We start from the raw sequence: 144,179 nt of genomic DNA, 5'->3' as shown, positions 1-144,179 counted from the left end.
TACCAGATGAGGACAGAAATGCAACCTCGTGTCAAAAAGCTGAATTTTTTTTCATGTGTTCAAAACAATAACAGGGTGCCAGGGCACACCCTGGACCACATTAGATTTGGAAATGGCTAATGAATCAAGTTTAGTTAACAGTCTCATGGTCTATGGACATTTAATAAACATTGTGTTTGAAATAGAGAAATATTAAGCAGTTATTAAGTTTCTACATAAAAAAACAAAAGAACTGCGGATGCAAGGGAACCGCAAAATCAGAGTTAACATTTTCCATAACTGGCAATTCTATAGAACATAGAACATTACAGAACAGTACAGGCTCTTCGGCCCTCCATGTTACGCCAACCTGTGAAACCAATCTGAAGCCCATTTAACCTACACTATTCCATTTTCATCCATATATTTATCCAATGACCATTTAAATGCCCTTAAAGTTGACAAGTCTACTACTGCTGCAGGCACGGCATTCCATGCCTCTACTATTCTGAGCTGGAAATGTGTTGCTGGAAGAGCGCAGCAGGTCAGGCAGCATCCAAAGAGCAGGAGAATTGATGTTTCGGGCATGAGCCCTTCTTCAGGAATGTTCTGAGTAAAGTACCTACTCCTGACATCTGTCCTATATCTATCACCCCTCAATTTAAAGCTATGTCCCCTTGTGCTAGCCATCGCCATCCAAGGAAAAAGGCTCTCCCTGTCCACCCTATCTAACCCTCTGATTATCTTATATGTCTCAATTAAGTCATCTCTCAACCTTCTGTCTAAGAAAAACAGCCTCAAGTCGCTCAGTCTTTCCTTCTATGACCTTTCCTCCATACCAGGCAACATCTTAGTAAATCTCTTCTGAACCCTTTGCAAAGCTTCCACATCCTTCCTATAATGTGGTGACCAGAACTGAATGAAATACTCCAAGTGCGGCTGCACCAGAGTTTTGTACAGCTGCAGCATGACCTCATGGCTCCAAAACTCAATCCCTCTACCAATAAAAGCTAACACACTTAACAATCCTATCAACCTGGGTGGCAACGTTCAGGAATCTATGTACATGGACACTGAGATCTCTCTGCTCATCTACACTACCAAGAATCTTACCATTAGCCCAGTACTCTGTGTTCCTGTGACTTCTTCCAAAGTGGATCACCTCACGCTTTTCCACATCAAACTCCATTTGCCACCTCTCAGCACAGCTCTGCAGCTTATCTATGCCTCTCTGTAACCTACAACATCAGTCATCACTATCCACAACTCTACCAACCTTAATGTCATCTGCAAATTTACTAACCCATCCTTCTATGCCCTCATCCAGGTCATTTATAAAAATGATAAACAGCAGCGGCTCCAAAACAGATCCTTGCGGTATACCACTAGTAACTGAACTCCAGAATGAATATTTTCCATCAACCACTATCTGTCTTCCTTCAGCTAGCCAATTTCTGATACAGACTGCCAAATTACCCTCAATCTCATGCCTTTGTATTTTCAGCAATAGCCTACCATGGGGAACCTTATCAAACGCCTTACTGAAATCCATGTACGCCACATCAACTGCTTTACCCTCATCCACCTGTTTGGTCACCTTCTCAAAGAACTCAATAAGATTTGTGAGGAACCATCTAACCTTCACAGAACCGCGTTGATTATCCCTAATGAACTTATTCCTAACCACATGATTATAAATCCTATCTCTTATTACCTTTTCCAACACTTTACCCACAACCGAAGTAAGGCTCGCTGGTCTATAATTACCAGGATTGTCCCTACTCCCCTTCTTGAACAAGGCGACAACATTTAGAGTCATAGAGATGTACAGCATGGAAACAGACCGTTTGGTCAAACCTGACCACGCTGACCAGATATCCCAACCCAATCTAGTCCCACCTGCCAGCACTCAGCCCATATCGCTCCAAACCCTTCCTATTCATATACCCATCCAAATGACTCTTAAATGTTGCAATTGTACCAGCCTCCACCACTTCCTCTGGCAGCTCATTCCATACACGTACTACCCTCTGCGCGAAAAAGTTGCCCCTTAGGTCTCTTTTATAGCTTTCCCCTCTCACCCTAAACCTATGCCCTCTAGTTCTGGACTCCCCTAAGCCAGGGAAAAGACTTTGTCTATTTATCCTATCCATGCCCCTCATAATTTTGTAAACCTCTATAAGGTCACCCCTCAGCCTCCAATGCTCCGGGGAAAATAGCCACAGCCAGTTCATCCTCTCCTTATAGCTATTATAAGTTCTGAGGAAGGGTCACTGGACCCAAAACATTAACTCTTATTTCTTTCCGCAGATGCTGCCAGACCTGCTGAGCTTATCCAGCAATTTCCATTTTGGTTAAGATTGTAAATTTGGATAAAGTCAAGGACAACATGGAAAGGTAGTCTACAATAAACTGGGAAAATCACAGGGAAAATGGCAAGATCCGTAGGAGAAGCAATTCAAAAATAACGTGAAATGAGAATATATATGTGTATTTCATTAAAGATGACAGCACAATTTGATAGAGTAGTTAGTAAAGCATACAACATCATTCTTCAGCCATGGCTTTTCTGCAGTTTTCATGAATAAAATATAAAGAGGCTGAGGACCAAGGTTAAGAACTAAAAACAAAACTAATCTAAAAATCTAATCAAGTAAATTTACACAAAATTAAATTACAGCTTTGCGGTGTGTGTCTTTTTTTCTCTTCGATGCTTGGCAGTTTTCTGAGTTAGATTCCTCACTTACTTAGACTACTCTCTGGCCACACACGGGTACATAAGCATTGGTAACACAATGCAAGTCACCTGAGGCAACCTCAACTCCTTTTGATGGGAAACCTTCAAAAGCAATCAGGTCACGAGAGAATTTATTAGTCGGGTCATACTTACAAAACCAATCAGGTAATGTTGTATTAGACACTAGTTCAGCCTCGGGTGGAACATTGCAATCAGTTCCAGCGTCACACTTTAAGACTGTTGCAAAGGTTCTTATACCATGCAAAAGTATCATTCCATGTGTTATGGTCCAAACTAGATTCCTTCAAAATATTTTAAGAAGATAGCCAGCTGTTTTATTTTACAGGCAAATATAGAGTGCTGTGTTCTAGATGTAATTCAACTGGTCAAACTACTTGATGTTAATCAAAATACAATTTAATCAAACACTATATTTAAAATATAACAAAAGAAAGAACTTAGAATAATTTAATTCTATTGGAAAACTTAACAGAATTGTAGTTACAAATTAATTGTTCCAATGTAGTAACATCCCATAAACACTCCTCTTGGCAAAAGGCAAATTCAGAAATCTGAACTGACAGATTTTCTCACATGCAACCCAACAGCACAAAGAGAGAAAAAAAATCAAGTGAAAACTCAGAGAGAGTAGCATCCAGGAGACAGTTACTGCAGCTTCCAATCCTGTTGAGACATCAACAGCAGCTGATATTGAATCTCAAAGCTAAAAAAACTAGTAATCCTGGTCTGTGAGAGCTGGCCACACCCAGCCAGGCTGCTTATATTGTTCCAACTTAAAAAAAAACTCCAAAAGCCTCACAACTTGTTTATGTTGCCACAGACTGCTCAACAGCTCTTGTTCAATCTCTCTCTTCAATTAAACCAGGACAAAACACACTCTTAACACCACAGCATCGTCACACAGGAATAATGAATTTCACTTAGGAAAGTAGGTAAGAGAAGTTGAGGCTGTTCTACTTGGAAAAGAAAAGGCTGGGAGGAGATCTAATTGAAATATTCAAGTCATAAGGATTCTGGACAGAGTAGTTGCGAGAAATTGTTCCTACTTATAAAAAGATCGATAATGAGGGCACAGTTTTAAAGTAATCACAAAAGAAGCAAAAATGTTTTGAAATATTTTCATGCAACAAGATGGCAGGATCTGTAATGCACTGCCAGAGAACGTAGTGGAGGCAGATTCAATGGAATTATTTAAAAGGGAGCTGGACTATTACCTGAAAAGGAAGAATGTGCAAAGTTATGGGGAGAAAGCCATAGAATATTCCTGTGGATTGGTGTCACTTTGCTTGGATGGCTGTTTTGCATCACATGGTGATGCCAACATCATGGGTTCAACTCCTAAACCACTAAGCTTTCCATGGAAGTTCCTTCTTCTCAACCTCTCCCCTTGCCTGAGATGTGGGGACCCGTTGGTTAAACCATCACTGGTTGTCTCTCTCTAATGACAGCAATCCTTTGAAACTAGGTTGACTTCACACTATGGATGCTCATTTGGAGAGCTAGTGTGATTCTCAATAGAGAATGAACTTATCTCCCTAAATTGCCGTGGTCCATTACCAAAGAGGTAAAGAACATCAAGATGGAAGAAAATAATGTAAAACATCACTGATCTTGGTAATATATTGTCAATTTCACTGCATCTATTTAGATGATACAAGCAAGAGGAAAAGATTCAAGTTTGGTGATAATACTGGGATAAACAATTTGGAAAATAGTGAAGATTAGAGCATTAATTTCAAAGAGATGTGAATAGATTAATCGCCAGGACAAATCTGAAGGCTCAGAAACGATTTATAAGGATGTTGCCAAGGTTGGAGGGTTTGAGCTATAGGTAGAAGCTGAATAGGCTAGAGCTGTGTTCCCTGGAGCATAAGAGACCTTATAGAGGTTTATAAAATCATGAGGGGCATGGATAGGATAAATAGACAAGGTCTTTTCCCTGGAGTGGGGAGTCCAGAACTAGAGGGCAGGTATTTAGGGTGAGAGGGGAAAAATTTATATGAGGCCTAAGGGGCAACCTTTTCTCACAGAAGATGGTGCGTGTATGGAATGAGCTGCCAGAGGAAGTTGTGGAGGCTGATACAATTATAGCATTTAAAAGGCTTCTGGATGGGTATATGAATAGGAAAGGTATGGAGTGATATGGACGTAGCGCTGGCAAATGGGACTAGATTAGTTTAGGATATCTGGTCAGCATGGATGAACAAGTTGGACCAATGGGTCTATTTTCATGCTGTACATCTCTATGACTTGATGGCTCTATGCAAAGAGAAGAGTGAAATCATCCAGTTTGGATAAAGGAAAAAGTTGTGAATGCTTTCTTAATCAAAGAAAACTGGAAAGAAGCAATGAAGATCTAAAAAGACATAGTGCTCTGAATGCATAAATTTTTAAAATGCCTTGAAAATGCATAGAAAATAATCATCCAACTGATGGAATGCTGACCTTTATATTAAACATAAATCTTTTCTTTCCGAGAGGTATTGTCAGTTCTGGTATTGCTCAGTGGATATGCTAGCTGCAAAATAGGATGAAGCGCTGCGAGCCAGTGAGTGGAATAGAGCAATTCATCCTACTGTTTTAAATCTTTTTAGTTTACATTTGGGAACATCCATGATTATGAAATTGCTAAGTCACCAACAACATAGAATTATATACGGTGTGGTTACAGCAGGGCAGGAGCCATTTGACTTATTGTGTCTGTGTTATTTAGAGCAACATAGCTCATGTCACTCCCTGCCTTTTGCATATAGTGCTCTCTCTCTCTCTCTCTCTATCTATCTCTCTCTCACTCTCTCACTCTCTTCAGGTGCTTTTGCAGTTCCACTTTAACAACATAATTAAATCTGCATCTCACCACTTTTCCAACCAGTGCATTCCAAATTCCTTTGACATTCACTTTAAATCACCATTCTCTATTTCTCTATGACTCCACTAGTTTCTTCCAATCTACACTGTCCCGACACCCTATAATTATCACTTCACCTTTACTGAATATCCTCTTCAACCCACTCTTCCCTATAGGCATTTCCCTCTACAACAAGGGAAGAGTGGGTTGAAGAGGATATTCAGTTAAGAAGTTAAGAAGTCAAGACAAAACTTTACAAAGCCAAATCAGAAATCGTTGGAAAAGCTCAGCAGATCTATCAGATGCTGTGTAGACAAAGCAGAGTTAACATTACCGCCGTCCTGGCTTTGATAAGGGGTGGGGGAACAGTCTATGAGTGTCCAGGTTATATGCCTGGGGCTCAGAAGGTAAAGTTGGGAAATGAGCCATTAAATAAAAGGGTTGAGTGGGAACATGGGATTGATCGAAGCTGATGGGGCTGAAACAGAGGGAAGCGAACATATGAGCTTCATAGAAATTTTAGAAGAAAGGAGCAGGAGTAGGCCCTTTGGCCCCTCGAGCCTGCTGCCCCATTCAATATGATAATGGCTGATCATCGAGCTGGATATCCTAATCCTGGCCTCCCCCATATCCCTTGAGCCCTTGCGTCACAAAATTATAAATACCTCCTTCTTGAAAGCACATGATGTTTTGGCATTAAACTACTTCCTGTGGTTGTGAATTCCACAGGCTCATCACTCTCTGGGTGAAGAAATTTCTCCTCATCTCAGTTGTAAAAGGTTTACCACTTATCATTAAACAATGACCCCTGGTTCTGGCCCCTTTCACCTTCAGGATTATCTTTCCTGCATCTATTCTGTCCAGTCCTATGTCCCTATGAGATCCTCCCTCATTCTTCCAAACTCCAGAGAATACAATCCTATCCCAACTGAATCACTCCTCCAATGGCAGGCCTGCCATCCCAGAAGTCAATTTGGTAAGTCTTCACTGCACTCCCTCTATAGCAAGAACATCCCTCCTCAGATAAGGAGATAAGGAGAGTTGTGCACAATGTTCCAGGTTTGGCCTCACCAGTGCCCTCTACAATTGCAGTGTGACATCCTTGTTCCTGTACTTGAATCCACCTTGTATAAGGGCCAACATACAGTTTCACTTCTTCAATACCTGCTGCACCTCTATGCTTACTTTCAGTGAAAAGTGTACTTGGACGCCCAAGTCTTTTTGAAAATTCCCCTGTCTTAATTTACAGCCATTAAGATAATAATCTACTTTTCTATTTTCACTACCAAAGTAACTAACCCCATTACGTAAAAAGGGACAAGGAGAGAAAACAAGCAGTGGTATGAAGATGTGGGTGAACTGTACCTTTAAGAAAGCTAAAAGCGAGCAGAACTACCTGACAGCACCAAGTGTTCTCAACAAAATACAATATATGGTCCAGCAGTTAGTGTAGCTGGTTGCCTGGGGACAAAAACAGATTTGAATTAGGACAATCAGCTAAATTGTACCCCCAAAAATACCAAGTTTGAATTGAGTATATTGACAATCTGAAAAGCCAATGACACAATCGAATGCTTTGGGGGTATACAACTGGGGAAAATTGAACAGTTGGGGGGAGGACTGCCATGCCACCAGCATGTAGAGACTGCCAAAAAAATAGCTCTCTTAAAGGGTACCTTTATTGTTCAGTAACCTATGAGACAGAAACCCCTAAGAAGAAGAAAAGAAGACTGAGGAAGATTTGAATGGAAGATTTGACATCTGGTTAGTTTTGAAAACTTGAATTTTTGGTAAATCTTAATTGGGATTTTATTGGATTCGTATAGTGGAATGGGAAGAAAAAAGATAAGTTAGAGGAAGGAGTTGTAAATAGTTGTTAGTTAATTATTCTGTTATACTTTAAGAAATAAAGTTGTTAATTTGAACTTTATGTAGTTCTCAGTCTCTCGAATTTTCACAGATTACTGCATGGGATAAATATTTTCTGTGTTGCTGGTTTAAATTAAACAGGAGGGTTTACTCCATGTCATAACAGCAGTTATAGATCAATAAGTCTGATGTCGGAGGTGGGGAAGATGCTTGAAACTTGAGTCCATTATCAAACATTTTGTAACAGAGTACTTTGAAAACGGAGGTAGACTCAGCAGCAGATAGCATGGATGTAACTTGTATAGTTGATCAGGTGAAGCCAGTCGATGTGGTTTACTTGGACTTTCAGAAGGCCTTTGACCAAGCCTCATGTAACAGATTAATGTGTAAAATCAAAGCATATCGGATTCGGGTAGTCTATTGAGATGGATAGAAAATTGATTAGCAGACAGGAAACAAAGAATTAGCATAAATGAGACTTTATTTGAATGGCAGGCAGGGACTAGTGGGGTACTGCAGGAATTCATGCTAAGACACCAGCTATTCACAATATATATCAATGATTTAGATGAGGGAACTACATATAGTATTTCAAAATCTGCAGACAAATGCAATTGGGTGAAAGGATGATTTTTGAGGAGGATGTAGAGATGTTGAAGTCTAACTTGTACAGGCTGAGTGAATGTGCAAATGTAGGGTAGATATTAAATAGTGTGGATAATTATCCTCCTCCTCCTCAAAGATAATCCTTCCACCCATTTGCTTTCATCTGCAGATTTTTATATACTACATGTAGTTGAGAATGCATCCAAGGAGCAGGAGAATCGATGTTTTGGGCATTGGGCATTCTCCTAGCATGAATACCTGCAGTACCCCACCATGCCATCCCACAGTAGCCTCACAGTACTTTGGCTTGTCTTACCTTTAAGTTCTTCTCTCTAATGAAAACAGCCTCAAGTCCCTCAGCCTTTCCTTGTAAGACCTTCCTTCCTTACCAGGCAACATCCTAGTAAATCTCCTCTGAACCCTTTCCAAAGCTTCCACAACCTTCCTATAATGTGGTGCCAGCAATACTTCAAGTGTGGCTGCACCAGAGTATTGTACTCTGCAGCATATCCTCATGGTTCTGAAACTCAATCCCTCTGCTAACAAAAACTAACATACCATATGCCTCCTTAACAACACTATCAATCTGGGTGGCAACTTTCAAGGATCTGTGTACATGGACACTGAGATCTCTCTGCTCATCTATACTACCAAGAATCTTACCATAAGCCCAGTACTCTGTGCTCCTGTTACTCCTTCCAAATTGAATCATCTCACACCTTTCCACATTAAACTCCATTTGCTACCTGTCAGCCCAGCTCTTCAGCTTATCTATGTCTCTCTGTAACCTACAACATCCTTCGTCACTATCCACAACTCTACTGATCTTAGTGTCATCCGCAAATTTACTAACCCATCCTTCTATGCCTTCATCCAGCAAAATGACAAACAGCAGTGGACCCAAAACTAGTGCGGTACCCCACTAATAACTGAACTCCAAGATGGATATTTTCCATCAACCACCACCCTCTTCCAGCTAACCAATTTCTGATCCAAACCACTAAATCACCTTCAAATCCATGCCTGCCAATTTTGTGCTATAACCTACCGTGGGAAACCTTGTCAAACACCTTCCTGAAATCTATCCTCATCCACCTGTTTGATCACCTTCTCAAAGAACTCAATAAGGTTTGTGAGGCATGACCTACCCTTCTCAAAACCGTGTTGACTATCCCTAATCAACTTATTCCTTTCTAGATGATTATAAATCCTATCTCTTCTCACCTTTTTCAACACTTTACTGACAACTAAAGTAAGGCTTACTGGTCTATAGTTTTCAGGGTAGTCTCTACTCCCCTTCTTGATCAAGGGGACAACATTTGCTATCCTCCAGTCTTCTGGCACTATTCCTGTAGACAATAACCACATAAAGATCAAAGCTAAAGGCTCGGAAATCTCCTCCCTGGCTTCCCAGAGATTCTTAGGATAAATCCCATCTGGCCCAGGGGACTTAACTATTTTTATATCTGCTGCTACCTGATATGTGCTGGCCTGTTCTGTACCGAGAAATATATGTACATGCGTGTGATGCCTCATGCCATTGAAGAACAGTAAACCGTGTCTGGATAGCTCCTGTGAAGGACACAATGGCATGGGTCGTGTGAACACAAGTCATATTTAACAGTGGGCATTGCATGCCAGGTTTTTTGCTGCTGGGGGCAGACTGTTATTGACCATTGTTTTTGTGAATTGTAGGTTTACCATAACCATTCCTATCAAGCCAGTGAGCTGGCATGGCCCATACAACATAATGTAGGAAACAAAGCACATAAGGTGTGTCCTGCAAGTGCCCACAAGCAACAAGGTGAATGCAGCCAGAGAACTTGTTCTGGGTGGTGAGCTGACAGATGATTGTGGGCCTTGGACATCAGAGAATTCCAACAACTTGGAAAGAGGTCATTCAGCCCATTGAGTCTACACTGATCCTCCAGGGAGCAACCCAGCCAGCATTAGCCCCTGTAACCCTGCTTTTCCCATGGCTAATTCCCCTAGCCTGCGCACGATGGGCAATTTAGCATGAGCAATCCCCCTAACCTGCACATCTTTGGACTGTGGGAGGAAACCGGAGCACCTGCAGGAGAATGTGCAAAGTCCATGCAGACAGTCCCCAAGTGCGGACTCAAACCTGGGTCTCTAGCTTTGTAAGACAGCAGTGCTAACCACTGAGCCACCACGGCATCTCAAAATAACTCAGGATGATTCTTCCCCTCATCTTCAAATGATGCCAGGGAATCTTGCATGCCTACCTGAGAGAGAGAGCAGCACCTCAGTTTAATGTCTCATTTGATGTACCGATCCTGTGACAATGCAGGGCTAACTCAGTACTGCCCTAAAGTGTCAGCCTGTATAATGGGCTCAACTCACTGATGTGGAACATTAATATGCAACACAGTAATTATAGCAGTACGACTAGACCTCAGCTGACATCAATGAAGGACAAAGATGGCCTTTCAAGTGAAATCAAGTGAAATGAGTCCAGGAAAGTCCCTGTCACATGTGCAACACATAATGGGTGGCACAGTGGCTCAGTGGTTAGCACTGCTACCTCACAGCGCCAGAGACCCAGGTTCGACTCCAGCCTCGGGGGAATATCTGTGTGGAGTTTGCACATTCTCCCCGTGTCTGCGTGGGTTTCCTTCGGGTGCTCCAGTTTCCTCCCACAATCCAAAGATGTGCAGGTTAGGTGAATTGGCCATAGTGTTAGGTGCATTAGTCAGAGGGATATGGGTCTGGGTGGGTTACTCTTTGGAGGGTCGGTGTGGACTTGTTGGGCTGAAGGGCCTGTTTCCACACTGTAGGGAATCTAACCTTAAAATGTTGTGAACTGTTTTCAAACTTCGGTCATTATAATGATTAAGAAATAACCTTGAAAATCATTGGGAAATGAAGGGGACATAGAGTCACAGGGCTGTACCAGCACAGAAACAGACCTTCAGTCCAACTCATCCACGCTCAGACAACTCAATCTGACCTAATCCTTTTTGCCAATATGTGGTCCATATCCATCGAATTCTTCCTATTCATACACCCATTCAGATGTCATTTAGATATAATTGCACCAGCCTTCACAACTTGCTCTGGCAGCTCAATCCACACACGCACCGTGCTCTGCATGAAAATGTCACCCCTCAGGTCCCCTTTAAATCTTTTTGCTCTCACCTTAAGCCTATGCCTTCTAATTTTGGACTCCCCTACCCTGGGAAAAAAAGACCTCGGCTACTCACCCTCTCCATGCCCCTCATGATTCTCCAAACCTCCAGAAGTTCAGCCCTCAGCCTCTGACGCTGCAGGGAAAATGTCTCCAGCCTATTCAGCCTCTCCCTATACCTGAAAGCCTCCAGTCCCAGGAACATCCTTGTAAATCTTTTCTGCAAACCTCTCAAATTTCAACAGCATCTTTCCTATAGAAGGGAGACTGGGCTTGTATGCTGTATTCTAAAAGAGGCCTAACCAATGTCCTGTACAGCCACAATGTGACTCAACTCTTATATTCAATGCACTGACCAATAAAGGAAAGTATACCAAACAACCTCTTCACTATCCTACCTACCTGTGACTCAAGGAAAGCATACCAAACACCTTCTTCACTATCCTATCTACCTGCAGCTCAAGGAACTGTGAACCTGCACTCCAAGGACTGTTTTTTTCGGCCAGACTCCCCTTGGATGACAGAACTCAATGTAAAGTTGAGGTAGCTCCAAACCAGCACTACACAAAGGTAACTCATCAGTGGTGTTCACAGTGCGGGCGAGTTTCCAACTCTTCTGAGCACAACTGAAAGGAGTGAGATTGGGTTACAAAAAAATAATATCTGACCATCATAACGATGGCTGGTTGAGTGCCTCCAGAGACAGGCTGGCTGCAAGCAGTCTGTTGGAAACATTCAATTATTCAGCACCCACTTATATCAGTTTTCTGAGGAGGAACAAGAGCAGCATATATTTAAAAAAAAACAAAATCCCAAAATGAGTCGCCATTAACCTGATCAGTGGGTGTGCGTCATTAACCGGTCAGTGATAGTTGCTGTTACACTGCCATTTGTTAGCTGCCTGGGTCAGACAGGGCACCAGGGCATTTGACAAACTGAAAGATGGACCCAACAGATAGGAGTGAACACCTCCTAGCCAGTTCCCATCTGATACCAGCCCCATTTCCCATCTGTCAAGGTGGGAAGCAAAGTGTAAAACATTCAGGGCATTGTGCTCAGGAAACCAGAAGGCCACGTGGGCGGCACGGTAGCACAGTGGTTAGCACTGCTGCCTCCCAGCGCCAGAGACCCGGGTTCAATTCCCGCCTCTGGCAACTGTTTGCACGTTCTCTCTGTGTCTGCATGGGTCCCCTCTGGGTGCTCTGGATTCCCTCTCACAGTCCAAAAATGTGCGGGTCAGCTGAATTGGCCATGCTAAATTGCCTGTAGTGTTAAGAGGTAAATATAGGGGAATGGGTGTGGGTGGGTTGCTCTTCGGAGGGTCGGTATGGACTTGTTAGGCTGAATGGCCTGTTTCCACACTGTAAGTAATCTAATCTATCTATCTAAGTAATCTAACCATAAGACGTAGGAGCAGAATTAGGCCATTTGCCCTGCTGTTCGATCATAGATAATGTTTCTCAAGCCCATTCCCCTACCTACTGCCATAGCCCTTGATCAAGAACCTTGATATCTCCATTGCAAATCCATTCAATGATGTGGCCTCTACAGCTTTCCACAGCAATGAGTTCCACGGATTAACCGGCTGAAGAAATTCCTCCTCATCGCAGTTCTAAAGGTTAGTCCCTTCACTCTGAGGCTGTGCCCTTGGGTCCTATCTCTCCTAATAGTGTAAACATCTTCTCCACATCCACTCTATCCAATTCTCTTGGTAGTCTGTAAGTTTCAATCAGAAACCTTTTATCCAGCTAAACTGCATCAAGTACAGACCCAGAGTCCTCAACCGTGCCTCACATGACAAGTCTTCCATCTCCAGAGTTAAAAGTCACGCAACTCCAAGTCATAGCCCAACAGGTTTATTTTGAAGTAGTAGTTTTCGGAGCACCATTCCTTCGTCAGGTAGTTCCGCAGCAGGATTGCAAGACACAGAATTTATAGCAAAAGATCTCAGAGTCATGCAACTGAAATGATATATTGAACAAACCTGTTAAGCTCCACAGTTACCTGATGAAGGAGCAGTGCTCGGAAAGCTAGTGCTTCCAAATAAACCTAATGGACTATAACCTGAAGTTGTGCGATTTTTAACTTTGTACACAGCAGCCCAACACTGGCACATCCACATCATCTCCAGAATCATTCTTGTAAACTTCCTCCAGTGGGCGGCACGGTGGCACAGTGGTTAGCATTGCTGCCTCACAGCACCAGAGACCCGGGTTCAATTCCCGACTCAGGCGACTGACTGTGTGGAGTTTGCACATTCTCCCTATGTCTGTGTGGGTTTCCTCCAGGTCCAAAGATGTGCAGGTCAGGTGAATTGGTCATGCTAAATTGCTGGTAGTGTTAGGTAAGGGGTAAATGTAGGGGAATGGATGGGTTGTGCTTCGGCGGGTCGGTGTGGACTTGTTGGGCCGAAGGGCCTGTTTCCACACTGTAAGTAATCTAATCTAATCTGAACCCCCTTCGAGGCCAGCATTTCCATCCTCAGATACGGGTCCCAAACTGCCTCACAATATTCCAAATGCTGTCTGACCACAGCCTTATACAGCTTCAACAGTACATCCCTGCTTTTGTATTCCAATCCTCTTGGAATGAATACTAACATTGCATTTGCTTTCTTAACTGCCAACTGAACTTGCATGTTAATGTCAAAAGAACTAGGACTTCATGTTTCAGATTTCTGAAGCCTTTCCCTGTTTGGAAAATAATCTTCACCTCTATTCTTCTGATAAAAGTGCATAACCTCGTGTTTCCCACATTGTATTCCATTTGCCACTTCTTTGCCCTCTCTCGCAGCTTGTCCAAGCCTTTCTGCGATCTCCCTGCTTCCTCAACACCACCTGCTCCTCCACCTAGCTTTGTGTCATCTGCAAACTTAGCAATAAAGCCTTTAGTTTCTTTATCCCAGACTGTTAACATGTAATGTGAATAGTTATGGTCCCAAGACTGGCCCCTGAGAACTCCACTAGTCATCACCTGAAAAAGACTGCTTTATCCTTACTCTCTGCCTTTTGCCAGTCAGCCAATCCTCTATTCTTGTCCGAAATTACCTCTGACGCCACGGGCTCTTATCTTATCTAGCAGCCTCCAGTGCAGCACCTTGTCAAATAGTGCACGTCCACTGGCTCTCCTTTATCTAACTTGCTCATTACCTCCGTGAAGAATCCTAACAGATTTGTCAGGCATGACCTCCCTTGACTCAGCTCTAAACATCTAAAGCAGATCTAAAATAGGCTGCATTGCCACTGCAGAGGCGGAGGGGATGGCTCAGTAAGGATGCTAGATGGACCTTCCTATGCGATCTAAAATAAGCTCCATCTTGGAGACCATGTGAATCATTGGGCTGAAAGGACAGTTGGGTGTGCAGCTGAAGAAAGCAATGATTACGGACTGATTCAACCACAATTCCTGTGGGGAATATTCTAACCAGGTCCGGGAAATGTTCATCACCAGCTTGTGTTCCCGCAGGTTAAAGCCAAAATACCTCATGGCCAGTAAACTACTTTCGAAGTCCCTGTTGGAAAACAGGAAATGAGGCAGCCAGGTTGTGAACTGGAAAGTCCCACAAAGCAGGGAATTTTACAGCGCAGCCCACCCACCAGTGGAACAGGTCTCTGTCGTGTTGACACTCCGCAAGAGCTTGCATTCCCTTTGCTTCACCCCATCAACGTCTCCTTCCCCTCATCAACATCGCTCACATATGGCAAAGAAGCAATCTAATGCTGCCATGTCAGTGTCAAGATGGTCACCAAACAAACAACTAAAGTTAATGGGTGTAACAAAATAAGATTATGTCCATTAACGGTGGGGGGGGGGGATAAGTCACCATTAGGAGGGGGAATGCCCCTTCTCTTCTGCAAAATGGTGTTGCTGGGTCATATATGTTCAGCCACAAATGCCTCAATATCCCATCCAAAGGTCAACACCTCCAGCACGGTAGCACATCACTGAGGCTGTCAGCTTTGGGCTTGGTTTACCTGCTGTAACTACGAGCAATGGCAAAAATTCCTGTGGAGAGCCGCTGGGAATTTGCAGAAGTGATGTTGCAGCACCATCTGCTGGAGTCTGACCAGAACTACACAGGCTTGCCTGATCTGGACCATACCATTGGCATGCTAACAACAACTTGCTTTTACGTGACGACTTTAACATGGCAGCAACATCACAAGCTGTCAGTCTCCCGCTAAGAATGCACAGGAAGCTTCACAGAGAAACAGATGGTTGGCACATGATTATGCCAACTACTTGACTGAACTACAACTGTTATGCCATCCCTTCACTCAGCAACATATTTGCTAACCATTGATTTTCTTGCATTCACGTCAACAACTTGTGTTAAAATAGCACCAGTAGTGCAGGAAAATATCCTGATCATGCTTTATTGGCACACAATCAGAAAACAGAGAGGATATCGGAGGAATGATTTCTAGTTTAACCAGTTGAGATAGGTGGGTAGGTGCAAATGGTCTGAAGTTGACATTGTTAAACTTCAGAGGAGAATTCTCAGTGTTCTCAGGTACTGAGTAGCTTTGGCCTTGTGGCGAGGCAAGGGAAGCTGGGATTGTTACTGTTAAGGCAGAGATGTGAAGGAGTGTTGATGCAGACACTCAACATTAAGAATAGGTTTTGACTGAGAAGTTTAAGGGAATAGAGGGGGAATGAGGAGAAATATATTTCTACACTGGGCAGCGTGTGCCCAGTCCCTAAATGACACTGGCATTGGTGGGAAAATTCAGGGAATTGTGTGAGATCAGCAGTGAGGAACGTCTTGAAATTGAGAACAAAAGTCCTTTTTCAGGATTCAAGATGGCACCGGAGGATGACGACTCTTTGCGAGCTCTCTCTCAGAGAACAAATCAAATATCCCAAAGTTTTCAGAATTGAACAGTGAAACAAGATTCTCAGCAGGGAAAAGTGAGACACCTATTTGCATGCATCAGCATGCATTAACGTCTATTTAATAGCTCATCTCATCTCATCCAGATACAGTTTCCTAAGCTCCCACGGGCCAGGTGGAAACTAGTTGACAACACACTTCCCAATATGAAAGTTAGAACAGTAACCTGGAGTGTCTAACTCATCTCTTGCTCTGCTGGCCCTCCATTTTAAATACCAGTCACCAAGATCTCAAGTCACACACCCCTCAGCTATTTACATACCAGCCTGACTGCATCATCTTGGCATTGCAAAGCAAATATATATTATATTGTATTGAATTGAATCGAATTTATTATCACGTGTACCGAGGCACAGTGAAAAGCTCTGTCTTGTGAGCAATACAGGCAGATCACAGAGTTAAGTTGCATAGATAGTAAATAATAGGTAAACAGCGGCAAAAACAAAAACACAGCTACTGGCGAATATTAAAGGATTGTGAGTCCATTCAGTATTCTAACAACAGTAGGGTAGAAACTGTTTCGAAACTGGCTGGTGCGTGTGTTCAGGCTTCTGTACCTTCTCCCCGATGGTAGAGGTCAAAGAAAAACATTGCCAGGGTGGGATGGATCTATAAGAATGCTGGCGGCCTTTCCTTGACAGTGGGCCTGGTAGATGGATTCTATAGATGGGAGGTTGGCCTTTGTGATTGTCCAGGCCGAGTTCACCACTCTCTGTAACCATCTCTGATCTTGAATGGTACAGTTGCCATTCCAGGTAGTGATACATCCAGACAGAATGCTCTCGATGGTGCACCAATAAAAGAGAGGTAAAAACAATGACTGCAGAATCTGGAAACCAGATTCTGGGCTAGAGTGGTGCTGGAAAAGCACAGCAGTTCAAACATCATCCGAGGATTAGGAAAATCGACGTTTCGGGCAAAAGCCCTTCATCAGGAATACAGGCAGAGTGCCTGAAGGGTGGAGAGATAAATGAGAGGAGGGTGGGGGTGGGGAGAAAGTAGCATAGAGTACAATAGGTGAGTGGGGGAGGGGTGGAGGTGATAGGTCAGGGAGAAGGGTGGGGGAAGGTTGCAAAGAGTACAATAGGTGAATGGGGGTGGGATGAAGGTGATAGGTCAGACAGGAGGATGGAGTGGATAGGTGGAAAGGAAGATAGGCAGGTAGGACAGGTCATGGGGTCGGTGCTGAGCTGGAAGGTTGGAAGTGGGGTGAGGTGGGGGAAGGGGAAATGAGGAAACTGCTGAAGTCCACATTGATGCCCTGGGGTTGAAGTGTTCCGAGGCGGAAGATGAAGCGCTCTTCCTCCAGGCGTCAGGTGGTGAGGGAGTAGCGGTGAAGGAGGCCCAGGACCTCCATGTCCTCGGCTGAGTGGGAGGGGGAGTTGAAATGTTGGGCCACACGGCGGTGTGGTTGATTGGTGCGGGTGTCCCAGAGATGTTCCCTAAAGCACTCTGCTAGGAGGCGCCCAGTCTCCCCAATGTAGAGGGGATCGCATCAGGAGCAACGGATACAATAAATGATGGCAAGGGTATTCGCTGTCATGCCAAATTTCCTCAGTTGCCTGAGGAAGAGGAGACGTTGTTGGGCCTTTGTAACCAGTGCGTCCACATGAAGAGTCCAAGAAAGCTTATTGTGGATGACCACTCCCAAGAGCTTGACACTCTCCACTCTTTCCACCTCTGTGTTGTTGATGCACAAGGAGACATAAATAATATCCCGCCGAAAGTCAATAATGAGTTGTTCTCAGTGCGCCATTTTCTGGGGGCCTTCCACCTCCTGTCTGCAGTCCGTTTCATTGCCATCTGAGATTTGACCGACTATAGTGGAATCATCAGGGAACTTGTAATTGGCACAGTCATGGGTATACAGTGAGTACAGTATTCTGGATTAGAAATCAGGTTCTAGGAAGAGGAAGGGCAAGCCATAATTAACCAGAGAATAGCATCAAATTGTAAGGAAAGCATATAAGGTGTCAAAGTTTATCAGTAAGTAGAGGATTGGGAAAGTATTAAATACAAACAAACTATTAAGGAAAAAAAGTAAAGGGGGATAAAGCTTAGGGGTAAATTTGCAAGTAATGTCAAGATGGACAGTAAGAGCTTCTTCAAAGATATAAAAAGGACAAGAGAGGCCAAAGTGAGTATCAGTGCCTTAGAGAGTGAGGCTGAGGAAATAACAATGGGGAAACAAGAAAAGGCAGAGCAGTTCAATAAATATAGTGCATCAGCTGTTAAGGCAGAAGATACTAATAGCATTCCTAAAATATTAAATAATTAAGGGCAAAAAGTCAAAGAGAAGATAATTACAATAAATATTAGGAGAGAAAAAATACTAGGGAAACTACTGGGGCAAAAGACAGCCAAGTCACTTGGTCTGATGGAATGCATCCTCAGATATAAAAGGAAGCAGCTATAGTGACAGCAATTGTCAGACTATAATCTTCCGAGAGTCAATAGATTCTGGAAAAATCCCAGAGTACTGGAAAACTGCCAATGTAGGACTCTTACTCAAAAAAGGAAAGAAACAAAAATCAAGTAACAGTAAGATATTAAGCCTGACATCATCGGGAAAATGTTGGAGTCTATTATAAAGGTTGTAATGGCAGAGCATCTAGAAATACATGATAACCAAGCACGGCTTCATGAGGGGGAATCATGTCTGAAAAATGTATTAGAATTCTTTGATGAGGTAACAAACAGTATAGATAAAGAGGAAGCAGTAAATGTAATCTATGTGGGTATACAAAAGGAGTTTGATAAGGTAACACGCAAGGCTATTTCAGATAAGAATTCTTGATGTTGGAAATTGAATGTTTGCATGGATAGAGGACTAGCTAACTAACAGAAGATAGATCTTGGGAATAAGGAAGGAATTTTCAGGATGGCGACCTTTAACTGGTGGTGGGAGGCCATGTTGCAGCTGTACAGGACATTGGTTAGGCCACACTTTGAATACTGTGTTCAATTCTGGTCTCTTTGATTTAGGAAGGATGTTGTGAAACTTGAAAGGGTTTAGAAAAGATTTATAAGGATGTTGCTGGGGTTGGAGGATTTGAGCTACAGGGAAAGGCTGAACAGGCTGGGGCTGTTTTCCCTGGAGCATCGGAGGCTGAGGGGTGACCTTATAGAGGTTTATAAAATTATGAGGGGCATGGATGGGGTAAATAGGCAAGATCTTTTGCCCAGGAGGTAGGGGAGTCCAAAACTAGATGACATAGGTTTAGGGTGAGAGGGGAAAGGGATCTAGGAGGCAATATATTCATACAGAATGTATGAATGCTGGCACAATTACAACATTTAAGAGGCATCTGGATGGAAAGGTTTTGAAAGGGACTATGGGCCAAATACTTGCAAATGGGCTTAGAATAAATTGATGAGTTGGACTGAAAGGTCTGTTTCTGTGCTGTACAGCTCTACGACTGATTGAGTGCCTCAGGAATCAGTGCCTCGTCACAATTGTTTACAATATATATTAGTGACTTGGATGAGAAAAGTACTTCATCCAAGTTTGAGGATGACGCAAAAATAAATGGAAAAGCGAATGATCAGGATGGCACAAGAAGTCTGCAGAGGGATACAGACAGGTTAAGTGAGTGGGCAAAAAAGCTATATTGTGGAAAAATGTGAGGTTCTGCACTTTGGCTGGAAAGAGAATGTTATTTAAGAGCTGCAGCCGAAGGGAATTTGGTATTTTTGTGCATAAAGTTACACAAAAACCCAGCTTACAAGTTCAACAGGTAAGCAGGAAGGAAAAAGAAATGATAACCTTTATTTCGAAGTGAGTGGAATACAACAGCAGGAGAGCCTTGTTCGAATTAGATAGATCACAGCTGGAATACAGCGAATGCCTTTGGTTGTCCTATCTACGGGAAGATGTATTGACTTTGCAGGCAGTTCAGAGAAGGTTCAGAGACATTTGCCAGAACTAGAGGGCATAGGTTTAGGGTGAGAGGGGCAAGATTTAAAAGGGACCTAAGAGGTAACCTTTTCACTCAGAGGGTGGTACATGTATGGAATGAGTTGCCAGAGGAATTGGCGGAGGCTGGTACAATTACAACATTTAAAAGGCATCTGGACGGGTATATAATTAGGAAGGGTTTGGAGGGATATGGGCCAGTTGCTGGCAGGTGGGACTAGATTGGGTTGGGATAATTGGTCGGGTTGGACCGAGGGATCTGTTTCTGTGCTGTACATCTCTAAGACTCTCTGAATCTGTGACTCACCACATGCAGCAGAGTCCTTTCATCGTGCTGCACGTAGACAATGAGGCTGAAGTGTCTGCCACTACGCCCAGTGTGGACGGGGTAAGTGTTTACTCTGTGGGCGGATCGGCCTTCAATTCTGTTCAATGGGAGGCCCACCAAAGAGCACAGATACGGTATGAATGAGAGAACTCGCAATCACAAAACGCTGCAGACATTGATCTCCGGTGTGGAGACCGAATCCTGGGCCCAGTCACTCTTCACCACATTGCGCAGCATCAGGAAGCAATCCCACTTATGGCACTGGAATTGTTTTGCAGCTCGGAAAGTTTGATCCCGATTTAAAACCATAGAATTCCTGCAGTGTGGAAGCAGGCCATTCAGTTCACCAAGACCATCCCAACCAATCCCTGTGACCCTGCAATTCCCATGGCTAATCCACCTGACCCGCACATCCCTGGGCACTGTAGGGCATGTTAGCATATCCAATTCACCTTACCTGCTCATCTAAAGGAAACCCTCACAGACACAGGGAGAATGTGCAAACTCCACACAGACAGTCGCCCGCGGCTGGAATCGAACCCTAGGTTGCTGGCACTGTGAGGCAGCAGTGCTAATCACTGAGCCACTGTGCCACCCTTCCAAAGCAGCAATCACTTTCCCATGGCCCATACATGGTGCAGGAGCTGCTTACCTCACATGTTGGACCTCATGTAGCATTAAGGATGGTGAGGCATCGTGCTTTCATTGTATTTTTAGAGGGGAGGCAATGGCCCCGTGGTATTATTGCTCGGCTATTAATCCAGAAACTCAGTGAATGTTTGGGGGACCTGGGTTTGTATCCCACCATATCAGAGGGTTGAATTTGAATGCAATTAAATTATCTGGAATTAAGAATCTACTGAAGACAGCAAAACCATTGTTGGAAAAACCCATCTCGCTGCTGTCGTTCAGGCAGGGAAATCAGCCATTCTCACCTGGTCTGGCCCTCATGTAACTCCAGGCCCACAGAATTATGGTTGACTCTGAAATGGTCTACCTACTCAGTCGTATCAGTCATTAAGAAAGATATGAAACCAGAGAGGCCACCTAGCATTGACTGAGGCACTGGAAAAGACAACAACAGAAGCAGCCCTGCAAAGTCCTCCTTACTAACACCTGGGGATGGATAGCAAACAAGGAGAGCTGTCTCACAAACTAGTCAAAGTACAGCCTGACATCGTCATACTCACAGAATCAGACCTGACAATATCCCAAACACTACCATCACTTTACCCAGAATATGTCCTGTCCCACCAGCAGGACAGACCCGGCAGAGGTGGCGGCACAGGGGGAGTTTCCCTCAGAATTTCCACGACATTGAACCCATAAAGTCTCATGGCTACAGGTTAAGCACAGGCAAAGAAACCTGTGTTTCTATCATGTACCGCCCTCCCTCAGCCGATGAATGAACATTCCTCCATGTTGAGCAACACGTGGAGGAAGCACTGAGGATGGCAAGGTCAGAAAATGTACTCTGGGTGGGGGATTTCAATGCCCAGCACAAAGAGTGGCTCGGCGGCAATACTACAGATTGAGCTGGTCAGGTCCAAAAGGACATAGCTGCTAGTCTGGGGTTGGCAGCAGGTAGTGAGGGAACCAACAAGAGAGAAAAACATACTTGACCTCACCCTTACCAATCTGCCAACTGCAGATGAATCTGTGCATGGACAGTACCAGTCAGAGTAACCATCACACAGTCCATCTTCACATTGAGAATAACCTCCAATGTGCTGTATGGCACTATCACCGTACTAAACGCAACAGACTTCAAATAGATATAGCATCTCAAGACCGGGCATCCAAGAGGTACTGTGTGTCAGCAGCAGAATTGTACTCCTGCACACTCTGCATCCACATGGCACGGCACATTCCCCCCCGTCAACCAGACTGGTACCCAAAACTAAAATCACATGGGATTTGGGGTGGGCTGGCTAGATGAATACAAAACTTGGCTTGGTCATAGAAGTCAGAGGGTAGCAGTGGAAGAGTGTTGCTCAGAATAGAGAGCAGTAACGAGTGGTGCTCCACAATGAACAGTATTAAGTCCCCTGTTGTTTATAGTATATATAAATGATCTGGAGGAAAATGTGTGTGGTCTGATTAGTTCGTTTGCAGATGACCCAAAGATTGGTGAAGTTGCTGATAGCGTCGACAATTGTGAAAGGATACAACAGGATACAGTTAGATTGGTAACAGAAATGGTAGCTGGAGTTTAATGCGAGGTGATGCATTTTGAAGGATCAAGTTTAGGTGTGAATTACACTGGAAATGGCAGAACCCTTAGGAATATTAACATACAGGCAGATCTGTAGGTGCACAGTTCCCTAGAAGTGGCCACACAGGTGGCCAAGGTCATTAAGAAGGCTTGTGACATAATTACCTTCATCAGCCGGGGCACGGAGTACATCAGTTGGCAAACTATGTTGCAGCAATATGAAACCTTGTTAGGCTGCTTTCGGAGTATTATGTGCAATTTTGGTCTCCACACTACCAGAAGGACATGGAAACTTTGGAGAGAGTGGCAGAGAAGGCTCACTGGGCGGTTACCAGACCTTGAGGCTATTGGTCATGAGGAAAGGTTAAAAAGACCAGGATTGTTTTCACTGGAAAGACAACGGCTGAGAGGAGATCTGAGAGAGGTCTACAAAATTCTAAGAGACATAGATAGGGTGGATGGTCATAGGCTTTTTCCCAGGGTGGAGTTTCAATTACAAGGGGAGACAGGTTCAAGGTGAGAGGGGGAAAGCTTAAAGGAGATGAGTGAGAGCAGGTTGTTACACAGAGAGTGGGAGGAGCCTGGAATACATTGCCATTAGAGGTGGTGGAAGCAGGCATGTTGGCATCATTTAAGAGGCATCTGGATAGTTACATGAATACAGAGGGAATATAGGGAAACAGACTGAGTAAGGACAGAAGGTTTTGTTTTTTAGTTTAGTCAGGCTTCAGGCTTGGAGGGCTGAAGGGCCTGTTCCTGTGCTGTACTTCTCTTCCATTTTTATTCTTTTACCATCAAGCAAGGGGATCAACGCTGGTTCAATGGAGAGTGCAGGAGGGCATACCAGTAGCAGCACTAGGCATACTTAAAAGTGAGGTGCCAGTCTGGTGAAGCTACCAGACAGGACTACACGCAAACGAACAGCATAAGCAGCAAGTAACAGAGCTAAGCGATCTCACAATCTAGTCATGAATGGTGGTGGACAACTAAACAACTCACTGAGGAGGAAGTTCCACAAATGTCCCTATCCTCCATGTTGGAAGAGCCCCGGAGATTAGTGCTCTCCGCACCAGAGAATGTCTGAAGCCTGAAGAAAGCCAGTTATCTTCTGCCGATTGCATTAAGAAAGTCAGGGACTTTCTAATTTGTGAACCAGTCACTCTGTGCCTCCCGCAAGGAAAGGAAAAATACCCAGAAAAGAGAGATTGAAGAAACAACAAATCCTGGCAGACAAAAGGATCATCTCAATGAAGCCTATGGGCTCGGGGCAATTTTATTTCCCTCCATCCATACACCAATAATCTCTGTCCGAATGTAAGTGTCTATTTTATAAAGACATTCGAATTTTAACCAGCGTGTTGATATTCATTTATCTATAGCTTGAACCTACCCATTTGCAACAGCCATGTTTATCCAGTCTAGACACCCGGTCAGTGTTTTCTGTTCACCTGGGTCTAAATAGAGGGGGAAAGTGGGGAATTTTTGGATACTGTGATAAAATCTTAATCTTTTGTGATAACTCTGGGAGTGGCAAGGTTTGATTTCCAGTGTGCTAACCCAGTGTGGTGTGGCATTAAATTCTGCTGCCCGTATCCTAACTTGCAGTAGAACCTGATCAGCTATCACCTCATGGACTCTCACATGCCAGTTTTAAAGTAACAGTGTTTGTTTCCAAATCTCCAACAAATGCACTCCTCAATTCTGATCTCTTGAGTATTGAATCACTTCACTATTGGCAGTTTTGCCTTCAGCATGCCCTTTCTAAAGCTCTGTTCTCAATACTTGGGGCAATGCATGTACTTTCCATCCCTTTCTATAGCTAGGTTATTCCTCAAATAGGTCAGTAGACTGCAGCTTTGAGAGATACCACCCCCCCCCCCCAGATTTGAATGGCCTAAGTGCCTCTCTTGATCCTATTGCCTGCTACAGGCACATTGCAAGAATTTACAGATTGATAAACAATGCGTTGAGCAACATTATGGATTGATCCTGGAGTGGGATTTGAAGTCGGAATTTCTGGTGCACCAGACAGGAACATGGCAATGCATCACAAGGCTTCACCTTCCTATGTTTTTTTTAAAGAATTTTTTCCAATATACTTCACTGATCAAGCTTTTGGTTACTTATCCTAATAGCTTCCTAGATGAATTGGTGACAAAGATGGTTTTGTAACACTCTACTCTGGCGTGACTTAGGATGCTACATTATTTTAAAACTAAATATTATTTTGTTTATCCAGTTCTGGATGGTGGCATCACTGAAAAGGCAGACGTGGACCGTTTATGCAGAATTGTCCTGAGAAAATGATAGTACAATTTCCTGTCAAAAAAACACGTGAACAGTTTGATGCAATTAAGTGGTCAGTGATTTTGGAGAACATTTGCAGCTCAGATTATGGAGCAGGTTGTAAATTTGCTTGCTGAGCTGGTAGATTTGATCTCAGATGTTTCATCACCATACTAGGTAACATCATCAGTGAGCCTCTGGCAAAGTGTTGGTGCTCCATCCCACTTGCTATTTATCTGTTTCGGTCTGTTGTGATGGGTGTTATCATTTCCAGTTCTGTTTCTGAGAGGTTGGGGTCCAAATCAATGTGTTTGTTAATGGAGTTCCAATTTGAATCCCAGGTCTCTAAGAATTCCCATGACTGTCTTTGTTTAACCTGCCCCAGGTTGGATGTATTGTCCCAGTCGGACTGGTGTCCCTCTTCATCTCTGTGTATGGATAATAGTGATTGTTAGTCATGGCTTTTGACTCAGTCATCCAACTGAGTATCACCTGCCAACAACTGTACCTCTGATATGAATGCCTCAGGAAACAGGTATTACAAATACCTGTGTCAAATACAAGCCACCTCTCAACACCCCACAAGCCAGGAGAACAGCAGAACAGAACAGTCGCTGAATGTTACAAGAAATGATAAATGTGCCCACAACCAACTCCACAAATATGAACAGGAAATTTTACACCAAAAAACTCTGTACAGCAATGCAACTGACCAGGAATGGACACAAAAGCTAGAATGAACCATCCACACTAAACAACAGACAAAGAAAAGACTAGCCTTGCAAGAAAAACTGGCCAAACACACAAACAGCAATAACATAGGCAATTCATAGACTTGGATAAAGAACCTGTCGGATAGACTACTCACAGACACAAAAAAAAGCCGTCCTGATACTTCAAACATGGGGACATGGACGAAAAGGCCTTCCTCGCAGCACTAGACACCACCCTGAAAGACAACAGACTTACTGAAGAAATCCAGCAGGCCATCAGACAGACAGTAGCACCAACACTAAGCAGGAAGAAAGAAGGGAACAACCTTCCACCCACAGGAAAGGAAAGCTCTGGAAGGACTCAGAAAAGAGAGAAATATCGGAACCCTACCGGATAACAAAGAGTGCATGACCGTCATCCTGAACAGAACACAATAACATTGAAAAAGCAAACACACTACTTGCAAATACTGCTATCTACCAACAGGTGGCAATAGTCCTGACTCCACAGCTAGAAAACCATATTACTGCAAAACTGAAGAAACTCTACAAAGCAGGTCAAATTAACAAGACAGACTTCCAAGGAATGAAACCTGAAGGATCTAACACACCCCATTTCTGTGGATTCCCAAATGTACACAAACCGGGACCCCCCCTTAGACCCATAGCCTCACTTCCCGGTACATCAACATGCAGACTAGCAAAGGAACTGCAACGCAAAGTGAAACACTTGATAAGAGATTCAACCTACTCCATCCACTCCACCCGGGCATTCCTTAACATCATCAAAGACACTAAGGTAGAGGACGAGAAGGTCATGGTTTCTTTCAATGTGACGGCCCTATTTACATCAATAAATATCACCCGAGCCAAAGAAACACTGGCCTTACTGCTAGATGAACCAAGGACACAAACACCTGACAGCACCAACTCCACCAGCAAGGACAGCATCCTCAAACTAGTAGACCTGTGCCTCATAACCCACCTTACCTTCAATGATAAGGTGGGTTACAACTACAACAAATCAATAGGACACCTATGTGACCACCAATATCAGGATTATTAGCAGAAGCAGTTATGCAGAGGTTAGAACGAACCTTCCCACAATCCAACCCAAGCCTTGGGTCCGTTATGTGGATGACATCTTTGTCATCATGAAACGCAACAAATTAGAGGAAACCCACAAACCCATAAACAACATCCTTGCTGATATAAGGTTCACTAAAGAAGAACAGACTCGCCTTCCTAGATGTCACAGTGGAAGCCAATGGAGAGGTGCAGACCAGCCTCTACAGGAAAGTGACACACACTGACCAGATACTCAATTACAGGAGCAATCATCTCAACACCCACAAACAGAGCTGCATCAGGACATTATTTAAATGAGCCACAACACACTGCAGCACCCAGGAACTACAAGAAGCCAACAAAAACATCTATACAACATATTCAGGAACAATGCGTACCTGATAAGCACAGTCCACCAATTGCATACACAATGAGCCTAAGCAGGAAGACACAACATGTCCAGAGACTCCAGCCAGCCTGCCATACATCAAAGACATCTTGGAGATGACGGTCAGATTATTCCAGCCATTAGGCATCATGATGGCCCACAAACCTACCACCGAACGGAGAATTCACCACAAAGGTATACAGGAAAGCCACATACACAGACCAAGTCCTCAACTACAAAAGCAACCACCCCAACACACACAAAAGAAGTTGCTTCAAGACACTATTCAAAAGGGCCACAACACACTGCAGTACACCAGAATTGCAAAAAGAGGAAGAAGAACACCTATACAATGTAGTCGCCAAAAACGGATACCCGCACAATTTCATCACCAGATGCCTAAGGGAAAGACACAGAACAAGGACATGCCGCAACCCAAAGGACTAGCCACACTACCATACATCAGGGGCATTTCTGCACTGACAGCCAGACTGCTGCGATCACTAGGACTCATAACAGCACACAAACCAACAGCCACTCTCAGACGACAACTCACCAGGACGAAGGATCTGATACCCAGCATGAGCAAAACCAATGTAGTGACCAAAATTCCATGCAAGGACTGCACAAAACACTACATAGGACAAACAGGAAGACAGCTAACGAGCTGCATCCATGAACACCAACTAGCCACGAAACGACATGACCAGCTACCCTTAGTAGCCACACACGCAGATGACAAGCAACATGAATTCGACTGGGACAACACTACTATTATAGGACAAGCCAAACAGAGGACAGCCAGCGAATTCCTAGAGGCATAGCATTCCTCCACAGATTCAATCAATAAGCACATCAACCTGGACCCAATATACCGACCACTGCAGCGGACAGCTGGGACTGACAACCGGAAGCAGCAGATTCAAACCACTACAAACGCCGGAGGAAAGATCACAGAAGCACTTCACAGGATGCTCCCAAGCACTGAGGATGTCACCTAGACAGAGGACGAAACATCTGCTACACAAATTCCCAGCTCGGCGAACAGAACCACAACAACCTATTACCATACTGAAACAGCTCCTGAAGAATTTGAAGGACCCTGTACCAACAACCAGCAGGACAAACGTCAAGTAGAAAATACCCTGCAAGGAATGCAACAAACATTACATTGGATGGATGGGCAGGAAACTAGCCACCAGGATACATGAGCACCAATTAGCCACCAAAGCCATGACCAACTATCACTAGTATCACATACACAGAGACAAAGAGAGACACCAGTCCGACTGGGACAATACATCCATCCTGGGGCAGGCTAAACAAAGACACGCACGGGAATTCCTAGAGGCCTGGGATTTAAACTGGAACTCCATTAACAAACACATTGATTTGGACCCCATTTACCAACCTCCCAGAAACAGAACCGGAAATGATATCACCCACCACAACAGACCGAGACAGATAAATAGCAAGCGGGATGGAACAGCTACACTTCATTGGAGGCTCACTGATGATGTTACCTAGCATGGTGACAAAACATATGAGAACAAATCTACCAGCTTAGCAAGCAAACTTACAACCCGATTAAGTGGTCATTTCAGAAGATGATCACTTTTGATGCAGGGATTAGAGATATATGTCAGCCAGACTGGCCAAACACAATGGGTTTGATTCCCTAAAGGATGTAGGAAACAAGCTTCTTTTTAAGTTAATATCTGACGGTTTAAATCACTTTTATTGGCCCTAAGAATTCACGTTGTCCAGGTGGGGTTTGAACTCACAAGGTCTGGATAATGAATCACTGCACTATCACATCTGAATCAAAGTGGTAATGTTTGGGAGGAGAGTAGATATATAACATCCCTCATTCACATGACAATTGGCAAATTCACAGGTGTTGCTCAAAACTCTACTATCGTAGGATGAGTCATTTGGAATTTGGATCATGTTTAAACAGGCTCACAGTAACATCATTACTAACAGCGCCACTTGTCATTAGAAGTCACCTGACTTGACTTCTAAGAGGCTTCAGATGACGTCCATATAATAACATGCTTGGTGGTGCCTGGAGAGATTCGCTGTTATGTAAAGTGAGAGTGATTCATTTTCTCCCTACATGTAAATCTCATTCCTTATTTTCAGTGAGGCATACAGTTCCGCATGATCACCAACCCATTCTCCCATCCCAACCTCCCAGTGTCACTATATTACCAGGCCTGCTGCAATCTGATCCACGTCACCTAGTTCCATGACCAAGCTTTTGCTCATCACCACCAATCTGTCCTGGTCCATCCACATTGACACTGTAGTCAAGAAAGAACACCAATGCTTCTACTGCCTCAGGAGACTACCATCACACAATATTTATAGATGCACCATTGAAAGCATCCCATCCGGATGCATCACAGTGTGATATGGCACCTGCTCTGCCCAGGACCACAAAAAATCAGAGAGTTTTGAAATGAAGCCCAGTCCATTACACAAATGAGCCTTCCTTCCATTGACTCCACCTACACTTCCTTTTGGCCCTTATTTTAAGGTGTAAGCCAAAACCAAAGAACTAATGTCCATCATATCTGTTGACCAGGGTGGTGTTGTTGCTGACTGGTGTCTAGGTGTTTTCATTGCAGAGGCTGAGTACCAGCTCATTCGCCCAGCTTCTCCACCTCAGCATCTGTTCTGATGATGCCACCTTCCTCAGAGGGGCCTCAGAAATGTCCACCTTTTTTACCTCAACCAAGGATTCCCTACAGGGCTCTCAGCTGTGTTCAACCCATCTCCTGCACTTCTGCCATCGCCCCCCTCCTTCCCTCCCACAACAGTGATTGGGTCCTCCTATCCCTTACCAGCATCCCCATCTAAAGGATTATTAGCCACTATTTCTATCACCTCCAGTGAGATGCCATTACTGAACACATGCACCTCCTCTCAGTTGTCGGCTTTCTGCATTCCCTCCACTGAACCACTCCTCCACCAGTCCCACAGTCACAGTCTCTACAAACTCCTCTCCTCACTATCCAAGGCCCGAGACACACCATCCAGATGAAGCCAGGATTTTTGCTCTCACTTCACTCAATCCAGTCTACTGCATTCGCTACTCACCATGTAGCCTCCTCCACACTGAGGAAACGTTTCCAGTTACCATCAGTTCTGAGGAAGGGTCACCAGACTCGAAAATTTAACTTTGATTTCTATTCGCAGATGTGCCAGATCTGCTGAGCTTTTCCAGCAACTTCTGGTTTTGTTTCATTTAGGGGGCTTCTCAGGATAAATTCAGTTTTCTGGGCCTGCACTTTGAGATTACCTCGTGAATCCTTTCCTCACTTCCATTTCCCTCTCCTACCTTTACATGCTTCCCAATTTTTTGTTGCCCTGTCCCAGCATACCCCAAATTTGGATCACCATTTGTGTGACATTTCTTGGGTCGTGTTCCTACATTAAAAGGTGCTCCAACAATGCAAGTTGCTTGTTGTTGTCAACAAACAGTGAGAAGACTCTGTTGCTGTGACAGAGGAGAATATCAAAGAGCTTTTTACTATGCATCACAAGTGGGGGTATTCTGCTTTATCCTTTAAGGAGGAAAGGTTAAAAACAAACTTAACATTTTTGTTGTTCCATTCCTCATCACACACTGTTCTAAAGCATTATGCAGCTAATGCAATAACTTTAAAGCCTATTCTGAATGAGGGTCTCCCAAATGTTGACAAGTGTGTTGCATTTCTTGAGGGAAGCTTTCAGGAGAGTCTTTGAAATGCTTCCTCTTATTCAACTGTCTTTCTTGAGTTGGGTAAAGATGATTTGCTTCGGCAGTTGGTATTCAAGCATCCTAAACGTGAAGCCAGCCCGACAGCATTGATTTTGAATGATTATACCCTCAATGCTGGTGCTATTGGCTGCTTCGAGAATGTGCTCGCAGCTGATGTGAAGAATCCAACTTAAACGGACTTGTAGGAAGCTTCTGTGTGAAGGAACTCAATTCACCCCTTGGCAAGAGGAAGTGAGGAAACAAAAACGGGGAAAGGAATACCAACAATCTCAAGACAAAGGACGAATTTCACTTCCCGGAAACATCTCCTAAATGTGTGGTCGGAGATGTGGCTCTCGGATTGGGATTGTCAGCCACACAAGGACCCACAAAGCCCACGAACAGTGATACGAAATTTCCTTAGAGGGACAATGGCAAGTGATTACCAATGTTGGCGTAGTGACTCAGTGGTTAGCACTGCTGCATTACATTGCCAGGAACTCAGATCTGATTCAGGCCTGGGGCACTTTCTCCCTGTGTCTGTGTGGGTTTCCTCCCACAGTCCAAAGATATGCAGGTTGGGTGAACTGGCTATGCCAAATTGCCCATTATCTTCAGGGATGTATAGGCTAGGTGCATTAGTCAGGAGAAATTTAGAGTAATAGGGTAAGGGTGGATCTGCATGGGATATTTTCGAAGGGTCAGTGTGGACTTGTTGGGCCAATAGCCTGTTTCCATCCACACTGTAAGGATCCTGTGATATTGTAGGGCAGTGGGAAGAACTTCCTGCTCTCCTTTGAAATAGTTGCATGGGATTTTTACATCCAAAGACAGCAGCTCGGTTTACATATCTCACCTCCCAAAAAAGCATTGCCAAAAGAGGGTAGAACATCTTCAGTGCTGCACAGACAGTTTCGGTTCAAATCTAAGGAGTGGTATGTGGCCTTCAGTCTCCTTGGTTGATGTCAAGTGCATGTGATGCCACAGTGAGTGAACCTATACCTCATCCTAACCATCAGCATCACTAAGGGTGTGCCCTTGGGACAAGTAACAAACAGTGGCGTACCCCCGGAGCTCACGCTTGTAAAACCTCGTCTGGGAGCACCTCATGGAAACAGCACGATCATAGTTTGACATTGTCAGCAGCCAATAAAAACAGTTGGCTACTAGGGAGAATTTGCTACCACAGTAATGGCAAATTTAATGGAACTTGCTGTCACCGTAAGCCAGCAGCAAGGGAAAGAACTGCAAATTGCTGCAAGCTGGGCCGTTTAACCGGTACCTGCCAGAAAAACACAATTTAGTCTTCACTTCCCCATGACTTTCACAAAATTATTGCATTTACAAATTAATTGCCAATTAAAGTTGGAATGGGAAAATCAATGCCTTTTTAATGATATGATAATTATTAACAGAGTGCCAATCAAACTACGCAACCCAGACGAAGGACTATTTAAATGTTTAAATTGCTTCACTGGATTTCACTCAGGTGTCAAGTTACTTGTGGCTAACTGTCATTAGAAACTTTTGACAAGGTGTTTAATTTTTAAATGATTTTCTCACTGTTCTTTTTACTTCTGTAATGCTGGCTGAGTTATTGCTCATAAGATGCTTGCTACCACTATCTCTTTCAGTGAGGTAATGCAAGGGCCTGTTTGGTCTAGTCTGGGAGAGGAAAGCTACTTCCTGGTCAAACCAGAAGAGTCTTTGAGGCTCCCAAGATTTAGACCATTGCACGTTACCAACTGGCTATATTGATGCGATAAACATTCTCACAAGAGAGTTTGAGGGGGATGAGAGGTTATGCCCCTGGAGTTGCTCTGCCCACAATTCCATCTAACATTATCATCACAGAGGGTGGAGCTTATACCAGTCCTCAGTATTAACTCTTTCAGGCCATGTCAGTGTCAGCCCCATAGGTGTAGGATTAGGCCATTCAGCCCCACTTTCTGTTTCTGTGTTTTTCTCTCTCTTCATCCAATATCTTGGGGCTTTTTTTCTGTACCTGATTTAACTCAACTTCCTATTTTTTTAAAAAAAGCTGTTTTCTAATCTACCTGTTTAGAAACGTTATCATACACCTCCAGAGCACGTGGGACTTGAACCTATGCTTCCTGGTTCAAAGGTGAGGAGACTACCAGTGTGCCATAAGAGGCCTACAGTTGACTTAAATTCCTAACAGTTGTTTCTCAATCTTTATTTCTCAATTTATTTCTCAATCCTTAAATCTCATTGGTTAAGGAGCTAGACTGTTATGCTATTATTCATTGAAGTCCCAAATATCAATAAATTACACCAAGCTGAAAACTTCAACAGGACCCAGGTCAAAGTTAGAATGTGTGTGGTCAAACAATGAGTGGGCACCTGCACAGTGTCATTTAATTACAATCTTCTATTCAACATAAATACAGCATGATGACACATGCTGGTGAAACAATAGTTTGGGTTCTTTATTTTAAGATAAGACAATATGCATAGTGTGTTCACTAGGGGGTTAAGCGTACAGATCTGACCTTGGCTTCGGATGCTGTAAACTGAGTTCAAATGTTGGGATTACGTAACGTGTCTGTCTGGTTAGAGACTGCCAGCAGTATATCCCTATAAGGGTACGAGCACCTCATACTCGAGTGGGGTATCTACTGAGGCATTGCTATGTGAGAATGTCAAGGCCAGGTGACTACATTGTAGGGGCCACTGGCAGGTTCTTCTGGAAGTGTAAGTAAGGAAGACCCCACCCACAGCTCTGTACTTTCTCGAGCACCAGTCCATATGGGCCGCTGTAGGATTTCTTGGACTCTTCAAGCTGTACTGCAAGGTGTAAATAGCTGTCCTGCTAATAGCTAGAGGGCATCATCAGTCATGTCAGAGATCTGAGGGAGGAAGGTTCTAATGGAATCTTGCTAAAGTCTGTCTCTGTGAATTGTCAACAAATGTTCACTAGTTTTCACTAGCATGACTTCTAGATGTCTCTTATGAAAGGCTCCCAGAGCCTGGCTGTGAAAACAGGCCTCTATTTCAACTCCATAAGTAACTTTATATGAAGTTGCCAGTGTGGGAGATCACTGGGTTTGAGGTCCCATTCCTATTCTCTTCCATCACTCTAAAATGTTCTCTCCCATGTTGTGCAGGGATGTCCTGATATCAAAAGTATTGTTAATGCCACTAAAATCTGTGAGAACTAACTGAACCCTTTGTAATCTGCATCTTAATAGTGAGGCTTCATGCTTCAATGATACATAGTCTTTGATGACCACAGATAGCCCTTAAGCTCCTTCTTCATCAAAGAGGTGTTCTTTGAAGTATAATCATCATTGTAGCATGGAGATCACAGCAAGCTATTTCCGCGTGGCAGGTTCACATTCTTGTCTCCACATCAGGAGGTTGTAGGTTTTGAGGGTTGGTGCAGTCCCTATCCATAATCCAGCAGTTTCTAAGTTTGAGACCAAACAGTTCATTGTGACTAGCCTGTTCCAGATTGTTACCTTTGAACAGAAGCAGCCTATTTTCAGCCCACTTCCGAGTCCGATTTCCCGTTCTCTCACTGTGAACAACTGATTTGAAAATGAATTCAGACTTTGCTGTCTGTGATCGGCCCATTCCTGAACGTGAGGTCACATCCTCACTCCACAATCAGTCCTTCTTTGGGGGATTCACGCTCAGCCCGTAACTCGCCTGTTTCTGAAAAGTACGCAGAAAATGTTGGGATCATTCAGCAATGAGTTTACATTTCAGATTGGTGATCTACCCTACTATCTATGGGTCACAAGTTCATAATACTACCAGGCAGCTGGCAGAACTCATATTTACTTTGAAAACAATTTTAAATTAAAAGTGAGCCTTAGTACTCAGGATCATGAACTGTTATAAATTGTTGCAAACACCCATTCTGTTTATTACTGTCCAGTTTACATGTAACTGGAGATCCATAGCAATATATTTCATTGAATCCCTGCAATGTGGGAGCAGGGCATTTGACCAATGAATTCCACAGTGACCTTCTGAAGAGCATCCCACCCACACTGTCCCTGCAAATCCCATGGCTGACCAACTCAGCCCTGGGCACTATGGACAGCTTAGCATAGCTAATCCACCTGACTTGCACATGGTTGGACTATGGGAAGAAACTAGACCAGCCAGACATGGGGAGAATGTAAAATCTTCACACTGACAGTTGCCCAAAGGTGGAATCTAACCCAGATCCCTAGTACTGTGAGATAGCAGTGCTAACCGTTGACCCACAGTGCCACACTCTTCAGAGTTGACTCTTCATCACCCTCTGAAATGGCCAACCAGCAAATCAGTTCAAGGGCATTTCGGGATGGGGACAAATGCGGGTCTTGTCAGTGACACCCACACCCCATGAAAAAATAAGAGATAAGAATAAGAGTTTGCATCTGGTATTGACCAGCATTCTTGAACTGCTGCAGTCAATGTAGTGTATGTATAGTCATAGCGATGTGAGGATGGAGTTGCAGGATTTTGACCGAGTAATATTGAAGGAATGGTGATTTGTTCCAAGTCAAGATCACATGTGACTTGAAGGGGAACTTGCAAGTGTTGACAGTGCTCCAAAAGCATTACAGCAATAACCCAAGAGAAATTACTTGTAGAGACACTATTAAGCCAAATTATGGGTTTCTATCCAGTAAGTTCCTCATGTGGTAAAAGCCCTTTCTGCTGATTCTCATGTCCCACAGTTACAATGGATGATCAGGAGAATCTTCTACCACAAGCATACTTTAGACTATAGTGTAATTGGTCACTCTTACGAGATTTTTAAACCCAATGGGGAGTGGAGGTTCATAATATCTGCCTTTTTGCAATCTCTAAGCAATAAATATGAATTCCATACACTCCCACAATTTGCAAGAGTGATCAAATGAAGCATGGTGAGTCAACACCCTACGGCCTTTGGATTTATTTTGATGGGTTCTAAGATTTCCAAGTCTCTGATGTCAACGTAGCATGTCATCAGACATGTCCCTACTTCAGGCTATAATGAAAGTTTAGACTGCTATTAACATGTTGTTATGCTGAAAAGATAATTTTGAGAAGTCTAATAGGAATTAATTCTGTGCTACTGAACCTGAAAAGTGGTTTCCTTCTCTTCAAAATCAAACTGGCTCTAATATGTTTCCATTAATTACATTATCATTTTTACAGATTTTCTCCACCAAGGGATGGTGCCAGCTGCTGTGAATCTGCCAATAGGAACTCCTGTTACAGATCATCAAGCTGTACAGAAGGTTTGTTGGTGTTTTTTTTTAAGAAAGTTGGGGCCACAAAATTGCCTGAAGGTGGGAAGGAGCATCAGTGAAACCTCCCTGAAAAACTAGCTCCAACTAAAAAGAAACCTTTTGAACTCTCAGCCTCTGAGTTCCCTGCACTTTCTTTTGAAAATGTCCCCTTTTGCCTCTGGGGTGGTATGGTAGTTCACTGCTGCCTCACAGCACCAGGGACCCGGGTTCAATTCCACCCTCGGGTGACCGTCTGTGTGGAGTTTGTTCATTCTCCCTGTGTCTGCGTGGGCTTCCTCCGGGTGCTCCGGATTCCTCCTACATACCAAAGGTGTGCGAGTTAGGAGGACTGGCCATGCTAAATTGCCAGTAGTATCTGGGAATGTACAGGCTAGGTGGGTCAGCCATGGGAAATGCACAGTTACAGGGATAGAATGGTTCTGGGTGGGATTCTCTTCAAAGGAATGATGCAGTTTCGATGGGCTGAATGGCCACTTTCTGCACTGTTGGGATTCTATGAAGTTCAGGGATGTGTAGGCTAGGTGCATTAGTCAGTGGTAAATATAGGGTAGGGGAATGGGTCTGGGTGGGTTACTCTTCAGAGGGTCGATGTGGACTTGTTGGGCCGAATTCCCACACTCTAGGAATTCTAATTCTAATTCTAATTTCTAATTTTAATTCTAATTCTAACTTGGAATGAACTCCAAGGGGACTATGAGCCCGGTCCCCTCTAGCACCCAGCCTTGGTGTTTGCACTGGGTTACTGCTTGAATAGGGAGCATGGTTTGTCTTCCTCAGATAGTTCTGCATTATGAAAGGGCTGTCAGAACGGAAGTGTGATTCCATATTCTTGAGAAAGAAGTGGCCAGAATCTTCTGTCGGAGCTCCCTTCTTTCCAGATAAAGAACGGCCAGAGTGGTAATCTGCGTGGGATCGCCATATCCTGGGAAGTGGGGCACTTTCATTTCCCATTACGCGACAGACAATAGTGAGTTGAGAGCTGGGATTTCCCCTTGCCTCCCACTGATTTCAATTATGCTTGGAATCTTTGATGCTGCAATTATTCAACACTGCCATTGATGCCCGGGCAGTCACTCTGACTTTACCTCTTTCACCCACGTTTGGATCAAGGCTGTAATAATGTCAGGAGCTGAAAGATGTCAGTGAGAAGGGATTTTACAGGGTGAATTCTGTCATATTTCCTGTTTCCACACTGTAGGGAGTCGATGATATTTTAGTCACTTCCCCCTAAACATTCCTTCACCTCAGCTCCTTAATCAAGTCTGCCTCAGCAAACCCAGAATTGCCTGTTCCTTAATGGGCTTTCCCACAAGCTGCTCCAAAAAACACAATTTCATAGAGTTCTGCAAATTCTTTTTCTTGGGGTCCGCCATCAACTTGAATTTCCCAGACCACTTGTATGTTGAAGCGCCCCGTGATTATTGTATTGTTGCCTTTCTTATATGCCTTTTCTCTTTCCTGATTTATTTTCTGCCCCCCATCCTGACAGGAGGTCTGTACATAAATCCCAGGGGCGTCCTTTTTTGCCTTTGTGGTTCCTGAACTCTACCCGTACAGAATCCAAGCCTTCTGACACTATATCACTTAGAATAGAATAGAATCCCTGCAGTGTGGAAACGAGCCCTTCGGCCCAACAAGTCCACACCGACCCTCCGAAGAGTATGCCACGCAGACCCATTCCTCTACCCTATTATCCTATATTTCCCCCTGACTAATGCACCTAACCTACACATCCCTGAACACGATGGTGCAATTCAGCATCGCGAATTCATCTAACCTGCACACCTTTGGACTTCTTGCTATTGATTTAATTTTATTTCTTATGAACAACTCCACCTCGTCTGCCCATCTACCTGGCTTTTCAATTGGATATGTATCCTTAGATATTTAGTTCTCAACTGTGATTGTCTTTGTGCCATGCCTCTGTGACACCCACAACATTGTGCCCTCCAACTTCAAACTGCGCCACAAGCTCATTTGACTTTGTTTCATACACTGTTATTGATGTTTATGTGACATTCGATAGCGCTGTTGATGACACCTTATCACTTTGCTGGTAATCCGGAGTAATCTGATAGGACGGTAATTGGCTAGTTTGGAGTGATTCCGATTTTCTGTACAGGATGTGCTGGGTTGGAGCTCTACCGATAGAACGGCTTGACTGAGGGAACAGCTAGTCCTGGTGTACAAGCCTTCAGTACCATGACCAGGATGTTGTCAGGGCCCAAATTCTTTGCAGAATCTAATACCGTCAGTGTTTTTTTTTGTAATATCATGCACAATGCACTAAATTAGCCAAAGACTGGCATCTATGATGCTGGGGACCTCTGGAGGAGGCCAAAGTGATGCATTGACTTGACATTTCTCAAATACTTCAACCTCATTTTTTGTTCTGGGCTCCCCATCATTGAGGGGATGTTCCTCTTACTAGTCCATCACCATTCATGCAACCAGCATCATGTGACCAGAAAAACAAATCACACAGTCACTATAGAGACAAAGTCCCACCTTCACATTGAGAAAACCCTCCATCATGTTCAGATTAGATTCCCTACAGTGTGGAAACAGGCCCTTCGGCCCAACAAGTCCACATCGACCCTCCGAACAGTAACCCATTCAGACCTCTTTCCCTCTGACTAATGCACCTAACACTATGGTCAATTTAGTATGGCCAATTCACCTAACCTGCACATCTCTAGACTGTGGGAGAAAACTGGAGCACCCAGAGGAAACCCACACAGATATGGGGAGAATGTGCAACCTCCACACAGTTAAAAAGCTAATGGTTTATTTGGAAGCACCAGCTTTCAGAGTGCTTCCAAATAAACCTGTTGAATTATAACCTGGTGTTGTGTGATTTTTAACCTTGTACACCCCAGTCCAACACCAGCATCTTCAAATCAAAGCTCTGCACAGACAGTCGCCGAGGCTGGAATCAAACCTGGGTCCCTGGCGCTGTGAGGCAGCAGTGCTAAACAACCAAGTCACTGTGCCACCATGTTGCATGCCACTATCACTGCGCTCAATGGGACAGACTTAGCAAAGATTTGGCAACTCAAGATCGGATGTCCATGAGCCTCCGTGGACCATCTGCTGCAGTAGAGTCGTACCTCAATACAATTTGTGACCTCACGATCTGACATATTCCCCCACTCAGCCATTATGATCAGGGCAGGGGATCAATCCTGGTTCAATAGAAAGTGCAGGACCAGCACCAGGCATATATGAAAATTGGGTGTCAACTTGGTGAAACTACAAAACTGGGCTTCTTGCATCCCATGGATCAGACCTCAGCTCTACAGTTCGGCCATTCGAGAAGGGTAGTGGTCAATTAAACATTTCACTGGGGAGGATCCACAAACATCCACATAGTCCAAGTACACAAAAAGAAGGACAAATCCAACTCAGGCAACTATTGCCCCATCAGCCTATTCACAATTATCAGTAAAGTGATGGAAAGTTTCATCAATAGCCATATCTGCTCAGTAGTAAGCTGCTCAGTGACGGTTAGTTTGGGTTCTGCCAAGACCACTCAGCTCCTGACCTCAGTACAGCCTTGGTTCAAACAAGGTGAGAATCAGGGAAAGAGTTCTCCGTGTTTGGAGTCATACCTGGCACATATTTGCGGTTGTTTGAGATCAGTCATCTCAGCTCTAGAACATCTCTGCAGGACTTCCTCAGGGTAGTGTCTTCGGCCTAATCATCTTCAGCTGCTTCATCAATGACCACATCAGGTCAGAAATGGGACGTTTGTTGATGATCGCACAATGTTCAGCACCGTTTGTAACTTCTCGGATACAAAGTAGTCTGAGTTCAAAAGCAATAAGATCGTAACAATATCCAGGCTGGGGCTGACAAGTGTGAAGTAATGTTCATCCATATAAGGACCAGACAATGACTGTCTCCATTGCCAGAGATCTAACCATCACTGTACCCTCCATTATCAATATCCTGAGGATTACCATTAACCAGAAACTCAAATGGACTAGCTATATACATAAAGTAGCTACAAGATCAGGTCAGAGGCTAGGAATCCTGCAGCAAGTAACTAATTTCCTGCCTCCAAAGGTTATCCTCCATCTACAAGGCACAAGTCAGTATTGTGATAGAATACTAACCACTTGCCTGGATGAGTGCAGGTCCAACAACATTCAAGAAGCTCAACACCATCCAGGGCAAAGCATACACTTGATTGGCACCACATCCACAAACATTCACTCCCTCCACCATTGACGTCAGTGAAAGCAGTGTGTACCATCTGCAAGAGGCACTGCAAAATTCACCAAGGCTCCTTAGACAGCATTTTCCAACCACACTCACTTCAATCGAGAAGGATGACGGCACAGATTGAAGGGCATACCATCACCTGCAAGCTCGCCTCCGAGTCACTGATTATTCTGGTTTGGAAATATTTCACAGTTCTTTCACTAACAGCTTTGTGGGTTTTAGATTAGATTACTTACAGTGTGGAAACAGGCCCTTTGGCTCAACAAGTCCACACCGACCCGCCAAAGTGCAACCCACCCATACCCCTACATTTACCCCTTACCTAACACTACGGGCAATTTATCATGGCCAATTCACCTGACCCGCACATCTTTGGACTGTGGGAGGAAACCGGAGCACCCGGAGGAAACCCACACAAACACGGGGAGAACGTGCAAACTCCATACAGTCAGTTGCCTGAGTCGGGAATTGAACCCGGGTCTCAGGCGCTGTGAGGCAGCATTGCTAACCACTGTGCCACCGTGCCGCCCAGAAAATTAAATGGAACACCTATGCACTAGTCAGGAAGCGCGGGCTCGTCCAGGATTTGAACCCGGGATCTCTCGCACATTTGTGTCAAAGAAGACCCAAGCTAGAATCATACCCCTAGACCAACAAGCCACACTGCTAACCTGAACAAAAATGCAGCAATTTGAGAAGGCCGCTCATCACCACCATCTCAAGAGTAACTAGGGATGGGCAATAAATACTGGACCAGCCAGAGACACTCATACCCCATGCATGAACAGAATAAAAATGGTTGGATGTGCAGAGCATCGATAGGATCCTTCGGTCATGGGATAAATGTAGAAATATAGAAAATAGGAGCAAGAGTAGGCCATTTGGCCCACTGAGCCTGGTCTGCCATTCAACTTGATCATGGCTGATCACCCAACCCAGTACCTGTTCCCACTTTCTCCACACTCTTTGTGGAACTATATCTAACTCTTTCTCAAACTTTCAATACTTTGGTCTCAATCACCTTCTGTGGTAAGAGAATTCCAAAATCTTACCACTCTCTGAGTGAAATAATTACTCCTTGTCTCAGTCCTAATTGGCCTACCCCATATCCTTAAACTATGATTCCTACTTATAGAAACTCCTGTCATTTGGGATATCCTTCCTGTGCTTGTCCTGTCTCGTTGTGTTGGAATTTTATAGGTTTCTATGAGATCCTCATCATTCATCTAGACTCCAGTCAATATAGTCTAATTGATTCAGTCTCTCTTCACACTTTAGTTCTGTCATCCCAAGAATCTTCATTGTGCTCTAGGCTCCTTTAGGTTGGACCTGTGCTATATGACTCGATGATTCTACAGCCAGAACATCCTCTGGAAATCCAAATAGTTCACATCCACTGGCATTTCTTTATCTAACTTGCTTGTTACCTTCTCAAATAATTGCTATCTCATTTAGAATTTTGGAGGGGTAGTCTATCTGGTCTAAGTGATTTATCACCTTCAGATCTTTCAGCTTCCCCAGCACCTTCTTCTTAGTGATAGCCACTAAACTCACCTCTTCCCCTGATGCTCTTGAAGTTCTGGTATGCTGTTGGTGTCTTTCGCTTATAAAACTGATGCAAAGTATCCATTCAGTTCCTCTGCCATTTCTTTGTTTCCAATTACTACTTCTCCAGCCTCAATTTCCAGCAGTCCAATGTCCATTCTTACCTCTCCCATCCTTTCTATATATCTAAAAGAACTCTTGCAGTTTACTTTCAGATAACTAATATTTACCCTCATATTTCATTTTCTCCCCTCTTATTGGTTTTTCAGTGTCCTTTGCTGGTATTTTAAGACTTTCAAATCCTCTGCCTCTTCACTTAATCTTCATGATATTTTATGCTTTTTTGATTGCTTTTATGCTGTCCCTGACGTCCCTTCAGGTTAAAACCAACTAGAAGAAAGAGGGGACTGCAGATGCTAGAGGTCAGAGTGGAGAGTGCTCCTCAGATGCTGCCTGATCTGCTGTACTTTCCCAGCACCACACTCTCGACCCGACTTCCCCTTGTCAGCCATGATTGCCTCACCCTCCCATTAGTCTGTTTTTGCTTCACTCGGATGAATTTCTGTTGTGCCTCCCGAATTAGCCCCAAAATCCTGCCATTGCTGCTCCACCGTCTTCCCTGTTAGGCTGCGCTTCCAATCAACTCTGGCCAGCTCCTCCCGCATGTCTGAGTAGTTACTTTAAGCGATTTTAATACCACTATTTCTGATTCTAACTTCTCTCACTCAAACTGTAGGATGAACTGTATCACATTATGGTCACTTCGCCTGAGGAGTTCCTTTACCTTAAGCTCCTTAAACAAGGCTGGCTTATTCCACATCAGCAAATCCAGAATTTCCTGTTCCCAAGTGGGCTCTACCACAAACTGTTCCAAAAAGAAATCTCATTGACATTCCACAAATTCCTTTCCTTGGGATCCACTACTCACCTGATTTTCCCAGTCCACTTGCATATTGAAGACCCCATGATTATTATAAGTGTGCCTTTCTTACATACCTTTTCAATTTCTTGATTTATTTTCTGCCCCACATCCTGATTACTGATAGGAAACCTTGACACAAATCCCTTCAGGGTCATTTTAGCTTTTGGGGTTTGTGAACTCTACCCGTACAGAGTCCGAGCCTTCTGATTCGATGTCACTTCTTGCTATCAATTTAGTTTCATTTCTTACAAACAAGACAATCCCAACCCCCTCTGCTCCTCTGCCTGTCCTTTTGATAGACATGTATCCTTGGATATTCAGTTCCCAGCCCGTATCCCTTTGCAGCCACATCTCTGTGATACCCACAATATACTCTCCAATTTTAATCTGTGCCACAAACTCATCTACCTTGTGCAACATCCTCAGTCCTGTGATGACTGCCTCCCTCCTCTTAGTTGTCCCCTCATCTGCTGTGCTTGGTGTTAGATTCTTAAACTTTACATGCTCTGTTTCCTATTACTTATAATCATAGAGATGTACAGCATGGAAACAGACCCTTTGGTCCAACCCACCCATGCCAACCAGATATCCCAACCTAATCTAGTCCCACCTCCCAGCACCCGGCCCATATCCCTCCAAACCCTTCCTATTAATCTGGAGAAAGTGAGGTCTGCAGATGCTGGAGATCAGAGCTGAAAATGTGTTGCTGGAAAAGCGCAGCAGGTCAGGCATCATCCAAGAAACAGGAGATTCGATGTTTCGGGCATAAGCCCTTCTTCAGGAATCAGGATTCTTCAGGATTCCTGAAGAAGGGCTTATGCCCAAAAGGTCGAATCTCCTGTTCCTTGGATGATGCCTGACCTGCTGCGCTTTTCCAGCAACACACTTCCTATTCATGTACCCATCCAAATGCCGCTTAAATGTTGCAATTGTACCAGCCTCCGCCACATCCTGTGGCAGCTCATTCCATACACGTACCACCCTCTGCGTGAAAATATGCCCCTTAGGTCTCGTTTATATCTTTCCCCTCTCACCCTAAACCTATGCCCTCTAGTTCTGGACTCCCCGACCCCAGGGAGAAGACTGTCTATTTATCCTATCCATGCCCCTCATGATGTTGTAAACTTCTATAAGGTCAGCCCTCAACCTCCAATGCTCCAGGGAAAACAGCCCCAGCCTGTTCATTCTCTCCCTATAGCTCAAATCCTCCAACCCTGGCAACATCCTTGTAAATCTTTTCTGAACCCTTTCAAATTTCACAACATCTTTCCGAGAGGAAGGAGAGCAGAATTGCACACAATATTCCAACAGTAGCCTAACCAATGTCCTGTACAGCCGCAACATGACCGCCCAACTCCTGTACTCAATACTCTGACCAATAAAGAAAAGCATACCAAACACCTTCTTCACTATCCTATCTACCTGCGACTCCACTTTCAAGGAGCTATGAACCTGCACTCCAAGGACCTTACCATTAAGTGTATAAGTCCTGCTAAGATTTGCTTTTCCAAAATGCAGCACCTCGCATTTACCTGAATTAAACTTGCACTGGAAACTTTAATAACCTCTGCTGAGTCCTCCCATGCTTTAACAATGTCCAATGTTCATTCAATCCATCACTTCACTATTTAGTTTAAAGTCCTATCCACAGCCCTAGTAATCCAATTCACCAAAACTCTGGTCCCAGCATGATTCAAGTAGAGCCTGTCCCATTAGAACAGCACCCTCCTTCCCAGTACTGGTGCCAATATCCCATGAATTTGACCCTGTTTCTCCCATACCTATCTTCGAGCCATGTGTTTACCTCTTTATCCTTCTCAGCCTTTGGGACTCTCAATCCTGGCCACAGAGAGCAATATCTATTCCCCTGAGTGTGCAATCTCCGATTACAACTACAGGTCTTTTTCACTCCCTCTTGAATGTACAACATTGCTGGGGTCAGGTTCCCATTGGTCCATCAATTCCTGAGCTGGGAGAAGCTTGTTGCTGGGTGGATGTGTGCTGTGAATAATCAGCCTGTTGTTGAGTGTTCATTTCCTGTGAATAATCAGCTTGTAGTTGGTGTGTTTCCTGTGTATGATCAGCCTGCTGAGTGACAGTTTCCTGTCAATGATCATCCTGTAGCATGTTCATTTCTTGTGTATGATCAGCCTGTTTTGAGTGTCAGTTTCCTGTGAATTATCAGTCTATTGAGTGTTCATTTCCTGTAAATAATCAGTTTATGTTTAGTATGTTTCCTATATACGATCAGCCTGTTGAGTGTTTGCTATTGATGATCAGCTTGTGGTGTTATTTTCCTATGTATGATCAGCCTGTTGTTGAGTGTCAGTTTCCTGTGAATGATCAGCCTGTTGCTGATTGTAAGTTTCCTGTGTATGATCAGCCTGTTGTTGAGTGTCAGTTTCCTGTGAATGATCAGCCTGTTGCTGAGTGTCAGTTTTCTGTGAATGATCAGCCTGTTGTTGAGTGTTAGAGTCCTGTGTATGATCAGCCTGTTGTTGAGTATCAGTTTCCTGTGAATGATCAGCCTGTGGTTGACTGTAGGTTTCCTGTGTATGATCAGCCTGTGGTTGACTGTAAGTTTCCTGTGTATGATCAGACTGTTGTTGACTGTAATTTTCCTGTGTATGATCAGACTGTTATTGACTGTAAGTTTCCTGTGAACGATCAGCCTGTAGTTGACTGTAAGTTTCCTGGGTATGATCAGCCTGTGGTTGGGTGTTCATTTCCTGTGAATGTCAGCCTGTTGAGTGTCAAGTTTCTGTTCCAGCCTCAGTTGCAGAAACCTGTTGCTAAGCGGGTGGTGGGGGTGGGATGCCTGTGAAGGATCAGCCTGTTACAGTTTGCTAAGTGGCTTTGAATGGAAGAAGGCTTGAGTGAGCCAGCACCCCCGGATAAGGCGCCTGTAATCCCAGGCTGTGTCGGTCCCCTGCGGAGCGGAGTTGAGTTGGAGGTGTTGGTTTACACTTCCTGTTGTGTGGTCGGTGGGTGTGGAGTACATTGGCTCGCCCAGTTTCCGGGTTTTTTTCTTTACCTGGGACAGCCAGCGCCCCATTGAGCCGAGACAGACGGAGAAGTTGAGTTGCGACAATGTTGTGTGTGCGCCTCAGCCTGTGTCTCTGTCTCCTGCCCTGCTTTCTCTACCTGCTCCAGGTGTGCCGGGCCACCGGCGACGAGCAGTGCCTGAGCAACTACATCCTGGGCCGGGATGACTTCGTGCTGGACACCGAAGACTCGGTGGCTGACGGAGCCACTTTCCTGGGCTCTCCCAATGTCAGCCGTGCCCGAGACTGTGTGCGGATGTGCTGCAGGAAGCCGGGCTGTAATGTGGTCCTGCTGGAGGACCAGAACCACAATAGCCAACGGGACCCCTTGCTCAGGCAGATCAGTGGCTGCTTCCTCTTCAACTGCCTCTACAACCAGGTCTATGTCTGCAAGTTCTTCAGGAGAGAGGGCTTCAGTAACTTCATACTGAACACCGTCCATGAGGCCTACATCAAACCCAGGACACCTAGTGCAGGTAAGTGGCATCCTCACTGTAACCACCCGACCCTCTTCCCACTTCTCCAAGGCAGGAGATTATCACCAGCTCTCCCTTCCCTCTGTCTTTGCCCTTTGTACTGTTCGCTGTGCCCTTTTACCCTCTGAGTATACATTGCTCCCTCTTGAGTTATTGGGATGGGCTAGCAGGAAGGGGGGAATTGAGTGGCAGAACAGGCTGAATAGCCTGCTCCACCTCCCCAAGTGCTAATTTCCTCTCCACCTTGCCACATCCTTCCTGACATGTCCTTAGCTGCCCCCCACCACCCCCCCCCCCCTCTTTTAGCTGGTCAATGTACTACCATTGGTTAATCACCAGTGGTATCCCAGAATGAACTGGGTGCCAATGCTGTGTGTCAAAATGTATCCTGATACATCAAGTGAGCGGAAGTTCCTCTGGTGTCAACTTTCAAGTGGTTTGGAGGCTCTTTGTCATGAGCACGGTATGTTCTGATAACCGAACAGGATGGCGTGTGAAGAGTAGGTGTTGTGTGCCCTGTGTAGATGTCAGTCTGTTCCTGCCACCCTCTCAAAGAGTAACATTCAATGACCTCCGAAGTGAAAGAGCAAACTTTCTAACAAGCCACCTCTTGCTGCAGTTTGTATGTATGTAATCACGGATGTCCCAAAAACCATTTACTGCCGACTTCTGAAGTTCAGCCTCTGCTGTAACCCAAGGAAACTTGGTAGCCAATTTGAAACCATCGGAAACTCCCAAAAACACCTACGCGATAGGGATGAGAATTAGATAACCTATTTCTGTGTATATCAGTTGAGGAATAATTATTGACTATTACTTTACTGAGGGAAATACCGGTAATTCTAAAATAATGGAATGTTGATATCTACCTGTAAGATCAGATTTGGTCTGGGTTGCCACAAGCATAAAGCTGAGATTTTATGCTTCACCTCTACAAATTCTCATTGGTCGGATTTCATTTGGTGTATGGTGTCCAGTTCTTGGCATCTTAATAATGGAAAGATGTTAAAGCCCTGTAGAGAGTGCAAAGGAGATTTACAAGAATGATACCAGAAATGAGGGATTTCAGATGCAAGGAATGATTAGAGAGATTGGGCTTGTTCTCCTTTGAGCAGAGATGATTAAGAAGTGACCTTTTGAGGTGTTCAAAAGGATGAACAATGATGATAGGGTAAAGTAGGACATTCCGTTTTGGTTAGTAGCTCCGAGTCACACTTTCAAGATTGTCAGCAAAAGAGCCACGAGTGAGATGAGATACTACTTTTTTTACTCCGAGAGTTGTTAGGATTTGGAATACCCTATCTGGGAGAATGGTGAAGGCAGGTTCTGAGGTTTCAGAAGAAAGCTGGATCTAAATTTGAAAGTGATGAAATTGGAGGGTTGGAGAATGGGACTAGATGGGGAGCTCTTTCAGGAGCTGATACAGGCACAATGGTGGAATGACCTCTTGTACTGTAAATTCTTTAAGTCTCTGGTATGGAACTTGATGGTATGACCTTCTGACTCAGAGTGGTGTTGTGATTTTAGAGAAAAAGGAACAAGTCTGAAGAATGTTTCCTCTTTTTTTTAATCGGGAGTGATTGCCTCTCTGTTAATTAGCACCTCATCTGTGCAGGGCAAATGAAAGTGGTGGGAGAGGAGGGAAATGACAAATACCATATTGTGAATTGCTGTGGGGCATGAGACTGATCAAAACTAACCTGTGACCCCAAAGTGGGTTGAATTAGCCTTTGGTTTCTGTGATTCTCGTACTGAAGTGCTGCAATAGCAGCTGATGCTGGTAATCATTAATGAACAGGGGCATGTGCCCCACAGACTTAAGCTAAATTTTCACTCCTGTTTTCAAACCATCACTCCATTGACTTGCACCAGCTATGTGAAGGAAGCAAATGTTTTTACCCCGAGTGGATTTTCTCCTCTTGGTTACTGATGCTCAGTTTGATGAAGAATGGTTGGCAGAGCAATAACTGAGGAGGTTGGTGGTCCCTGTGGAATTGCATGTCTTGTCTGAGCGCAAAGGCTCCAAAGTGAAACAACAAAACACACTGAGGTTAAATATTGATAACACTTCAAGCCCGTCTGTGTTAATGAGTAATATTTAAATGACATCAGGGTACTTCGTGAAATTTCTACAGCACTTTGAAGGGAAGAACTTGCTGTTGCCGCTTGATAGCGATAGTTTTTAAACTGAACATCCTATCGTTGTGTAGGAAACACCACAGTCAATTTGTCTACAACAAAGTCCTGTTGTGTAGGTGTTCAGAAAGCAACAACTGGATTTCAATGTAAAAATCTGCTCAGGCTCCAGCTTATTGGAATTTATTCAAGAATATAAATTCTAGTTGAAATGACTGGGGGACCTAGATTCAACAATGACCGTGAGTCTGTTAAATATTTTTGTCTCATTTACATGTTGCTGCAATCGTTTTAGTTTATACCTAATACCTTTGTGTGATGACTATATGCTGACAATCCCTCCGGTGCATTATGGTTGGCTGCATTTGCAGCTTGATTCTTTTGAAACAGTTCTAGAGTAATATTCTAATGTAAGATGTCTCTCATCGCCCGGTGAGTCAGAGTCCATGTTAGTCATACAGGAAGTTGTGTCCTAATTCGTCTGCCATCTGTTTTGTTTTATAACTTCCCTGTCACTGAATACCACTGAATTGTGTGACAGTATGACTCCATTGATTTGGAAGCCCACTAGTCTCTTGATCATGGAGGCATGCATCGGCAAACTTACAACCAAATCCTACCCCAGCATGAATGCGTGTGTACTTCCCACTGGAGTTGATGTCTGGGGCCCAATTTTGGTGCTCCTAGGCTATGGAGTTAAGAGTAACCTTGCCTTCCATACTTGGTTGTATCAAATTGCAACATTAGTTCAAGATGGCAGCTCACCACCTGCAGAGTGCAACAAGAAATGTGGAGTAAATGTTGGTTTACCAATGACGCCCACATTACTGAGAATGAGCAAAGAAGTATCATACTGGTGAAGGAGCCCATATTCCGAGCAAAATGTATAAAGTATAACCTGGATAATCCAAATTTCGGATTACTTGAACAAGATCTTGCGGTCCCGGTGCTTGGGTAAATTGTTATCCGAACTTTTGAGTATCCGAACAAAATACACCCGGCCCGTGTTGTTCGGATAATCAAGGTTGCCCTGTAATTCTAAATGATTAGAATTAAAAAGCAGAGTTGTTATCTTCAACTCATACAAAGTCTTGGTTATCCGACCGCTACAAGTACTGTGCCTGATTCTGACTCTGATTCTGCAAAGATATAGAGGAAGAAAAGAAATCCCCAAAGTGGTATTAGAATTGAGTTCACAAAAACAAACTATTGAGTGGTTGGATATCATCTTCTTGAGGAAAACAGGAGACTGAGAATTGGTTTGATACAGATGTTAACATTACGCAGGGGTTTGATTGGGGAGGTACAGGGAAAATACTTTCATTTGTGAATGAGACCATAAACTTAAGGATAATTAATAAATTCAAGGATCCTCCTTGGAAAAACATCTTTACCTGGAAGTTGATTGGAATGTGAAATACGCACTCTTAAATTCATAAGACATAGGTCCATCAAGCCTAGACGGACATTTGATAAGATTGGATTCCCGTCAATGTGGAAACAGGCCCTTCGGCCCAACGACTCCACATTCTTTTCCCCCCCCCCCCCGCCCCCAAAAAGCAACCCACCCTGACTTGTGCACCTATCATTTTAGCACAGCCAATTCACCTGACCTGCACATCTTTGGACTATGGGAGGAAACCGGAGCAAATCCACATGGACTATTGCCCAAGATGGGAATTGAACCCGGGTCCCTGGTGCTGTGAGGCAGCAGTGCTAACCACTAAACCACCATGCCGTGGAGTTGATCTAATTCTTACCTTAAGTTCCATTCTTCTTTTTGTTTTCCCCTAACCGTTCATTCCCTTGTTGATCAAGCATTTGTCTACCTCATCCTCGAACATGTTCAGTGACTCCACTGCTCTCTCTGGGTGAGAAAACTGTTTAGACTAACAGCCATTTGAGGGAAAACATTTGGGCCTATCTCTTTTTTTAAATAAGAACACCCTTTATTTTGAAGCTATGTCCCCACTTCACTATTCCTCAACAAGGAAACATCCTCTCAGCACCACATTGTCGAGCCCCCTCAGAATCTTTTATGTTTCATTGGGATCAGGCAGTGACCAAGGTCTATCATGTTTCAGGAAATGCTGTAAAAGTATGCGAGAGAGAAAAGAGTAGAAAGAACAGTTTTCATTTTAATATCCCCTTTGCTGACCTTGGCTATCTCAAAGGACATGATGACCAGTCATGTTCTTTTTAAGTCACATGATACCAGGTTATCGTCCAACATGTTTATTTGAACTCAAGTTTTCAAAGCGCTGCTCCTTCGTCAAGGGAAAATTCAAATTGTGATTTCAAATAAACCTGTTGGACTATAACCTGGAGTCGTATGACTTTGGACTTTGTCCACCCTGGTCCATCTTGTATGTAGTAAGACCTCTCAAAATACAAGGAGAAGAGGAAATTTGTTCTAGAGACGTTGTTCATGTGCGAGTATTAACCAGAATCCCAGGTATCGTGCCCATAAGATCTTGCAAGTGTCCTTGAGGAAACAGGGCTACAATTTAATGTCTCTCTTCAAAGAGAGAATCTCTGGCAGTGTGGCATTTCCTCAGCACTGTTGCAGAGTGTCAGTTTGGTTATAAGCTCCGCTTTCTCTCTCAGGTGGGATCTAAAGCTGTGACGACTGACTCAGAAACAAGAACACTGCCACTGAGCGATAGCAGATGGTGTTCGAAATGTTATTTGAGTGAATGGGAGAAGACTTAGTGTAAATAAGATGAGCTGGGTCAAATAACCTGTTTTTGTGCAGTTCTGTATGTGCCAGCGAGCATGGTGGTTTGAAATGGACTACAGTCTACTGTGCAGGTCTGCACCTTTCAGGTCATGACCGAACCTTCAGTTCTGCCCAGTTTTCCAGCTAATAGTTTGCAGAGTCACCCAACTTTGGTCATCACTGACATAGGCTGGAATCAGAAAAGTAAGCTCTCTCTTTTGAGTTAACGTATGATCATGGAATTGACGTCCGGGGCAGACAGAAGTAATGGAATGGAAGTCAACATAAATAAAATGAAAAGGTTGAACTACTCAGGTGCTCATGGACAGAGAAACAAGTCAGATCGACGACCTTTCATTAGAACAGGGAGCGTTTTAAGTTGAAATGCAGATATTTGCAGCAGATTGTGACAGTTTCCCACCCATGTTTGCCACTTCATCTAGAAAGATCTGACAGTCCCTTAATTATTCTGAGGCTGTTTTTTTTTGCATGACCTGCAAGTCTCTCCCATCTTTGGTTGACTATGTGAAGGAAAGCCACTGCCCCCTCCCCACTCTAAGTCTGCCTTTGCCAGTTTGATCTGGTGTCCACACCTTATCACCAGCAAACATGTGCATTCACCTAGCACTTTTTTTTTTAAAGTAGTAACAACATTCCAAAGCATATGGGAGCTTAGTCATACAAGTTTGACATCAGACTATGGAAGGAGATGTTAGAGAGGATGATCAGAAACTGTGTGGAAAAGGAAGGTTGCAAGGTGCACTTTTGAATAGAGAAAGCTGGAGAGGCTTAAGATTAGTTTAATTGTGAAACTGGGCAGCATGGGTAGGTTGGGCCGAAGGGCCCATTTCCATGCTGTAGACCTCTCTGATTCTAAGTGACTTCCAGAGATTAGGATCTCCGACGTCAGAGCATGATCAACAGTGATAGGGCAAAGGAAATTTGAGGATGTGCAAGAGACCAAAGTTACTGAATTTCTATAGTCTGCATGGGAGTGTGTTAGTATCACTGTTTGCTGTAAGCGGTGGATAGTGTGAAAGAGAGAACTTGTTTTTTACACATCTGGATGGAGGAGCTCATTTTACCTGAAGCACATCCTGACGTTGATTAAAGTGCATTTTGGGGTCATGGTCTCCAATCCTGAATACCTGACAGCTGAGATACCAGAGTTTGAGGGGTATAATTACAACATTTAAAAGGTGTTTAGATAGATGTGTGAATAGGAATTGGAGGGATTTGGGCCAGAAGTAGGCAGGTGGGACTAGTTTAGTTTGGGATTACGTTCGGCATGGCCTGATTAGGCTGAAGGGTCTGTTTCCGTGGCTGAGTGACATGAGATGAGAAGGAGCTGGCTGTTATTTACCCTTTCTTTAAGTCCTCCCACCCCTTTCTCCTCTCCCAGCTCTGCCTCACCCTACTGTTGCCTGCAGAGTGATACCTAAGCTTGACAGGTCAATGTGAAAGCTGGGCAACAATGGAAATGCTGGAGACGTCGATTCTCCTGCTCCTCGGATGCTGCCTGACCTGCTGTGCCTTTCCAGCACTGATCTCTGGCATCTGCAGTCCTCACTTTCTCCCAACAATGGCAGGAAGACCTTCAGTTTGCAGAAATCCTGAAAGGGTTAATGACTCGTTGCTATGGAAAACGTGCTTTTCTTATGGTCCCAGTAGCTGTTAAACTACTTGATATAACCAGTAGGTTATCTCACAAAGTATAAAGATCTCTTGTGACACAATGGTACTGTCCCTACCTTTTGAGCCCAAGTGATTAGGGTTCATGTCCCAATGCTCCAGAATAGCATTGAAAATATATATTAAAAATATGTATGGCCAGTAGGCTGCCTGCAGTGGTTATACAGTAGAAGTGATGGTAATTTCACTTGATGTTTGGAATTACCTTTTTTGTTTTGATTTATTATTGTCGCATGTACCTAGGTATAGCGTACAATTCGGGCAAATCGTACCACGCTGTGCATTAGGGCAATAGAACAGAGCGAGAAATACAATGTTACAGTGACAGAGAAAGCACATATAGAGCGAGGGCAACATTAAATTTAATATTTGCAAGGTCCACTCAGAATTGTAATAACAGCAGGGAAGGAGTTGTTTGTGAATTTGTTGGTACCATACCTCAGGGATTTTGAAGCCATTAATCCCCCACTCCTTGCTGATGTTAAAGGACGGTCTTGTCCCTCTCTGTAAAGCTGGAATGTTTCCTTCTGTCCCCGTAACCAGGTCTTGTTTGAGTATAAGCACATGTTCTGACTGGGCCATTGTATACTCTGACTTCCATTCACTCCTACTGTAAAGTACCCTATTCACTGTAAAGCTCAGTGTTTAATTTGCAGTAGTGGTTGCAGTGGCTCAGTGAATTAAAAATATTGATCCACGTATCTGCAAAGACCTCTTAATCACTTCACCTTTAGCTTCTTTGACCATTTTTAATGCAGTTATTAAAACGCACAAATGTTGTTGTTTTATTGCGGTCAGACTTTGTGCTTCTATCTAACTCTTGACTTGACCTCCAGATAAATAGCATTCATGACTTAAAACCAGGTAGATGAGTTAACAGTACAAATCATCACAAATGAGTAACTGGTCATTGGATAAACAAATGGATGAAAATGGAATAGTGTAGGATAGATAGGCTTCAGATTGGTTCCACAGGTCAGCACAACATCGAGGGCCGAAGGGCCTGTACTGCACTGTAATGTAAATTCTCAGATGTAAGAAGTGTGAGTACAAATATTGAGTGACATTTACCTATTTGTTGAGGTCTTTTGTGGCAGCCACACATCATGTTATCTTGTTTACTTGTAAAGGTGTCGCAAACGAGTTGTGTACTAGTCAGGCTAAACGCAGGCTTTAATCGAATTTCAGATCAATAAGTTACAAGGAATCAAAGAATCTGTAGCGGTGCAGTCTTTGACTTGAGCTGTGCTTGGTCTTCTCTGAAACTAGGTGACATAGAGCAAACTATTAATCCTGTAACTTTTAACAGGACCCTGTTCACCAGTGCCATATGAAAATAGGCGACTGAACAGGAAATGCAGGTATAAGGAATGGCAGCACCTTTATCCAGTTCTTTAAGTCATGTTTTATTCAGCACTGTTAGAATGCGAACAGATTTCCAATCACGTGGGTGGGTTCTGTTTAGATGTGTCATGTTTTGAACATCACCCAGGCAATGCAGCTCTATGAGTGCACTCTTATTGAGTGCCACAAGTTTACAGGGATTAAAATTTTCAAATTCATGAGAAAATCTCTGACGTAGTCTACTTTCTCAAAGGCAGACGTAGGAACAAGTTCACATAGTGAGTGACTCAACAGTTGTTGCCTTTTTATCTTTCTGCCTAAAGGAACATATGGGTTATTTTGAGATGGCAGAGTGTCAAATTCCTGCTTTTAAACTTACAATATTTGCCCGACTAAGGCCATATATGAAGAAACTACACCAGGTTTTGGTTTCATTTTTTGAAACTGCATGTCTGAATTCCTCACTGACCACAGTTGGGTCCCCAGACCAGCATTACCTCAATTTGAAAGTTCTCATCCTTTGTTCTTGAACCTCTTTATCATGCCCTCTCTATCTGTGTCATCTCTTGAAATCCTTAATTTTCCAGCTCAGAGTTCTTGTGTATCCTTGACTTTAATTACCTTGCCATGAGCGAATTTAAAAAATAACTATGTGGCAGTGTCTTTAGCTGCCCAGGGCTAAGCTATGGGATTCCATCCCTAAACCATTCTATCCCATTACACCTCTCTCTTTTTTCTTCAAAATGGTCTTTAAAACCCGTCAGCTTAACTAAGCTTTTTGTCATTGATTGTAGTATCTCCATACCTCCAGTGTTGTACTTTGTTTTATGTTGTACTGTTCAAGCATCTTAGGACATCTCTTTCCATTAAAGAAATGATATCAATAAGCTGTCATTGCTTTTGTTGGTAGAGTTATTTTTCTTCCTTTTATTGTCTGCCAATTTTGTTCTCCCCTTTTCTTTCTTTTACCCTCTCTTTCTCTGTTTTCCCCCATCTTCTTCTCCCCATCCTGATCCTCGCTTTAATAGTGGCTCAGTGACCAGCTTCAAAAATACAACGATGCAGAATGACTGAATGCAGAGTCCCTGGAATATTTGATGCCTTTTTTCTTTGCAGACTAATTGCATGCTCTCACTTTTGAAGTTCTTGAAAGCCAATGAGGTAGCCACCTGTACACCAAAATCAGAAAAGACTTTGCAGATTTCCCATGCTGCTGTTGGGTTGGCTGAGCTCCTGAAGGAACAGAGCCACATTCTGCGTGCTTTGAGATTTCCACTCTGCTTTCCTGGGTCAGTCTAGACAGGATATAGCTGGCCCAAGACAATGTACTAAAGGTAATAGGTGCATCAACTAAGCCTCGCTGTCAAACTCCATACAATTGTAGTTCAAAGCTAACTGCCAGTAGAGTTTACTTTGAGTTTGAACTTGGGGGTTGGACTCAGACTGTCAATATCTACAAGATTGTTTTCACCCTCCCACCTTCATTGGGCGGCACGGTGGCTCAGTGGTTAGCACTGCTGCCACACAGGGCCAGGGACCCAGGTTTGATTACACCCTCCAGCGACTGTCTGTGTGGAGTTTGTACATTCTCCCCGTGTCTGCATGGGTTTCCTCCAAGTGCTCCGGTTTCCTCCCACAATCTAAAATTGTGCAGGTTAGGTGAACTGGCCATGCTAACTTGCCCATGGTGTTCAGGGATGTGTAGGTGAGGTGCAGTATTTAGGGGTAAATGTCAAGTAATAGGATAGGGGAATGGGTCTCTTCGGAGGGTCATTGTGGATTTGTTGGGCCAAATGGCCTGTTTCCACACTGTAGGGATTCTATAATTCTGTGAAAAAGACTGTGCTCCCTGCAGCACCCTGGTCCACTCCGCTTTTACCCTTAAAATCCACCTCCTTTCCATAGGCTGAATGGTATTTAAACAGAGAAAGACTGCAGAAAGCTGCAGCACAGAGGGACTTGCGAGTCCTTGGGCATAAAGCACAGAGAGCGAGCATCCACGTTCAGCAGGTAACAGGGAAAGCAAATGGAATGTTGGCTTTTATTGCAAAGGGAATGGAATACAAAAGATAGAATACCCTTGCTGAAGCAATACAAACCACTCGTCAGACCACAGTTAGAATACCGTGAATAGTTTTGACCACCTTATGATAGACTGGAATTAGAGGCAGCCCAGAGAAGCTTCACAACATTGATCCTGGGTGTGGGAGGAATGTCTTACTGAGTAGATGAAGCTAGTACTCATTTGAGTTTAGAATGATAGGAAATCTTATTGGAACATGCAGCATTTTTTTAGGGGCTTGACAGGGTAGATGTGGAGAGGTTATTTCTCCTTGTGGGAGAGTCTAGGACCAGACGGCATGATTTCAAAGTCAGGGGTCACCCATTTTAAGAAGCAAAAGGAGGAACCTTTCCTAAGGGTAATGAAACTGTGGAATTCTTTAATGACGAGAGCTGTCGAGATGGTCGCATTAAATATATTCAAGGCTGAGATAGATTCCTGAACAGTAAGGGAATTGAGGTTTATGGGGATAAGGCAGGAAAGTAGAGTTGAGGATTATCAAATCCGCTCTGATTTAATTGAATGGCAGAGCAGACTCGAATGGTCTACTTCTGCTTCTCTGTCTCATGATCTGTTGGCATTTCCTGTGTAGGTGATGCGGCGCTGCATATTTATCTCTTCTCATCCTCCAGGGCCTTAATCACTCTTTCCAGGATAAACAATGAGTCTCTTATGCTTTTTATTTTGTATCCTGAATCCACTGCTCACAAAGTGCTGTCCTCCATTTGTATAGGGTCTGCAAGGGTTCATGCTTAAGCGCTCCAAAAGCACTGTGTATTTTGTCTCGCTTTGCTTGGCCCGTGACCATTATAACGTCACCTTTCTTCACCATTTAACCTCTCCTTCCATTTCGTTAGAAACATATAGGCAGGAGTAGTCCATTCAGCCCATCAAGCCTGTCCTGCTATTCAATACGATGATGGCTGGTTAATGCCTTTTACCCACTCCATCCCTATAACCTTTATATGCTATTAGTAATCAGAATCTCTACCTTAAACTTTACTGAAAGGCTGGGTGTTCCCATGAGGGCAGAACAGAGCAGAAACTATATTTTGTTAACAAAAAAGTGACCCTTCTCGTTAGAACAGGACCTGGTTTTCCTCTCCCACATGAGAGCAAACAGAGCCAGTATTTGCTCCAATTAAAGGGGAAGGTAGCAGCAAACACCAACATGAATAGTGGTTTGTAAAGAGTGCAGCGTTTCCCTAACTATACATCACCATTAAGGTGGGGATCCCAACTGTAGATTGCAATACAGTTCTCCAGAACACCTTTCATCAGTCTGCAGATGTGACCTCAAACTTCCATGGATCTGTGATTTTCGCACCCTGCTTCCTATCGCTTTGACCTCTCTGTCTTTGGTCACTTACAGTCGAGCTCAACGTAAGGGAGGGATTTTCCAGCAATCCGGATTCAGTCCCATTCAATAATTTTCAGCTTGTAACCACTGCTGCTGTTTCTGTTTTTGGATAGCAGCAATTGCTGGCGATTTTTGCTATTCCCATCACCATCTCCTGTAGACACTGGTTGATCTAATGCAGTGGAAGTGGGACCCCACCTACCCCATTTGGAGAATTGGTGGGAAGCTGACATTACAGCAGTAAATGATGTTTGGCTAGTCAAGGTTCCCTTCTCCCCTGGAATTTAATCTCCAGAAGTGGGGAACGCTGCCTACAGAAATCTGCCAAGCCAGTAGTGGGCTCCATGTCGTCCAGCTCATTTTGTTTTGTCACTTTTGTGTAATGATACTGCCCCTTCAACAAAGTTCTGTTGTCCTTGGTTTTCTTTTCAAGAAAGGTTGTAAAAGGCAGAGATTCCGATTTTGTCTGGAGTTGGGAGGTTTTGCTCATGGCAAACAGATACTGCCCAGGACAACCAGAGAAAAGGCTTTAAGGTTTTTATTTTGAAAAGGTTGTATGATGAAAGGGGAGTGGCCGGTCCTACCAGTTCAGCGATTTTTCTCTTGTTTAATTTGGTTTTAGCTGGAAACCGCTTCAGCGGAAAGAGGTTCCATGATTCAGTAAATGATCCGTCTGTCTCCGTCTGTCTCTCACATAAGAACCTGTCATAAACATGTACAGCACGGAAACAGACCATTTGGTCCAATTCATCCATACCAACCAGGCATCCCAACCCTAATGTAGTCCCATTTGTCAGCACTTGGCCCATATCCCTTTAAACGCTTCCTATTCATGTACCATCATCCACATGCCTTTTAGATGTTGTAATTGTGCTATCCTTGAATTTACCTTTTTTTTTGCCAAGGTGTGTTTATGAGAATGTTGCAGGAAACCAGAAGAGGTCCTTTTGTTAAGTTGCAGGGTACCACGTCGGTTGGCTCCTCAGCTAGCTGTTGTTCTAAATCCTATTTTCTTTTGTTTGTTTTATTCAGTAGCTTTTAAAATAAAAATTCTGTTTTACTGGAAACCAAGTGGTTTGACCAGCTCCATCACTCCTGGAATACCCATCTTGCATCTGCCTAACACAACTAAAATAGCTAGGGTCTGGGCTACCTTCTTAAAATGTTTTGATGAGGTCTGGCCTGGTCTTCTGTATGCCCCATTACCATCACAATGTCACCCTCTTTACCATATAAAATATCACCTACCTTCCACCCTGCTGTCAACCTTCGATTTTATTCGGAACATAGGGATAGGAGTAGGCCATTCAGCCCATTGAATCTGCAGCCCCACCCCAGCCTCCCCATTTAATATGATCATGGCTGATCAAATACTTCATTGCCTTTGACTCCCCCCAACCCTATAACCCTATGTGCCTTTGGTAATCAGAAATGTTTCAATTTCTTCCTTCCATATACTGAAAGGTCTGTCATAGAGAAGTCCAAAGGTTCTCAGGCCTCAGTAAAATCCTACTTCCTCATCCTGGACCCAAGTGGTGTCTCACTTTTTTAAAATTGTGACCTCTTGTTCTAGACTCCACAACATCTTACCTGTAACTGCACTCAAAGTATTCTGTACATTTTAATGAGATGACCTCTCATTCTTTGAAACACTAGAGCCATACAGATCCCAGTTTGCCCCACCTCTTTGTAGGAGAATCCCAACATTCCAGGAACACGTCTGGTAAGCCTTTGTTTCCCTCTTGCTCTTTGGCAATTGTATTTTCCTGAAAAACTCTTATCTATCCCTAACATCTCTCTCATCCCCCACAACCATACTTAACACTGTTTAAGACCATAATACCGTAGAGGCAGAAATTAAGCCATTCGGCCATCAAATCTGCTCTGCAGTTTGATCATAGCTGATAGGTTTCGCAACACCATTTTCTCACTTTCTCCCCATAACCTTTGATCCCTTTGGCAATCAAAACTTATCTATTTCCATCTTAAATATACTCAATGACCTGGCCTCCACATCCCTCTGGTGATGAATTCCACAAATTCTCCACTCTCCGGCTAAAGAAGTTTCTCCTTGTCTCTGTTCTCAATGGTCTTCCCTTTACTGTAAGGCTGTGCCCTCGGGTCCTCATCTCTCTCATCATGCATCTTCCCAATGTCCACTCTGTCCAGGCCGTTCAGTATTCTGAGAGTTTCAATCAGATCCCCCCCTCATTCTTCTAAACTCCATCGAGTATAGTCCCAGAGTCCTCCAACTTTCCTCTTATGTTAAGCCTTTTATTCCTGGGATCATTCTTGTGAAGTCCTCTGGACCCACTCCAGGGCCAATACATCCTTCCTGAGGTGTGGGGTCCAAAATTGCTCGCAATACTCTCAAATATGTTCTGACCAGAACCTTTTAAATCCTCCAGAAGTACTTCCCTGCTCTTGTATTCGCGTCCCCTCAAGATGAATAACAACATTGTATTTGCCTTCCTCATTACCGACTCAACCTGCAAGTTGGCCTTGAGAGAATACTGAACTAGAACTCTCCAGTCCCTTCACACTCCAGATTGCTGAATTTTCTCCCCATTTGGAAAATAGTCCATGTCTCTATTCTTCCTACCAAAGTGCATGATCTCACACCTTTTCCGCATTGTATTTCATCTGCCACTTTACCCACTCTCCTAATCTGTCCAAATCTTTCTGCAGCTCCCCTGCCTTCTCAGTGCTATCTGCCCTCCACCTATCTTTGTAACATCTGCAAACCTAGCCAGAATGGCTTCAATTCTTTCATCCACCTCATTAGTGTATAAAGTGAAAAGTTGTGGTCCTAACACTGACCTTTGCGGAACACCACTTGTCACCAACTGCCATCCTGAGAAGGACCCTTTTATCCCCACACTCTGCCCTCTGCCATGTAGCCAATCTTCTATCTATGTTGGTACCTTTCCTTTAACACCATGGGCCCTTATCTTACTCAGCAGCCTCCTGCACAGTACCTTATCTAAGGCCTTCTGGAAGTCCAGATAGATAACATCCATTGACTCTCCTTGGTTTTACCTGCTTGCTACCACCTCCAAAAGAATTCTAACAGATTTGTCAGGCATGACCTCCTCTTGATGAAGGCCATCTTCCTGATCGATTCTCCTGTTCCTCGGATGCTGCCTGACCTGCTGTGCTTTTCCAGCACCATGCTCTCGACTCTGATCTCCAGCCTCTTGCAGTCCTCACTTTGTTGTCCTGATGAAGCCACGTCCACTTGGCCCTATTTTACTGTGCACTTTGCAATGTTCAGAAATCTCCTCCTTCACAATGGACTCCAAACCTTACCAATGACTGAGGTCAGGCTATTCGGCCTGTAATTCTTTTGCTTTACTCTTTTCTTGAATGGGGGGTTATATTAGCAATTTTCTGCAGATGCTGCCAGATGCTCTGTGCTTCTGGCATTTTCTATGATTGCAACCTTTCCTCTTTGTGTAGAGAGCAGGCCAATTGCTGTTGCTGACCCTGAAGCTTTCTTAAATCGATGGAGATATTGTGGATTCAAGAAGGCGTCAGGGCCATTCTCACCAGTACTTTGGTCAGTCCTCGACCATTCTCATTCCAGCCAACTCCCTCTATTTGCCTTTCATGATTCTGCTTTTCTGGATCAGCTCTTTGACCAGCTTTTCACTCACTGAGTTCAATCTTTGTTTAGCTGCAGTGTCTAAGGCAAAAATGAGAAGAAAACATTCTTCCCAGAATAGAAAATGCGCCATTTATGTGCAGTCTGCCATTTTATTGTTTGTGAAGAGGTCTGAGGTTTTGCTTTTAAGGTCATGACGGGCAATGAGACTTTATCTGGTTATTCTTACATTGCTTTTAATGGAGGTGGTTGGATATCTCCAAAACGATAATTCTGAGAGCACTTAATTGGCTGTGAAATTCATCTGGATGTCCTGGGTGTATGAAATGGCCTTTTATTGTAAGATATCTAAAGCTAGTGTGAAGTATTTGCTGATCAAAAAGCAGAGACCTGGGATGCTAGAAATACTCTTAACGTCATAAGAACTGTACAGTATGGCAACAGACCCTTCAGTCCAACCCATTCATGATGACCAGGTATCCTAAATTAACCTAGTCCCATTTGCAAGCATTTGATCTATATCCTTCTAAATCTTTCCTATTCAGCCTTTTAAATGATGTAATTGTACCACCTCCCCCAACACTTCCTCTGGCCCATTCCATACAGGCACCACATACTGTGTGAAAAAGCTACCCCTTCGGTCCCTTTTTTTAAATCTTTTTCTTCTTACCTTCAACCTATGCCGTCTCTATGTGGACTCCCCTACCCTGGGGAAAAGGCCTTGACTATCCATCCTGTCTATGCCCTTCATGATTTTATAAACCTCCTTTAAGGTCACCTCTCAGCCTCCGATACTTCAGGTAAAACATCCCCAGCCTATTCAGCCTTCCCCCTTGGCTCATACCCTCCAACTCTGGGCAACATCCTTGTAAATCCAGGAAGCAACTCTGGCGAGAGGAACTGAACCAATGTCTCTGGTCATCAGTACTAAGAGACGACGACGTCTTCTTTAATAACTGAGGACTTCCTTTTTTTTCCCCTTTCTCACACGCTCAAAGCCTTTAAGTTTTTTTTCAGTTCCCATTTACCCCTACTCTCTCCCAACCTTCCGACTCAATTCTTCCATTCCCTCATTCTCCCATTCACCTCTTCCAACCCTGGACCTACCTGCTTACCCCTTCGCTCTGTCAACCGTCCATCCCCTGACCCTCTCACTTGCCACATTGACCCCTCTTTGCTTGCTGCCTGTGTTACCACTCCCCATCCAAGCCCCCCGTTGTGAGCGATGGTTTGAGGGAGGATCAGTGAGTGGGGAGGTTCAGGATAGGGAAGTGGCAAGTGGGGCAAGAAAGGAACATGAGACATAGGAGCAGGAATCGGCTGAGATCATGGCTGATATTTTTGTGGACTCAGCCCCACAAACTCGCCTGCTCACCATAACCTTTTAAATTCCTTTACTGTTCAAAAATCTACCTTTGCCTTAAAGCTCAACAAGCAGTTCATGCCTGAACTGCTTCACTGGGCTGGGAATTCCACAGATTCACAACCCTTTGGGTGAAGAAGTTCCTCCTCAACTCAGCCCTAAATCTGATCCTCCTTATTTTGAGGCTGTTCCAAACCCCCCCCCCCCGCATTCTAGTTTCACTCACCTGTGGAAACTTCCTCCTAGCTTCTATCTTTTATAAAGTTATGAAGGGAATAGATATTTCTGTAAGTATCCTCTCATCCTTCTAAATTCCAATGAGTATAGTCAATGGATTAAATGTGATGCTTGAGCATGTTTGAGCCAGTTCAGTTCAAGGCAGTCAATACATTTTTAATATAAATGTGACCAAGCAGAACATCACCCACTTTTGTTTGATGTTTTCCTAAGAAAAGTGATCTTTGTTCCACCTCGTTACATTTAACACCACCTTTTGGACAGCTGTGTTTAACAGGTTGTAAAGTGCTTTGAGATATCCACTGGTCATGCCCACACAAGTCTCATAAACAAAAAATAGAAATTGCTGGAAAAGCTCAGCAGATCTGGCAGCATCTGTGGAGAGAAATCAGAGTTAATGTTTCGGGTCAAGTGACCCTCCCTCGGAACTGATGGTAGATAGGAAAATGTCGGTTTTGACTGGAGGGAGGTAGTAAGGAATTAACGACAGATGGGGATAGAGCCCAAAAAGAGAGAACAACAGTTGGACAGACAAAAAGAATGGATAACAATCTGATGAGGAAAAGCTAGGTGGGGACTTCAAACAAAAATTAAATAAAACTTTTTTTGTAAAGAGAATTAGCAGTGCTTTTAGTAAGCTCAAAACATATTAATTAGCATGTGTACCTAACAGAACAGGAGTGCAGACAATGGTTTATGAGCTCTGTTTTGAGTCAGGTAGCATCTAGTTAGAATGCTGCAGGCAATGTGAGGGTGGGGGCAGCTTTGACGGAACAGCTCGTCTGTTCCTTTCTTATCTTTTATGTCTGCTTATGTTGCCTCTGCTGGATACACGCTGCAAGTTGGAGATCTGGTTCCAGTTAATGAACAGAGGTCTTTACGATGCTGACCTGGTTCTAAAACCGCTTTCATTCAAGTCATTAACGGGTGGGTCAGACTTGTAATCCAGCCTCCAGCTCCAGTGCAGGATTTAAACATACTGGTTTACTTGGAGTATTGACATGAAAATCCATGTGGACCAAGCAGTCCTTTTTTTTGTGTGTGTGTGGTTTAATGCTTTGTTATTTTGAGTTCTTTACAGACGGGTCAAGGAGCAGGCAAAGTCATAGTCATAGAGCAATAGAGATGTACAGCATGCAAACAGACTCTTTGGTCTAACCCGTCCATGCCAACCAGATATCCCAACCCAATCTAGTCCCACCTGCCAGCACACGGTCCATATCCCTCCAAACCCTTCCACTTCATATACCCATCCAAATGCCTCTTAAATGTTGCAATTGTACCAGCCTCCACCACTTCCTCTGGCAGCTCATTCCATACACATACCACTCTCTGCATGAAAAAGTTGCCCCATAGGTCTCTTTTATATCTTTCCCCTCTCACCCTAAACCTACGCCCTCTAGTTCTGGACTCCTTGACCCCAGGGAAAAGATGTTGCCTATTTACCGGACTGTCTTCAGATTTGGACTTCAAAGTGACACTTTGTTATACTTGCATACAAAATTGTAATATCAGGCTCTGACTTCCATTATCTAGGCAATGAACTCTCTTCTTTGCACATTCATGTCTAAATACCCTCTGAGTTTTCTTTCGATATAGTGTTCTAATCCAGCCCACGCTGTGTTTGTTGTACTTGGTGATGTGCAGTGCCATGACGTCATCACAAGGTTACTCCAGGGTCTGGAAGTTGTTGCATAATACTTCAGATTCTCTTCTATAATTTTAATAAAAATATCTTTGGGCTGTGGATATTGCTGACAAATGCAACATTTGTTGCCCTTCCCTTTGTTATCCTTGATTAGACCACTTTACAAGGCAGTTAATAGTCAACGAGATGGTTGCTGGTATGGAGTCGCATGTAGGCCAGATCAGGTAAGGGTGGACTGTTTCCTTCCGTCAAGGGACATAAATGCACCAGATGAGATTTTTCAACAATTGACAATGTTTTCATGATCGCCATTACCAAGACTAGCTTTCAATTTTAAACTTCATTCACTAAAATTAAACCCCCTGCTACTGTTTTGGAATTTGAACTCCAGCTGAGTCTGAGACATTGTCCCAACATTATTATCCTGCTCAAGAGTACTTATTGATTGATATTAGAATTGCCAGTAGGTTACAGAACTGGAAAGTATGAAGAACACAGGAATAGGCCAGAAAACTCCTTGTGCTGGTTCCTTCATTGCTTTAGATTCCAGTCATCTGCTCCTCGATTTCATTGAAACGCCTTTGCCCCCAAGCTGATAATACCATTGCTTAATAAAAATGCATCCATCTCAACTTTGACATTTTCAATTGCTGCTCACTCCTCCTCACAACCCTTGGAGAGGGATAGCGTTGCAGATTCCTGGTCCCCTTTGTGTGAGAAAGTGACTCCTAACAGCAGTCTTGAATGGCCTGGCTCCCCAAGTTCTGCTACATTTTGTTCTTGTCCCCTCACTTTCAAAAACTATTCTTTCAGTCGTACAGCAAAAGTTGCAGTGTCCCCTGGTCTAGCATCAGTTTGGTATGTCGCTTGCCCTTCAGTTGCATCATTACACTGGTCTTTGCAGTGGATAGCACATTGGCTCAGTATAGTGAGCACTGCAGACTCACAGCACTAGGGACCTGGGTTTGAATCTACCCTCGGTTAACTGTCTCTCAGGAGCTTGAACCCCTGTACCTGCATGGGTTTCCTCTGGGTGCTCCAGTTTCCTCCTACGATCCAAAAATGTGCATGCTAAATTACCCGTAGTGTCCAGGGATGTGCAGGCTGGGTAGAATAGCCATAGGAATGACAGAGTTGCGGGGATAGAATAGAAGGAGGGTTGGGTATGCACTTCGAACAGTCTGTGTTGACTCGTTGGGCCGAATGGCCAGCTTCCACACTTCCACATTCTGTGAAAATGTTTGGATGCAAATATGATGATTTTATCAAACTTTAAGTGACCAACCAGAACCTGAGAGATTGTAACCGTTAGGAATCATGGGAACTAGGACAAGATTCTTTTCTCTCCAAAGAAAAGAATGATGAGGCACTGAAGAAATTGCAACCATTTTCTTTTTCATGTAGAGGGATAGTAGAGTTCCAGAGATGACCTGATGAAGGTTTTTAGAAGTTATGACTGTTTGATGGGCCAGACATCGAGATGTTTCTGCTTGTGGGAGAATCCAGAAGCATTGGTCATAAATAGAGGACAGTTACTCATAAATCCGACAAGCAGCACAGAAGAGGATTCTTTAGTTGGAAAGTGATAAGAATGTGAAACTCTTGGAATAGCTGAACTATATTACATAGGTGCACTGAAGGAGCAGTTTGAGTTGCAAAGTGAGGGAGAGTTAAATGGATTATGCAGTTGGGCTGATGTCCTTGGAGTTGAAAACACTGGGCGATGCCATGTTTTGGTCATTTGAAGTGAATGTCACCTCATTTCTTCCTTCAATGAAGAGCAGTGGGACCTCTCCCTAGTGTCCTGGCTGATGTTCAACCCTCAGCAAATTGTGCTTTTTAGCTTGTCGCTGTGTGCAGGAGCTTACTGGCAAATGATAGCTGACCATTTCAATTAAACACTTGAATAATCCAGCTTCCTGTATCCTAACATACATCCACCATGACTCTTTATCTACCACCATGACTCTGCTTATTGGTCTACAGTAGCTTTTGATGGAGAACCTCTCATTAAAACTCTGATCCAAAAGTAGGAAGTTGCTGGAGAGACTCAGCAGAATTAGCTGCATCTGAAGAGAGAGAAAGTATTTTTGGGTCCAGTAACCCTCCTTCACTACATCTATTTTGGAAATCTGATGTTTGTGTTCAATTTACCCCAGGAGATTGCTCTTTCTGATTCCAGCAACCATCTCCAACACTGTTCTAATTTCCACGGTTGGCCTCTTGTATATCCCTGATTTTCACCACTTCCCTTTTGCTTTCACCTGAGGAGTTGGGAGGTCATGTTACGGCTGCACAGGATATTGGTTAGGCCACTTTTGGAATATTGTGTTCCATTCTGGCCTTCCTGCTTTTGGAACGATGTCGTGAAACTTGAAAGGGTTCAGAAAAGATTTACAAGGATGTTGCCAGGGTTGGAGGGATTTAAGCTGTAGGGAGAGGCTGAATAGGCTAGAGCTGGTTTTTTTCCCTGGAGCTTCGGAGGCTTAGAAGTGACCTTCTAGAGGTTTATAAAATCATGGGGGGCATGGATAAGGGTAAATGGACAAGGTCTTTCCCTAGGGTAAGAGTCCAAAACTAAAGGGATAGATTTAGTGTGAGGGGAAGAAAAATTTAAAAGGGACCTAAGGGGCAACGTTTTCACGTAGTGGATGGTGTGTGTATGGAACGAGCTGCCAGAGGAAGTGGGGGAGGCTGGTACAATTACACCATTTAAAAGGCATCTGAATGGGTATATGAATAGGAAGAGTTTAGAGGGATATCGGCCAAATGCTGGCAAATGGGACTAGATTAGGTTAGGATATCTGGTCAGCATGGAAGAGTTGGACCGAAGGGTCTATTTCCGTGCTGTACACCTCTATAACTCCATGACTAGACCCTAAGTTCTGAATTCCCTCCTCTACCTACCGTCCACAAGTTTTATCATTTAAGATGCTCCTTTGACAAACTTTTAGTCATTTATCTGAATATTCCTATGTTCACTCATTTCGGATATGAAATACTTCAAGATGACGGCCTATTGATGCGTCTGTATAAACACCAGTTTCTGTTTGCTGTTGAAATTATGCTGCTCGAGTGAGAGTGTCAGTCACAGTATTATTGTTGTCTCTCTTTCACCCTCTATTCCACATAACTATGTTTTGCCACATTGAGGGTGTGGTATGGAAATCTACCAAGTCATTACTCAGAACCTGTTCCACCACAAACAGGATTCACGGTAGGTAATTAGAGACTGCTACAGATGTGATGAGAATGGGTGAGAGCTTCAGAGGACTGAGATTCTGGGCACCTAGGCGACGTGCATAGGTAGAACATGTTGTTGTGGCTACTGCACTTCCCCATTGTTCTGCACATAATGTCCTGATTAACCTAAACTTAGCATTGCTGTCATTGAGAACTGATTTCGGTCAACGATCTTCATCAGTCCCACCTGCTGTATAATTACAGTTTGAGGATGATGCTGGATTGCCCTCCATTTTGGTCTCTGACCTCCATTTTTAACAGTGGGAATCGGGGTGGGGGGGGGGTCTTTGAGATGTGGTGAGGACTAAGCAGTGAGCAGCTCTTCCACTGAGGCCCATACCACACCTAGGGCCCATTTTCCACGGGGTGTACCTGTTTTGTTTAAATAAAGCATCATTTGGCAAGGATTAGCAGTGAGAGGTTTAGCTATTGTTTTAGAACTTGGTAAAACAAATGGAAGAAACAAAGATGTCTTTTGCAAAACTTGACACATTTGAAAGCAGCTTAAACGAAAGGAGATTAAGTATTTTGGAAGTGTAATCACCGTTGCAATTTAAAGTGTTGGCGCCAGTATATTCTGGCAAAGAACTCCCTATAAACAGCAATATGGTAATGACCAAATGCACTGTTTTAGTGAAGGTAAATATAAGGCAAGGCTATGGACAGCTTCCCTATTCTTTGAATGTAAGCATTTTTTTAAAATGCCCATTTGAGGGCCAGGCAAGATGCGATTCAACATCATATCTTAAAGGCAAAGAACAAACTCCCATTTACATAATGTCTGTGAAGATTTCAGGGTGTCCAGTGTGCTTTGTATTTTCTGAAATTCAGATATCGTTGTCAAAGGAAACAGCAGCTAATTAATGTACAGGAAGATCCCACATATACTAATGACTTGATCAACTGTCTCTGGTGTAGTGCTCCCCTCTGTTAGACTGAAGGGTCACTCACAGTTAGGTGGTTAGTGAAAGGCCCATTGATAACTGATACAAGGGAAGATTTTCACACAAAGCAATAATGTTCAGCTGATCTCTTCAGGGGCTCTAACTTTGATCCTCCTGCCATTGTATCTGTTCTGTCAAACTAGGTCTTGTACTCCAAAACTGATGTACAAGAATATAATTTTTGTGTCAAAGGTGCAAGATAAAGACAGACTGCTAATGAGCTAACTAATGTTTGTAAATCTAACATTGCTTTCTCTAGATGATAATTGTAAATATCGGGCATGTGTGGTTTTCTTTGGTGTGGGGCCTGATGCCAGGTACACCTTCCTTGCCCTTCATTTTAAAAGTTTATGCCTTTATCACATAATCGTTTTCTCCCTTTTTATTTTGTGAAGGTCTTTGTGGTGAGACAAACCAATCTGCTCAGCTGTCTCGAGTGCATAGTATCTGAGGGCGGTGACTAGTTTCCTGGAGAGATGTAATTACATATACTCCCAGGATAATTCTGTCAGAAAATCCTTCATGACTTTAAAACACACAAGAAAACTCAGTGCATAATGAGGGTGCATTAGGTTTTTATACCAAACAAGTGTGTGTGTGTGTGTGTGTGTGTGTGTGTGTGTGTGTGTGTGTGTGTGTGTAGAGAAATCAATGTCTCAACAAAATTAAACCAAGGGATTTGATTCACTTTCAATATATCTGAATGTTAAAACAAAAGACCATAAGAGCCTGAATTAGGCCATTTAGCCCATCCAGTCTGCTTTACTATTCAGTCATGGATGATATGTTTCTCAACCCCATTTTCCTTTGCCCCAAAGCCCTTGATTCCCTTACTAATGAAGAACCTATCCATCTCTGTCCTAAATACTCCATTTGACAATGCTCTGCGACAATGAGTTCCACAGATTTCTCACCCTCTGGCTGAAAGATTGTGCCTTCATTCTAGAGGAAACATCCTCTCCATATACACTCTATCCAGACCTCTCAGTATCCTGTTTAGTTTCGATCAGATCTCACCCCTTCATCCTTCTAAATTCCAAGTACAGACCTAGAGTCCTCAATGGCTCTTCATATGACAAGCCTTTCATTCGGAGGGTTGCTCTCTTGTAAATCTCCTCTGGACCCTTTCCAGTGCCAGCACGTCCTCCCTTAAATGTGGGGCCCAAAACTGCTCACAGTATTCCAAATACAGTTTTACCAGAACCTTCTACAGCCTCAGCAGTCCAACTCTGCTCTTGCATTTTAGCCCTCTCGAAATGAAGACAAACATAGCATTTGCCTTCCTGACTGCCAACTGAATCTGCATATTATCCTTAAGAAGACACCTCAGTTTCTTCATGTTTTGGGTTTCCACAGCCTTTCTCTGGTTAGAAAATAGTCTACACCTTCGCTCTTTCTACCAAAGTGCACAGCCTCACATTTTCCAATATTGTTTCATTTGCCAATTCGTTGTCCCCTCTCCTCACCTTTCCAACCCCTTCTGGACCCTGCCCTCTTCCTCAATACTACTGGTCCCTCCACCTATCTTTGCATCATGCTCATGTTAGAATTTTAATCAAAGAAATCTATTTGCATTTCATTGAAAGCCATGAGTGAGAGCAATCTTTTCGATAAACAGATAACTGGAAATCAAATTTGCTTACCTTTACTATAAGATCATAATGTAAACTGGAGTTTGGACATAGATGGTTTCAGACTGTCAGAATAATTTGAACGTTGTGTCAGAAGATTCTGTAACATCTGAATAACTCAACCTGTAATAAATCTTAATTGTTAGTTTTAGGCTGTAATATGTGGCCTAGCAGATGAAGCAGGTGGGATTGACTAGTGTTCTGCTGTATCCCTGATGCCAAGATGGAATTTTTTTCACCTGAAGAGTACTGAATCTGTAGAACTCTTTCACCGCAGAGAAGCGTATCCAAGGCTGAGCCAGACAAATATTAATCTGTGAGGGAATCGAGGGTTAAGGCAAGAAAGTGGAGTTGAGGATTGGATAGCACAGTGGCTCAGTGGGTTAGCACTGCTGCCTCTCAGCACCAGGGAGTGGTGGAGCAGCCTGAATGGACTGAATGGCCTACTTCTGTACCTATTCTTATGGTCAATAAATTACAGTTTGAAAAGAAAGCATTGTGTAGCAAGTGCTGAAGGTCTGAAATGCAAACAGGGAGCAGTGGAGAGACTCGAGCCGTGAGTATGACAGCAGTTTGTTTGGACACTTGATGGTGGAGGCTGGAAATTCGGAGATGGCCAAATAGTCTGGTTTTTCGGGGGGGGACCCTGACACCACTATGTCTGTCGGCAGTAGAACATCGCATTGGGGCACGTGCCCCTTTGAGAGGTGAGATCATGTCTCCAAGAGCTGTGGGCCAATTGGAGCAGCAGCTGGGATCATTCCCAGTCTGAAGCAGCAACATGGAGGGTGGGGCTGGGTAAGTGGAGCCGGTCACGCTAGAGAGTCAGTGGTAGGGACTTTGTTGTAGGTCAGACTGAGGCAAGGAGCCTGGTTTGACCACTTGACCCCTCAGTTCTGTTCAGCCTGATCTGATTGTGGGCTAACCCCACTGTTTCTTGTCTACTCCCCTGTGACCCTTCACTCCCTTGTCTATCAAATATTGATTGAACTCCATTTTGAATAAACTTAATGACCCAGTTTCCCCAGTCAGGGGAAGAGAATTTCACAGACCAGCAGACTTCTGAGAGAAGACCACTCCTCCTTGAATAGCCATCTTAAAAGAGAAACCACCTCCTCTCCAGCCATGTCCCCTCAGTAAGTGGGAGCATCCTCCTGTCAAGTCTCCTCAGAATCTCCAATAGAATAGCCCCTCGTTTGTCTAAATCCCAATAGGTGAAGGCCCAATCTGTCCAACCATGCTGCCTTAGAAAAGCTGGATCTGTGTGGGAGTTGGTGTGTGAGAGCTAGGGCCCTTGGTTCCACAAGGTTAGTTCTGCCTCCCCCAACCCCCACTGCCACCGCACCAGTTCAGTAGTCCTCTCAGCAAAGGAAAAGGCCATTCTCAACCTTGCCCACCTCTTCTGATAATTGCCCAGTGCTGAGTAGGCATCAGACACCCCATCTATCCCATTCTAATGTTATAGCTTCACACCCCACAGCTCCCAGCTGGGAGACAGATTTATAATGTGAAAGATTAGGCCTGGGTTGGGTATGAGGAAATAATTGCCTTCCCATGCGTGTGCGGCAGATCCACATCAGCTGCTCTGTTTCGGTTGGGCAGCTACGGATGTACTGATGACAGGCCTCTGAGCTTCCTGTAGGAAATGGCAGAGGCAGTGAGATCCCAATAGTGACTTAGCGTGATCCATGGGAGATAAGGCTCCCTGCTGCCGATTGCTGTATTCTCTACAGGCAAAGTGCAGTCAGACATGAAACATTTTTGAGTCCTGTGTATCAGGTTTACTTTTGTGAGATTCCCTATGGGTTTCTAAGCCTGGGAGAGTAGTCTGCGTGTGGATGCTAAATACGAAGATATTTTTATATCATATTTAAATGGCCTTTAGATTATGACAGTTACACCAGCTGACTCGAGATAAGTACTGGGTTATGCTGCCAAGAAATCTTCTCCAAGAAGCCAACCGCTTTATTAACTACTTCTTGTTTCAGTTTATGTGTAGACACCAAATCTAATCAGTTGTTTGGTCATTGACCCAGACTTAAAATATCATTGTCCCTATCTTTCACTACTACTAGTGATTCATGTAGTCTGATGGAACCTCCCTGTGCCAATTCTCCATTTGAAGTGAAACAAAAATAGTAACTTGCTTTCCGATAGTGCATTTTTAATCTCCTGAATTGTCAAAAAAAGGAGTCAGATGTGCGGCATGGAAACAGACCCTTCAGTAACTACCCAACCGAAACAGAGCAGCTGATGTGGATCTGCTGCACACGCATGGGGAGGCAACTATTTCCTCATACCCAATCCATCTGTGCCGACCAGATATCCCAACCCAATCTAGTCCCGTCTGCCAGCACTCGGCCCATATCCCTCCAAACCCTTCCTATTCATATACCCATCCAAATGCCTCTTAAATGTTGCAATTGTACCAGCCTCCACCACTTCCTGTTCTGAAGAACATAATCGGAAAGATTTTGGTACTGAACCACTTCAGATGTTGTTGGAAGGTGATCAAAGCAGAATGAAAGAGGTAAGTCTTTTAAGGGAGAGTATTCGAGAAGCAGATATAAGAAAAGGATAGCATGAGATATCGTCCTTGGAGCTGGAGGTATGGCTGCCAGTGGTGGATGTGCTGAAGTACTGAGATTTTGTGCAGGGTTGGAGAAGGTTCTAGAGACGGTGAGAGGTGAGAGCACCTTGGTTGAAAATGTTAAGATTGGAACCATCACAGGATTATGTAGGCCATCGAGCAGGATGCAGGGTGAATTGAACATTGCTAAATCCAGCTTCAACTTTGCTAGTGCTCTACTGACTGACCTCCTTTTTCATATCCCCTGTCAACTTCAATGCATTAAAAGCTCTTCTGCATTCGTCTGACTTGCACAAAGAGCACTGGTGATGGTTTGTGTTGTAGCTGGGCATTTGGAAGCCTGTTCAAATGTAGTTGAGATTGACTGACTAACTTGGCTCCAACATTTTGGGGAAAAAAATCCTTACTCTGCGCTGCTATGGTGGAAGACCTCCACAGAAAGCTTGGGCTATTTCTGCCTCTGACTATTTAATCCTGATCGTAGTGTCGTAGGCCCATGTGGGTGCCGGCAGCTGCCCCTTTGGTCAGGACAAAGTGGGACGATTCGAAAGAGAAATTGTTGAGGGTGTGGACCCGTTAAGCCAAATGCTGGAAAGGTACTGGTAGGGTCGGCGGAAAAGGAAGTAACAGAGGGCTTGGAGGCCCTTGTCATGGCGGATGGATGTGTACAAGGACTGGATGTCCAAGGTGAAGATAAGGCATTGGGGGCTGGGTAAACAAAAGCCATGGACTCCTGAATTCACACAATGAGTTTAGGGGGCCGAGAGCTGGAACTGGCAGTGGAAGTACACAGCACGGCAGACAGGGAGGATGTGCTCACTCAGTAACAGTGACCACAGGATATTGGAAGAATGCGCTAGTAAGTTGCACAGGTTTTTTGTTGGGGAGGGGGTGCAGCTAGTCATGCGACATAGGAATGAGCCACAGTGCCAGGAACACAGCAACAATGGTCTCTGAGCAGCAGCAGCAGGACCACAAGGCTGATGGATTTCATTGGCATGGGGGGGGGGGGTGGGAGCAGTTGATAGCTCTGTGCTGCTAATGAGACTGGGGCTCAGATAAATCCCCGCAGAGCAATTAGCGGCTCTGGGAAGCTGGGAGTTGGTGTGGCGATTGTCTTGAGCAGTGCTGTCTGCTGGCAAAGCTGGGGGTATCCTTGTAATTCCACTGCGCTGTAGTCTCGAGGGTAGAGATTGAGCAGCCGGGGAGGGAGTAATTGTTGGAGCAAATTGACAATTCATGGAGTGGGGGGGGGGGGGGGTAACCAAGAAGACTTTGAGGCTGAGTTGGGGCTGTAGTTGAGGAAGATTGAAGGAGGCCATCCAAAATCACTCAAGGAAAGTAGAGTTTAAAAGTTTGTTTGCTGGATGGATTGCCAATAAGAGTTTTGGCATCTGTCTGAGATACATGGACCATTTAGTATGCAGTTTGTGGTGTATTGAACCTCAATTTACCTCCTGATTAGCTCATGTTAGTTCTGGATGATAAAGTATTAAATAGCAATGACTATTTCCTCTGCAGCCCCTTTTGTAATAATTTTCTTAAGTTTCTTCAAATCTTGCTTCCAGTTACTGGTCTATAAGCAGATTGTTATCATAGACTCATAAAGATGTGCAGCACAGAAACAGACTCTTCATTCCAACTCGTCCATGCCGACCAGATATCCCATTTGCCAGCACTTACCCCATATCCCTCCAAACCCTTCCTATTCATATACCCATCCAGATGCCTTTTATATGTTGCAATTGTACCAGCCTCCACCACTTCCTCTGGCAGCTCATTCCATACATGCATGACACTCTGCATGAAACAGTTTTCCCTTGGCTCCCTTTTAAATTTTAATCCTCCCACCCTAAACTTTTACCCTGTAGCTCTGGACTCCCTCACCCCAGGGAAAATACTTTGTCTATTTATCCTATCCATGCCCCTCATGATTTCATAAACCTCTAGAAGGTCACCCCTCAGCCTCTGATGCTGTGGGGAAAATAGCCCCAGCTTATTCATCCTCTCCCTATAGGTCAAATGCTCCAACATTGACAACATCTTTGTAAATCTTTTCTGAAGGCTTTCATGTTTCACAACATCATCCTTCCAGTAGGAGAGAAGACAAGAATTGCATGCAATATTCCAAAATTGGCCTAATCAATGACCTGTACAGCCACAACATGACCTCCCAACTCCTGTACTCAATACTCTGACCAATAAAGGAAAGCATACCAAACTCCGCCTTCACTATCCTATCTACCCGCGACCCCACTTTCAAGGAGCTATGAACCTGCACTCCAAGGTCTCTTTGTTCAGCAACACTCCCTAGGACCTTACCATTAAGTGTATGAGTCCTGCCCTGATTTGCCTTTCCAAAATGCAACACTTCACATTTATCTAAATTAAACTCCATCTGCCACTTCTCAGCCCATTGGCCCATCTGATCAAAAGCCTGTTGATCAAGGTAACCTCCTTCGTTGTCTACTACACCTCCAATTTTGGTGTCTTCTGCAAACTCACTAAGTATCCCTCCAATGTTCACATCCAAATCATTTATATAAATGACAAAAAGTAGTGGACCCAGCACCGATCCTTGTGACACACCACTGGTCACAGGCCTCCAGTCTGAAAAACAATCCTCCACCACCACCCTCTGTCTTCTGCCTTTGAGCCAGTTCTGTATCCAAATGGCTAGTTCTCCCTGTATGCCATGAGATCTAACTTTTGCTAACCAGTCTACAACTTGTCAAACATATTACTGAAGTCCATCTAGACCATATCCTTCCCTCTGCCCTCATCAGTTGTCTTCGTTATTTCTTCAAAATATTTAATCAAGCTCTTGAGACACAATTTCCCATGCACAAAACTGTGTTGACTATCCCTAATTAGTCGTTACTTTTCCAAATGCATGTAAATCCTGTCTGTCAGGATTTCCTCCTACAGCTTACCCACCACTGACGGCAGGCTCACTGGTCTATAGTTCCCCAGCTTGTCCTTACCTTCTTTCTTGAATAGTGGCACACGTTAGCCAACCTCCAGTCTTCTGGCACCTCACCTGTGATTATCGACGATCCAAATATCTCAGCAAGGGGCCCAGCAATCACTTCCCTAGCTTCCCACAGAGTTCTAGGGTACACCTGGAGATTTATCCACTTTTTTTGTGAGTTTCAAGACATCCAGCGCTACCTTCTTTTGTAATATGGACATTTTTCAAGATGTCACCATCTACTTTCCTACATTCTGCATCTTCCATGTCCTTCTGCACAGTAAACACTGATGTAAAATACTAGTTTAGTATCTTTTCCATCTCCTGTGGTCCCGCACAAAGGCTGCCTTGCTGATCTTTTGAGGGGCCCTATTCTCTCCCTAGTTACTTTTTTGACATTAATATATTAATAAAATCCCTTTGGATTCTCCTTAACCCTATTTGCCAAAGCTATCTCATGTCCCCTCTTTGCCCTCCTGCTTTCCCTCTGAAGTATACTCCTACTGCCTTTATACTCTTCTCAGGGTTCACTCGATCTCTGCTGATTATACCTGGCATATGCTTCCTTCTTTTTCTTAACCAAACCTCAATTTCTCTAGTCATTCAGCATTCCCTACACCTCACCAGCCTGGTCTTTCACCTTTAACAGGTATATACTGTCTGTGGACTCTCATTATCTCATTTCTGAAGGCTTCCCATCTTCCAGCCGCCCCATTACCTGCGAACATCTGCCCCCAATCAACTTTTGAAAGTTCTTGCCTAAAACCATTAAAATTGGCCTTCCTCCAATTTCTGTCGAGAGCTTCCCTATTTTGCTTCCTGCAATTGCTGACTTCCACCTGATTGGGTCTTGGTTTAATACCTCATTCAAAAGACAATCCCACTGACAATGAAACATTTCCTGAGTGCTGCATTGTCATATCAGACTAAATTTGAGTGTTCCAGCTGACCCACTGTCAATAATTCAGGGCTTTTTCTTTCATTCATTAAAGGGATGTGGAAATCACTCAAACTTACTGCCCATCCCTAGTTGCCTTTTGAGAAGGTGAGAGTGAACTGCATTTGCTGCAGGTAGATCCATTATGTTGCTAAAGAGGGCATTCCAGGATTTTGACCCAGCAGCACTGAAGGAATGGTGATATATTTCCAAGTCAGGATAATGAGTGTGCTGGAGGGAAACTGGTAGATGTTACCATATGTTTGCTGCCCTTGTCCTTCTAGAAAGTTGTGGGCTGGGAAGGTGCTATTGAGGAGTCTTGGTGATTTTCTGCAGTGCATCTTGTAGATGGTACAGACTGTTGCTACTGCATGTTGGCAGTGAAGCGAGTGTGTATTTTGGGTATGTTGCCAATTGAGTATACTGTTTTGTCCTGAATTGTATCAAGCACTTGTGTTGTTGGAGCTGTACTCCCTCAGACAAGTGGGGAATATTCCTGACTTGCTGGAGAAACTCAGCAGGTCTGGCTGCATCTGTGGCAGGAGAAATAGAATTAACATTGAGTCCAGTTTTGATTTTAATGAAGTAGTCTGTCTCGGAAACCCAAGCATGCAAATTTATGACAATAGGAACAAAGATAAAATCGAATAATTGAAACTATCTATTTATAAAACAAATTTAACCACAGTAGCACTATAATCCTATTAATCTCAAAACACTCCTTTGTAAATTGAAAAGAAACAAGCAGCTTTTGTATGCACGCAACACGCCTTGTACAGTTTTCAATACACTCAAGTATCGACCATCTCAATAGGTTTAAGGCTCTCGGGACTACAGTTATTAAACTGGAACTGCAATAGCTTCTTCCAGAGCTATCATGTACTTGGGTGTCACTGCACTGGGCCTAAATAACCATATCTGAGTTTTATATAGTCTGGAACAGCACTAGCTCTTAACTGTAAGGACCTAACTCACTATATCCTTTATAGGCTCCATTATTTATCAGACTGGGTTGCGAACAAACTAAACAAAAATCCATCGGTGCATTAAAACCCATTCATTCTACAGCCAGGCTTCAAAAACTCTTTCCTTAAAGAAATCAGATGGTTGCAGAAATATTTACAAGTTGATTATTAACTTCACACATGCACAGATAACTACCATTAAAAGTTATACATGTAAGTCTCCCACTTTACACTGTGGGGAGCAAGTAACTCAGTTTTTCAGAGTAGTTCAGGTCCCCTTGCCCTCCCGTGCTTCCTGCCTATTGTCAATGTCCCTTTAGAGGGAATTGAATAGAAAATTTGATATCTTCTGACAATCTTGGGCTTGCTGACTATGGTGTTGGGGAGAAGATAGGACATATTCTTGGTGTGGTTTCCCTAGTATAGAATCTTCTCAGAAGAACTGGCATTAATGCAAGATGAAGATCTCAACTCAGTTGGATTCTTGCCTTGTTTTTAAAGAAAGTTTTTTTAGAATTGAGAAGCTTGAATGCAATTGGTAGTTCTGAGGTTGAAAATTGGAGCAAGGAAGAGCAGATAAGTCAGAAAAACTGTGAGACTGTTCGGGATTGTAGATTTTCGAAGGAAAGCTAGGCTGAGAGAGTTGTGAGAAGTTCACTGTTTTGAAGTTGAGGAAGAAAGATATGGCATAGAAGGTAGAGTGAAAGGTCCTGATTATGACAGTGTAGACAGAGGGCAGCATATGATTTGGTTGGAACACAGTAAATGCAAGTTAACAGTAACACAGTTTTATAGACATTATTATGTGCCAAGTCCAAAAGGCTTAGAAATTATAAATGGGAGACGCATCCTACCAAGGGCAAAGACTAATTTCAGCTCCCTATTTTATAAGGAAGAAAAGCTTCAACCAGTTGACTAGTTTGACTCTTCATGCTTATTCTATCCATAGAAAAGATTCAATATAGCAGGGAGATAACTATTTCTACGTCATTAGTGGAAGTGTTCTGATTGATTCTGATTCTGATACTAATTGCTGTTGAACATTGTATTTGGAAGTTTTTAAAAAATATAGATGTAATTAGATCCAATCTGTCTAAAACCCATTCTGCTGTAGTTCACTGTGCTCTGCCTGTCCTAATGGTTTTTATTTACCTTCTCTTGCAGGTGACAAACTGCCACGGGCAGATGCAGGAAGAGACCGAATTGTGCAGCCGAATGAGCAAGTGGTGTTAAGTGGGTTGGCAAGTAGAGATGACTTTAGAATTGTCAGTTTTGATTGGAAACTCCTCGATGGAGATCCCTCTGTGAAGTTAGAGGTATCTATGCATTTACAGACATAATCTATTTGTTGATGTATTGTTATTAAATTACAATTTCTTGTATTTAAGCTAATAGGAAGGGGTCTTTTTTTCTTTGTCAAATGTCAATTCGGCCTTCTGAACAGGGAATATTATTATTATTTATCCACTGTTTGTTGTTTGACTCCACCCCTTAATGTTCCACATATTTCCATGTTTGACCTGTTGCCCATTACAATTTGGTTAAAAATGCATTCTACTTCCCTCATTACTTGGTTCACAAGGTCACATTGGCCCCAGCACAATTCAGGCCATAGAGTCATAGAGATGTACAGCACAGAAACAGACTCTTCTGTCCAACCCGTCCATGCTGACCAGATATCCCAACCTAAACTAGTCCCATTTGCTAACACTTGGCTCACATCCCTCCAAACCCTCCTTCTTCATATACCCATCCAGATGCCTTTTTAAATAATGCAACTGTACCAGAGTCCACCACTTCCTCTGGCAACTCATTCCATATACACACCACCCTCTGTGAAGTGTAGATCTGCTTGAAAGTACAGCCTCCTTTTCCAGAACATTGGGCTAATGACCCGCAAACTGGAACCCATTTCTCCAGCCGTTTGCGAGCCATGTATTAATCTCTCTAATGTATGCAAACTACACCAGAAATTAGAATCTTTTGTGATACTGTTTCTCAGTTCATTACTCTATATGCAGGACCTCTGTCTTAATTCGGCATTGTCGATATATTCATGCACCGTGATAACCATAGCTACTTTCGACTGCAAGTTTCTTTCCAGCCCTGAGTATACATCCTGAATGTTTGCATTGAACAGGAAATACAGCGGTGTAGCATCTCATCCTCCCTATATCCACCCCCTGTCCCCACAACCCTCCCTGTCTACACCTCTCATTCTCTCCCCGTCTTTCTGTCTCTGCCTCTCCCCGTCTTTCTGTCTCTGCCTCTCTGTCCCACAAACACATGCTCCCCCTGTCTGCCTCTGTGGTCCTGTCACACTCATGCTCACTGTCTCATGTGGAGACATAATGGAACTCCAGTAATTTGGAGACTGCGAGCTTGAGACCATTAGCTCTCAGGCCACAGTACAGAACATGTTCATTAAGGGAATAACACATGTCCACTGCCATGTCATATTGGACGCCTTGCTAACAAAAATTAAAAGAATTAATAGATTTTTCCTTTAGAGGTTTTGACAGACTAAAATTTTCAATAGCCCACTTTTTTTAAAAAAAAATAGTGTCCTCATATATTTCTGCTCCTGGTTTTTGTCATTGAACAAATTTTGCAGAGATTTCTAATTTTAATTTTGCATCATATTGAAAATGTGAAGTTTTTTTGTTAGCATTCACAGATGCATTGAAGAAAATCCAAATTTTTCTCCAGTATAACACTCCCGATCCCTGGTAACCTCCCAGTGAATCTATGCTACACCTGTCCCCACTGCCTTTGCATGTTCTGTAAAGGGAGTATATTCGGCATTGTTGATACATTCACGCACCACGATAACCAAATCTTTGCCTTTTGACCGCATGTCCCTCTCCAGCCCTGAGTATACATCCTGCATCTTGACAGGAAATACAGCAATGTAGCATCTCATCCTATCCTCTGTCCAGGACAATATCCAATATGACTGCAGCAATAATAACCAAACAAATGCAGGAAATATTCACCAGGCCAGGTATTTTCTGCAAAGAGAAACATTTAACAAATCCAGTTGATGTTCTTTTTTTTTATATTCAGTCAGAAATATGGATGTGATTTAGTTGGTTGGCATTTATTACCCATCCCTAGTTGTCCTTCAGAAGGTGGTGTTAAGTTGCCTTCGCAATGCACTGTAGGTAAACACCATAGTGCTGTTGGACAGGCAGTTCCAGCATATTAACCCATTAAGAAATTGGTAATACATTACCTTGTTGGAATGATTTTTAAAATTTCATTCATGAAACCTTGTAGAAGTTCACAAAATCATGAGGACTGTCGATAGAATGAATAGCCAAGGACTTCTCCCTAGGGTGGTGGAGCCCAGAACTAAGAGGGCATAGGTTTAAGGTGAGAGCGGATAGATTTAAAAGGGACCTAAGGGGCAACTTTTTCATGCAGAGGGTGAGAATGAACTGCCAAAGGAAGCGGTGGTGGCTGGTATGATTACATAAATTAAAAGTTATATGGACGGGTACATGAACAGTAAGGGTTTACAGGGATGTGGAACCAATGTGGCAAATGGGATTAAATTAATTTAGGGTATCTGGTCGGCATTAGTCTTAACGGATCTGTTACCGTGCTGTATAGCTCCTATGACTCTGCGTTGCCGCAGTTCACCAAAGCCTTAACAACACACACGTTTTCCAACACTTAGCCCAAAAAGCCTTGTATGATATGGTATTTCATTTGCTCATTTAAACAGTGTCTTGCGTGTCTTGAGGGTTCCCTCTTTAGCACTCTTTCAGGCAGTGAGTTCAATATACTGTCAACCCGCTTGCTGAGAAAATATTCCCTCAAGTCTCCTCTTTATCTTAAAACTGTGTGCCCCTTGAGTTTTGCCGTCTATCTTCCCTGTCTTTGCCCCTCGGAACTTTGTACACCTCCATCAGATTCCCCCTCGGCCTTCTCGGTGCTAAGAAGAATAACTCTTGCCCATCACATGTCTCTTCTTTAGCAATATCCTGGTGCGCCCTAGAGGTGACATGGTGGCTCAGTGGTTAGCAATGTTGCCTGACAGCACCAGGGACCCGGGTTCGATTCCAGCCTCGGGTGACTGCAGATTCCACGCAGCCATTCTCCTCCAGTTTCCTCCGGGGGCTCTGGCTTCCTCACACAAACCGGGTGTGTACAAGTTAGCTAGGTTGGCCAGGGGAAATGTGGGGCTATAGGGGCCGAATGGCCTGTTTCCACACTGTAGGGATTCTATGCTCTGGGTGTCAAACTTTGGAGTTTTCATGTAACCATTGGCAACCCCTAGTACCTTCCAAAATACTCCCATAAATCTATCTGTGTCAGCAAACGTTTGGTTGTCTGCCTAGCCATCTCTTTGGCTTGGTTTCAAATTTTCTTTCAAGGTTAGAGTGGTGCTGGAAAAGCACAGCAGGTCAGGCAGCATCCTCATTCCTGATGAAGGGCTTTTGCCCGAAACATTGATTTCCCTGCTCCTCGGATGCTGCCTGACCTGCTGTCCTTTTCCAGCACCACTCTGATCTCCAGCATCTGCAGTACCCACTTTCGTCTTCAAATTTTCTTTGGCTGCTATGAATAGCCTTTGGACATTATTGATCTGCTAAAGGTAATATGCAAATGTAAATTGTTGCAAATGGTTTTGTAAGTCCCTAGTAGTGAGCTACAGACTGCAATAAAATCAAGTATTGAGCCACACCCTAGTTTTACTTGGAAGTGTGCTGGGAAATGCCAGCGGTATCCAGTAACTGAGAAAATCAGTTACTGGGTCATTAGGTTATGGTGATTGTGGAGAAAAAAAAAGAGGCTGTTCTCATTTTATATTGAATAGAAATGTTGGGCATTGCACATTATAAAGATGTTGCATTATCTCCGTCCTTTTGATCAGCTCTGGTGATTTGTTTATTGTTCAGTTTGCCCTGCCCTGGTTGCCCTGGTAACATTTACATCAACAAGGGCTGATTAGTTTCTGGCAAGGCCTTATGTTTGAGTCTCATCAATGACATATTTGTTACCTCACCCCAATTCTACCCCCACTCACCTCAATCCCCCCTCGCCCCACTATCCTCTTGACGACGACTCTCTTTCCCACCTTTTTTTTTAAACCACCCACCCTGCCTTCTCTTCCAAACCCTCCTCTCTCTCGTTACGCTCTCCCCCTCCTCCCGAACCCCTCTGCTCCTCCCTCTAAATCTTCTTCTTCTGCTCGATCACTCACTCTCTCGATCCCTCCTCCCTGAACCCTTGCTCCCTGATCCTCTCGCGCTCTCAATCCCAACCTCTCCTCCTCTTTTCTCTCTCAATTTCCCTCCTCCTACCTCCTCCCCAATTTCCCCCTCCCCCCCCCCCCATCTGTAGTCCCCCTCGATCCCCTCCTCCTCTCCCTCTTCTCCTCCCACCCCCCCCCCCCCCCCCCACCCAAGTCTTTCTTAATTCCTTTCCCCCCCCCGCCTCCCCCTTTCCTGTCCCGGGTCAGACAGGAAACTGACTGCATCCTGATGTGAACAGGGCTTTCCTGTTTGAGGAGAGGGTAGGTAGCTCATGAGGTTTCTGAGAGCAGAGTTTGGTTTTGCTCTCGTTGTATGGTTTGATGCCTGTGTTTTGTTGGTGTAGGAGAAACTGAACCAGCCAGTCCAACCAGTGCTGGATTAAATAGTAGCTAGAAACGTGCTCCAACCTGAGCTGACTCCTGCCTACTCTCTCGGAGTGTCTGACTGAATCCCAACTATCCACTTGGATTCGGGGCCTTTGCTGCCAGGTCACGCCGATAGTGAGCTAACTCTGTACGTCGTGACAGGTGGGGAAAGTGGGTGCTGGCCTAACCATCAGTAAATGGTAGACATCATTCTGAGTCCACTGTATACACGCCAGCCTCAAATTTTATGGCAATAGTTTGAGGCCTGTTGTTACATCAAACTTTCAGGAGATAGGCAATTAAATTGAGTTCCTTGTGCACAGTTTGGAAGCTGACTTAAATTTAGTCAGTGCTGGCTGGGTTTTCCAGGGCTCAGTAATGCGGACAGTAAAATGGAGATGGAAGCTGAGTGCTTCTGAAGTTTATACTTCCTTAGGGTCCTCCTTGTGGAGTAGGAGACTGTCTTCTCTGGCACCTTCGGGAAACCTTGAGCCACCTCTGCGCTTACTAGGCAAGGCCAGTGTCCTCTCCTCTCTGCCCGACCTGACACACCTCCCAACTCCCCCTACTCCTTGGGGACTATCACCAAGGGTTTCCTCCTGTAGGTTCTGTTACCTGATGACTAAATGGGAGACATTACCATGGATCTTCTGACACTAGCCATCTTGGGTGTTTTCCCCCACACCTCTGTTATATTGGGGCCAGTGGGACTTGTATTATTGCTCAGCTCACACACCACACAGGAGCCTGTGTCTTTAAGACAGCTGCCTGACATTGTGTCACGTGATGTTCTGGTACCAAGGTAACCCTCCCTCACCTTTTAGCCACTAGCTGTGACCAGCATTCAGTTGTAGCTACTCGGTTATGGGGGTGTACTGTGTAATTGAGCACAGAAACCAGACAGCCTTGGAGTTTTTTTTGTGTGGTTTCAATAATCTTCAAGACATGTGACTCAATAGAACTTGGCTGTCTGAGGTATTTATTGCTTGACTCAACATACAGCAAACCACAAACGACATCAATTATATCTTGAATGCAAACTTTAGGGAGACCGATTTCGTGTCCAACCTAAAACTAGATAAACACTCGCACTTAATGACCAGGGCCCCAAATGGTAGTTCTTTTCAATGGGCGGCACGGTGGCACAGTGGTTAGCACTGCTGTCTCACAGCGCCTGAGACCCGGGTTCAATTCCCGACTCAGGCGACTGACTGTGTGGAGTTTGCACGTTCTCCCCGTGTCTGCGTGGGTTTCCTCCGGGTGCTCCGGTTTCCTCCCACCATCTAAAGATGCGTGGGTCAGGTGAATTGGCCATGCTAAATTGCCCATAGTGTTAGGTAAGGGGTAAATGTAGGGGTATGGGTGGGTTGCGCTTCGGCGGGTCGGTGTGGACTTGTTGGGCCGAAGGGCCTGTTTCCACACTGTAAGTAATCTAATCTAACTTTCCAATCTTGGCTTTTTAAAGGGCCTTTTATCTTCCCAGGAATTGCTTTGTAGATGTTTTAAGTGAGTAGCCGATTAAACATTGTGTCGTCGATGAGCTGTCACTACAGTTGACGGTTTCTGACATTGCCCATCTAGGATGGCCATGGGTCAGTGTGGACCAATCTCTGGCTTGTTTTGAAGGATTGTGGGTTTGGAGCCTTGACCCTGCTATATTGACCGATGGCCAGTGAGAGTACGGACTGAGAGCTCCTATTTTAAAAAAAAAACTTGGATTTCAAGTAATGCCGGCAAGGCCAGCGTTCCTTGCCCATCCCTACCTGCCCTTGAACTGTGTGCCCACAGAGGGCAGTTGTGTTACAATCAGTCCAACCTGATGCTTTGGCCTGGAACCAAATGTAGGCCGAATTGGGTGAGAATAGCAGATTTTTCAATCCTGAAGGACATGTGAATGAGGGAGAGAGGTTTTAACCCGAACCCTATCACTATTATTGAGAATGGCTTTATATTCGTTATAGGGTTCGAGAGTTATATAAGCACAAAAACAGACCAGATATCCTAAATTAATCTACTCCTGTTTTCCAGTATTTGGCCCACATCCCTCTAAACCCTTCTTATTCACGTGCCCATCCAGATGCCTTTTAAATGTTGTAGTTGTACCAGCCCCCTCCACTTACTCTGGCAGCTCATTCCACAGACGCACCAACCTCTGGGTGAAAAAGTTGCTCCTTACAGGTCCCTCTTAAATCTTTTCCCTCTCACCTTGAAAGGTCTTTGCAACTTTCTTTCTCAAAAGTTAATGGAAGCAGAATCTGTGGATATTTTTAAAGCAGTGGAAGATAGATTCTTGCTAAGAAAGGGGGTGAAAGGTTATGGGGGGAGTGGTGGGGGTGATGGTGGGGACAGAATGTGGAGTAATTGGATGTTTTGTTGAATGGGGAGAAGCCAGGAGTGGGGAGGGGACGAAAGTGTCGCCTACTCTTATTCTTATGTCCATATGTAAATGTGGAAAGGTGTGGTGCTGGAAAAGCACAACAGGTCGGGCAGCATCTGAGGAGCGGGAGAATTGACAATTCGGGCATAAGCCCTTCATCAGGAATGTGTGTCTATGCCCAAACCGTCGATTCCCTTGCTCCTCGGGGGATGCTGCCCGACTGGCTGTACTTTTCCAACGCCACACTTTTCGACTCTAATCTCCAGCATCACTTTCCAGTTCATATGTAAGGTCTTAAATGAATGCATGTTTTTATATATATATGTACCGTAACGTAAATGGTTGTAAACAGCTGGCCATCGAGACTGCATCATGGGGGGGGGAGTATTGACCATTTGAGATTAAGCCACAGTGGTAACTGTTGATTAGCAGCAGCAGCTACATTTGGCTCACTTTGCAAAAAACGGCCATCGCTGGCGTTGCGGCCGAAAGGCAAGTTCTTGGACTCAAAAAGGTTGCATCAATGTTTATTCTCTGCCTCTCCTCAGAAAACTCAACATCAGGATGAGCAGCTGGTGTCTAACCTGAAGGTAGGACAGTATGTCTTTCAGCTGACTGTCAAAGACACGGCAGGCCAGATGACCACCGACACCATGTCCGTCACTGTCCTCTCTCCCGAACAATCCGAGGGTGAGTGCACACTCGTCGCAATGGGATTCATTCACCCCTGCTCACTGACGCTGCTCGGAATGGAAAAAGCAAAGAATTTTCGTGAACCGCGTGCAGAGCTGTGTCGAGATCACGCTAGGATTACAGAGCAAAGATTGGAACTCTTGATTATGAAAAGCTCCCATCAATATGCAAATTGTGAACAATACCAAAAGAGAGGGTAGATGAATCCGGAAAGGATGAACAGGCGAGGGTTGTTTTCTCGAAGAAGTTGAGAGGCAACGTGATCGAGATGTTTAAAATATGTGTTCAAGGATGTGTAGTTTAGGTGTACTAGTCAGGGGTAAATGTACAGTAATAGGGTAGAGGGATGGGTCTGCATGCATTACACTTTGGGGGTATTTGAGGACTTGTTGGGCCGAAGTGGCCTGTTTCCACATTGTAGAGATTCTATGATACTAAAGGCAGAGTGACGCTATTTCCATTTGCAGAGGCAAACCTGGACTCATAAATATACTAATACGGCATTCACTAAAGGCTGCATTGTGGATTACCCAGACCTTAGAACTAAAACAAACAAAGCGTTGAGTTTTATTTTTCTATCAATTGAATTGAAAAGAAGGAAAATTAGGCTAAACCTGTATCTAAAATTGGTTAGACTGCATGTAAGAGCACTCTGCAGACCTGCTCACCGTGGTGGCACGGTGGCTCAGTGGTTAGTACTGCTGCCTCACAGCAGCAGGGAATCTGGTTCGGTACCAGCCTCGGGCAACTGTGTGTGGAGTTTGCACATTCTCTGTGTCTGCGTGGATTTCCCTCCACAGTCCAAAGATGTGCAGGTTAAGTGAATTGGCCATGCTAAGTTGCCCATCAGGGATGTGTAGGTTATGTGCATTAGTTAGGGGTAAATATAGGATAAGTGGGTCTGGGTGGGTTACTCTTCAGAGGGTTGATGTGGCCTTGTTGGGATGCAGGGTCCAAAATGTAGGGATTCGATGCGAACTTCTACGAGATGTTATAGAAAGGACATAGAGCCACTGGAGAGGATACAGAGATAACTTACATGAGAAATGTTTGAGTATAAATATCAGGAAAGAGTTGACAGGCTGGCTCTCTGCTTTTGAAAACTGAAGCTTTTTGAGCTGGGTTTTGGTGGCGTGGGTGCAGGGAGAGTGGGTTTCCTTGTGGGCAAGAGCAAAACTGGAAGCTGTCAGTGTAGGGCAGTCACTGACTGGGGACTGGTGCAAACCGTTTCACCCAGAGAGTAGTGAGAATAGGGAACTCCTTACCACAGGGAGTACTTATTGGGAATAACAGCAATGCTTTTAGGGGAAATGAGATAAGGACGAGAGGGAGAAGGGAATAGATTGTTAGAATGTTAGATTAGGATAAGAAATGGGAGCCCTGACTGGAGCATGAATACTGGGATAGACTGTTTGGCCTGTTTCTATCATGTTCTACATCATCCTAAAATAGTCAATACATCCAATAATGAATTCATGCAAAGCATATTTGGTCCAAGAGGTGTGAATGTGGAGCACACTGCCCCACAAGGGTTATTTGAAGAGCTACAGAAACACAAGGGGGAAAGGTCCAGATGATACGTGAATGGGGCTATATGAAGGAGGACATTGCTTTATTTACAGTACAGAGGGGGGTCATAGTCATACAGCATGGAAACAGACCCTTTGGTCCAACCGGTCCATGCCAAATGTAATCCCAAACTAAACTAGTCCCACCTCCCTGCTCCCAGTCCATATCCCTCCAAACCTTTCCTATGCATGTGTCCATCCAAATGCCTATTAAATGCTGTAATTCTACCCACACTGGTCACTTCCTCAGGAAGTCCATTCCACACATGAACCACCCTCTGTGTAAAACATTTGCCTCTTAAGTCTTTTTTTAAGTCTCTATCCTCTCACATTAATAATGTGCCCCCAAGTTTTGAAATTCACCATCTCGGAGAAGTTAACTACATTTAGATCTATTATTATGAAGGTGTGGGTGTACTTTAAGAGAGTTAAAAGCAGCAAAACTACCAGACCCAGCACCAAATATACTCAAAAATGGTAACAATGTAACGCTGGGTCGACCCACACCATCAGTTCGTTGCTTGGAGATAAAAACTAGTTCGCATTCAGCCCATCAGTTTAAATTATACCCGAAACACAACAAACTCCTGTCAAGTTTGAATTGAGTATATTGACAATCTTAAAACCAATGACACAATCTGATGCCCTGGAGTATAAAACTGCGGAAAATTGAACAGTTGAGAGGAGAACTGCCATGACCCAGCATGTAAACGGACTGCTTGAAAATAGCTCTCTCTCAGCCTCAAATGTCCTATCTATTTTCAAAGCCCGCACCCATCAATCAAATTGACTATGTTTAATTCTTTTGAACTCGGCAGAAGTCTGACCTGGTTCCTTCTTTATACTTCTGGTAGCAATTCATAAGCACTTAAAATAGCCTGTTCATAATCTCTTAACACCTCATCTGACCATACGACAAATGCCTGACTTGCTCTGCCTACCAGTTTAGTCTGACCTAGCATTACTCATAAATCCTCCGACCACACCGTCTGCCTAGCCAATTTTCAAATGAAATAAAAAAGGCTTCAACATATCTATATATCTATATATATATCTCCATCCTGTTAATTTGACTTTTGCTGACTAAGTCACAACTTCTCAAGTTCAAATTCGCTCTCGCTCTCGCTCTCACCCCCTGCGTGTTTGCCTTTGAATTCCATTTTCCTCAATTTATCCTTGCTTAAACCCAAATCTAACTTTTTTTGCTAATTCTAAAAGTAAGGCCTTTTTCTTTCCTTCTAAACTTCCTGGGCAAATTTCAGAATCATTTTCAAATCCCAGAATTTCTTCAGCAATTTTAAGAGCCATTTCTCTCACTCTTTTTAATTTAATCAACCACAAGTCACCGAATTCAACAAATTGTCTCACTTACATTTTGTTTAAAGATTAGGATACTAACTTGCAAGTGCTCAAATCTGGGATTTCTCATACCCCCAAATCTGTCTAAACCAGTACAGGTCACGGACCCAAAATTCGGATAATTGAGGTTCCTCTGTATTTCAGAAATCTCCTTCATTTCCAAAGTGTCCTTCACACCAGCAATGTCAATTCTTAACCTTTTTATTCAAAACCCTTTGTTGAAATGTGTGGTTCCAAAGAGGACAATTGTTCATATAACATTCTGAAGGCAAGTTTTTCTCAGATGCTCCTTCCATATGTCTTCCTCTGGAATATTACATAAGTACACCAACCTATCTATTCCTTCTGAGTGCCTGTAAATGCTTTTTTAAAATTTTCTTTGCTTCCTTGGTCAATAGAAAGCATTTGTTAGTCTTTCCCACCCAAGCCCCCAAACTCCCGGACCTGGTGTTAGATTGTTACCATTGTCGAGTACACTTGGTGCTGGGTTCGGTAGTTCTGCTGCTTTTAACTCTCTCTTAAAAGTATACCCACATCTTCATAACACTGCCTATACCCCTCATTATTTTATAAATTCTACCAGGCTGCCTCTCAACCCCCTACACTCCAGTGAGAAATGTCCCAGCCTATTGCGAGTTCCTCCCAGAATAATCTCAGTGCCTTCACTTTATCCCGGAGCCCTTCAAGTCCGTATCCTTTGAGTTCCCATCCAATCCTTTTTAGAAATCAATGATCCTCCTTCCCCCTCCCTCCTCCCTCCTCATCACCCCAACTCCACCCCGAGTTCCCATCACTGTGGCAGCAGGTTCTGTGTTGTTACCACTCACTAATATGTTCTTTAAAAACTGTTCTTCCCCAGATTTGACTGTGGTCAAAATTCTCCGGGGGTGGTGCTGTGTGTGGAGGGGAAATGAGGTTTGTTGGGATTACCAAGGCTGGTGTTAATTAAAGAGCCTGTTTCTGTAATGCACTTTTCTGGGTGACTTCCCACCCAAAACCAATGGTGATTCGTCCATGGGTATTGACCTCTACTGTTTTTCACCTTCACTCCTATTCTTCACCCCCCCCCCCCCCCCGCCCCCCCCCCCACCCCCTCTAGAATACTGTACAGCAGACAAGAAGGTGGGGCCTTGCCGTGGGTCCTTCCCTCGCTGGCGCTATGAGGCGGACAAGGGCACCTGTGAGCCCTTCACCTATGGTGGCTGCAAGGGCAACAAGAACAACTTTGTGGGCGAGAAAGAATGCCAGCAGGCGTGCAGCGGTGTCAAAGGTCAGTGGGCAGTGGGCCAGTGAAGCGGGCACCCAGAATCTTACCCCGACAGCTAATTTGGGGATGCAGTTGCATGAGGCCTGAATCCCTTCCAACACCCATTGGTTGTGGGCCTGTGCAAACTTAGCCATCCGACATGAGCTTGGCCCCCAAGTTGGCCACATCAGCCAGCCTATACTGCTTCTCCAACTGCGGGTGGGGAAAAGGGTTTCCGGGTACAGTGGATGTGGAAGGGTACATTGATGGGCAGGGCGAGACGGCGGTGTCCACAGCGTGGAGTCTGGTGTGACTTTTCTTCGGAATAGGTCGTGCCTTGGACACACCACGTCAGCGTTGTCAGTCTTAGCCTGAGATACCTTGTGTGTCATCCTGGCAAGGCTCTGAATGTGTACCAGGCAAGCTCTGTTCTGGAGCTGGTGCAGTCAGGAGCGCCCAGTACTGTTCTGTGTTCAGGTCCATCCCACATTTGCTGATGCCCATCAGGTCTGCTCCAGGCAATGTAGCCAGCTTACTTGACTGGCACGTGCCAAGAATGTTTCTAACCAGAGATTAAACCCCACTGCCCCCCTCATCACAGACCGACGGGGACATATAGACACAAACACAATGCTGAGGGTTTCTGTAGCAGCCTAGGACTTCAGTACTGTTTCTGGAATGTTGTCAGGATCTTGAGTCTTTACATTATTCAGTGTCTGGAACCATTTGTTGATACCACATGGATGACCACCCAGAGTACATTGTTTGCTCTTGCCACCCTCTGTGCGTCCTCCAAGTGTCATCCAATATGGAGGAGTATTGATACATCCTGGAGTACAGTCTCTTTGCCCATGTTGGAGCTGGTGCCTTGAAACTATGTGCTCTCTCCACGTGCGTGCTCTCTCCCTCTTCCCCCTCCCGCGCATGCTCTCTCACCCCTCCCACGCGTGCTCTCTCGCCCCCCCCGCGCTCACTCCCTCTGTGTGTGTGTGTGTGTGTGTGTGTGTGTGTGTGTGTGTGTGTGCGCCTCTCCATCTCTCCTCCTCCTCCCCCCCCACCCAACCCCACCTCATGCTCTGTCTCCCTTGCCCCTGCTCTCCCTGATGATTGTGAGGTGTTTGTGTTGGGGATAGATACCTATTTGCTTTTGCCATCCATTTGGACATCTCCCAAATCCATGTTCTATATGTAATATGTAATTAGCTTGGTCTGTTTTATTTCATTTCTTCACTTGTAGGCATTCGATTTTGTTTTCAAAAGCAAATCTATAACTTTGTGCTCATTTGAGTGAAAGACCACCATGCTTAATAAAACACGACATATCAAACCAGGGTTTGGTCTGATATTGGGCTTCTCCAATAGTAACATCCACTGGCATCATTGTAAAAGTACTGACTGTTCATTGTTCTTTCTTCCAGCAAACACAAAGTCTTCAGGCAGATCAGGTTTGCCACGTGAGTACCACTTCAGTGTATATATTATCCCTTCCTAATTGCTCACACTAAGAAAAGGACTTGTACTTTAGTAATTCTTTGCACTTGTTCAGGTTGTCTCAAAATACTTCAAAGACAATCAAGTGTCAGCACTATAAAGCAGGAAATGTGCACCAGTAATTTCCCAAAGCAGAATTGAGGCAAAAGACCAGCTAAACTCTTCCAAATATTGGTTGAGGGATAAATATGGTCCAGGAATGCAGGGAGAACTGTCCAGAGAACTTCTCTGAGATGTACCAAGTAGATTTTAATCCAAGATAGACCAACCCTCAGCTTAATGAAAGACTAGGCCTCAGTATTACACTGAGTGACAGTGAAGGCCTTTGTAAAGCAATACTTCCAAAGTCGCAGATAACCCATTTAAAATGCTTCCTTTATTCCTTTCTATGTGCCAAAGATGTTAACTAATCTCTCTCCTAGCAACCACCACCGCTAATAACAGGGCATAGTTTTATCAATTCAAATTCCAATCAGTTGCCACAAAGACTAGTACCACTCTATCCTCTTCCTTTTATCATGCTCTTGAGGATGCCAGTCAGTAGCCAGTAGACCATCCTGTGACTCCAGCGTTCAAAACCATTGTGGTTGGGGTCACTGCACATGGAGCCAATTGATAGGGAATTGATGATTGTTCTCTTTGGGAGCACTAACATCAGTTGGAGCTGATTCAAGTTATAAATGTAAAATGGTGGAACTGTTTAGCAGGAGGTTGCTGTGCATTGCCATAATCCAGTAAACTACAAATCTGCATAGAATCAGGAGGCAAGGTTTCTGACTGACTATCTTTCTCGATGACGTAGAAGGCAATGATGACCCAAATGCGCACGTCCCAAAGGTCCATTAGCGAGAGACATGTGGGAAAAGAAATTCAGATGAAGTGTTAAGGTCTTGGGTTAAACCTGAACCTTTGGCTGGATGGTGGAAAACCGTTCCTCACAGAGGAGTCAGGTCAGAGTGAGGGGGGTAGCATGGTGGCTCTGTGATTGGCCCTGCTGTCTCTGTGTCAGGAACCTCCGGTTCGATTCCACCCTTGGGCAACTGTCTATATGGAGTTTGCATGTTCTCCCAATGCCTGCGTGGGTTTCCTCCGGTTTCTCCCACAGTCCAAAGATAGGCAGGTTAGGTGGGGTAGCCATGGGAAATGCAGGGCTAGGGAAAGGGTGTGCGTCTGGGTGGGCTGCACATCCAGGATTGGTGTGGTCTCAATCCAGCCTTAACATTAGAATTCACCAACTTCCAAATGAGAAGAAGCTTGGATGGATCAGAATTGTACGAGAAAGCACGGGCCCACCAAGCCTGTTTTACTGCTGCCTCGTCTATCCTGCTTGCATTGAACAGTCGGCTGAACTGAGCTGAACTAATAAGAGTCTGAGGATGCCTTAGCAAAGAGCGCTCTGGCCGAAGTGCATCTGGAGTGCTTCTGCTTACTGAGGTGCAAGGGACCAGCTGAACGACTGAAAGAAATCTCCAGCTGATCCCTTGTCTCTGAAGTCTAAAATATTGATGGAAGACGGGCAAAACTCGGGCTTTTATGACCTGGATAGGAGGTTCCTGAGAAGGTGCTGCAAAGTAAATTGCACGAGAACAAAATGGTATAAATTCAAGCCGGTAAATTTAGGCCTAAAAGCACATTGTGATTAAATCAGGATAGTTCAGTCAAGGCCGAGAGGGGAGACAAAACAACGCTGGCTTTTTCAGTTGGATATAAAGCATTTAACCAGGCACAGCCTCAATGTGTGTAAACCCTCAGTGCTCCAAAGATTGGGGAGTGTTTGAACTTTTGACTCTCACCTCTGCATGGCCCCCCTCTCACTTGTCCTTTCACTCCTCCGCAGAATGCACAGGGAACTGCGGTGAGGGCCAGTTCAAGTGTGGTGATAACTGCTGCATTGACAGTAACCTCGAGTGCGATGAAACTCCACATTGCAAAGATAAATCGGATGAGGCCAGTTGCAAACACAGTGAGTACCCCCTTCAGATATTAGTCAATCCTCGTATCGGGTGATCCTGCTCCGGTCCAGACCAGGTTAGAGAATCCACATCACCGACAGAGGGCTGGCTGCTCAGCCCATCACATCAGCAATTTGGCCCTTTTTTCACTTGCTACTTTTCCTGCTTTTTCTCCATGTCCAAGCCCCTTTCAGCGTGGGAGGTGGCTGTGGCACGCCTGTGATTGCTTTTTGAGAAGGCTGCCCACTTATTCCCAACTCCCTGCAACACTCACTCCTTTGAATCTTTCTCCACTGACATCTTCAAAAATGGCCAATGGATTCTGCTTCCGCACCCCTCTGTGTGTCTGTGTGTAAAAAGGAAAGTAAAGCCCTTTGCTGAGGTAAGAGGTGAAAACATTTTCAAGCTAGTTGGGGAGGCTGAAGGGAAAAGAATTATGGTCGAAAGACAAGTCTCCCAGCCCCACAACAGAGGAGAGAGCAGTCAGCACCATGATCCCCATTCTTCAAAATGGGGAAGAATACCAAAGTTGGCCAGTCATTATAAGGCAGGAGTTAAGCCATACATTTTCAAGCATAATCCTATCTTTACGAATGAGTTGGCAGAGCTAAGTCGGCTAACTAGACCCAAAAACACATTCTCAATGATGGAAGATGCTCACCTCCACCATCCAAACAAATGCCAGGGAGGAGATTTAATTAATGACCATTGTTCTAGCATTAGTGGACGCTGGCAAAGGGACTAATGAATTGACAACAGGCTAAAGAAGGGTCTATATTCCAAAACATTGTTAGTAGGTACACAAGCTGCATCAGATCGAACAGTTTCACTTCTTGTCTTCACGAAAATTAATAGAATCAATTATCAGGAGTAACTTTGAGGAATTTCTCTCCCATCGGCATCTGATTAACATGAGGCAGCATGGAATCCAACTGGGAAAATTGCTGCCTGAATCTCTTCCCCACCTTTTGAGAAAACTGGTGTTTTCTGATATACCCCCTTTTGTTTTTTAAAAGTTGCTCCTGGATGGGAGCCAGGTGACTATCAGCCAAGCTCAGCAGTGCCACCAGGAGAGGTGGCCACCAATGGGTCTGCACCTGGCAACCTACAGACTATGGGAAAGCCCTATGTCATAGCACCCCTCAACGTCATTCAAAGGTGCTTGAAAGCGATAGTAATCTGATTGAGGAGTTGGAAACATCAAGCCCTGTTACAGGAGTTATGACCATGAGGGCAGGGTAGAATGGAATGAGAGCTTGTGTTTGGCATCATCATGGTTTTGAGTATTATTGGAACTCCAGGTGCCAGGAACAGCCGTGTGTATTCACTTGGCTAACACGTTGTCAACTGGCATTATGGCAGGGTTTGTCCCATTACTGAGGAGTGACCACCAGATGGAGCCAGTACTGGTTTGCATCTGACAGCACCAACAATCCATCAAACACAGGTTGGTGTGTAAGGAGTTGGTGCCTAAAAATGATGGCTAACCCTTAGGCTTCACAGGAACGTAACTGGCAGTGTTTCATCTCCCATTCCTAGTCTGACAGGTAACAGTTTGCCCACTGGGGCCAGAATGGTCAAATTGTGTTAGGCATAGGCAGGAAACAACTACAGATACACTTCCATTGTCTGTCACTACCTTGTAATTAGCAAGAGAACAGCTAGATGATGCCTGTCCTTTTATTCTCTCCTTCTTCTCCTGTTTCCAATTGTTCTGTTGATTCACCTTGGGGTTTGAGCCCAGAACCCTCCTGCCTTTTCCATTGTGTCGTTGTCCTTCAAAGTCAGAGTTGCACCCAGTCCAGGAAGTGAAGACCCAGTGTCTGTATTTGTCTATTCTTTCTCAACCTGCTGCCTCAGTATATCTGAGCACAGTCTTGCATTATCCTGAGGAACTTTTCTCTTCTGTCTTTTCATGTATAGCGCGGCAGGAAGAGGTTGACGTGAAATTATTGTAACCAATTCATCATTTTGACATTTGTTTTGCAGTAAGGGAACGATTCAACAAACTGCTGGATATAAATATTCCCAAGGAGAAAGGTAAATTTTTCAATGGAAGATGTGCAGTACATTTTAGATTCCCTGCACTGTTTAATTATCATGGCGATGGACAGGAAAGCCAGGGCAATCCCTGCCACTGGCATTTTCTGATAGATCCCTTTTCAAAAATGGTCACCTGATCCCCACCAGGAAACTGTCAGCCAAGCACCAGATCTGGCTGCTCAGCAATGCCACCAGCGGAGGTGGTCACCAGTGGTACTGCGTCTGGACGGTCTAGCTTTCAAACATAGGTCGGCCTGGGTTTACTGGGACCTCGCCAAGGAAAATGTGGGTTTTGGCGAGGTGAGGGTAGGCATGTTCTGCCAGATGAAGGAGCGCCTAAATAGATGGCCATCATCCCTTCCCATTGAGCCAATGGGGAGAGCATCAGTGTTTACAGTGTTGCCATGCAGAAAGACGGCCTGAGTTCATTTATAAAACCCAATGGGCCTTTGCAAGGGTGCATCTTCCTCACCCTTCCCCAAATGGAAAGGTGACTGATGCTCTAAACCCCAGCTTCCCTCACTGGTTTAGAGGTCCCATTCCTTGTGTCTAGCTCCTCCCCAGAGAGCTGGTAAAACTTGGCCCATTGCTATTGATTGGATAGCCCACTGCAAACACATGGACTCTCTGGGTGTATTCCTCTATCCAATAATATCACTGCAGTTTCATCGAAATGTCATTATTGATCAGAGGAACTGTTGAACCATATCCAATTGGGATGTATTTGGGAGGGCAATCTCTGGGGGAAGTGAGAGAGAGAACATTTCTATGTGGGATACTCAACATAGAAACGGGCTGTTTGACACAAACACTCCATGCCATACTTCTCTTCCACATCCTTGCCTGTGCATGCCTTCTTGTTTGTGTGTGTCTCTCTCTCTCTCTCGCTGTCTCTCTCTCTCTCGCTGTCTCTGAGGTTCTCTGAACAATGAGTGGTTGTGGTGGCTGCGTTTTGGAGAATTAACTGGCGTTGTCTCTTGCTCCCAGCTCGCTGTGTGTACCCGCCCATCACTGGCCAATGCCGAGCTGACTTCAGCCGTTTTTACTACAATCCCTACACCAGGTCCTGCGAGCGCTTCACATACGGAGGCTGTGACGGCAATGAGAACCGCTTTGAAACGGAGAAGGCGTGCTTGAATGCCTGCAGGGGGGTCACAGGTAGGACCACGGTATCTGCTGACTGCCACGTGCAGCCCCCACCCCAATGCCCTCAGCGCCAATGTGACACCGCCATTCCCTCCCATTGTACTGCATCCCAGTACAGCGAATACCTTCCAGATCAAACCACTTCCTTTTTCACTCCTATTGGACAAAGCCAGTTAAACTTGGAGCCTATTCTCTGACCTGTCATTTGTGAGTGGTCAGGCATTGTGTACCCTCCACCCTCAGGGGCTGATGCTGGCCTGAGTGTGGACTTTGAGCCCCATTTCGATGCATTCAGGTGACTGTGGCATCTTTTGAAGATGCTTGACTGTTTCAAATGACACATTCAAGACAGTTTGCCCCCTGGCCCTGAGGAGGGAGTGAGCTGGGTGGAGTATTGCTTGCTTTGACTTGAAACAAATAGTGTTGCCTTTTCAGTGAGACCTATTGACGACTACAACAACAACGTGCATGTATGTAGCACCTTGACTGGGACTAAAATTTGCTTTACAGCAGCGGTATCAAACAAAGATACTGAAACACCCTGGGAAATGTTAGGACAAGAGATCAAAAAAACTTGGGCAGAGAGGAAGGGTTTAAAGAACCGCTTGTAGTGTTATAGAGAGAATTTCAGAGCATAGAGATGCAATGAATGGTAATGGACATGAGGGGGACAGATTTTGCAAATACTCACTGAGATCACAGAGGGCTGAAGACATGGAGAGATTTGGAAATGAGGATAAGAATTAGCAATTTTTGAGAAGATTTTGTAGCTCAGGTTGATAAGTAAGTAAGCTCGCTGAGCTGGAAGGTTTGTTTTCAGACGTTTCGTCACCATGCTAGGTAACATCATCAGTGAGAGTCTCTGGTGAAGGGCTGCTGGTATGTTTTCCCCCCCCCCCCCCCCCCCTCTATTTATAGGCCTTGGTTTCTGAAGGTGGGTGATTTCATTTCCGGTTCTTTTTTCAAGGGAAGGTAAATGGGGTCTAAGTCGATGTGTTCAGGCGGGACATACCACCAACTCTTCGCCAGAGACTCTCACTGATGATGTTACCTAGCATGGTGACAAAACGTCTGAAAACAAACTTTCCAGCTCAGCAAGCTAACTTACATACTTAAGGACAAGAATTTTTAAAGTTACGGCACTTTTAACTTGGAGTTATCATACGATCCAATGAGTACAGGGGCCAGGGAGGAATGGGGACGGACTGAGTTAGGAAAATGGACACGCAAGTTTTATTTAAACTGGGCTGTCTCTTCTTATTGGGTTTAGAAGAATGAGAGGTGACTAGATCAAAGTATATAAAATCCTGGATGGTCTTGAGGTGAACATGGAAAGGATATTTCCTCTTATGAGTGAGTCCAAACTAGGGGGCACGGTTTTAAAATTAGAGGGTACCCTATCAGGACCTTTCTCTCCAAAGGTGAGAGAACATTGGAAGGAGTTGGAGGCAGGGTCATTAAGTATTTATAAGGTGGAGGTGAATAGATTCTTGCTACGCAGTACAATCAAGGGAGATAGACAGGAATGTGGAATTGGTTTGGTTTTCCAGTCAGCCAATTAAATCACAGAGCAGGCTAGAGGGGCTAAATGGCCTGTTTTTATGCCTAGTTCCTATGTTCATAAACCTGAACAGGGTAGATCCAATGACTACTGCTCTGTAGGCAGACCAGTCTCTGAGCCCTGCGAATAGGTAATCATTCAATCGCACTGTTGTCTTCCAGGTGTCAGCTGCGGCTCATTGGGTAGCCACCTTACCCCTGAATCAGAAAGTTGTGGGTTCGGCATCCATGCCTGAGACTTGAGTAAATAATTCAGGCTGAAATTTCAGTGGGGTGTAGCAGGAAATTGCAATCAACTCATTGCTGTTACTACATTCCAGTCATGATTACACTTCAAAGCTACGTGATTGGCTGTAGTGTACTTTGAGATAGTCAGTGATTGAGCAAGTTACCAAGTAACTGCAGGTTTTGTTCTTTCCTAGTTCATCTGAGGCTCTTGAGATTGACAGGGTACTCATAGTCATAGAGATGTACGACACAGAAACTGACCCTTTGGTCCAACTTCTCCATGCAGCCCAGATATCCTAAATTAATCTGGTCCCATTTGCCAGCACTTGGCCCAAATCCCTCTAACCCCTACTTACTCATGTACTCATCTAAATGTCTTTTTCGATGTTGCAATTGTACCAGCCTCCACCACTTCCTCTGGCAGCTCATTCCATACACGTACCACCCTCTGTGTGGCAAAGTTGCCCCTTAGGTTCCTTTTTAAAACTTTCCCCTCTCACTTGAAACCTATGCCCCCTGGTTCTGGACTCCCCCACCCCAGGGAAAAAACCTTGCCTATTTATCCTATCCATGCCACTCATGATTTTATAAAACCTCTATAAGGTCACCCCTCAGCCTCCAATGCTCCAGGTAAAACAGCCCCAGCCTGTTCAGCCTCTCCCTGTAGCTCAAACTTTCCAACCCTGACAGCATCATTGTAAATCTTTTCTGAACCCTTTTTAAGTTTCACAACATCCTTCCTATATGAAGGAGTCCAGAATTCCAAGCAATACTCCAACAGTGGCCTAACCAATATCTTGAACAGCCGCAACATGACCTCCCAATTCCTAGACTCAATGCTCTGACCAGTAAAGGAAAGCATACCAAACACCGGCTTCACTAGCCCATCTACCTGCGACTCCACTTTCAAGGAGCTATGAACCTGCACTCCAAGGTCTCTTTGTTCAGCTACACTCCCTAGGACCTTAACATGAAGTGTATAAGTCCTGCTAAGATTTGCTTTCCCAAAATGCAGTACTTCACATTTACCTAAATTAAACTCTATTTCCAACTCCTCAGCCCATTGACCCATCTGATCAAGATCCCCTTGTAATCTGAGATAACCTTTGCTGTCCACTACACCTCCAATTTTGGTGTCATCTGCAAACTTACTAACTATACCTCCTAAGTTCACATCCAAAGCATTTATGTAAATGACAAAAAGCAGTGGTTCCTGCACCGATCCTTGTGGCACTCCACTGGTCACAGGCCTCCAGTCTGAAAAGCAACCCTCCACCACCACCCTCTGTCTTCAACCTTCGAGCCAGTTCTGTATCCAAATGGCTGGTTCTCCCTGTATTCCGTGAAATTGAACCTTTGCTAACCAATATCCAATGAGGAACTTTTCGAACACCTTACTGAAGTCCATATAGATCACGTCCATCGCTTTGCCCTCAGCAATCTTCTTTGTTACTTCAAAAGACTCAATCAAGTTTGTGAGACATGATTTCCCATGCACAAAGCCATGTTGACTATCCCTAATCAGTCCTTGCCTTTCCAAATACATGTACATCCTGTCCCTCAGGATTCCCTCCAACAATGCCCACCACCAATGTCAGGCTCACCGGTCTACAGTTTGCTGGCTTTTCCTTTACTACCTTTCTTGAACAGTAGCAGTGCGTAAGCCAACCTGGACAGAGTTTGACATGGGACCAGGAATAAGGCCATTGAATTTATAACAGACTGGAGCAGCTGATTGGCATTCCTCTGTCCAAAAATCACTATTACCATGTTTAATCGTGTTGGCATATTGTACAGTTAATCCAGGGAACAGGAATTCAAATAAAGCCATGGCAACTTGAGAATTTGACATTATCTTAAAAGTATCTGGAAATAGTGTTGAATTGTCATCAAAATCCAGTAACTTCATTAAATGGCATTTTTTGGAAAAAAAACTTCTGTCTTTGCCTGCCCATGATTCCAGACCAACATGGTCGACTGCCCGCCGAAATAGCCAAGCTGAATGGGCAAGCCGCAATCAAACTCACTACCGGTGGCCCTTCGATGAAGGACAGACTTTCTCTGGGAAATAAAGATCAGTTGTAGACACCTTTTACTGACAGTACTGGAAGCTAAAACAAACAAGATCCCAGCCTGTTGCCGGAAAGGAAATCAACCTGGAGGTTTCTGTGGCTCCCCATGGCCTGGTGACCGTGCAGGAAGGCATTGCCTGTGTCTGTGTGCAGAGTACAGGGTCTTTCTGGGTGGCCCATCGCACTTCCCACTGCTCTGGCTGTTCGAACCATCCCACAACATCTACCTGTCCCTGTCTGTGTGGTCCACTTTGAGCAGGCTTCACGCTGTCTGTTTCCTGCTGGATCAGTCTTTGTTTGGAATGATGTTCTGACCCCATGTCATCCTTGTTGTTTTATTTATATATAGGAAAGGATGTGTTTTCCCGAGGCTTCTTTGAAAGGCAGAAAGAAGAAAAGCATTCAAATGGTGAGTTTTTTTTCCTTGCTGAGGGGTATTAACGAGGCTAAAAGGTGGTTTTCACAGTGGAGTTAATGGTGGAGGAAAATGGATTAGATGTAGGAAGCATATGGAGGGTAGGGAGGACTTAGGGAAGGAGTGATGTTGAGCAGGATAAAGAGTTGGCAGGGAGTGACAATGGAGAGAGATGAAGGATGGAGAGGGATTAGGAAGAGAGTGACTATGAGAAGGGTGAAGGGTTAGGAAGGGAGTGATAGGGGAGAGGGATTTAAGAGTCTTGAAATTCCTGGAGTGCAGAAAGAGGCCATTGGGCCCATTGAGTCTCAGGAAAGCATCGCATCCACTCCTGACATGGGTTTTTTTACTATGACTAACCCAACAGACATGAGGAGAACGTGCAAACTCCAAGGCCAGAATCGAATCAGGTCCTTGGTGTTTTGAGGTGGCCGAGCTAACCACTGAGCCACCATGCCAAGTGGGGATAGATTAGGAAGGGATTGACGGTGGAGAGGGATGAAATGTGGTGAGGTATTAGGGATGTGGTGACAGGAGAGAGGCATTGGGAATTGTTAGGGTGTTATATAACAAATCTCTTCCTTTCTCTCTCTCTCTCTCTCTCTCTCTCTCTCTCTCTCTCTCTCTTGCTCCTTCCTGAACTATCTCTGTCTCTGAAGCTGGCATTGCCATTGCCGTGGTCCTAGCCATCTGTATCGCTGTGGTACTAGCCCTCGTGGTCTACTACCTGCTGAAGATGAAGAAGCAGAACCGCCGACAAGCCAGTCTGCCCAGTTCCACCGATTCCACGGACGAAGCAAAGAAACTGATGGCATTGAATTCGAAACCAGTCTGAGGCGGGCAGTGGCGATAATCCTCCCTTTAAGACTGTGGGTTGTTGGGGGTGGGGAGGGAGGGAGGGAGGGATCAGGGCATGAGCTGACACGTTCCTCTTTTATAGATTATAAAAACAATATTTCCTTTTGAGCACCTGGGATTCCTTATGGATGAGGCTGCACTGGCAGACATTTTGTTTAGTCTGTACAGGGGCTGGTCTGGTCGCCCAATTGTCAAAACGAGATTTGGCCCTGCTTGAGTAAACAGCTTTTTCATTCCTCCGTGGGAGTTCCTGCTCACACTGTCCTCCGTATCCTGCTGCACTGAGAGTCGACACTACCCGCCCCATGGTGAGCACGCAATTGGCCGTTTCCTCCGAATGGCTAGGAATCGGGGGCGTTGAACTAAGCAAGTCAGCTTTCAGGGCTGCTAGGTACAATCTGGGAGATGGGGAATATTGGGATTTAAAGGTGATCAGTCCCAGTTTGGATGTTATTGTGACTTTTGACTTTTGAGTGTTTCCAACATTCAGCCTAGGTGCACTGAGCCTTCGCATTGCGTGATGACAGGACCCCACAGTAAAAGTGGGACAGTGCTTGTTTCTGACTATCACCACCCCCCCCCCCTTCCCCATTGCCCCATTCACAACTGCTGAATATCTGCCAAATGGTTCATGCACTGGTTAGTGTTATTTCGCTGCTGGTAAACTGGATTCTATCAGAGTGTGACAATTGAATCACTGCAAAAGAAGTAAGTTGTATTTTTGTCAGTCCTGCCTTTTGCTTTTCCAGTTTGCTCTGTATCTCTGTATCCGTCCTCCCCCCCCCCCCCCCCCCCCCCCACACCTCCACATATATTTTTCTCTATCTTTCTCACTCTTCCTGTTTTGCTTTTGATTCCACTTTCTTTCTCTCTTACAACCATCCCCCCTCACCCACCCTCCAAACACCAACAACACACCATTCCCAGCACTTCCTGTCCCAAGGAAGATATGTCTTGCTTCCTTAAATCTGAAGACTTCATGGCCATTGCAAAAAGTTGAGAACCCCTGGATCTTGGGGGTCTTCTCTATCTGACAACCCCCAGCCTGTAACTGTTGCTACAAAGTCTTTGTGACTCCATTATGTTCCTCCCACCTTGTCTTTTCAAAATGTTTCTCCTTGCTCTCAGTCAGAAACATTGCTCAGTAAAGTGTGTGTGTGTGGGCTTGGTTCCCGGCTCTCCAACCTGGATCCAATGTGGAAGTAGCTCGAGAAGGATTGCGAGCCAAGCCTGGGATTGGATGGATGTATCAGATTGCATGTACATCTGCCTATCGTTTTCTGGTTTGTGGGGACACTGGTAACAGAAAGGGAGGCGACACTCATGAGATCAATATGATGGTTTCCTGTAGAAGAAAATTGGAATTCTACAAAGTAGGGAACAGATAATAATCTCAATTAATAATTAAATATGTACAGATAGAGATGTCCATTGTGTTCTTCTTGTTTATTGGCTAGTTGTTTGGACTTATGATAAACACACCCCTAACTTATTTTAAGCAAATGTCTTGCATACAGGTGGAAACTCCTCACCATGTTGCACAGTAACTCATTGACATTATAGTCGTTGGCTATTGGAATGGGTCTTGCTCCCTTAAAGTTTAAAAACTTCATGGCTATTGTAGAAAGCCTAGAACTCCTCAAACAAGTGTGTGTATGGTCTGTAGAAAGCTATCCAGCTCCAATGGCTCAATGGGAACCCTCTCTCATCCCACTACCCCCAACATTACTCCTTGATAACCTCTGTCCCCCTTGCCCAAACTTGCCTGTTAATCTGTTAATAATCTGACAACGGAAGGGAAGTGGTTCCTCTCGCAGTCATCACTCGAAAACATTGGGTTACTATTGGTGATCTGGGCTATGTAATGATACATGCAATCATACACAATCCTCAATCTTATCATGAGCGGTTTGTGTGAAAGTTGAATCGTTCTGGTTGAGGTTTTTGTTCCCCTCCTCCCCCCCCCCACCCCCCCCGCCATGGCTTATCAATCGGGAATTGATCCTCGGCTCATGGAGAGGCACACAGGGTCAAACTGTCGTGCCCATCCTTATTCTCAGTTAGAATCATAGGCCCAACATCAAGGTGTTTGCACTCAGTCAGTGAATGCCTTTCTAATAACAAGTTCACTCTCTCAGGCTGAAGCGTCAAAGTCACTTTACCGTGTTGGAGCACTCAAAGGGTTAATTCAGGCTACTGTAATTGTAATGCTCCCAGTGTTTCTTTTAAATTAAGTTGTTTATTTACATTGAGCCACCTTAGAATTATTCCACAATATCCAGTGCCATTCGAAGGAATACCAATCTGTAGCCCCAGAAACAGTATCGATAATTACCTTCCATTCCAAAATGTTGGATCCGGGAATGATGCTTAGTGGCTTCTGTCCCTGCTTTTCTTTTGAGAAATCCAGTTCTGGATGTCTAGGAACCATTAAGATTAAGTCAAAGGGAAGTCTAGGCTGCTATCATGCTGTCCTCCTCTTTCCACTACGTTTTTATTAGCCACAGTTTTAACTTCTGTTTCCTGCAGAATCTTTCTTGTCCTCCTACTCCTAGTTACTGAAGTGACATGTTAAGGTGCTCCCCTTTGCAGCATTTGTTGGTACGTTTATTTGAGGGGGAATAGGCTGAGCCTGATCCTGTCTATTTGTGTATATGATTTTGTACATGGGGTGGGTGTGTGTGTGTGCGTATGCAAGACATGAATCTGCGATTCAGATGTACTGGTGTCACAGCTGCTAACTCAGCAGTACCCCCGTTAACTCCACAAAGATTGGTGATCACACCTTTAATCCTTTCAGCTAAGCCTGGAGTCCATCAACTGCCTTTGGATTTGCAGCCAAATGATCCACACGGCTAATTAACACTGAAACAGGGTCTGTGCACCATACCCTGAATCAACTGTCGCAGGAACTATTTTGTATCAGGTTTCTCTTTTTTTTTCTCTTTCTCCGCTCTCCTATATATAGGCCCACCCCCAATCTTCAAACATTGTTGATAGCATCAAGCTGCCATGCAAGCAGTCATGACTCGGTGGAGTCAAAATGTTCTAGGTTCAGGTCCATTCCAGAGACTCAAACACATGACCCAGGCTGACTGTCCCAGTGCAGTATTGAGACAGCGAGTGCTGTCTGCCAGGTGAGATCTTAAATTATGTCTGCCCTCCGCAGCAGATGGCGAAGATCTCATGGACACCTGTTGAGGGAGAGCAAGAGAGTTCTTCTCCTCTGTATGCTGGTCAGTAATTACTCCCCAACCAACATCACTGAAGCATAGTTTATCTAAGCAGGTCTCTTTGTGAAATCTCGCTATGTTTTTTTAAAAAAAATTGCTGTGATGGATGTATTACACAGTGACTGGTTCAAAAACAATGATCTTTGCTTGTGAAAATCTCCGGAATAAGCATGATATAAATCCAGGACATATTTTTCTAAGCATTCCAGACACTTTGCAGAGAGAAAACGCATGCCTTGTATTGCCTGTACTGCATGAAGCTAAGAGTCCTTTTCAAAAGTGCGGGTCTTGATGGATTGTGGTTTAACGAAGCTATTGTCTTGACTAAGTAGCCAAGAGCAGGGGGTAAAAACCAAAATGCACAGAACAAAGGCAATCATATGAACTTAACCAGCCACAATTTTACACAGTCAGAATGTCACCTTTAAGTGAGAAGCAAGGTAGACCTCACAGGACAGAGTACATCTTACAGCATGCTGCATACTCTGCAAACCATCCGTTTGACCAGCATACTACATCAAACAGCCTACAGAGTCTATTATTTCAAACAAAAGGTCTCTAGCACTACAGAGAACTGCCCAAGCCCAGATTATTGTAACTTCACCAGTTTTAAGCCAAGTGAAGGCTCCTAGCAAATACAGTGAGTGGAGAATATACACGGAACAACTTTGATCATCTGAACGAGACAGGTGGGGAGTAGTTTGTTTGGGCAACTGATTGTTCGGATAACGTTTTTACGGGACCTTGAGATCCTGTTTGGGTAATCTGAAATTCAAATAATTGATGTTCGGATAACCGAGGTTGTACATGATACAAATGAGAGAGTTGAAATTGATCCCATTTAGTTGCAGAAGATGTCATTGATGAGGAATATTCCCCATCATCTCCGTTCTGCCTAGAACTTGTGTCCTGTGTACAGAATATTGCATGTTGGACATACTTTGGCTTTAGCAATGTATATTATAAAGTGTCACTAAGCTTTCAGTCACAAAAGGGAAAAATGAAACCTCTTCCCTTTTCTACAGAAGCAATTTTGGCACAATATCAGTGCACATGCTTATCGGCCTTTGTTTTTTAATGTGTTTTCTCTGGAAATCCTAATAATTTTGTCTGTCTTTAGGAAAGATGATTATGCTATATAATTTCTTTCTTGTAAGCGCCAAGTATTCTGTTTTGTTTAAATGCGATCTGTCTAGACATGAATGTATTTTTTGCTTCCAGTTTCCATGTTTTATTTGTATATTAAAGTATGTATTTTTAGACCAAGGATCTAAATGAAAACCATTCTTATTTTCTTTGATACCATGTCAAAATGTAGTACAGGGTTTCTCAAAGTCAGAACATTGTCTTCCTTCCCCCCCTCCCCCTCCCCCTTAACTCAGAGGTTATTTGTTCCCTGAATCTGCAGTTATAAGTCTTCACAATCCTCGTCTCACTTTTTGGTAGTCCTCTGTGAAGGTGAGCAATGCTTTTCGAAGTGGGGTCACAGTGGGGAAAGAAGTTTAGGGGAAGTGCTGCTATAGAGGCCAATCACAGCCCAGAAGCAATAAATTAAATCAAGTCCCCTTACATAAACACACAGCCAATACCAGGAGGAACGCCTTCACCCAGAGTTGTGAGCCTGTGGACCTCTGACACAGAAATCAGTTGAGGCCAAAACATTGAATATTTTCAAGAAGCAGATATATATATATTTCTTAGGGCTAAAGGGAACAAAGCAGAAACCGGGTACTGAGTTAGATGATCAGCCATGATCATATTGAATGATGGTGCAAGCTTGAAGGGCTGAGTGGCCTACTCCTGCCCCTATTTTCTCTTTCTTTATCGAGTTCTGCTCTTAATGTGACAATGCTACATTTTTGGAGGTACCATTCTTGTAGCTGAGATTTTAAATGAAGGTGTCATTGGCTCCCTCTCGTGGACATAAGGACCAACAACACTTCTTTGAAAAAGAGGAGTTAATGTCCTGGTGAATAATTATCCCTCCACCTACATCACTGTAAGCGAATACCTACTTTGTTAACAGTTATGTGAGCTTCCTAAATGCAATTTGGCTTCTGTGCATCCTATCTTACAGTGGACTCCACTTAAAATAGTTTCTATTGATCGTAAAGCACTTTGAGAAAGACTTGCTAAAAAAAAGCATATTTTCCTTTTCTTGCAAGCCTAATGAAATTTATCCGCTTTCTTTTCGCTGCCTCCCCCACTTCATAGTGCTGATATACCATACCCAGTAGCTGTAGAACCATGTGCAAGCTGGTCTATGAGGTGCGAAATGAATACTTTAAAACTATCTTCACTGGTAAACGGGATACTGTCAATGAAACAATGAAGTAGCAGTGATAGGAATCATTAAAGGGTTAGTATGTAACTTTTTATTGCAAGGGAAGTTGGAGGATAATAGTATGGAGGTCTAGCTTCACATATAAAGGACATTGATGAGAACTGTCTACAGTTTGGTCACTTCAGGTAGCAATATACTTGCATTTGAAAGCAGTTCAGAGAAAATTTACTCAGCTCATTCCTGCTTTTTCTTCTGAGGAACGACTGAGCAGGTTGGGTCTATATCTCATCTCATTGGGGATTTAGGAGAGTGACTGGTGATCGAATTGAAGTGTATAAGGTGGTGAGGGGCCTTCACCGGGTGGATGCTGAGTGAATTTTTCCACTCTTGGAGAATCTAGAACTTAGTTGGAGCCTGGGCGCATCAATTCAAAATAAGGGGTCTTCCACTCATGGTGGAGATTAGGAGGAAATTCTTTGCTGGAACTGGGAGGATGTGGCATTAGTTTTTGGCAGTCTTCTATCCAGTGAGTAACAGAATCAGACTGTGCTCCATAGATTTTCAATCCACTAGGAAATGGTGGTAATGGAGGAGCAAACTGGAAAGCAGGGTCAAGGCCACAGTCCAGTCAGCTATGATCTATTTGAATGGTAAAGCAGTTCTGGTGGGCTGAATTAATTACTCCTGCTCCCGATATGATTTCATGTGAAATAGGTTAAAACTAAAGAGCGGGCACAAAAAAGAGTTGGCGGTCCTCTAGGTAGAAGCACCACATGCTTCATATGGAATGTGTTTTGGGTTACTGAGATAGAAGATCTAAATTGCAGAAGCTTTTGCCAGAGTCTTCCAAACCTGTTTGGACATGGGGCTGGTACTCAAGAAGAGCATATTCTACACCTCTGGAGAAACGAGGGAGGCTATGAACCTGACAATGTAATAGCTCAGTCCTCTCAATGTTTGTTGTGTGGAATCATCTTGAAGCAATTGGCCAGGATAGAATGTATTTGTTCTTGGGAAAAGTATGGGCTGATGGATTTGTTCAAGGTAAATCTTTAATGTAATTGCATTCTTATGATGTAAAATTGAGATGAAGAGGAAGTGCTGATGATGATCTCTGCGAATGTTCAGTTAAAATACTACATGATACACTTGTCGGAAAAATTTAATGGATGAGATTAAAAAGATTTAATGGATGGGCAGCACGGTGGCACAGTGCTACCTCACAGCGCCAGAGACCCGGGTTCAATTCCCGTCTCAGGCAACTCTCTGTGTGGAGTTTGCACATTCTCCCCGTGTCTGCGTAAGTTTCCTCCCACAATCCAAAAGATGTGTGGGTCAGGTGAATTGGCCATGCTAAATTGCCTGTAGTGTTAGGTGAAGGGGTAAATGTAGGAGAATGGGTCTGGGTGGGTTATGCTTCAGCGGGTCTGTGTGGACTTATTGGGCCAAAGGGCCTGTTTCCACACTGTAAGTAATCTAATCTAATCTACTCTAAAGAGACAGTGAAAGTGCAGGTATGGAATTAGCCATGGAAAAGAAAATGATGATTTAAGAGTTTAAAGATTTTATTTTGTGTACGAGAGAGAAGTACATAATGGTCTTGGAAATAGATTTGTTTTTAAAAACTATCATTGATCTAATCCAAGTAAAATGGGATCAGCAACAAGCCATTTAATTTCCTTAAGGATGTTCTGCCATGGTCTGATTTTGGCCTCAATTTCACTTTCCTGCCTATTCCCTGTACTTTTATGGGAGAACAAACTCTTCCCTAATTCCAGCCTAAATAGGAGAAAACCTAATTCAAACACCATTTCCCCAATTCTAAAACCCATATAGAATCTTTCTTATCAGCATCTAATGAGTTTTCTCAGAATCTTTAATGTTTCAAGAAGGTCACCTCCCCAAGCTTCTAAACCTGAAGGAGTCTCAGGCTCAACCTTTCCTCATAAATCAAACCCTTTCATCTCCAGGATCAGTTTTGTAAACCTTTTCTGACCGTCATTGAATGCAAGTATATCCCTCCGAAACTGAAATCAAAATTACACCTAACTAAACTCAAAACTGTTTTGTCCAGATATTAAGGAGGCAGGAAGTTGTTGACATGGACAGATACACCAGATAAACCTAACGCACAGGTAAGAAGAGATGCCCTCTGCTGGGAAGAATGGGGAGAGGCAATATGAAACAAATGGTTCCTGCAGCCATTGAAAAACCAAGTGCCTATTATGTTGTTAAAATTTAAAAAGTCTAATGAAACTCATGTAAGATATCCTTGGCTTTGTCCACAGAGTAATAGAGTACAAAAGCAAAAGTTACCCTGAACATTTTAAAACTCTGAGTGACAAGGCCTTGATGTAGAGAAGTGGTTGGTTAAAGTTGTTCAAAACTGTGATTGACAGAGGAATGATGGAATGTTAAGCTGGGGAGGAAACAGCCCGGTGATATTACTGCCTGGCCTGTTGATCTAGAGACCCAGGTAATGTTCTGGTGACCCAGGTTCAAATCCTTTCTGGCAAATGGTGAAACTTGAATCCAATAAATATCTGGAATTAAGAGAATAATGATGACCATGATATGATTGTCGGGACAACACATCTGGTTCATGGCCTATATGTGACTGCAGACTCTCAGCAATTAGGGATGGGTAATAAGTGCTGGCCTAGCCTGCACTGCCCACATCCTATGTTTTTTTTAAAATATAAATGAATCCAGAGACACAGGAAGAGAGTTATTGGCAAAAGACCAGACGTGATGTGAGGGAACAAGAAGATGCAGCAATCTGGAATAGTGGAACCAAGATGATTCCTTTGAGAAAGACACAACTGAATGGCTTGAATACATATTCAGGATGATTGGCAGTGGAAACTTACTAGGAGAAAGTAAAGACTGCAGATGCTGGAGATCAGAGCTTAAAAATGTGTTGCTGGAAAAGCGCAGCAGGTCAGGCAGCATCAAAGGAACAGCAGAATCGACGTTTCGGGCATAGGCCCTTCTTCAGGAATGAGGAAAGTGTGGCAAGCAGGCAACACATGTTTAAGTGGAAACTTACTGAATAGATTTTACAAAGAGCTGCTCAGGCCACAAAGCCACCATCTGTGTGATTTTATTTTACGGTGTGCTGTCCCATAGTGGAAAGCATCCCAGGTGGGATTGAAGGAGCCCAATGTTTAAATGTGTTGGGTAGATACTAATGTGATTGCTGTGGTTCATTTGTAACACACTTAGAGCCATAATGATGTTCAGGCCCTACTCCTGTGAAGTGAGCACTTCTCGGCTGATACTCCCTCAGCACTGCAGTTGTTGGAGATGAGATATTATCCCAAGGTCCCATCTTGCCCTGTCAGGTAGATTTGGAAGATTAGGGAGGTTATTCAGAGTGCAGGGTTACCAGCCAGTTGACAACTGGGATGGTTGTCGTTCAATCAACAAACATCACAGCCACAGAGAATCTGGTCATGACAACCTTGTGTTTGTGGGATCTTGCTGTGTACAAGTTACATTACAGCAGTGGCTATCCTTCAAAAATACTTCATTGACTGGAAGCACCTTGCTTGGTCCTTAGGTTGTGAAAAGTGTTCAATGGGCAAACTCTCTCTCAATGGAACCTTTTCAATGGTGTTCTCCAGTGAAGGACTTAATGAGGGAGCTGGGAAGTTTTCTAGCTGTGTTTTTGGTAAACAGGGATGAGATGACGTTTTAACTATAGTTATTTGTGAACATTTATTATTAACAACTTTTCTCCAACACCTTTATTACTCGTGCTGTTTAAGAAAGCCATTGATTTCCTCTCTAGAGTTTAAAATTACACAACCCCATGCTATGGTCCAACAGGTTTATTTGGAATTACTAGCTTTCAGAGTGCTGCTCCTTTATCAGGTTACTAGTAGGACAGGATCATAAGACACAGAATTTAGAGCAAAAAATCACCGTGTCATGCAATTAAAATGATATATTGAACAAACCTAACTTGCTGTTAAGTCTTTCATCTTTTAGACTGGTTTTGGTTCATTTATTAAGTAAATCCCAGAATTTCTTTTAAGTCACATTCTTGAGATAACCTAAGGTTTTATATTTTAAAAAAGTGACATCTCAGCTCAGACAATGTACTAAAGGTGTGAGGTCAGAGTCTGTATCCCAATCCTGAGTCAGAGTGGTTCTGTTTCCAAAGTAGGAATTTATAAAATGTCATCTGGATGGATTGATACCCGCAAGCTGTGTGCTTTTTGAGCAAAAAATAGAATGTATCTGCAAGTACAATTCTGTAAATACAAGCTCCCCCCATAGACTTATATGTGCATGTGTGTGAGAGAGAGAGAGAGAGAGATGAAAGACTTATCAGCAATCTAAGTTGGTTCAATATATTGTTTTAATTGCATGACACTATGATCTTTTGCTACAAATCCTTCCCCACTAGTTACCTGATGAAGGGGCAGTGCTATGAAAGCTAGTGCTTCCAAATAAACCTGTTGGACTATAACCTGGTGTTGTGATTTTTAACTCTGTCCCTGCCAGTCTAGCACCTCCGCATCATTCCTCTCTACAGACAGTAGGTGGAGTTGCTGGTACATTGTTCCCCTGCGGAGTTTCAATGAGAGAGATTTATTTCTGTGATAGGATGGTGAAGCGATTATACATTGGGGAGACAGATTTACTATAAACTGACTGACTCCCCCAGCTACCTAGATTACACCTCCTCCTACCCTGCCCCCTGTAAAAACGCCATCCCATATTCCCAATTCCTTCGTCTTCGCTGCATCTGCTCCCAGGAGGACCAATTCCAATACCGAACAACCCAGATGGCCTCCTTCATCAAAGACCGCAATTTCCCCTCCGACGTGGTTGACGATGCTCTCCACCGCATCTCCTCCACTTCCCACTCCTCCACCCTTGAACTCCGCCCCTCCAATCGCCACCAGGACAGAACCCTACTGGTCCTCACCTACCACCCCACCAACCTCCAGATACATAATATCATCCTTCGTCATTTCCGCCACCTCCAAACAGACCCTACCACAAAGGATATATTTCCCTCCCCACCCCTATCAGCGTTCTGGAAAGACCACTCCCTCCGCGACTCCCTCATCAGGTCCACACCCCCCACCAACGCAACCTCCACTCCTGGCACCTTCCCCTGCAACTGCAAGAAATGCAAAACTTGCGCCCACACCTCCTCCCTCACTTCCTTCCAAGGCCCCAAGGCATCCTTCCATACCCATCAGAAATTCACCTGCACCTCCACACACATCATTTACTGCATCCGCTGCACCCGATGTGGCCTCCTCTATATTGGGGAGACAGGCCGCCTACTTGCAGAACGTTTCAGAGAATACCTCTGGGACACCCGACCAACCAACCCAACCACCCCGTGGCTGAACACTTTTTAACTCCCCCTCCCATTCCCCCAAGAACATGCAGGTCCTTGGCCTCCTCAAGTGCCAGACCATGGCAATACGATGCCTGGAGGAAGAGCACCTCATCTTCTGCCTAGGAACCCTCCAACCACAAGGGATGAATGCAGATTTCTCCAGCTTTCTCATTTCCCCTCCCCCCCCCCCCACCTTATCTCAGTCCCAACCCTCAGACCTTCCTAACCTGCAATCTTCTTCCTGACCTCTCCACCCCCACCCCACTCCGGCCTATCACCCTCACCTTCACCTCCTTCCACCTATTGCAATCCCAACGCCCCTCCCCCACGTCCCTCCTCCCTACCTTTTATCTTAGCCTGCTTGGCACACCTTCCTCATTCCTGAAGGAGGACTTATGCCCGAAACGTTGATTCTCCTGCTCCTTGGATGCTGCCTGACCTGCTGCGCTTTTCCAGCAACACATTTTTCAGATCTGATCTCCAGCATCTGCAGACCTCACTTTCTCCTCTAGGATGGTGAAGTTTACTTGTCATGCTGGCTCTTAACCAACTTTTCATTGCCTGAGCTCCATTATCTCTGGATAAAAAGGTTGGTTTCTTAAGGCTGATTAAATTCTGTGTTTGTGTATCGTGAAAACCAACGCAGTTGTGCTTATGTTTAAATAAATACACGTTGTGTTTTAATTATTTAAAAATACCTGCTTAAAAACAGAGCCCCAACCTTCCTTCCAGGTCACCTCACAGTTCATGGCCATTACTATTAGCCCTGAGCGGGCGTGAAACCTCGCAATGGCTCTAATACATAAAGCGGTTTTCTTTTCGCTATGGTATATGGGTAATATGACCGCCATTAGCAGAGCTCCACTTTATTCAGCTGTTACTTTCTAACCACTGGTGTTTATTTTTCAGGACTAGGTTAAAGGTTGCCTTTAAGGTTTTAAAATATATGTTTCAATATATTCAATTTTCTCCGAGGTGAAGATGGAGATCCCAGCCCTGATCAAGGGTTACACACCCTCGTCCCTAAGGTAACTTTTGCGTGGTGAATTCCCTTTATCTAAATCAGAAACTTGTGGGTTTTGGAAATCCACATCAGCCCTCCTACCAATGGCTGATGTTAAGCGAATCACTGACGGAACAACATAGTCAGAGCTGCTTCTTGGCAGAACCATTCAGGAAAACTTTTGCCTTGCTTCTGTGGGTGGACGTTAAAATCCCAATGACAGGAGCAGGGGGTCCTGCTGCGGTTCTGGATAACATTCTACCCTTGAGCAAACGCTAAGAAATAAGATCAATTGATCGTTTCCGTCACTGCTCTGTGCGGAGAAACGGGAATGAACCAGCTCCATGATTGCATTGGAGCAACACCATTTTGTGTTTCAACTCGATTTACAAGTCTTAGCTCCGTCTATCCTTTTTATATAACACCGTTCTGTCAATCTCGGTCTTTAAACTTCACTTGTCCCCAAGGTTACGTCACGTCTGGCAGATTTCCATAGATTTTGTGTGCAACCCTGCTTTCTGATTTTATTCCTAAAAATCTACTGATCAAGCGTCTGCCTCATTGTCTTCATTCCGCTAGAAGGCGGTTCTCTTTCTCAGTTCTACTGTAACCCTTAATCAATGTAACGATTCAGTCCGGGGCATAGAAACCAAGATCGTTCGGCCTGTCCTTGACATCTAACCATGTTATGTCCCAGTATCAGATCAATGAAGCTACGCTTCTTGCAGTACCAAGGAAAGTCAGCTTTCTGTATGATGCACGTTACAGAAATTAACATTCTACTCTGGTATCTGATCAACATTCAATGTTTTGTAACATGTCTGCAATCAGTTCTTACATAACGGTCACTGCACTCCATCGGAACAGGAATGTATAGCATCTTTAATCTATGACCCCCAGATACTGGAACACTTCTATCCACTTTATCTGGATCCGTCACAACTTTATATGATTCTTTCCTCTGCTTCGTCTGTTCCAAAATAAAGTCTGAAATTCTCCAGTTTATGCAACATCCCGTTCGATCTTCTCTGTTGTGCACAACAATCTCTCACACAGTGCGGTGACCAGAACTGCTTTTGTCGTCAAGCTGTGGTCCAATTAATGCTCTAATATATTTCCAGTTTAACCTCCAGGCTTTACATTCTCAAGAAAGAAGGCAAGTATCCTTTATGACTTCTTGGGCAAATTACCTATGCAGAGAACGGTGCACTGTAAGAGTTCCCTACAGTTCTCAAAATCTGACAACTTATTGTGTCAGGTTACACCCTGGACCTGTGTAACTCAGTGAACTGATTTCTTGCAGTTCAGGTTTGAGTATGTTGACTAGGTCCAAATTTTATCACTTGCTTAAAGCTTTTCAATGGATGGGAAGTTCTTGCAGTGTGAGATGGTGCTATATAAATGCAAATTGGACTTGCTGACTGGACACTAAAATAATAAGTTCCGGCTGTTTTATCAAGTTAGCCTTGTTTTTGTTTTAACCTGTGTAGGGAATGAATTTAACTATTTGAAACTTTTTTTAAAACTTTTTCACCTGCTGTAGTGGGCTGGTGTGTAATTGCTGAATCCAGGATTTTTGCTTTCCTTTTGCTTTTCAAAGTTAATTTCTCGAAAATCCGAAACCCAGCAGAAAGTGTACTTTATGCCCTGTCAAACAACTCACTCAAAATATTTCCGTGATTGTCTGTGGGAACTTGCAGTGCATAAATTGGCGGCTTAGTTGCAACAGTCACTATGCTTCAGAAGTGCTTCATTGGCCGGAGAACATTTTGGGAGAATGTCCTGACGCTATGCAAGGTGGGAAGGGACAATAAGTTGTCCTGCCCATTCAGAAAGCCTTATTTAGATTTTTTTTTAAAACTCCCCGGGTTTCCATTCAGAGATAGGGTGATGAGGAGCCCTTGGGTTGTACGCTCACCATTTGAACAGTGCAGGAGGATGATTTCCCTGCTCCTCGGATGCTGCCTGACCTGCTGTGCTTTTCCAGCACCACTCTAATCTAGATACTGAGTTTTCGGTCTGTTTTGGGAGATGCAGATTCAGAATTTCAGCTGTCAGCTTTTCAAGCACATGTGCAGCATTAACAGGAAGTGTTGAAACACTGCCCAGTCAGAACCCAGCAGACATCCAATAATTACCTCACTTTCAATTCTTTGCAAAATACTGAACTTGGAGCGTTGGTGCAAACCTAAAACAAATTCGACTGAAGAATTTAACGAGACTGCATTTCTACTGAAAAGGTCAGGTGTTCAAACGCTGATGGTGAAAATGTATTTTTTTTGTGACTGGGATTCATAGTTTAAATTAGCCAATGTATCACTTCTCTCAGTCTTTTAAGTTCTGTGTATCTAAGGCTTTTTTTTAAACATTAGAAAGTGTACACAAAGTTATTTTTTGAAAGGCACAAGATCCAATCAAAGGCTCGGACGAGAGAGAAGGTGGAGTTTTTGGGAATCGATGAGGACAGGGCGGGGACGGGAGAACTTTTTGAAAGTTTTGGGAAAGTTTTGGCGCATGCGCGGTGGCGCTGGGGGCGGTGGCGGGTTTGTCAGTTTCAGCTGAAATCGACAGGCGAGAATCTCTCTCTGTGTGGCAAATCTTCCAGCCAGCCATCCACCCCAACTGCTGGAGGAAGGAAACCTTTCACCCGATCTTGGGCCACGTCCTCCTGGTAAGAAGTAGCAGCAGCAGCAGCAGAATCCCGCCTGATTCTGACTGTTCCTGGAAACCCACAGAGTTTTGTTTTAAAATTGAAGTTGCTATGCATTTCCGACGAAGGAGCTTGATCCCGAGGGTACGTGGGCTTGGGAGAAATTGAGACACATTCGGGCACGAAATGAAGGATCTGAAGACAACTTGTTGGGGGGAGGTGAACTCGAGGGTTGGAACGGTGAGAGGGTATTTGGGGAGAGAATAGGTGTGGAGAGAGAGAATGGGGGGTGCATTATGAGGATGGATGAAGGAGGGGGGCATGGAAAGGGTGGGTGATTGGGGTGGAGGGCACAAAGAGGGGTGGACGATTGGGTGTGGAGGGCATGGAGAGAGTGGGTGCTGATTGAAAGGATGTGTATTTACTGAAAGGAGTTTGGCAAACATTGTGAGATGGTGGTGATAAGATTTCACTGTTGGATCACTGTTTACCCTGTGGTTAATGTCATAGCGATGACACTGACACTAACATGAAGATTTCACTCTGTCTCAGCCCTTTACTGCTAATTGGCCTCTAATCAAATGGTTATTAATATCACACCAATGTGGTTGTGATGACAGATACACGTGATAAACTGGTATTTGCTTCTCTCTATACTGTAATCCGGAATGGTCCCATTCAACAGTGCAGTAAGTAGGGACTCTATTTGAGAGTCTGAGATGTGATGTAATGGAAGACTTTAAAATGATGGAGCTTAATAGGATAAATGCTGTGAAGTTCGTAGAACCATTATAGAATCCCGACAGTGAGGAAATGTTTTTTTTCTTTGGCCATCAAGTCCACACCGATCCTCCGAAGAGGAACCCGCCCAGACCTATTCCCCTACCCTATGACTCGAGATTTACCCCTGACAAATGTACCTAACCTACACAACCCTGAACACTATGGGCAATTTCCCATGGCCAATTCACCTGACCTGTACGTCTTTGGACTGTGGGAGGGTACCAGAGGGAACCCACACAGACACAGGGAGAAGGTGCAAACCCCACACAGACAGTCGCCCGAGGCAGGAATCGAACCCGAGTCGCTGGTGCTGTGAGGCAGCAGTGCTAACCACAAGTCCTTTCTGCTTGTGAAGAAGCCCATACTTGGTATGAAATGGCCACAAATAAATCAAATAAGCAATTTGCGAGAATGTGGAATTTGTGTTAGAAGGTGTAGTTAAAATAAATTGAGGGAGGGGGGGAAGAGGTTGCATTCAAGAAAAAGGTGACTAAATGTTTGAGAAAAAGTAAGGATTAGAAGAATATGTTTGCAGGGATTGATGAATAGGGTAGAAGAGAAGTTGTGTGGAGTCTAAACACTGGCATGGACAATATGCATTGTTATGTTTATGTAGGTGTAATGTAAAGGAGAACTAGACTGCGTCTGACCAAAACACTGTTATGACGCATCACTCAAGTGTAGTATGGTGCTTTCCCTTTTGGCCAGTCATATTCATTTCAAACTTGCACAGAAGCATTGGGGTGGCCGAATGTCAATTGGAACTTGCTATGGTTATGAGTGTGCATCCTATTAGTATCATGAGTTATAACTCCCAGCTGAGTTTCTACAATGTCTGAAAAGAGTAGTTTTAATACTGGTGTGAACTCTGGGCTAATAATTTATTAATGATAGATTTTTACCTTTATGTATTTTCCAGAACTGTTTCTAGGAGCCACAGTACATAGAGCATTCTGCACTCTGTGATTAATATCATAGGACAAAAACTTAGAGAAGTTGCATTTATATAGCACCTTTCTAAATCTGAGCATCTCTTGAAAGTTCTTTCTCACTGATTAGTATTTCCAAAGCATAGTTAGATGTGCAACATAAAGTGAGACAACCAATTTAGTAAGCTAAATTAACAGAAGAATAAATAAATAAAGGGGATGAATAAATTAACAGGGGCATAAATATTGGCAAAAAAGCAGGGAGAACTCCCCCCACCCCCTTTCATTTTTCAAGTAATACTGTGGGATTCTTTAACATCTGTTTAGTATTTCATTCAAGAAGATGACACTTCTGAAGCACTTCCTCAGCACGCACTGGGTTTCTCATCCTGGATCACAACCTCAATTCTCTGGGACTTGAACCCACAATTTTCTGACTCAGACAAGTGGGTTATCCTGGTACATAGCTGGCTTAAGCAGGAGCACCAAGGCATGTTGTAATGACTCTACCACTGTCCCCACACTACGGTGGCTCAGTGGTTAGCACTGCTGCTTTACAGCGTCAGGGACCCAGGTTCAATTCCCACCTTGGGTAACTGTCTGTGTGGAGTTTGCACATTCTCCCCGTGTTTGTGTGGGTTTCCTCCGGGTGTTCTGGTTTCCTCCCACAATCCAAAGATGTGCAGATTAGGTGAATTGACCATACTAAATTGCCCATAGTGTTAGGTGCATTAGTCGGGGTAATTATAGGGTAGGGGAACGGGTTTGGGTGAGTTACTCTTCGGAGGGTCAGTGTGGATTTGCTGGGCTGAAGGGCCTGTTTCCACACTGTAGGGAATTGAATCTAATCTAATCATAACCTGAATGATGCAAAATAAAAGCAAGTTCTTTGAAATCTTGTCAGAATTAGCCCTCTGCTCTTGAAGCTGACCCTTGACCCTAGTATTTTTTAATAATCTCTGTCTCATCTCTCAACCTCCCTTTCCTCTCTAAGGAACTTGTGTCATGCCTCCTCTGAAATCTGTACTCATTTTTTCTGAATATGCTATTTGAATCCCTCCAAGCAGATTTCTGCCTCTACCATGTTGTAGCACTGAGACAGCTCTTATAAAAGTCACGCTGACCTCCTGTGTGACTGTGGGAACTGTAAGCTCTCCCAGACAATCACTTGTATTGACTTCTCTTCCTGTTCCCATTGCATTAGCACTGGTGTCCCTCGAGGATCTATCCTTGGTCCTCTCTTATTTCTCAACTACATACTGTCTTTTGGCAACATCATTCAAAGACACAGTAAGGGGTTTTAAACATGGCAGTCATCACCACTTTTATCAACATCCTGCACTAACTCGAACTAACTTTTTTAAAAAAAGGTTTTGTGATTTACACATGAAAGAAGTGAAACTATCACTGTATTCTAACAGATGAAAAGCTTAACATGCAATCAGTTTTTCAATGTATAATTTCAGTTACATCACACTAAATTCTTGCTATAAATTCTGTTAGGATTGAGCCGTCCATTATCACCTGATGAAGGAGCGTTGCTCCGAAAGCTAGTGTGCTTCCAATTAAACCTGTTGGACTATAACCTGGTGTTGTGTGGATTTTTAACTTGAAGTTGTAAGACGAGTTGTCAAACACCCCTCTGTAGCCCTCCCAGATATGCGCATTCCTTCAATTCTCTCTTGATTTTAATCACTCGTCCCGTGGCAGTTGTGTCCTCAATTACCAAACCCCTGAGCTCTGTAATTACGCCCATCTCTTTCCTTCCCTTTCCTCCTTTAAGATTCTCTTTCAAATTTATCTCTCTTACCAAGCCTTTGGCTATCTGTTCTGACAGCTTCCTAATGTGGCTTAGTTTCCAATTAAGCTTTAAAAATGCTCCATGCTTTGTGACACTTTGTGTATTAATGAGCTGTGAGAAGATTTGTAGCTCAGGTTGTGGTGCTGGATATAAGTTTGCTCACTGAGCTGGAAGGTTTGTTTTCAGACACAGTTTTTAAAAAGCACACAACACCAGGTTATAATCCAACAGGTCTCTCACACACACAGACAGACAAAGACCCACATGCACACATATATTTTGGGGGTGAATTTGTACTTGCAGAGTTACATTGCACTTTACTCAAAAACTGCATACATTCATGTAGAACTCTGAGCTCAAAAACTGCATGAATTTATGTAAAACTCTGTTATCTCACTTTTTAGATTAGAATCAATCTAAACATCAGGTCATAGACAGAGAACACAGGGGGCTAACACCTTCAACATATTGTCTAGCTATCACCATTGTTAACAGCTAACCCGAGAATGCAACTTTTAAAAAAAGGTTTTGTGATTTACACATGAAAGAAGTGAAACTATCACTGTATTCTAACAGATGAAAGGCTTAACAGACAATCAATTTTTCAATGTATAATTTCAGTTACATCACACTGCAAATTTTTGCTATAAATTCTGTGTTAGGATTGAGCCCTGCACAATCACCTGATGAAGGAGCGACGCTACAAAAGCTAGTGTGCTTCCAATTAAACCTGTTGGACTGTAACCTGGTGTTGTGTGATTTCTAACTTTGTACACCCCAGTCCAACACCGGCATCTCCAAATCATGTTTTCAGACATTTCATCACCATACAAGGTAACATCAACCACCGGTGAAGCACTTTTGGTGTGACCGGCTTTTTATTTGTGTTTAGGTTACCTTGTCATTTCCTGTTAAAGGGTGGATTCTCTTCTGGGTCAAGAGCTTTTTGCATTAGATTTGTACCAGCACACTAACTTTAGATGTGTGCACCTAGACTCCCAAATCCATTCGCCTCCTTCAAATTCTTCTGTAACACCTTCAGAAAATATTCCTATTTATCTTTGCAAAGACTGTTGCTAACTGCTTCAGTCCTGACCCTCTGGATTGGGAAGCATTTGATCCAATATAAAATAGGTTGCGATGGACTGCTGCATATTAAGTGCAAAATGCCTGAAACTTTATATTAAAGCAAAATAACGTAGATGCTAGAAATTGAAAACAAAAACAGAAAGTGGTCAAGTAACTCAGCAAATCTGGCAGCATCTGCTGAGAAAGACAGAGTTAATATTTCAAGACCGTTATCACACTTCTGAACATAGAACATAGAACATAGAAGGATACAGCGCAGTACAGGCCCTTCGGCCCTCGATGTTGCGCCGACCGAATCCTACCTAACCTATACTAGCCCAATAACTTCCAAATGCCTATCCAGTGCCCGCTTAAATGACCATAAAGAAGGAGAGTTCACCACTGATACGGGCAGGGCGTTCCATGAACTCACAACCCGCTGTGTGAAGAACTTCAAACTTTATGATGGGAGATCTACAAGACTCTCAGAAGTCTCTAGCTAGCAACAAGTACTGCAAGTTGGAAAGTTAATGCCATTTTCACCTTTGGAAAGTGTTAACCTTTCAATTGTGTAGTGATGTAGGAGTGTTGTATTGTCAGAAGGGCTATCTTCTACCTGATGATTTAAACCAAAGGCTTTATGAACATAAATTGCTATTTTAAAAAAAATAGGTAAACTCTTCCCAGGATCCTGGCCAGAAGTGATTCCTTAGACATCAGTAGAAAGAAACTCCTCTGTTATGGAACCCTACTGTGTGCAAATTAGCTGCTCTGTTGGTTTTGCAATCATGAGTGAACTTTCAAAAGCAGTCGCTTGTAAGTGGGGTTTGGAATGCTATGATGCAGTGTTGGCTTTGTGTCCTTCCTCATTTTGGGAACCATTCCCAGTCCTGAAACAGCTGCAATCTCTTCCTCAACTTGCTGTAATTGATGAGAGAGCAAGAAACAGAATGACAAATGGATACAGGAAGAAATTCTAGAGCTTAGATGGGTGACATGAATCCACAAACTGTGGGATGAAGGGAGTGGAACAAGCTCTGGCCTAGAGACGGAGATCTTGGAAGTTAAAGGAGGGGACTGAGATTGGAGATGTGGAGAGGGCCACAAGACCAACGGTGATGAGACCGGTTTGAATTTGGTCATTCTAACGATAGTCAGAAATGAGCTAATATCTGGTGAGGTCAAATTTAAATCTGAAACGTAAACTGAACAGATTCTCCAAGGGATAAAAGGGGGGAAATGTCTGTACACAGCCTTGCCGTTGGAGTTAGGAATAGAATGTACTTAAATGAATCAGCTGAAGAGCAAATGGTGTGCACTGACTTGTTTTATTGACCATGTATGTCTCTCCCCATTTGCAAACCATATGTTTTCCAGTTTCCCACTACTCTCAGCCACCTCCCTGAATCTCTGCTTGTATTCCCCCTCCTAACCACTTCAGTGAAGCACATTGGAATGATTGGTAGTTTAGAATGGCTCACTCTTTTATAGCCCTTGTTGACATTTGCCAGGGTTTCTACAGTAGTGAGTGCTTTAATTATTTCACTGTTTATTTGAAGGGCAATTGCACTCTGTGCTTCTGGAAGTGGAAGCTTAAATTTGCAATTATTTCTGCAGATACCATGGGTTAAAGGTTAACAGTAAGAATGTACAGATCACAGCGGGTCCATGATTTAATTTGTTTTGGCAAAAAATAGTTCTTGTAAATTCACCAAAAAAAATCTTGCATTTGTATAGCATCTTTAACACGCAAACTGTCCCAAGGCACTTCACAGCAATATTGTCAAATAACGCTTGATGCAAAGTCAAATGTGACAATAGCAGGGCAGGTAACCAAAAGCATGGCTCAAGGGGTCAGTTTTAAGAAGCAATGTAATGGAGAGGAGCCATGGGAAGTTCAAGGAGGGAATTCCAGAGCTTAGCATTTTCTTTAATGCTCCATGGGATGTGGACGTTGGCTAGGCTTGTGAATATTATTCATACTTAATTTCTCTGGAGAAAGTGATGGTGGCAAGCTGCTTCCTTGATTCTCTGCAGTCCTCTGTAGGTACAGTTGTACTGCTGTCAGGAAGTGAGTTCCACAATCTTACACCAGTGAACTGAAGGAATGACAATATAGTTCCAAGTATCAATGGTTTGTGGTTTAATAGGAATCTCATGGGTGGTGGTGTTCCCATGTATGTGCAGCCCTTGATCTTTCTGGTGGTGGCAGTCATGGGATTGGAAAGTGCTATTGAAAATGCATTTTATTGATGGTACCTACTGTTACTACAGTCTGTCAGTGGTAGAGGGCGTGAATATTCACTGGGACGTCCAGGTCTTATTTCATTTCCCTCCTTTCCCAACTAGTGCTATTCAGATATTTCTTTCCTGCTTTTGCTAAAAAGTAGTTAGCCTCAAATTTGTCCACATGATCAAGCATATATTGCTGGAAAAACTCAGCATGTCAGGTAGTATCCAGGGAGCAGGAGAATCAACGTTTTGGGCATAAGCCTTTCATCAGGAATGAGGCTTGTGGGCTGGAGGTGCTGAGAAATAAATGGGAGGGAGGAGGGGGTAGGGCTAGGGGCAAGATAGCTGGGAATATGATAGGTAGATGAAGGTGTTGGGGGGAAAGGTGATAGTTTGGAGGGAAAGGTGGAGCAGGTGGATGGGAAATGTGATGGACAGGTGAAGGGGGCAGTGCAGAGTTAGAGGCTTGGGACTGGGATCAGGTGGAGGAGGAGAAATGAGGAAACTGGTGAAATCCACATTTATCTCGTGCGGTTGCATGGTCCCAAGGTGGAAGATGAGGCATTCTTCCTTCAGGTGTGGGTGGTTAGGGTTTGGCGATGGATGAGGTTCAGGACCTGCATGGTCTTGGTGGAGTGGGAGGGGGTGTTGGTGTTTGGCCATGGCGCAGTGAAGTTGGTGGGTGCGGGTGTCCCTGAGACATTTTCTGAAATGATCCGCAAGTTGGCATTCTGCCTCTCCGATGTATAGGAGACCACATTGGATGCAACAGATACAGTAGGTGATGTGTGTGGAAGTACAAGTAAATTTCTATCCAATGTGGATAGAAATGTGGAAGGATCCTTTAGGGCCTTAGATGGAGGTGAGGGGGGAGGTGTGGGCGCAAGCCTGCCAATGCAAGAAGTGCACTTAGAAATGCCAGGGATATATTTCGCTCCCCACCCTATCTGTGTGTTGGAGAGACTGTTCCCTCTGCGACTCCCTTGTCAGATAAACACCCCCTATCAGCCCATACCACACTCCAGGCAACTTCCCCTGACAAGTGCAATTTAAAAACTTTCACCTACTTATCCACACGTTACTCCGCGCATTTGCCCACTCACTCAACTTGTCCATATCAAACACATACACAAGTGATTCTTCACTCTCCAATTCCCTCTGTGTCATCAGAGAAGCTCTCTTTTTATATCTGCCTTTATACCCACCCTACTGTACTGTTAGTTACAGTGCCTGTAAGCCACTTTGATAATGACCTCTTGCCTTTATCATTTCTCATTTCTACCTAACCATTTCCAATCTTGGTTTCCTGAACTTAAGTAATTCCTCTTTGAGTGAGTTTCATTACTAACTAATAGACCCATCCTTGCAGCATTTTTTACTCACCTGTTTTCGAGATTCAGGTCAGAATCCATGTCATCCTGCAGACATATCCCTATAAAGATGGCCAGATTATACTTATATTTATTTGCACGCTTAGTTCACCAGCTACAGAGCCTTTAGTTTTATCCTTATTCACTTCATAGATTCTAATCTTATCTGTAGATTATTGGATTCATATTATTTATCCCTCTACGTCATAATCTGTTTATAATTTTTCATATCAATATAACTGTCTTTAACCATGACTCTTTGATTTTGCATATCTTCCCAATTTTGAAATTTTGTCTTTTTTTTTTGTTCAGTTTAAAATCCTCTCTAGTTATGTGGTAGGCAGGATCATTGGTCCAAATATTGTTCAGGTGGAGACAGACCCTACTTTCTCCAGGACAGGTGCAAGTGCCTCACAAACTGGAATCCTCTTCTCCCACACCAGTCTGAGCCATACTTTCCTCCTCCTCATCTGATTTGCCCAATGGCAATTTGCAAGTGGCTCTGATTATGATCCTGAAATGATGGTCTTTGAAGTTCCGTTTCTTAATTTGGAACCCAAATTCTCTCCAGCTTGGTGGTTCTCGCTGTTTGGTATATTTTACTAATTTGTCTTCTAGTTTATTCATGGCGTCTAAGGCATTTCAATCACACATGGGCTTTTGCTCCTGATGGTAATCCTGGTATTCTTGTCCTTGTTAAAGCAAGTGCTCTAACTTGTTGTGTATCACCTTCTGGACTGCTGTTGTTCAATTTGCTACCAGCTCCCCTCCCACCCCCACCCCCACCCTTTCATCTTTGTACTTCACGGTTCCTAACCATCGGCCTAACCTCCTTCCACTAATCCAGCACTTAAATACTTTCTCATGGCCTTCCCTTCCCGACTCACGATAACCGCATTTCATTGTAAAAACAGATCTTTTTATTTTTATTTTGTATTTTTCATTCTGGACTGAAATGGGAAAAGGACTGTTTTAAAAGCCTTGGATTGTTGAGGATGGCAATGCTTTTTAAAGGCAAGTTTCCTGAAACTCATCGTAGATGCTGTTTGCACAGCTGTTGGTTCAAGCAGGAGCAGAAGTCTCATTAAAAATGAGCTGGGGCCAGGGGGCACTGTCTGAATGGAGCAACATTTAGCAACAAGTTATGTATTGGCTTGTGGTATGATGATTATTTATCGTTGATAAAGACTTTTTGCCTGCGAAAAGTTTTGTGATTGGCTTCTGCGTAGCTGAACTGCTTGAAAGTACAAATATGTAGGAAGAAGTTTTTGGAGCTCCGCATGAGGAGTTATCTGTTTTCTCTGCAGTGAGGAAAAAAAAAACCTGGACCCTGAAGAACGTCAGTTTATTTCCCCTTGGTGGTTGCAAGAAGTTGTGATTTCTTAGCCAGCAAGTCAGAGACTTCACCAATATGAAGCAGTTGCTCTGTGCCTCCTAACGAGCCAACGAAAGTATCTGGAGAAGGCAGATTAAGGAAGAGCACATCCTGACAAGCCAAAAGGATCTCCATGAATTCTGCAGGCAGGAACCATTTGGACTATCATCATTGTCTTTCCCTTTTCCCACAACACCCTTTTGTTTTGAGTGCGTGCATGTGTGTGAAGCTTAGAAGAGGACTGGAGTTTTAACTACTCAAGTTATATGCGGATGGTTCATAATTATTTATCAGTAACTAGAGTTCCTTTAAGCTATGTCTGCCAATGCTTTTTGCTGCGTCAGCTTCTGATTCAGGAGAGGTTATGTTCCATTGAAAGAATCATAGTGCCCTGATTGTGTCAGTTTTCAAATTCAGGATTTGCAAATACAATAGGTTTGTAATTTTCCATGCCCAGTTTCATCTGTATTTCCTCATCAATGGTTTACCGACTAAAAAGGGGACTTCACTAGACACTGCAGCCACTTCAAAAAATGACTCTGGCTCTTTTACAAAACAACTTCAATGTGTTATCATTCTCAAATCTGAATCTGGTAGCACTCTACAATTCTTTAACTGTGCTCCTTATTACTCTGAAAGTCGAGGAAGCATTTTAGCCAGTCTATTTCACATACGTAACATTGGACGTCTGCAGTAATTGAAAGACTGTGCTGTCAATACATTTATCAGAGGACTTAAATTTATTGTATCAAACGCAATGCCCTCTCTTTGAACGGTTTCTCCATCTACTTCCTCCAAATCTATTCATTTTTAGTTTCAAATACTTTTATAGGATATGAGACAGTTCATGGCATAATGGTACTTTGAAATGCATGTGAAACATTGACTACATCTTAAGCATTTCTGGGGTTTGTTCCCTTACTATAAATCGCCAGTTCTCAAAAATATCAGTAATGTTTCTGTCCACTGCTGTTGCTCCTTGTAGTTTTGTTTGCAACCTGCATCTGGACAGTCTTGCCAACTTAACGTTGTCTGTCATATTGCTTATTGACCCTTTTGTGCAATGAATGCTCCTTAAAAGGAATTCTTTTCTCGAATTATTTTAGTGCTTCCAATCATTTTGCTAGCTGTGTATGTTTATACACCAATTTAACACCTAACAAAGTAAGAAGTCTGCCTGTATTTGATGCTCTAACACAGTCCAATAGTTTGATGATTTGATTGGGCACTTTTCAAATTAAACTCCTGCAATCTTTCATGCGACCTACTGAATTCCATTACGTTTGCTTCCGCGGTACTACCCCAAGTTTTCTAAATGTGTCAAAATATGACTCGACATCGTAAGCAGTCAATAAATATTTCTTTTGATACATTTAATCCATAAAAGTTAATAATTTGCCCAAAACATTCATCTAAATTCAAAGCACCAAGCTCCAATTCAGGGGAAAAAAGTTGCTGCTTATCCCGCCTCTATATAGTGATCAAAGTGCTAAGACGTGCCTCGGTGGTAAAGTAGTTTGGATTAGTGCTGCTGGAAGAGCACAGCAGTTCAGGCAGCATCCGAGGAGCAGCAAAATCGACGTTTCGGGCAAAAGCCTTCCGGTAAAGTAACCAAGGTCTACATACTCGTTCCTCCACTGGTTATAAGGCTCCTTTTAAGGTAACAGGAGTGTGTAATCATTGCCTACATGATATACTCGAAGATCTTTTTATATAAGGAAAATCCAAATCCACATTTTTACTGACAGCTTTATTTTAGTTAGCCTCACTCCATAAAACACTCACCCCCATGAATAATATGGAGTAATTAAATAAATTCATCCATTGTCCCCTCATTCTGTTAGGGTTCAGGCATTCCTTCAGACTATATTAGGTAATAACAATATCCTCTTCCATGCAGCTCAGACTTTTTGGACAATTGCAGAATTGACGCTCCTGTGCTCTAGATCCTTTTACCCTTAATCGCTCACATTTGCAGTCTCTTGTTTGTGAAAACTGACCAAATAAGATAACCTAACCCTCATAGCTGCCTCCTGGTACAAAGAATCTAGGTCCCTTTCCCCTTCTGCAATGCACTGCACTGCCTGTTGTTCATAGAATCATAGAAACCCTACAGTGCGGAAGCAAGCCATTCAGCCCATTGAGTTCACACCAACCCTCAGAATTGTGGAAAGTGAAGAAGGCTCTCAAAGTGTACAACAGGACCTTGATCAGATGGGCCAATGGACTGAGGAGTGGCAGACGGAGCTTAATTTAGATAAATGTGAGGTTTTGCATTTATAAGGCAGGACTTAGACAATTAATGCAGGGCCCTGGGGAGTGTTGCAGAATAGAGACTTGGGGGAGCAAGTGCATAGTTCCTTGAAAGTAGTGTCACAGGCAGACAACATGGCTAAGGCATTTGGCATGCTTGCCTTCATTGGTCAGAACTTTTGAGTATACGAGTCGGGACATCACCTTGCGGCCACACAGGACATTGATGAGGCCACTTTTAGAGTACTGTGTACAATTCTGGTCGTCCCTCTATAGGAAGGATGTTGTTAAACTTGAGAGGGCGTAGAAAAGATTCACAAGGATGTTGTCCGGACTGGAGGGTTTGAGTTATAAAAAGAGGCTGAATAGACTTGGGCTTTTTCCCTGCGGTGTTAAATGCTGAGGGGTGATTTTATAGAGGTTTATAAAATCATGAAGGACAGTCAGGATTTGGAGATGCCGGTGTTGGACTGAGGTGTACAAAATTAAAAATCACACAACACCAGGTTATAGTCCAACAGGTTTAATTGGAAGCTCACTAGCTTTCGGAGCTGATGAAGGAGCGTCACTCCGAAAGTTAGTGTGCTTCCAATTAAACCTGTTAGACTATAACCTGGTGTTGTGTGATAGGGTAAATAGACAAGGTCTTGTCTTATCCTCAGGGTGGGGGAGTCCAAAAGAAAAGGGCATAGGTTTGGGTGGGAGAGAAAAGATTTAAAAAGGACATAACGGGTAATGTTTTCATGCAGGGGGTGGTATATGTTTGGAAAGAGCTGCCAGAGGAAGTGATGGATGCTAGTATATTTACAACACTTAGAAGGCATCTGGAAGGATATACAAACAGGAAGGTTGAGGGGGATATAGTCTAAACAGTGGCAAAAGGAACTAGGTCAGATTGAGATATCTGGTTGGCATAGACGAGTTGGATTGTAGAGTCTCTGTGTTGTATGACCTTATGACACTCTAACATTTCCTAATTTCTTGATGTACTGACATGCAAATCTTTTTGTGATGACTCATGCATTATAACACCCAGATCCTTCTCTGTCTTGGCGCTCTGCAATCTCTCTACAGATAATGTGTGTTTTAATTCTTTCTGCCAAAATGTCCAATTTCATTTTACTCACATTTCACTCTCTCTGCCAGGCTTTTGCCAGTCACTTAACCTAAAAATATATTTCTTGTAGCCTACGTACAAGCTACTTACCTGCTATCCTTGTCATCAGCAAACTGGACAACCATACTTTCCATCCTTCCATTCAAGTCTTTTAGAAAACAATGAAAGAACAGTTGCGTTCCCAGAATTGACCACTGGTACACCATTCATTGCAGCTTGCCAAGCTAAACTTAAAACAGAAACATTTCTTCCAAATCTCTGCTTCCTGATAGCCAGTGAGTCTTCTCTCCATACCGATATGCTGCTGCCTTTACAATGAACTTTTACTTTCCACAATAACCTTTGGTGTGGCAATTTATCAAATGTCACCTGAAACTGAAGTACAGTACACTCGCCAGTTCTTTATCCACAACATGTGTTACCTCCTCAAAGATCTCCACCAGATTGTTTGTTTGATTTCCCTTTCACAATCCCATCTTGACTCTTTCTGATTATCCAAATGCACTGCTGCAACTTCTTTATTCACAGCTTCTAATATTTCCCATGTGTGAGATGCTGAGCATACGGGTATCTAGTCTCCTTTTTATGTTCCTGTTTTTCTGGAATAAAGGGGGTACATTTGTTAACTTCCAATTTAAATAATCTTCCCCTAATGAGTTTTGGGAAATTAAAGCCAATGCATCAGCTATCGAACTAGCTATTTTTTAAGACCGAGGATGAAGTCCATCAAAAGAAGTGAACATTGATTTTCATATCAAAGAGCTAGTTAAGAAGAATGTGCTCCACCCTGCTTTATCATGTTTTAATTTGGCACCGATCCTGATGGAGAAAAACTCTTATCACAGATTCCTCAAATCACAGTCCAACAGAGATTTGTTAACATTAGTCAGCCACAGTTCCAGAAATGTACTGAGTACAAATTCTCAGGTGATTGCTATTTTCTGGAGTCCCTCCCTTCCATTTTCCTGACTTCTAGCTGCTTCTGGGATCTGAATTCTTATCTCATTTCATAAAATCATGAGGGACATGGATAGGCTGGGTAGTCAAGGTCTTTTTTCTCAGAGTATGGGCGTCCAAAACTAGGTTTAAGGTGAGAGGGGAGAGGTTTAGAAGGGACTTGAGGGACCTATTTTCATGAAGAGGGTGGTGTGTGCATGGAATGAGTTGTCAGCGGGAGAGGTGTGGAGGCTGGTACAATTACAACATTTAAAAGGTATCTGGATGGGTATATGAATAGGAATGGTTTAGAGGAATATGAGCCAAGTGCTGGCAAATGGGACTAGATTAATATAGGATATCCGATCAGCATGAATGAGTCGGACTGAAGAGTCTGTTTCTGTGCTGTACAATTCTGACACATCTGGATTGGTCTATCCTACTTTCACTTTTGAGGAAATATATCTTTTGCAGTGTACAAAACCACCTCTTTATGAAGGTAGCCTATTGTCAGCTATAGATTTTCCTGCAAACTTTAACTCCAGTTATTAACTGGCACTTCTCAGATCTGAAACATACTGAATGCAAGACATTTCATTCTGTTTCTCTCTACACAGATGCAACCATCCCTGTTGAGTTTCTCCAGCATTTTCTGTGTTTGTTTTAGATTTCCAGCATCCACAATACTTTGGTATTATTTCATTCTAGTCTATCCAGCGCAGCACTCTTCATAGAATCCCTATAGTGTAGGAACAGGTCATTTGGCTCAATAAGTTCACACCGACTGTCCAAAGAATGTCCCACCCAGCCTCACCCCCATCATAATCCTGCATTTTCCATGGCTAATCCACCTAATCTGCACAGCCCTGAACACTGTGGGCAATTTAGCGTTTCCAATCCACCTAACAGGCACATCTTTGGTCTGTGGGAAGAAACCAGAGCATCCGGAGGAAACCCACACAAACATCAGGAGAACGTGCAAACTCCATACAGACGTTTACCTGAGGCTAGGACTGAACCTGGATCCCTGGTGCAGTGAAGCAGTAATGCTAACCACTGAGCCACTGTTGTGTCTGTTCTTGCTTCATTTAAGTCCGCTCTCCCCCAGTTAATTGAGACTCTCGATTATCCTTTTAACCATCATCCTTATGAGACATTGATCACTGTCCTCTAAATGGTCCCCACTGATACTTGATCTGTTTCATCCATCACATTCTCAAAAACTAGTTCTTCCAGTGCCAGCTTTTCTTATTAGACCAGACACATTCTGCCGTAAGCACAAACTGATCACAGTGGGCAAACACAAATTCTCAGGTGGTTGCTATTTTCTGGAGTCCCTCCCTTCCTTCCATTTTCCTGACTTCTAGCTGCTTCTGGGATCTGAATTCTTATCTCATTTCATAAAATCATGAGGAGCATGGATAGGCTGAATAGTCAGGGTCTTTTTTTTTCACTAGGATATAGGTGTCCAAAACTAGGTTTAAGGGAGCGGTTTAAAAGTGACCTAAGGGCCAACATTTTCATGAAGAGGTGGTGTGTGCATGGAATCAGATGTCAGCGAAAGACCACAGGTTAGCAAGACCATTTTTCAAAAGAAAAGTACATCACACACCCAACTTTATTACTGGATGGTTATAATTCAAAAGTAGGAACGGTCTGCTTAACCTGTATTGAATGTTGTTAGATCTCACTAGTGTAGTTAGAACTGTTACAGCACAGAAGAAGGCCATTCGATCCATTGTGACTGTATTGACTCTTTTAAAGAGAAAATCATGCACTGCCACCTTGGTTGCCATGTTATAAGTACTGTCTGGAGGCACTGAAGAGGGTGCAGAGAAAGCTTAGGGTAATACCAGGATTGTGCAGGTATCAAGAAAAGATTGACAGGAAGGAGGAGGCTGAGGGGTAACTTAATTGACATCTTTCTGACGCTGACATGTTCTGAAACAGAGAGAATGTTTCCTCTTGTGGGCAAGAGCATAACTAGAGGTCACCAATATAAGACAGTCACCAAGAAATCCATTCGGGAATTCAGAAGGAACCGCAATATCCAGAGAGTGGTGAGAATGTGGAATACTCCACCAAAGAGTGGTCAAACTGAAAGATCAGTTGTACTTGAGGGAAAGCCAGAGAACCATTTGGAGGAGGAGGGAGGATGGGCAACCACAGTTGTCTTTGATGAGTAAGGATGGAAAGGAACTCTAACAGAGCAGAACACTTTTGCCAACTGACCTATTTCTGCATCTTATATCCTGCATAATATGTATTTTGTTTTACTTTTATTTTTATTTCACCCTATATTACATAAAGCTATCTTATGCTTATTGTCCTTGTTTGTATGAGAACGTCAGGATGGGATATCTGTTCGGCATGGACTAGTTGGGCCAAAGTGTCTGTTTCCATGCTATACATCTCTATGACTCTATCTCATTCCATGATCTGATCGAAACCAATCATAATTTTAAAAACCTGAGGCTACCTCTTAACCATATGTTTGCTGGAGAAAAGTTCCAGTGTATTCAAATTTACCCCAATAGTTGTAACTCTCCCAGTTAAGGTTTTAGCCTCAAAGGTTTTGCCTTTACGTGTTCTCCATTGCCTCGTTCTTAACAACAACTTGCATTTATTACAGCACCTCCAACAAAGTAAAGCATACTGATCCATTGCATCCTTGTTTTTTGGAAGAAATAGACCTGGTGCCACATTAGGTGAGCAGAACGGAAAGCGATAGACTAATTACTGTGAAGAGTTACAGTCTTACCAATTCCATTTCCCTGTGTGATTTGGATCATCTGGTGAGGGGCCAAATGTGGATGAGTGGAAGGACCCTTATACCCTGAACATTTGGTTCAAATCCCACTGCTGAAACCTGAACAGAAACTAGAAGGTGTTGAAAGTGCTGACTCGGGTAAGATTTTACACCGAGAATATGTCTGCCTTCTCTGGTGAAATAAGAAATACATTCTTTTAGTGTCCTTGACAACATTTACTCCTCAGCCAACACCTAACGCCAGATGTTCTGTTGTACCTCATCATTGCCCATGGGAACTTGCCATTTTTTTTCAACATTATGACAGTAATTGCACTTAACACATACTTGATTGACCATAAAACACATTGGTCTGTCCTCAGGAAATGTACAACATGACTTAGGAACAGAGGAACCTGTCAAACCTGCCCCATTATCCCAGTACAATCCTAGCTGATTGAACACTTCAACTGGTTTTAGCCAGCCCATCTCCATAACTCTGTCCACCAATGATTGACAGAAATCTAACAATCTCTACCTTAAACATAGGACAAGACTGAGCTTCCACTGCCCCTCGAGTAGAGAATTCCAAAGGTACACAGCTCTCAGAGTAAGGAAAATTCTCCTTATCTCTGACATTAGTGTATTCCTCCTTATTTTTAAATTTAGGTTTTTTCCTTGTTCCTTCTTTGTGTGCCCTCTATGCTGCATAGAACTTGGATCCAAAATGATGCTGCTTAGTGCTGCCAGCCATTACTACCTTTATATTGACACAAGGCAACAAGGAGGCTGTTGTTCAAGAGGGAAGCTGCTCATGTATATGATATATATTACAGCTGATGCAGTTGGAATAAATGGGACCTCTGTTGAAATGAGAGATTGGCTCCTTCACCACGGCATTTGAGGGTGGGTAGCGTTTGCGAGAGTTGGGGCTGTTTGTTTTGTGAAAGACAGCACTGGGTGGAAGCACAGAGATGTTGGCACAGTTAGTTGGCAACCAGGCAGGGTACCACAAAGCCACAGGGCTTTGGCAGCAGCCGGTTAATGTTGTCTCTGAAAGCACTGTGTGTGACGTCCCCAGTATCCAGTGGACTACTGGGAAAGAAATTAGTTGCCTTATGATAGGAGGGAAGGAAACTAATGACTCAACTAGCCAACTTTCAACATCACTTAAGCCAACTGTTCAGATACAAAAAGCACTTAAAAGTTGTGATTTTTTTAAATTAAAAAAGACATCGTGCTTTATCTTGAGAACGCTAGCATACGTTGATTAGAATGAACACTCTACACAGTTTTGGTCCCATTTTAATTTTTGAAAAGTACGTACAGGCTAAAAACTATGCATAAAAGATTCTCAGAAATGATGCCAGGAACAAGAGCCTGTGTAACTATTAGGAAAGACCGAACAGGCTCATGTTCTCTAGAGAAGAGAACGCTGAGGGTCAGCCTTACAGAGATCTGTAAGATTATGAAAGGGTTTGAGGGTTGGATGTATGTGTAACTGTATCCACTTCTGGGGATCTCCAAAACTAGGAGCCTCAGATGTAGGATAGTTAGCGTTGAATCCAAAAGGGAGCTTGGTAAAATCTTCTTTAGAGGTGATTAGACTGTGAAATGTATTACCACAAGGGGTGGTAAAGGTGACTAGAGCAGTTTTGATGCATTTAAAGGGAACGTGGATTGGAGAGAAGAGGAAAGGCAGGAATGTTCATAATATTAGATGCAATAATGTGCAAAAAAACTCCTGTATTACATAAATGCCAGTTGTCACAAAGCTAGTCACTTTCTTTCTAAAAGCTGTTCCTTGGCTCAAGGAGATTCTGTCCTTGATGTTTTTTTCCGAGGGGTAATAAACCAGGCCAGGGTCCGATCAGACTGGTTTGGTACAGAGAAGAAAAGGATTTTGAGAGGCCTTTTGTTTATATGTAAGCAGATAAGACTTCAGGCCAAAGTGGTCATGTTTTAGAAGTGATCTGTATAACGAGAGGGGAGTGGTCAGCTCTCCAGCTGAGCTGAGCAGTTCTTAGTTCAGTCTTGAACTGGGAAGTTCAATAGGGAGCTGTGTGAAAACTCTCTCTTTTCTGCTGTTCAACTTCAACCTGTAAGCATGTGTTCCATTTATACTGTTTTTTGAAAGGGAGTTTGCTTATTGGGACTGTTGTGTATATTCAGAACAGATCATTAAGTCCAGTTGGATAGGTTGAATTCTGTAGGGGTTCTTTATTCTGTTTGTGTTTAATTGTGTAATTGTTGTGAATAAATTTTTGTCTGTTTTTATAATCTAGTAGTCAAGCTTGCTCCCGGGTAATGTTCACTGTACATTTACTGCAACAAATTGCAAAGTTATGATCTGGGCTGCCTGCTGAAGAATGTTTGGAGTGGTCTGGCCTAGTCCATAACACAGTATAGACCTATTGGACTCAATATCCTGTTTCTGCTGCTGTAAATTTAATATAATTTTCACTATTCTCCTCATCTCCATTCAGCTATCACCAACTGGAAAATAAAGTATATAAAGTGAAAGAATTCCCCAAGTAATGGGGGATGGTGCAGTTCAAATTTAACATAATGTTTGTTCTGGAAACAAGCCGACCTTGCCAAGTTTAGAGGCGGTGTCTCAGTTCCTGGGATTGAGCAATGCTCTGGGTCGGCTAGTATTCCACTTTCATGGGGCTAGCATTTTAAATTCAGCCAGCTCTCTCTCTAACAAGGCCAAAGGGATGCAGATCTTCTCTCCCAGCTGCGAGAAGCCATGTGCAATACATCTAGGAAGGCACAATGTGTTTGCACTGTGTTAAACCCACCATATTTCAGTCTCACTGAGAGCAACTTTCTTACTCTGGGCCACAGTGATGTTAGCATTGGGGGAGGTAAGTACTACGACAATGCAGTGAGTCATATGTCATCTTGCTTCAATATTAGGAGGAAATTTTAATCCAGAATGTATTCTGTTCCTGCCTGAGGTGTGATAGCTTGTAGAAAGAGCTTTATTTTGTATGTAGCACATTCTGAATCTGCTCTGATTGATTGATTGATAGAACTGCATAGAGGAAGATTTATTTTATATCTAACCCTTTGCTGTACCTGTCATGGGGGTCTTTGTTGTGACAGTGTGGATAGCGTTTTATTCTTGTATCAGACGCATGCTGTACCTCTTCTGGGAGTGTTTGTTGTCACAGTTTAGAGGGACGTTTACTCTGTCTCTGTGCTTTACTGGACCTGCTCTGGGAGTGTTTAATAGGACAGAACAAAGAAAGCTTCACTCTCCATCTAAACCATGTTGTGTAACATTGGGAATATCTGATAGGACAGAATAGGATAGATCGAACTTTATTCTGTAACAAACACATTCTCCAAAGCAGTTACCAGCTGAGCTTCTGGCTGATGCCTTGTCCCCTTCTCCCTTCGTCAACCTCTATGTTCAAGTGTTGGTGAACCAGGAATCCAGCGTGGGATGGTGTGAATCTTAACAAAAAGAAAGGAATAGAAATTCAACACACACAGATCAAAAGTGAAATACCAACTATTTTTATATCAATCCTCCACTACTTCCACTCCGAATGGAGGTGGGCAGGTTTAAAACATACGAGTAATTGGTATCAAGGTGTGTTGTGCTACCTCCTAAGACCCAGTTCATACTGCCAGCACGTCTCCTACTCTAACTGAGACCTGTGCTACAAACCGGGAATGGCATTTAATGTAGGCAACTGGCATTTGGACAGCCCTTTCCCCAGATTACTCCAAGTCTCAGTATTATTAGAGTGCAGAATAAGGCTGTTCAATTAATTTGTGTCCAAAGCTCTCCAAATGAACAATTTGCTTAGTGAATCATGCCTTTTAACCCTGCCTTCCTTTTCAATATTCAATAAACCCCACTTTGAATGTTCCAATTGACCCTATCTGAAAGGCAAGGCATTCTAAATAAAAACAAGGACTGCAGATGCTGGAAGCCAGAGTCTAGATTAGAGTGGTGCTGGAAAAGCACAGCAGGTCAGGCAGCATCCGCGGAGCAGGAATTCTAGATACTAACTTGTGGAATGGAAAAGGAGTAACCAGGCAGTTGTTGTGAACATCTGTGATGGTACCACCAAAAGCAAAGGAAGATCATACACCTTTCCTGTCCTCTGCATGCCTCAGACTACTTTAAGTATTGTTTTTGTGGAATATATGAAATGTGACAGCCAGCTTGTACACATCAAGCACCTACAGACAACAAAGAAACAAGCAACCTGATCATTTGTTTCACTGATGTTTAGTGTTAACCAGCTCATTAGGAAGAACCTCCCTGATTTTTATATTAGTCCTGTAGGATCTCTACACACTTTGAAGAGTCAATTTACAGTACTTGTGAAATTACTTCTGAAAATCCAAGAGCCAGATGAAAGACTACTGCGCCAAGTCAGGGTTCAAGTTGGGTAACACAGAAGATTGGCTGGCTGACTGACAGAAAACAGACAGAATGCATTGGCAGAGCAGGACAAGTTGAATCCTGTAGGGTCTGTCCTGACCCCTCAACGTTTTAGAACTGACATCAATGACTTAAATGAAAGGATGAAGATATTGTAACTAAATTTTTTAAATGATGAGATATGTAGGCAAGTATGTAGCATAGAGGACACAAGAAGGTTGCAGACTTGGTTTGGATAGTTAGTGAATGGGCAAATAATCCAGCAGATCAAGTATAATGAGGTACAGTTCAGTTTATCATAAAGAATAGAAAAATCAGTATTGTTTACCAGAATGACAGTAGAATTCGGAAACACAGAGGGATGGGATACAAGTGTTCCAATGCATTCGATACAAATAGCTCGAATGCAGTTACAGCAAAACAGGCTCGTGGAATGCTATTATTTATTACAGGAGGAATTGAGCATAAAAGTAAGGTTTAAGAAAAGCAAAATACTGCAGAAGCTGGAAATCTAAAACAAACCACTGAAAATGCTGGAGAAACTCAACAGATTTGGCAGCACCTTGGAAAGAGAAAAACATACAAAGGATAGCATACAAAGTATACCTCCTCCTATTCTTCAAAAATGAAAGTAAAGCTTGTTCTCTCTCTGTAAAAGTAAACTGAACTAAAAGTGAACTGACAGTAAGGTTCCCTCAATGAGTTCCATGGACTGATTAAAGATAGTCAGCATGGCTGTGTGTGGGGGAAATCGTGTCTCAGAAACTTGATTCAGTTTTTGACGATGTAACCGCAAAGGGTTAGAGGGTAGAAGTTGTCCACATGGGCTTTAGTAAAGCCTCTGATAAGCTCAGGTGTGGTAGACTAGTTAGTAAAGTAAAATCACACGGGATTCATGGAGAGTTTGCCAGTCAGATGCAAAAATGACTTGACACTCAGGGAACAGAGAAGCATAGAATCCCTACAGTGGAAGCAGGCCATTCGACCCATCAAGTGCACACCGTCCCACCAAACAGCATTCCACTAAGACCCATCCCCTTAACTTACTCCTGTAGCCCTGCATTTCCCATGGCTACTCCACCTAGCTTGGACACGATGGGCAATTTGGCACAGCCAATTCATCCAACCTGCACATCTTTGGACTATAGAAAGAAACTGGAGCACCCAGAGGAAACCCACACAGAGAACGTACAAATTCCACCCCCATCAAACCTGGGCCCCTAGTGCTGTGAGGCAGCAGAGCTAATCATTGAGCCACCGTGTCATCAGCATCAGAGAGCAATGGTGGAGGGTTGTTTTTCAGACCAGCGGCGTTCCTTGGGAATCGGTGTTGAGTCCACTTTTATTTGCAATGGATATAAACAAATTGGTTGAGAATTTAGGAGGCATGATTTGTAAGTTGGCGGAAGACACCAAAATTTATGGTGTAGTGGACAGTGAAGAAGGTGATCTAAGATTTCAAAGGGATCTTGGTCAATCAGGCCAATGGGCTGAGAAGTAGCACTTGGAGTTTAATTTGGATAAGTGCAAGGTATTGCATTTTGGTAAAACAAACCAGGGCAGAACTTACACAGTTAAAGGTAGGGCCTTGGATAGTGTTGTCAAACAGAGAGAGACCGAGGGGGTTCAGGCACATAGTTCTTTGAAAGTTGCATCATAGGTAGACAGAGTGGTTTGGAAGGTGTTTAGCACACTTGCCTTCATTGTTAAAACCATTGAATATAGGAGTCAGGATGTCATGTTGAGCTTGTACAGGATGTTGGTGAGGCCTCCCCTTCTGCAGTTTTGACCGCTTTGCTATAGGAAGAAGAATATTAAATTGGAGAGATTTCAGAAAAGGTTTTCAGGACTTTGCCAGGACTGGAGGATTAGAGTTATGAGGAGACGTTGGATAGGCTAGGATGTTTTCCACTGGGGTGTAGGAGGTTGAGGGGTGACCTTTTATACAGGTTTATAAAATCATGAGCATAGACAAGGTGAACAGCAAAGATCTTTTCCCTAGGGTGGGGGAGTTCAAAACTAGAGGGCATATTTTTAGGGTGAGGGGAGAATGATTTGCAAGGAACCTGAGGGGCAACTTATTTGGGTTCGTATGTGGAGTGAACTGCCAGAGGAAATGGTAGGTGCATGTATAGTTACAGCATTTAAAAGACATTTGGATAGGTTCGTGGCTAGGAAAGGTTTAGCGGGATAAACAGAAACTTACTAAATTAAAATAACATTATTTGGGATGATGATTCACCCCAGGCCCTGTGATGCCCAACAGTCTCTAAAGGTCTCTATTGAATGGATGAGCACTGCATGGTCTCTTCCAAGGACACTCCAGCATTGACGTAGCTATGAAAGAGGGGCAGACAGTTAGGAATAGTGACACCCCCTTCCCCAGCCCACTGCCTGAACCTTTTAATGACCACCTTGGGTAGGCCCAGGAGCAGACCCACAAGCAGGTTGGCCCTTCCCCTCACTGGGTGCCTGTTGATCAGGATTGTGGAGCAAAACTGTAGCCAAATTAAACCACCTCCTACATTCTCCCATTAAACATTCCTGGGGGAACGACAACTCCTGAGCTGTGGTTAGTAAGTAAATCTCCCTCTACGCTGTCCCACCAATTCTTATTTCTTTTGATAGATGCTTCTAGATCTGAGTTTCTTCAGCATTTTCCATGTCTATAAAGTAAGGATGTTAAACTTGAGTGACCACGTTTGTTTTTTCTGGGGATTGTGTGATTTTGGAAGAGGATGATATTGAATACTTTTAACACAGAGCTGGATAGATAGGCAGAGACACTGAGAGTTGTTGGGGTGGTGGGGGAGGGTTGGTAGACGGGTCTATGAAATTCAACACACTATAGTGGAACAGGCTGAAGGGGCCACATTATTTAAGACTGCTTTCAGCTAGTTTGTAATTTAATATGCCATCCAAAAAGCACCTCCTACAGCAGCACAGAGCTCCCTTGATACTGCATGGACTTATAAATCTTGATATGATACTTAGACACATCATCCTACAACTCCGATGTGAGCATTAGACAAAGTGAGCCATGGTTAATACTGAACCGTTTGAAGAAACAGCAGGGTTGCAAGATGTTAAATAACATGTTTATCTCATGAGATTGAAAGACTGCTCCAACATAAAGCTCCCTCTAAATGTTCTTTCCAAATAACTGGACAACCATATGTCCAAGGCTTGCTTTAACAGTTATTCTGAACCTCTAGAGAGCATCCTCTGTGAACGCCATGATCACTACCAGACATTACCTCATGTGTTTTAGTGTGAAACAACTGCTGGATGTTTTGGGAGAGTTTTGGATGACTTGGGTTCTTGTATTTATGTTTCTCATCTCCAGTGTTTCCTGTTGCTCTGGGACATTGTCTGATTTGGGCCCTGCCTCAGCCCATCTGCTGCTGAAACTTTCAGACATACTCTTTTCCCTCTGCCCCCACGCTCCCTTAGTCTCCTCGGGACAGAGAAGAAACTGCTCAGTTTCGGGGCTCTGTGGCTACAAGGAGGAAAGCTAGATGTGAATCCCATTTCCCCTCTGCATCGTTCCCTCCACACATTACTGAGAAAAAGTGCATAACCAACGTGACCGGGTGATACAATTCAAGCATAGCAATTCCCTCGCGGTGAACCAGCCTGTCCAAATGTCACTGCTGGGACTCTCACAGGAATGCCAGCTGTTCCACATGAAGGTGCTCCAGTACCAACAGATTCAGAATAGCTGGAGAGGAAGGACACAAGCAGCAGTGTTGAAGATGTTTGACTTTTACTTTTCTCCTCCTTTGTATACAATCAATACTTAGATTGCCTTGCTAACTTTGCCTGGTTTACACTCGTTCTCTCATGTCAACTTTCTCTTGTTCTCTTTCTGTCTCCTATGCTTTCTCTCTCTGATTTTCACCTCCCAGCGAGACTGTTCTGCACCTTTCCAACCCAACTTTCTCAGTCTCCTGTGTTCCTGGCTTCACTTCCCTGCGCACTAACTCTCCCATTCAAGTGTCTCTATCTTGTTCTTAATTCAGTTGCAGGATAAGGGCATCACTGGCTGCGCCAGCATTTATTGCCCATCCCAAGTAAGTACCAACCACGTTGCTGTGGGTCTGGAGTCACATGTAGGCCAGTCCAGGTCAGGATGGCAGTTTCCTTCCCTAAAGGATATTAGTGAACCTGACTAATTTTTCACTGACAATCAACAATGGATTTATGGTCATCATTTGACTCTTAATTCCAGATATTTATCAAATTCAAATTCAAACCACATCCCAAGAATACTACCTGGGTCTGTGGCTTATCAGTGCTAATACGACTAGACCATTGCCTCCCTCCTGATGTCTCTCTGTCTCTGCCTGTCTCTCTTGATGCTTGCCTTCCTCCCAGTCTATTTCTAGCCGTCTGCCACAGTGGGAGTTGCCCTCTGCTATTGAGGACAGACATTGTCTGTCTGTCTCTCTCTCACTCTCTCACTCTCACACACACTCACACACTCACACACTCACACACTCACACACTCACACACTCACACACTCACACATTTGGTCAAAGGAGCACTACTGATTGGCACAGGCCACTGGCTCTTTACATTGGGCACGGAGAGCTCACAAGTCTGGCCTGAAGCTTGACTAATTATGGTGAGAATATTTGTTTCAGAGACAATATTTTGAGTCTTTTCCTGCTACCAATTTAACTTGAAGTGTTCCTGTGGAATTAGAGCAAAGAGATCAGAGAGAGGGGGATTTAGTGTGTGGAAAAACCATTCAGCATAGTTTGACCTTTTTTAGTCATGGAGTTCAGTTTTGATCATTCTGTTCCTTAACTACATTCCAATCTCATGAAAGGCATGCTGCTGCCTTCTTGTGATACACATACCATGTCAAGAAGGAACTGGCATTTGTATAGCACCTTTGCTACCTTCCAGATGTCTGAAGTGCGATTGCTGTTGTAATATAGAAATAAACAGCAATTCATTTACAGAACAACCTCAATTATCTGAACAAAACGGGTGGGCAGTATTTTGTTCGGATAACTGATTGGTTGTTTGGATAATGGATAACATTTTTATAGGACCTTGGAATCTTGTTCAGATAATCCGAAATTTGGATATTAATGTTCGGCTAACTGAGGTTTGTTCTCCATACATGACAAGCTTTCACAAATAACAATGTAATTGTGATCATAAGGTTTGTTTTTGCAATGTGGGTGAATATTGACCAGAATGCTGGGGAAACCTCTTTTGCTGCTTTGCATTTAGAGGTCATTTATATCTACTTGAGTTGGCAGAGGAGTGGGGGGGGGGGGGGCGCATGTTTTGTCTGCGTTTGCAAATGTTCCACCAGTAACTTCCAGCACCTCACACAAATAACTCTTCCTTCTCGGTAGTAAGGTAAGCTAATTAACTATAGATCCTGTGGTCAACCAGCCTGCAAGTGTGCATGCATCCTTCTAGGTTTACTGGATAATGATTTGACCTGTACCATTCTCCCTAACTTAATTGAGAGAAAACCTGTCACCCTAGAGCTACCTCCTGTAATATCTACCAATGCTGCAAAGGGCAGGGATTAATGCTCGGACTTAGTCAATCAGAACCTCAACCTGCTCAGTTTTGCCATTGAATGCCAAAGGGCGATGGTTAGATTCAGTCTTGTTTGAGATGGTTGATTGCCTGGCACTGGCCTGTACTGTGAATGTTATTTGTCACTTATCAATCCACACCTGAATGTTGTCCAGGTCTTGCTGAAAACAGACTGGGCTGTTGAAGTGGCAAAGGGATCATGAACGTTGTGTAATCATTGACAAACATCCCCATATCTGACCAGGGAAAATCATTGATGAAGCACTGAAATGGTTGGGATATTATCCTGAGCAACTCCTGCAGTGATGTCCTGGAGCTGAGATGATTTTTAATGCTTTTCTAATTAATCCACATCATTTATTGTACATCTTGATTTACCAGAAGTGTCAAACACATTGCTGTGGGTCTGGAGTCGAGTATAGGCCAAACCAATACGGATTGCAGATACTCTTCCCTCAAGGGCATTTGTGAACCAGATGGGTTTTGATGACAAATCATCTTTTTATTGCTCCTCGGATGCTGCCTGAACTGCTGTGCTTTTCCAGCACCTCCAAATCCATGACAAATCATCAGCCATTACACTAGTTTTGAGTTCCACGTTTTACTGAATTCAAATAGAGACCCATATCCTCAGATTAGTAACCTGGGGATCCGGATTGCCACTCCAGTGATATTTCCACACAGTTAGGCAGATGCCAGTGTGATAGCTGTATTACAATAGTGTGGTTATGGACA

The 144,179-nt window shown here is 43.7% G+C and overlaps 2 protein-coding genes across 2 annotated transcripts in view; both read left to right on the top strand.

Annotated features, from left to right (window-relative positions):
• The first annotated feature begins 45,515 nt into the window (after positions 1-45,515).
• On the top strand, positions 45,516-102,352 carry LOC132818114 (kunitz-type protease inhibitor 1-like). The gene is made up of 10 exons (XM_060828811.1): positions 45,516-46,236; positions 78,847-78,998; positions 86,237-86,378; positions 90,408-90,578; positions 91,973-92,008; positions 93,883-94,008; positions 95,987-96,037; positions 97,028-97,198; positions 101,396-101,455; positions 102,121-102,352. Exons 1-10 carry the CDS (start codon positions 45,807-45,809, stop codon positions 102,294-102,296), a joined length of 1,515 nt encoding a protein of 504 aa, XP_060684794.1. The 5' UTR covers positions 45,516-45,806; the 3' UTR covers positions 102,297-102,352.
• A 14,408-nt stretch (positions 102,353-116,760) lies between these two features.
• The window catches only part of LOC132818165 (pleckstrin homology domain-containing family G member 3-like), a 192,761-nt gene continuing 165,342 nt past the window's right edge, over positions 116,761-144,179 (top strand). The window contains exon 1 of the mRNA XM_060828944.1: positions 116,761-116,875. The gene's annotated coding sequence lies outside the window, so the exon portion shown is untranslated. The remainder of the gene's footprint in view (positions 116,876-144,179) is intronic.

This window comes from Hemiscyllium ocellatum, chromosome 8 (genome assembly GCF_020745735.1).
Source record: "Hemiscyllium ocellatum isolate sHemOce1 chromosome 8, sHemOce1.pat.X.cur, whole genome shotgun sequence".
NCBI lineage: Eukaryota > Metazoa > Chordata > Chondrichthyes > Orectolobiformes > Hemiscylliidae > Hemiscyllium > Hemiscyllium ocellatum.
This window is presented reverse-complemented; position numbering and strand designations above follow the sequence as displayed.

Coding starts and splice junctions, on each gene's coding strand:
- LOC132818114 (XM_060828811.1), top strand. CDS start 45,807: ATGTTGTGTGTGCGCCTCAGCCTGTGTCTCTGTCTCCTGCCCTGCTTT. Junction 78,999..86,236: donor ATCCCTCTGTGAAGTTAGAG/GTATCTATGCAT, acceptor GCCTCTCCTCAG/AAAACTCAACATCAGGATGA. Junction 92,009..93,882: donor AGGCAGATCAGGTTTGCCAC/GTGAGTACCACT, acceptor ACTCCTCCGCAG/AATGCACAGGGAACTGCGGT.